General features: G+C 42.9%; 2 protein-coding genes and 1 non-coding gene across 18 annotated transcripts; all 3 read left to right on the plus strand.

Moving 5' to 3' along the window:
- The first annotated feature begins 11,698 nt into the window (after window positions 1–11,698).
- On the plus strand, window positions 11,699–19,309 carry EIF5 (eukaryotic translation initiation factor 5). The gene is made up of 12 exons (XM_030948994.1): window positions 11,699–11,829; window positions 11,997–12,189; window positions 14,230–14,509; window positions 14,767–14,848; window positions 15,080–15,252; window positions 15,557–15,668; window positions 16,332–16,471; window positions 16,976–17,134; window positions 17,336–17,497; window positions 17,749–17,913; window positions 18,130–18,264; window positions 18,912–19,309. The coding sequence occupies exons 3-12, from the start codon at window positions 14,438–14,440 to the stop codon at window positions 19,002–19,004; spliced, it is 1,293 nt and encodes a 430-aa protein (XP_030804854.1). The 5' UTR covers window positions 11,699–11,829; window positions 11,997–12,189; window positions 14,230–14,437; the 3' UTR covers window positions 19,005–19,309.
- LOC115904863 lies at window positions 16,007–16,130 on the plus strand. Its single transcript, XR_004060821.1, has one exon. It is a non-coding gene; the product is annotated as a small nucleolar RNA SNORA28 (small nucleolar RNA).
- Window positions 19,310–48,402: 29,093 nt separating the features above from the next.
- Window positions 48,403–113,924, plus strand: MARK3 (microtubule affinity regulating kinase 3). Of its 16 annotated transcripts, none has more exons than XM_030950264.1 (20): window positions 48,403–49,090; window positions 57,205–57,243; window positions 61,586–61,777; window positions 67,554–67,607; window positions 74,464–74,512; window positions 75,228–75,293; window positions 77,822–77,892; window positions 83,066–83,122; window positions 84,021–84,257; window positions 84,364–84,483; window positions 85,147–85,246; window positions 85,510–85,622; window positions 86,362–86,515; window positions 87,984–88,201; window positions 93,407–93,510; window positions 98,153–98,317; window positions 99,113–99,328; window positions 101,647–101,673; window positions 106,322–106,366; window positions 108,444–113,924. In XM_030950264.1, the coding sequence occupies exons 1-20, from the start codon at window positions 49,040–49,042 to the stop codon at window positions 108,787–108,789; spliced, it is 2,424 nt and encodes an 807-aa protein (XP_030806124.1). In that variant the 5' UTR covers window positions 48,403–49,039; the 3' UTR covers window positions 108,790–113,924. The 16 variants fall into 16 exon arrangements, with proteins under 16 accessions (XP_030806124.1, XP_030806121.1, XP_030806122.1 ...); XM_030950261.1 differs by having other exon boundaries at window positions 48,405–49,090; window positions 99,071–99,328; XM_030950262.1 differs by lacking the exon at window positions 101,647–101,673 and having other exon boundaries at window positions 48,405–49,090; window positions 99,071–99,328.
- Window positions 113,925–118,677: the final 4,753 nt, after the last annotated feature.

Here is a 118,677-nt window from a genome sequence, read left to right on the forward strand (position 1 = left end):
TCGTTAGTCATCAGAACTCCGATCCTTCAGCCAGAAGATGTGGCACATCCCACCATGAGTCCTGGCACAGGGTCTGACTAATGCTGTTCACAGACCTATTCCTTCTCCCTATTGACCACCCCTGAAACAGAGCCTGCCCTGAGGCATTGCCTTGGAGGAGACAGGTCTGCTGCATCAGCTCCTGCCTGCAATGTGTGCCGCTGAAATGCACCCCAAGCAGGCTGTTTGGAATACACAGATGTGAGCAGAGATTTGGCAGGTCTAGCAGAGCATCCTATCTGCTGCAAGGCCTCTGGAGGTCACAGATAAGCAAACCCAGGCAAGGGCAATGCTGGGGGCATAGATATACAAGCAAAACAAGACAGGCAGAAGATCAGACATGTCTTCCTTTCATTCTAGATGATTTTGCTTCTAGTGCAGAACTCAGCTGATGACTGTGGAGTTATACTTGGTAATGAGTGTCCAGAAAGCCCAGATTTTACAGTAAATGAAATGTATTCAATTCTCAATTAGCTATGGAAGATTAGCTGGGTTGAGGATTAACCAGACACTCCCTCCCCATAGCAACCACAGCTACAGCACCACACATGGAACTCGAGCCCCACTTTCACCCCAGCAGGTTAAAGCTGTCCCCACTCAGGACAGAAACTCCAGGTTTCCTACAATCCTTTCACCTGTAGGCGAAAGATAAGACCTGAATAAATTCTTATCCCCTAAATACCTTATAGCCTGTACAAGCCAGGATCTGCTTTATCTAGGTTACACCATGCCATTTTCTTCAATGGCTGAAAGCTGACGACATTTACATGAACCAGCCAACATTAAAACAAGAACACACCACGTAGCCTGCAAAAGCTGTCCCAAGCATCAGGCAGCTGGTGTGCTGACACCGTTGCCCATGTGCTGAGTAATGATGTCTCACTATTTCTTTGTGCTCCCTTACCCATCTCTTTCCATCTGTTTTTCCTTGGCATCCATTTGGATCATATGCTGCTCAAAGCAGGGATTTCTGTCAGCACCTAGGAGATAATCTATGACAGGGCACTGCAAAAATCAGTCTGATTGATTCATGTGAGTAATTAGTGAACTGGAGTCAGCTCTGTACAAGGACATGTGTATGAATGGGTTAAGCATGGTGTGTCTGGATGGAAAACGTGACTCATAAGTGTTACTAACATTATTCTTTCTCATGCCCATAAACCTGAGTAAGAAATGGGGGAAATGGAGTGGGTAGAAAAAGACAGCAGGCTGGCGGGCAAGTATCTCTGAAATACAACTGCGCTGAGTTATGGGCACATAGATCAGATGCTGAGAAGAGCAGAGCATTTGCTACTCCTACACACAGCCCCATTTCTTCTCTCACAGCTATTAACTTCTCAAGCTTCTCCGTTTTGTTTTTGCTTCATCTCTCACATACACAGCCCAAGACTTGGATCTTATCTTCACGTATCCCAGTGACTTCCTGGCATGTCATGTGCGGGCACAGCTACTCCCACACATTGAGGCATCTCTTTCTCTGCCTTCTGTACATGATGATAGTGCAACTACTCTGGTCACCAGGACAACAGTCACAGCCTGTCAAACTGATAAGAAGTTGGTTGGTTGGGTTCATGCTCTGAAAGAGAGCAAGACAGGAGCAATAAATGTAATACACAGCAGTGAACTGCAAATGACATTTGCTTTTCCCCTTAGGGAGCTGAAATGGGAACGAACATGAGAGGTACAAAGAAAGAAGAGAGTCTGATTGTTGCTTAACTTCTAAAGCTCCTTAGTTAACGGGAAATGGGAGTTTTCCTGTGTAAGACACAGGAAATTTAGATGTGGGGCTTATCTCAGCCTTCTCATGAAAAGGCAGAGGTTTTGAGCCCACACAGCCCCAAATTTCCGAAAGTGGCCAAAGCTACTGTCATGCCAACTCAGAGGTTGTCACTACCAGACACCAAAGTAAAGGACAGCTAAAAGAAATAAACATTTACTTTGCTAGAATTGCCTTTCACTAACAGCAGCCAGGACTGCTATAGGACTTTGCTATCTCACCCAACATGTCTCTTTGCTATCTCACCCAACATGTCTCTTGGCTGGATCTGAACCCACTGCAGGAGCAGCAAGCTCTTTGTTCCTGCAAAGCAGCCCCACCAAACAGTGCCAAGCTGCATACAGATATGGGACGTGCTATTCAAGAAAAATATTTTGCCAAACAGGCATTTGGTAGTTATGGAAGTTATGGAAGTCAGGGTGGAGATCTAAACTTTTGAATGCTGTCAAAGCTCAGGGAAGCACAGAACTGGTATCTTTCACAGCCTTACAACTTCAAGGTCCACAGTCTGACCATTTTGTCAGTGCAGAAATAGATACGAAGGACAGTCTGAAAAGAAAACCAGTTGTAACTTGAAGTGAAGTCTATTTTATCTTGTTATCTATAGCCTATGGCAGGAGTAATTTATCAAAGTGGTAAAGCCTTGTCACAACAAAAAGGAACTGCACATATACAAGTGAAGTACAAGAACTTTGGTAAGACTATCTCTCTAAAACTGATAAGAAACATTCTCCTGTCTCTTTGAGAGATACTCATGGGCACAGCAGAGCTTCAACCAAAGCAAGACTTGTGTTAGCTGTGTTTAAAATAAGGTCTGAAAATCCAGGTCACACTGGTCAAACTGTAATCTAAATGGGAAGAGGGAAGCAATACAAATACTGGCAGACAACAGCTGGTGATAAAGGGGTAGGTGATGGTTAAAGGTCTCCTCTCCACCTTTGCTCCTCACTCCTTCCTAAACACAGATGAAGAGCTTGAGCATCTGTATCCTGTCTCCCACCTGGTGGCCCAGCATTCAGAAACCCTCTCCATCCCCTGGACTGTATATAAGAGAGAGGGGAACTTCAATCCAGCTGCACAAATATCTCTGTTTTGCCCGGGGATGAGATACACACATTCAAGGCCTTTCTAAGCACAACAAACCAATGCCAAGAAACAAAAGAATGTCATCAAGGCCATGTAGTTTGGTTTCTTGCATTTGTTTTCCATCTCACTCAAAATGTCATCAAGGCCATGTAGTTTTGTTTCTTGCGTTTGTTTTGCATCTCACTCAGAATGGGCAGGCTTAATGCAGGGAGACAAAGAGGCCTTTCTCAGCAAGCACCGTGGCCAGCACTCCTGGGTCACCCCAGGCAGCTGTCTGTATGCCAGGCCCCCTTTACCCTGTTTAGATTGTAGCTGCATCCTTTTGGTATCAAGATGTGGATACTTAATGCACGCTCACCTTTGCCCCTAGCCACACACTGTTTCTGCTTAGCTAATGCTTTTCTTGGCAGGCTCAGCCAGGCAAGTCAGAGTTCAGCTTGCACCCCGATCAGCTGAAGCACAGATGACTGGCTCTGGGAAATGCTGCAGAGGCATGGCCAAAATGAACTGAAGTTGCTTACAAGGAGCTGCAAATTACCCTGGGCTGGTACTCAGCCAGTTTGATTCTGGTCCATGACTGGGCATCCAGCCACAGCCAAAGGACAAATCAAAATAAACAAACCAGAAATTTCTTCTAGGGACATATTATGAAGAGATTTTCTAAGCAGGATTTAAGAACAGAATACTGTCTGTCCATGCCTTAGCAGCATGGACAGCACAATGACAGGCCCCCTAAAAAGATTAAAATGCAGTCAGTGCCAGTGGGAAATGGGCAAGATAAAAGGCACAGAACACAAGTTAAGACATATACAGCTTTTCTCAGCTCTGGTACAGCTCTCCCATACAAGCAATCCATGAGCTTTCAAAAGTCGTCAGAGCAAATAGCTGAAGCTTAGCTGGTCCTGAGTACAGGCTTAAGACTATTTGTTTTATCTGATATTTTTATATACTTGTTGAGAAGCAGTCATCAGTTATCAGTTATGAAAGAGACCGCCATGGGAAACCCATGACTACTGACTCTCCTTTGATTCATGTGTGTGTTCTCATTAGCAGGTCTTTGGCGGAGCCTTTTGTGCAACAGCCCTGTGCAGAGTCCACAGAGGTGGACTGACAGACCTCCCCAACACTCATAATGTCTCCCAAAGATCTCTCAGGAGGTACACTGAGATAGGTTAGAACCAGTATGGGAAACACAACACTGTTTGCAGATCTGTGGCACAATAGGTAAACAGGCAAAAATCAGGTGAATCTGCCACAACCCAAAGTCAGCTACAGAGCTGCCTTTAAGACCTCTGCTAGGGTAAAGTCCTGAGTGGCTCACTCTATAGCAGGTTTGTGCTGACTCTCAAGCCACCTGGCCAGCAGGCTGAGACTTGGCAGCCCACCACTACTTTTCCTGATTCCCTGCTGCTCCAGGATGTGAGTGAGCTGTGAGCAATCTGCCTGCACACATCCCAGCATATGCCTCCTGAGCACCAGAGCTAGCACAGAGCTGGACGAGGGGCAGGGGACAAGCTGTTCACCCTCCTGCCCACCCAAATGGTTTTCAGGGTACAGAACTCACTAACTCAGGGCTCTGTGCAAAGGAACTCAGTGGGACTCCATCACAGCTGTGAGAGAAGAAATTTCAGGCTTCATCTGTATGACTCAGCTGTTTACTGCAAATCTCTGCGGGAGCAGCAGCGGCACTGAGATTCACAGTTTTTTATCTATAAAATAAAAAGAAGTTTTAGCAACTGTCTGCTAGTAAACATCCTTCAGAGCACACAGACCCACACAGAGACTTACCGTCAGAGCAGATAAACTAAACTATTGAAACCCCTTGTACCAGTACTTCTTGTCTCAGTGCATCAGGGAAAAAAAACCAAAACAAACAAGCAGGGAAAGTAAAGGCTTTCTTTAGCCACATGAGGTTCCACCAATCAAAAGAACTGGATATCTGATTACAAAAAGTAATCTTTTATAAGCATATGTCTTTGAAGACAGAAGCATTATATCCATAATCAGGGGTAAGTGCACAAAGCTGGTACCAGGAAAGATGCCTCAGTAATAAAGTCTGAGTTAAACCAGCACATTATCCACTGGTATAAAATGCTGCATCCCCACAGGCTTGAATGAGTTCACATGTATTTACACATGACCCTCAAGATCACCTGCACCCACACACCCTTCCTAACTTCTTCTAGAAGAGGCTACTCATCCATCATCTGGTCATGCATTAATCTGTCAAACATCTCTGCTGGTTTCAGCTGGGGTAGAGTTAATTTTCTTCACAAGGGCTAGTACAAGGATATGTTTTAGATGTGCAAACAATCAGAAATGAGAGGAGCTGTGTATTTATTACACATGTCTGAATAAGTCATGCCAAATATCTAGGACAAACAATATATTAAGCCCTAAAGAACCCTTTGAAAGCTTTTTGTCTGCTGGAGGCAACAATGAAAAAGTAACATGATAGAAAGGGAACAGTAAATCATTCATGAGAATGATTAAAAACTAACTGTGGGTGAGATGCAGCAAACAACATTGAAAACAACCAGAGTATTTTTTGAGTATCTCATCTTTTAGAGGTTGGAGTAGTTGTGAGGAACTTTAGGAAGTCCTACTTTGTGTCCTTTATTGCAAAGAAGACATAGCAGATACAAAATCCATGGAGAACTGTGCAACAAGTTGCAGCTTATTCAGATGTCTCATGTCTACATCAGACACTGCTACTGGACTTGAAATTACTTGTGCAAATAAGGCTTAAGAAAAAGGCATCCTAAGGACACTGATGAAATAAATATAAATTGGACAAAGTGCCAAATAATGCTTCATACATGTGATCTCACTTACATGCACACAATCAATCCAAGTTCTGAAAGAATTACAGTGTCAAAATGTTCACAGCTACCAGATAATGTAATTCAGTTGTGGGTGCCACAGTTTCCCAAATGAGTGTGGTAGCCACAAATCATGTTATCATTAGCATTTATCTTAGATCACTTCAACTCTATGAAAAGCCCTGTTTCAGGAACGCTTGTAACCTAGGACTATCCCAAGTAAAAAGCTCAAAAACAACCACTATGATTGGTTAAGATTTTTCTTCAAATAAAACCCTTGAGCTTCAAGGGAAAATTCACCCTACGTTATGCCTTTGAGCCTCCACTGGCCCAACTCTGTGTCTTAAGATTTTTGAAAAACTGATTTTAGAAACAACTTAATGCAGTAAAATCCTTGTAAAAATGTTTTCCCTTCAGTGTCCCCTGGGTCATTCTCAAAAAACAGAAGTCTACATTAGGTCAATAAATTCATGCTAGACTTTTTAGTCAACACCATGTTTGACCTGGATTCATATTCAAGGATATTTTTAGCCTCATTTCCTAAACAACCAAGTTTTATGCAATGGTGGTGAGTGTGTTTGTGTGTGAGTATGCACCTGCCCATGTCCTCAGCACCATTTACCTGTTCCTGAACCCCCTGCATAATTCCAAACACACTGACATTCACAGGTAGGACATTATTAGAGCTTCAAGTCAGCTTTTATTAGGTGTCAAAGAATCCCCACTGGCCAAAACCAGACTTAATTTATTACAGCACTCTTGGAAACCATGTGTGTTATTAGCTATTTTAGTATTGCTACTAGCCTGTGTAATACCCTAAGCATACATAACACTTGGCATAGGCAAACCATAGGACAAAGATTTTGCCTCTATTTTCCTATTTAAGTACCACTCCCCTGCTTTGTTTTGTAGTTTGGCAAACAATTTATTTTAGTAATATAAATATTTGAGCTGCGAACCACCAAAGCATTCAAAGCCTTTGGCACTGCATGGCAGTCATGTATTATTTGCTTCATTACAAAAGGTAATCCCTGTGTTTCTATTAAGAAGCTGGCACCAGCTGTAATCAAGCTGCTGGTTAAACACACCAAACAAGCAGTAAATTCTCAGCCATGATGTACAAATTCAACATTATCCTCTAGGACCTGTAGTTCCCTGAAAAATACCTTCAACGTTGCAAGAGAGGCAACTCTTAGGAATTTAAAATCAGATTTAGGAGAAAAAAATATTTTCTGTGATGTGTCTGTCTGTTTCTAAATGCACAGCACCAGCCAAGCAGCACCTTCAAGGATTTTGCTTTGGAGAACATAAAATTTTCCTTTGCCTTCTAAACTGGCCTCTCCTTTCGTTTCAGCCCAAGCATCTGGGATGCCTTATCCTCTTCCTGGATCTGCCAGCAGAACCACAAATTTAATTCCTACATGGGCCTCAGTACTGCCTCCAAAGGTCAGTTCTCCCAGCAATGCCTTGTATTGTTCTATAGCAAAGAAACTCCTCCATGCTCAAATGGGCAGAAGAAATGAGCAAAACTTGCTGCACCCAGCAGTGCAGACCCCTAGAAACAAGATCAGCAGCCACATTTTAGCTCACAAGAGAAGGGCTGTGAGAGCACCTAAGATCTCCAGGGTGTCCCCAGACTGGGAGGAGGTTTGGAGATAGCTCTCAATACCAGGGGCTACCATACATTTCCCTTAGGAAAAGTAGAAAGCCAAAAGGTAACTAAGTATTCATGACTCTTTTTTTTACTACTTAAAATTAAATCTGCTGGAAAATCTATACTGATAATCACAGTACTGGTTGCCAAACCATTAGAAGCCAAAGAAAAAGGATGAAGGGAGATTAATCTGTGGAAGTGTTGGCAAAGCACAACAGCTGCAGAGGGCCTGAGCAATTCCTTTAACAAAATAGAAGTGCAGATTGCTAAAATGATACCGGAAGAGAGATTTCACTTAACACACAGGCAGATCTTGATGTCTGAAGCTTGACTATGACAAGAAGCAGGGAAATGTAAATGCAGTGGTTACTAATGGGCATTATGAACAGGCAGGTAGCTTTGACAGCAGGTTCTCAGCTGGAAGTTGTATTCCCAGGGACTCCTTATCTTCCACATCCACTTCTTTCAGCAACCATATAAATGTAGCAGGCAGATTTGCCAGCCACAGGCATGCAACTGCTGGATAATGGTAGTGGTTGCCAGTTAGGCCCATAGCCAAGCTGCTACCTAGACAAACTGAGAAAGCCTGGCTTCCCTGATTCCTATCACCAGCATTTCTACTGATTGCTGAGGCACACAGAGAAAAAATATGTTTCCAAGGCAGGGACTTCACTGCTATCAAACACTGGTTTGTACTCTGCAGAGAAGCTGTTTGCCTCTCCTTGCTGTGGTGACTCCCTTGTATCAGCAGACATACACTGGAAGAGAAAGAGGGAGGGTACAGGGAACCTCACTGGCAACAGGACCAGATCTGGGGCAGAGCTCATGCTGTCAGCTGACACTGAGCCCTTTCAGAGCACTCAGACCCAAACACTAGCTGGGAGATTTTAGCATTTCTGCATAGTAATATAAGCAACAAAAGTAACTACCATAAATAATGGTTATATGTGTGTTTAACATCACACACTTGCTCTCATGTTTTTCTCTGTTTACTAATTCCTGAGCTACTAATAATAACTAACAGGAATGATGGTGCTACAGAGCATGGAAAGAAAAACATTTCACAAAGTGAACCTCCCCAAGACAGCCAGTGAGGCGCTGGACAGAAATGACTCTGAAGCTCCTGAACAGTAAAACCAGAATTAATCTCTGCCCTTGTGACTGATCAATGCCTCGTGTCAATCCCCATGGATTTTGGACCCACCTCTCCTAAAGGTTACCTATTCCAACCTGACATGTAAATAATTAAACTTTCTCTACACATTGCCAAGATAGGAGGAAGAAAGGCTATTTCTATTCCACGTAACTACAGATAAGCTTGGCCTTCCTCCCATCTCCTGAAATTACAGCCAAAGCCATGAAGATGGCACAAGGAGGAGGAATCCCTTACTCAGGTGCTAATGTTCCTGCCTGCACTGGGCAAAATCAGAGCTCTGACCCAGCCACGGGGAGAAAACACAGCAGAGACAAAACATCCTTCAAGGCCAAGGTCACCAGGAGGGCCCTGAATTAGGATTGTTTGCAGCCAGCCACACCACTGAGAGAGGACAAACTCTCTGAATAAACCACAGAAGGACATCAAGCTGCCAATCAGGGATTAAAAGAACACTTTGTAACTGTTCAGATTACAAATCTAATTCTGAAGATGTTAAATATGCTAAGAATTTCAATAGAGTTTTGATTTTGCTGCATTGTCACAGTCATTGAGTCTTGGTTATTTCTAATAAAAACCAGCTAAGGCAACATGGAACAAACTCGGTTTGTTCAAGGCTGAACTCAGCAATAATAATACATTTCTGCGATAAGGAAATGCACCCTAAATTCAACTGTGGAAAATTTCCTATTCTTAGACATGAAACCATTTGCAAAACCTGACTTACTAATGTCGTTTAAAATGTCGTATCTACAAAATTACATATAAAACCTGCATAGTTTCTGTCAATAAAATGCAAAGTACACAAGCAGTCTGTATTTTGAAGGTCACACAAGCAATGTGAACTATGAACTTCAGGATTCATGAAACTGTGACATTTTAAAGTCAGAGAAGAAAAAATATTTTTCTGTCTTGTCCATACCCTGAAATATTAAAATGAACAAACTGTAAATATTAAGATTCAGTAAAAAAATATTTAGAATCCAACATTCAATGTTAATGAATTTTCTACTGAGGAAAAAAATCAACAACTAGGCACCATGAAGTCAATAATCCACAATTTTAGTCTGATTTGCATAATTCAGGAGAATGTCATGTGACTTCGCCTGGTTGAGACCTGCTTTTTGCAGAACAAACACCATCTTAAAAGGTACCTCTTTAACTTTTGTCAATTTATATGCTATATTTTACAATGATCTTTCTTTATGCTATTAATGGTAAGAGTTCAGAGTTTTTCATAATGTCAAATACTACCAAATCCAGGGTCTCTCTCCCAGCGGCTCACTAAGTGGTGTTGGCAACAGTATACTTTAACACTCGTAATTTATTAACCCCTAGGTGTTGTAACACGGAGCTAAAGCCACAGACAGGAGGCATTTAGCAAGTTATATGTGCCATATAGTTTTACAGCAAAGGATTTTCTGCTGTGCTTTTCTTGCCTCACACTTTTTTTATGACTTTTTTCCCCTCTTGTTAGCTGCCAAGGCTCACATACCTTGGAGATGCTTCCTTATTTTGCCCTAACACACTCTCTCATTTCAGAAAGTGTTGCCGTGTATTTCTCAAGGAGACATTTAACATATCCTGAAGAATTTTTACCTTTTTCAAATACTGATAGTGAATTCCAAGACAAACTTACATGATGGACCCTCCATCCCTGGAAGTGTCCAAGGCCAGGTTGGATGTGGCTGATCTGGTGGAGGGTGTCCCTGCCCATGGTGAAGGGTTACAACTAGATGATCTTTGAAGTCCCTTCCAACCCAAACCATTCCATGATGCTTTACAGGACAGTGTCCTGGCCAGAACAACCAGCTATTCCACATACTGAAAGGAGACATACAGCAAGGGCAGCTGCCACAATGAGGGTTTTGATGGAAAGCACCAAGATGTGCACATTTTTCTCTGGTTGCTCCAACTGAAGAAACAAGCTTGTTTATTGCCACTGTGTGCTACTGGAAGTGGCAGTAGTCCTGCTTTCCTGACTTCTAAGAAAACATCATTTATCAGCCCCCTTCCTGAGTGCAGTTCTTCTGCACATCAGACCAAAAATGTTCAACATGTACTTCAAGGTTCAACAGGAGGGATGTCTCCTTTGACCACACCAATGTGATGTCAAAGTCAGGCCGGGAAACTACGCATCAAAACTAACTTTAGGCAGAAAGAGATTTAGAGTATACAACATCATTTAATGTCACTACTGGTTTTATTGTCACTCCCTCTCTTTTCCTCTATACTCCCACAGAGCCATCAAGAAGCTTTACAACATTACTCAGTGAGGCAGTGACAGGAACTGAGGAGCATTGCTGTGCTGGGGAGTCTTTATAGGGGTAACAGAGCTGGTTGCCCACTCAATTTACAAAGTCAGGAAAAAATTCTTTGCCACTTGAACATTATTGACACTCTAAAATATCCAAATCATATAATTCCTGTGATACTGGAGCAGTGTAGATGGAAGAAGATGGGAAAGAACAAGAAACAGGGAAGAAAGGATGCAAGTTTTCTGCTTTGTACGTGAAAATAAATCGAGACATGCATTTCGTTCAGGATCCCAATTCAGCTCCATAGGGCTGGCAACATTTTCCACTAAGAACAGAGCACTTGCATATGACACTTGTGTCATCCTTTGTAAGGCAGCCCGGGCACCCAGAGCCGCGCAACGCTGAGCCTTTATGACACGGGAGTTAAATCACAGGCTCTTCCCCACACCCCAAAAGCCGGCTGTGCAGGAAAAACACAACTTCTTCAGCAACTTAATTGCTTTAAATTCTTTGTATTATTACTTGTAACATAGTTGCTGAGATGTCAAGCACTGGGTCACTGCCCTCCAGGGAGTAGCTCTCCCCGCCCCGGGGCAGAGTCTGGACACACTGGGCAGGACGGAGGGGCCGGGGGAAGCTGGGAGGCCCCTCAGCCCCCGCCGGCCCCTCAACCCCTGCCGGTCCCTCAGCCTCCGGGAGCCCCCTCAGCCGCCGCCGGCCCCTCAGCCCCGGCCCCTCATGGCCGGCCCCGCCGCACCGGCCCGGCCTCGGCCCCCCCGCCCCGCACTCTCTCGCGAGACTCGGTCGCTGTAGACGCGATGTCCTTTGGGGCACGGGCGGGGGGAGGGCACGGGGGAGGGAGGCAAATCCTTGATTGATAGCAGCTTCGACCAATAGACGAAGGGAGCGGCGAGGTCTTAGCCAATAGCTTCGCTGCGGGGCGAGCGGTGAGCCAATGGCGATGGCGGGGGGCGGGGCGCACCGCTGGCTGATTGATCCCAGCTCTGGCGTTGTTCAGTCGGAGCGAGAACATTCTAGAGGTGAGTACGGGGCAGCCATTGCCGGGTCCCGTCCGCCGGCCCCTCCTGCCTCAGCTGCGCGCCTCTCGCCGCCTCTCCCTCCCCCCTTCCCTCTTCTCCCCCCTCCTCTTCCCTCTCCCTCACAAGTGCCGCCGGTAACGATGCTCCTGATTGTATCTTGCTCGCAGATATCCCGGCACCGCTCTCCCTGGTGATACCGCCCGCCCCAGGACGCCGGGACCCGGAGGCTGCGGCGTCCGCCTCCGCCTCCCTCTTCGTCTGGATATAAGCGCCCCCTCGGCCCTGTTCTCCTCTCACAATCGGCTTCGTCGCAGCCCGGGGCGAGCAGCGTTGGGTTTATGTCTTTATTGGACGAAAACGGTGAGTGCTAATAGTGGGCTAGGGCGTTGGAGCGGGGGGGTGGACGGGCGGGCGGGCGGTTTGTGCTGTGCTGGGGCCTCAGGCGGTCGGTGAACGGTGGATATTTGCGGAGGTTTTGTGTAACGAAGCGTCCTGAACTGACGGGAGGGGGAAGAGAAGCAGTGCGGGGCGTGGGGGGAGTTTGGGGGAGCAAACAACATAAAAACGCTCAGCAAAATTCAACCCTAAAAGCAGCAGACCTTCAGCTGTGAGGCTGTTGTTTGTTTTTTGGGAGGCCGAGGCTTTTCTTTTATTTTTTTAATTATTTACTTATATTCATTTCGCCGCCGCCATGCGACGAGACAAGATGGCGGCGGCGGGGCCGCGCCTCCCGCGCTGTGGCGGGGGGCGGTGGCGCAGTTCCCACCGGCCACGGCGGGGGGGCGCTCGGCCGCGCTCCCGAGGGGCGGCCCCGGGGGACACTGGGGGGCGGCCCGGGCTGGGGGGGGCGGCCCGGGCTGGGGGGGGCGGCGGAGCTCCCCCGAACGCGGCGCGGCGCATGCGCGGCCGGCGGTGACTCCCCCGTGGCTCCCGGCGCTGACTCAGTGCTTTAATTGCTGCATTTCTGAGTCACCGCGAGCGGGGCGGGGACGCGGCGCTGCGCGGCAGGCGGTCGGTGTGCCTTCCCGCTCTTTCCTCCGTGTACGGCATATGGGGGGGTGGTGCTTGGGATGAGGTGTCGGAGGGACCAGGAGAGGGAGCTTCAGCCTGCAGCAGACAAGTGCTGCACTCTGGAAGGAAGGAAAAGCGGTACGCTCCTTCTGGGGAACTCGGTCGTCGAGAGAGCTGCTTCCTCAGCGTTTCTGCAAACACGTGGTCAGGCTACGCGGTGGTTTTTGTTAGGCATCCCGGGGAAGGAAATTGTGTGTTTTAAACGGAGTCCGCGGTGTAGTTTTTGCTGAGGAAGGGTAAAGTTGTATCAGGGCTAATGTAGAACACAAGGCACGTAGAGATCTATGTTCTTACTGTGTAAAGAAGTTGTAAACCTGACCAGAGGAACTTGGATCGTGTTGCACCATAGGCACGCTGTTCCACATAAATACTAAGAAGGCTTTTTTAATGTGTCAACGCTTCTGTCATTAACGATAACAACATGATGACGTGTCAGAATAGCCATGCTCTGTAGTCAGGGTTGCCTGTGTAGTCAACCAGTTGTGGCTTAAGTACTCCTAGATCTGATTATAGAGGCACGTGTTAATTTAAATATGTAAATACTGCTCAAGGCAACTTTAATAATAGGATTCATCCTCCTTCCCCTTCCTCCCCCTCCTCCCTTTCCCCCAAGAAAAAAATTAACTGGAAAAGCTGCCGCACTGCTCTGTACCTCTGCATTGCTAGGCTTTCTACAGTGAAGCAACTTCTGTCAGACTTTATCAGGCTTATTGTTAAGTCAGAACTCAACAGAAGCTGCTATGAGAATCCATAATTGAGAGGGAGAATTACGTAATTTTCAACTCTTTTCCACTCCGATCCAAAAACTGGTAAGCCTTGTAGAAACTATGTTGGGCTACAGATTGCTGCTGCTTCGTCTTATATTTCACAACATTTTGGCAGACTTTGGTTTGTGATAGGTTGATGCTATGATGTGGAATTTGAAATGGATTTCCAAATCTTTCTCCTGATTCCCCGTGCCCTTCAGCCTGAAACCATACCACGTGACACTTATGGTGCAAGTCACTGGTCTGCATAATAAATTGAGGAGCGTGCCCTACCTTAGTGATCCCAGAACTCCTGCTGGAGTTACTTGTATAAAAAAGTAGTTGTAGGCTGTTCAGTGGTTTTAGGGTGGTATGGGAGGGTGAAAAGCTTTGTGGTACAGTTCTTTAGCCAGTACAAGCCAAGGATAGATTTTGGTTCCATAGGTTGAAGAAAACTATAGCTTAACAAATGTACTTTTCCCTTTTTCTCAGTCTAGATTTCATCCCTTATATAGCTTTGTAGCGAGAGTGGATTGATGTGCATTAAGGTAAACTTAATTTTTTTGTGTGTTAACACTTGCAGAGCTGTTGCGCAGCCACTGGTACCTGTATTGGGGAAACATAGCGTACAAGCAAGAACCTTACAGCCTCAGTGGCGAAAATTTTTTCATGTCAGAGACCGAGAACTCTTGCAGTCGTTTATGTCATCCCGTCTTCTCCAGACAGAAGATACCAAAAAACTGCAATCAAAGATCTCTTCATCTTATTGATAAAGCTACTAATAAGGCAAAATGTCTGTCAACGTCAACCGCAGTGTTTCAGATCAGTTCTATCGCTACAAAATGCCCCGTCTGATTGCCAAGGTAACTTCCTAAGCAGCAGCTGGGAGCAGGGAGTGTTCTCCCATAGCTGGTTCTCCCAGGAGGGAAAAGAGAGGTCATGGTAGTGCTTGGCCACTCAGGGCAGGGAGGGGTCTGCTCCTTCAGTCCACACTAAGTGCACCTTAAGTCTCGGGTGGAGATGCACTTCTGAGCAGAATTTTGATGTAGTTAAATGGGAAATGCACACTGGTTTAGCTGTTGCCAGCATTTAACCTTAAAGTATTATCTGTTTTCTTTAGGTGGAGGGCAAAGGAAATGGAATAAAGACGGTTATAGTCAACATGGTTGACGTTGCAAAGGCGCTTAATCGGCCTCCAACGTGTAAGTAATATTGTGGAATGACACAGCATTTTGTAATGCTTTTCTGTTTGAAGTGGTAGTGTTAATTGGCTAGTAAAGCATTAATACTGTTCTTTAAAGATTTGTAAGAAAAAATGTGATTATCTCAGGATTAAGTAATGGACAGAAAAAAACAGTAGCCTGTTTACTTGCTGTTTAAAGAGTCACAACAAAGATAGGAGTGTGGTAGTGACTATAATTCTTCCTTTACAGATCCTACCAAATTTTTTGGTTGTGAGCTGGGAGCACAGACCCAGTTTGATGTTAAGAATGACCGTTACATTGTCAATGGATCTCATGAGGCGAATAAGCTGCAAGACATGTTGGATGGATTCATTAAAAAATTTGTTCTCTGTCCTGAGTGTGAGAATCCTGAAACTGATCTGGTGAGTGCTATGTCTGCATTAACAGTAACACTATGGAAACACTGTGCTAGACATTTGTGAAAGTGGTGCAAAGGTAAAAGACTTCAGTATCTATGAACAGAAAATCAAATAGACATTCTTTTACCCTTTGGGAGGGTTTTACATTTCTTACAGTTCATAAATTCTGGGATAAATTGTTGCTTCTAAACTTTGTCTTTAGAGGGTGATACAAAGTATTTAAAAATCTGGCTTCAAATGTAGACATCGGGCTCTGATGCAGTTGTTCTGTAAGTAGTAAATTAACTTGTGGTTGTTCTCTTTACAGCATGTCAATCCTAAGAAACAAACTATAGGTAACTCTTGCAAAGCCTGTGGCTATCGAGGCATGCTTGACACAAACCATAAACTCTGCACGTTCATTCTCAAAAACCCACCTGGTAAGTGCCTTTCCTTACTTCTGGGGATAAAGAGATCTTCTGTATTAGTGGTGTTATGGAAGTAGGAAAATAAACAGCTCACTTCTAATTGAAATGTAGACAGGCACCAGCATACTCTTAGAGTGTGTTTGGGGATCAGGTTGAAGGATGTCTTTGCTCCTTACAATGTGTCCTTCCCAAGTAGACCTATTTGTTAAAAGCTGGATTTGCCTGTGCAGGACAAAGCTTAAAAGGAAGGAAGGTAGTTAGAGTAGCTCGTGGCAGTTGTTCCTTTAGGTCAGCATGAAATGTGAGAGTAGGAAGCAAAAACTGTAGTAAAGACAAACTGTAATCTGTGCAAGCAACACTCTGTAGTAAGCATCTAGTTGCCTGCTGCAATTTAAGCTTGCTATAATAGAAAAGTCTAACCTATTCCAGGGGTCTCTGCTTTGTGAGGTCACCTGTTATATAGACTTGGACAATCTTGGTGACAAGCAAGACACTGACTGCAGCTGGGAATTTTGCCACCAAATGTACATCTACCCTGAGTGTGTTTGGGGATGGGTACTACCCATAAGTTGAAGCTAATGAAAGCATCCAAACCCACTTGGGGATTTGGCAGAGGTACAGGGACTTTCTAGTTTGCTCTAGTTCATAGAACAAAACATTAAAATTCACTTGCAGAAAGTGGTGACACTGGTACAGGAAAGAAAGAAAAGGAGAAGAAGAACAGAAAAGGCAAGGACAAAGAGAATGGTTCTGTGTCCAGCAATGAGACACTTCCACCCCCACCACCAGAGGAGATTACTCCTCCACAGGTTGTGGTAAGTAGAAGGGAAAGTGGGGAGATAAGGGTGTGTGGTGTGTTGCTCAGATTTAAACCTCTGAAGTCACTGGCATTCCTTGCTGGTCAGCATGGCAGCTGAAAGTCTTACTGTATCCAGAGCTTAGTGCTGGAATAGAAGGGTCCCTGATTTTCCTCTATAGCAGCTTTATCAGCTCATCAGTACCAGCGTTTGTGCTCCTTGCTAAGTGAAAGCTGCCTATCCTTTATCACTCCTCTTCAGGCACCTGGATTGTCTCCTGTGTAGTGGGTAGAATGGCTGAACTGCAGTTCAGGTAGCCCTGCAGATGGCTATAGAATTAGGTTTAGCTTCCATTACTTATTCCCTATTTTTGCACTTTCTCTATGATCTTTGACTTGCAAATTGTGCTATAAACATTTCTTCAGTTTATGATGCTATTGAGTCCATATCATTTCTGTCCTCAGGTAATACTTAGCCTGCAGTAATATTGTGTGGATCTCTTGTTTTGGTTTTGTGTTATAGGAGGAGGAGGATGATGATGACTGGGGTGAGGACACAACAGAAGAAGCCCAGAGGCGCAGAATGGATGAAATCAGTGACCATGCGAAGAACCTCACGCTTAGTGAAGACCTGGAAAGAACCATAGAAGAGAGAGTCAACTTACTATTTGATTTTGTAAAGGTAACTATCCTCTGGTTGTTGGCTTGATGTAATCACTCAGCTGTAATTATACAAAATGTTTGTAAGGAAACTAAAAGCAACTTGCTCAAGCCTCTGCAAAGTACTGGCTCTGTGAGCAGTGGGAAGGGACGATTGCAAGGAGCATTAATGCAGACCTCAAGTGGCATTAAAACGTTTCTCTCTGTACCTGTTTCCCTCTAGAAAAAGAAGGAAGAAGGTGTCATCGATACTTCTGACAAAGACATTGTAGCAGAAGCAGAGAGACTGGATGTAAAGGCCATGGGCCCACTTGTTCTCACTGAAGTCCTTTTTGACGAAAAGATTCGTGAACAAATCAGGAAATACAGACGTCACTTCCTTCGTGTAAGCAGTCTTTTCTGCATTCATTGTGACAACTGTTTGGAGTTTTTTGTAGCAGTTGCTTGGTACTATGGGGAAGGACTTTTTGTAGTGTTTTATTTTTAAACTTCTCCTTAGCTAGGGGGAGCTGCTGGGAAGAGATAGTATGAATTATTGTAAACTTTGCAATCTCATAGAGCTGCTTCTGCTCTCTGTTCAGTCTGGAGAGAGTAAAGAAGTTCACTCAATCACTTTTGCTTTTATCACAATTCTAGTTCTGCCACAACAACAAGAAAGCTCAGAGGTACCTTCTCCATGGCTTCGAGTGTGTGGTAGCTATGCATCAGTCTCAGCTTATTTCAAAAATACCACATATTTTGAAGGAAATGTATGATGCAGATCTTCTGGAAGAAGAAGTCATCCTTGGCTGGGCAGAAAAGGTAAAGGGCAGTATGTAATGTACTGCAGCAATTAAAAACCTGAAGGTAGCCTATTGCATCTGGCTTCCCCATTCCACTGTAGCTTGTGCAGCAAGAAACCTCCTTTACAAAAATGGGCTGTGGAAGGCAGTGGGTGAGATCAGAGTTCCAGTTTAGGCAGTATTTGGGTACAGTCTGGTGTAAACTCCTTCAGTGTTCACACAAAGTATCTTTCAGGCCTCAAAGAAATACGTTTCAAAGGAGCTTGCCAAAGAAATCCGTGTCAAAGCAGAACCATTTATTAAATGGCTAAAGGAAGCTGAAGAAGAATCTTCCGGTAATGAAGAAGAGGATGAAGACGAAAACATAGAGGTAGGAAAGGCTCATTTACTGTCAGCAGCTCCAAGGCTGCACTGTTCCTGCATGCCTAAGTCTTGTAACCTTGTCCTGGTGCACTCTGAAATGGATTACTTGGGGTATTACTGTGCAGGAACAGGAGGAACACTCCATTTACAATGCTTTAAGTATTGTTAATTGTTGTCAGATGTCTACATCAGATCACTGTAATGCAATTGCACCTGGGTGTAGCCCAAGATTTTACCATTCTACAGTGACAGTAGCAGCTCATGTAGTGCAAGGTTGACAGGAGGTACCAAGCATTGTGTCTCATGTAGTAGATGAGTTAGTGGGGATGTGTATGTTAGATAAGCTGATGGAAGAATAACTGACCACCATCTTCTCACAGTTTAGGCCTAGGTAAAATCTGTTGGTTACACTCCAGCTGGCTGTGGCTGGAAGTGTTTTTAGACAGGGATTGGTTGGTTATTCTCCTCCCAGCATTATTCTGCTCCTGAGTAGGAGATGCTGCTTCGTCCAGATGTACATGCACAGCTCTGCCTTACAAAGCAGGGGTTCGTGGCCATGGTCAGGAGGGTGGTTGGGCGGTGGGGGTGTTGGAATTACTCCAGTGCTTAATAGTAGTAGGTGCTGTAATTAAAGGAAGTGTCTTGTCTCCACAGGTGGTGTACTCCACAACTGCCAGTGTACCTAAAGTTGAAACTGTGAAGCCTGCAAACAATAAAGATGATGATATCGATATCGATGCCATTTAAAGTGATGCAACGTAGCTTCCAGCATAATAATGCAAACTTCTCTGCGTTTTCTGCCAGAAGTGTGACTTGTATGTGCACAAGCTGAAATGGCTTAACATCCTGCTACTTTGTACTCTAAAATGTATCTTTTTACTGTGACTGGTCTTGTGTAACTAAGCCTAATACCAAGGAGTCAGCACGTCGGTGAACTGATCTAGTTTGCAACTGGCATGTTCTATTTTGTTTTTCTAACTTGTGTTGGACACATACTTGGAGCACATTTATACAGTTGTGGAAATAAAGGATTTGGTTTTGGTCAATCTTCATTTGTGATTCAACCCCCTTACTGCTTTTCCAAGTAAGTATTTACACAGCTCAATTAAAATTGTGAAGCTGATCACACAATGACGATCTCTTGAATGAGACAAAAAAAAAACACCTTAACCCTAGACTCCCCTATTCCAACAGTGGGGATTTGAAACCTGGGCATGAATCAACAGTATGCAGCTGCCAGCTGCTTAAAGCAGGACAGCTGTGTCTGTATTCTGATCTTTGGAGGCTTGGTTTTTTTAAACAAACTTCAGCTGTAATCATACATGAGTTGGGTTGTGGCTTGGGTTTTTTCCTTTCCTGTGGTTTTCAACAGCTCCAAATCCAGGATTAAAGCAGCAGGAGCTGGTACTGCTGCAGTTCATGTGTGCTGCTCTCGTTGCCATGGGTCCAGCTGTGCACAGGCCCAGCAGTGTCCAGCTCCAGCCTCATTTGGGGAGGGAGGGGCAGAGGAGGAGATCTGCCACCCTGAGCACAGAGATACCCAAAGTTCATCTGCTTACCTCCGGAAGTGAGTGTCTTTACCAATGTTGAGGAATCAGATTCCTTTAAAAGCAAGATAGATTAAAAACTGGTGCATCAAAATCAGGAGCCAGGTATGACATGGTGTATGACAGGTTATGGCCAGGCACAAGTTAAGGGTGGGGGTTTTGTTGCCCTTCACAGCTGCCTGCCAAGAAAATTGAGAGTGGGTTTGGGTTTTGGGCTTTTTTTTTGGATTCAGTATGGGGACTTCAGAGAGATCAAGGCGGCCATGCACAGTGAGCTGCTTTTTCTAGTCAGGTTGTTCTGGCATAACTTGGACAAAAGCAAAGATTGTGTTGGGTAGTTGCAGCAAGGGTGCCTTGAGCTGCAGTTCTGTTCTGCAGTGTCTTGTGTTGCATGTGGCACTGGCAGCTGTGGCAAACAGCACTGGAACAATGGGGTAAAGCCATGGAGCATTTCAAAGTGCCCTTTTACCTTACGTGGTTTTTATTGCTGTAATACAAACCCACCATTTTTAATTTAGAGACAGGTTCATTCCTGGCTTCTTTTGTCTGAAGGAAAATCTGTTCTCCATTGGGTTTAAACCAGGTTTGTATTTCCGAAATACCCATGTTCATGCATGTTTGGGAACCTGGAAGATTGATTACTAATGCCTGTGTTCCCTCAGGAAGACATCTGGTGCAGGCACATGGTTCCTTTAACTGTTGCGAGCACAGCCGGATAAGTGTTACTCTCATGACCAGAACGTTTCTGCCTGAAGTAGGTTCTTTGTGGTGTTGGCTGCTCTGACTGGTGACACCAGTGAAGTCCCATTTCAGGGGTGGTCAGTCTCATTTCAGAGCAGACTTGGTGGCAATTGCAGGCTGCCACCAATAGGGATAATCTCTGGGTGTTTGGCTTTTTCCCCCCAGGATGTAAAGATTAGCAAGACATACCTGTTCCTTCCTGCAGGAAAACTAGGAAATAAATCACCCAAAAAAGTGTTTTGTAGGGTCAGTGAAGTGAGGATGTCATACCAAAGCTATAGGATGGTAGATTTGCTGTAAAACATGGTGGGGGTATGCAGGGAAGAGAGGTATTCTTGTCTGTAGTAACCCACAGGTGGATCAGTGTGTCACAAAGTGGTACCCTAATTCAGTCATGGTGGTGGCTTCTAGAAGTGCTGAGGCTGCCACTGTGAAATTCCTGGTGCTGAGTTACACTTCTGACCCTGTTTTCATGTTCTTGGTGCTGTTTCTGTCTCAGATCATTTACCAATGATTCCACCAGCTCATAAAAAGTGAATGTTGGTTGTGTGACTATTTCTTTAGGGAAGGAAGTCTGACTTAAAAGTTTCATGAGCCTTTGAATGTATTGCCTCTGCTGATTAAAAATAACAAGTGCATCTTCAAAAGGCAACTTGGAGTTCAGATAAAACCTGCTGCTGGCTTCAAAGTTAGATTCTGGCACCGGGGAAGGAAACAGCGTTGGATGATTCCCTTCACTTGGTGCTGTATCATGACTGCTGAAAACCCCAGTGTGAGCACTGCATTGGGCAGCTGCAGGATCTCATGGGAGGTCCATCAGCCTCAGCTTTTCAAACCCTCATCTCCTTGCAGGAGCCTGAGATTGGGGGATTTGCTGCAGTTTGGCAGCCTCTGGCAGTGGTTTCTCTTCATCCAGCAAGGATGACAAGGAGCTGCTCAGCTGCCAGCTCTGCTTGGGGCTCAGCAGCTTCAACCAGGGTTTGAAATCCTGACTGCTGTTGTGCATGTAAGAAGTAAAATTGCCTGGTTTTACTTTTATCTGTTAAAACCTATGAGCTGTCATTAGAGCCCAGTGCCTCCTCAGTTGCATCTGGTTGGACATCTGTTAGATAAAAATGTGCTCTTTGCTCCTGAGCATGCACAGCTTGGGCTTGTAGTGATTTGAAGGGATTGCAGTAGGCAGAGAAATGTGCTCAATGCCTTTGTTTAACCTTGCTGCGATAGTGACTTCCCTTGCCAGTGTACCTGTGCTGTGGTGCTCCCCCAGAGGTCACCTCTTGCCAGGCCACTCATGTGAGGAGACATCGCCACAAAGCTGTCATTCCTCCCCACTGAGATCTGCCCTGTTCCTTGGGGTAGGAAGTTGTGGAAAGATCCTGTTCTCCACCCAAGTCAAACAGCTCAGTTGATTTGTTGCTGTCCAGATGTACCACAGAGTTTAAAAAGTTGATAATAAATAATGCTTAGCACGTGGGTGTCTTCCAGTTGTGAAAGTTCTGAACCTTGCTATTTGAAAAGGAGAGGCACCTCTGAAAAGTATTTAATGTAGTGATCTGTAATGAACTGTCCTTTCATCTGTGAGCTGCTACGAAGTTGTAATAAAGATCACAGGACCTCTGGGCTCCAGTGAAAGCAGGGACTGGACATGGCAAGGAGAGATGGAACAAAAGTAGCTGATCCCCACTTAGTCTTTCCAAACTCTGGCAGCTATTTTCTCCTCAAACTAATTAGTCCCAAAGAGCCTCAGAGGCCTGTTACTGAGGATTGACTCCTTGGCATTCGGTAACACCACTGAACCGTGAAGTTCTGGAACAGAAAACCCTGAAGTAAAGACAAAAAAAAAAAAGCTTGAAAACAATGAAACAATGCTCTTTTAAGCCTTATCTGTGAAACACTGCATGGTTAAATTCCAGCTGAAGGTTTATAAAGTCGTTGGAGCTGTTGGGGTTACTTACACGCTTGACAGGCTGTGGGCGTTTTCATTTTGTAAATGATCATCTTGCTGCCACAGAGGTGTCAGAATCTGTCTTTTGACCTGGAATTGCTGAGGAGATGTTCTGGAGCCACTGGCAAGCAGCTTTCCCAGGATCTCCCTTCCTTCCCTGGTGCAGACCAGTACCAGGGTATCTCCACAGCTCCCTTAGAGCTATTGCAGCTGACATGCATCAAGGGCATGGCCCTGGTGCCCAGGTGATGCTGCTTTTATTCAGTAAAATTCTAGAACTTCATTTTTTTCAGAGCAAAATCAAAAAACATCTTGTTCGTTTGGGTTAAGAACCTAAGAAACAGATTCACTCAGAGGCAACTCTTCTTCTGATTGTAATTCGTGTCAGGGAAACCGGATGAGTGCTAAACCATCTTTTCTGCACATCAGTTTTTCTCCTTGCATGTGCTTCCAAGTCATTGCTTACTTAATAGTTGCAGCTCTTTAAGCTAATTTGTTGTGGCTAATTTAACAGTCCTGGTTGTCCTGTGGGTGAGATGGCATCAGCTTCCAGTGCTGGCCAGAGGGATCAGCTGTGACAGGACAGGTTTGGAGTGAAGCTAGGCAGCAGGGTCAGTGAGGCAGGGCTGGGACCAGCAAGGCTCAGGGCTGGCACAGACCTGCCCACAGGGCTGACCAGGCTTTACAAGGACCCTGCCCAAGTGCCAGCATGCCTTGGCCCCAGGTGTTTTCTCTCAGGACTTTCTCCCACCACTCTTTCCACGTCATTCAGCTCCAAGGTTACTCAGCTGCTCTGCATTTGAGCTTGAACACAGGCAGTCCTGCACCTGCAAGGAGGGGAAAGGGGTTGCAGAGCCTACTCCTGCTCCCAGGTCCTTGATGTTTTCTGAGTCTGGAGCTGTTTTTCTGGTGCTGCTCTCACCCCATTACTGTGGTGTTAGAGGCATTTTCTGCACATTATTTTCTCGAGAGGAAAAGAGACAATTCAAAGGAGTGCTCTGAGCACAGAGTCACAGGCACTACAGCCATACATTCCAATTGAGGGAAGTATCAGCACCAGGAACAACTCAACTGGAGGTTTGTGTGGGTGTTTTATTATTCTCTGTGAATTTTTGCTTGATACTGTTTTTTATATTTATCTGATATTAATAAAACCCAAGTAACTGCATTGACGTCAATGGAGTTTGGCTTTGATTCTGTGCAATTAAGGTAGACATCTGACATCTTTAAAAGAAACATGAGGAAAGTATACTTTCCCAGGAGAATCCTATCCCTGTCTTGTCAGGGAGTTGTTAATAAATTATTTATTAATCAATTATCACTCTTACAGACAAAGTCACAGGTATGCAAATTGTGAACAGAGTAGTTCGCATAGAAAAAGAGTAAATAAAGAAGTAAAATACTAAATAAAGAAGTAAAATACTAAATAAAGAAGTAAAATACTAAATAAAGAAGTAAAATACTAAATAAAGAAGTAAAATACTAAATGAAAAGACTGAAGGTAGTCTCTGGTGTTGAGAAAACTGGATTTAAAAGCTTCCATCTCCTGCCTCCTTTGTTTCTCCAGCCTGTGCTCACATTCTGTATCACAGGCCAGAGGAACTGGTGGTTCCAGCTGGATGTGCTGTGAAACTCAGGATGGCTGTGGATGGTGGGCAAACTCAGGCAAAACTGCAAACAGGAGCACAGCTCCAATGACAGAAAAACACTGTTCTGTGTGGAAATAATGGGATTTTAAACAGTATCTTTTAGATTCTTATTTATCAGCTGACAATTAATACAGGAGTTTGCATTTTCCATGCCTTCTCCATGAACGGGTTTGGCTAGATTGTAGTTTTGATTTATTCTGCTGAAAGATGCCTATAAATGGTTCAGAATGCAGAAGGGGAAATTTTAAGGAAAATTTAAAAAACCCTTGACTGTTGGTGGACTTCATCAAAATCCCAAGAAACAGTTTACACAAGATGAACGTGGTAGCTACAGCCACTCAGTCTGCTGTCAGGAACACACCACCTCCAAAGAGCAAAACCCCTGCTTAGGCGGAGCAGCACAGAAACAGGGAGGGGAAAACCTCTCTGTGAGGAAAGCGGGTTGGACCCCACCCAACAGAGGTCACTGAAGAACAGCACCTTCACCTTGCAGTCAATGAAGGAGCCAAAGATTTATCAAGTAGCACAACTTGCTGAAGGGGAGTCCAGGGATGAAAAAACCCCACCATAAAAAGCAGTAACATATAGAGAGAAATAATTACCTGTGCACTACTCATGCTGATTAAAAATCAAGGAGATGGAGGGGTGATGAGTCCTCCTAACCAGCTCCTGGTCAATCCTGATACCAGAAGATGGGAGCAATGCATCTGACTTGGGGAAAAAAATGCTGTAGGAAGTAAGAGGTGTTCCTGGAGCCCACAGAGCTGTGCAGTGGGTAACCAGCCTCTGTGCACCTCCTCACCTGTGGGGACCTGGCGGTGCTCTGTTTTGCACGGCCAGGTTTGTGTGCCTGGGTGAAACATCTGCCCCAGACCTGTTCCTGGGGGAGGACAGGAGTGTGTGGGCTGGGAGGGAGATGCAGGGAAGCCAGGCTCAGCAGCACAGGCATGGCTGGCTGCATCCTGGTCCGGGTCACCGAGAGGGAAGCCAGGAAGTGAAGGTGGCTGTGGTGTGTGGGTGGTGAGGATTGAGAGGTGATCGGTGAGGCCTTCCTGTTTATAACACCAAAAGGCTTTTCCTGGGCAAGGGGGTGGTTTTATCTGAATCACTGAAGGGGAACTGAGTGTTCCTGGTGGGAGGAAAAGTGGGAGAGCATGTACCTGTCTGTTGTGAGAGCCTTTCTGGGGGCGTTCGGGGATGTGCGCTGAGGAGCTGCAGAGCTTCACTAACGCAAGGCACTGACTGCTGCAGTTTCTTTTTATTTTTACAGTCTTTTATGATACTGTCTCTGCCTTTGTTCCTTTTTTTTCACCTCAGCACTGTGGGGTGCGACTGGGAAACAGAAAGAAGCAGTGGTATCGCTAATACCAGAAAACCTGTTCTGCAGGAAACCTGCAGATGTGTGCAGGATGGGGAAGGAGCACTCATGACCCAACCTGCCCGGCCCTGCACACGGAAGGCCAGAGGGTGATGGGGAACGACAGGCTCCTTCCTGTCTTTCCCCTTTCCCATGAACCCATTCTCAGCTCTGGGCAAAGAGGCCAGGTGCTGTTCAGGGCCTGACCTGATAACCTTCAAGGAGTAAGGGGAAGGAAGGTCTCCTGCCTTTCCTGCTCCATGGGCCTTGCTCTGCTGTGGGGTCACACAGCCTGTGCCTTGGTCTAGGCTGGTCAGCTGTGGTGGATTTGGAGTTTATAAGGGAGAGGCCTGTAGCTGTCAGAGGGCTGACATCGAGGGCCATGCCCTGAGGAGACACCTAAGTGTCACAGAAGCCACCAGTGCTGGCAATTTTCTGTGACATACTTTTCCTCCCGAAATTCTGTTTGATGACACTGGCAAAGACCCATTCCCCAGGAATGTCCCCAGGAACGTCCCCAGGCTGCAGGAGGGATCCCAGCCCGGTCTGACCTCGCTCCCCCCATCACCGTGACACATGCACGGCCCCTCAGCGCCGTGCTGGGACACAGCCCAGGCTGGCAGGCAGGACGGCGAGGGCACAGGGGCACATTTTGTCCCGCCACCAGGCCTGGGTGCCGCCTGTGATCCCGAGCATCCGCCACTCCCAGCGGGGCAGGGCTGCGTGGGGCGCAGGGATCGTGGATTGTGGCCGAGATCGTGGTGGGGATTGCGGGATCAGGGGGAGCTGGGGTCGGGCACTGGCACGTCTGCGGAGAGTGGCGAGGCAATGCGGGGTGCCGGGGAATGTGGGGTGGCGGGAGAGCAGGATCCCGGGATTGCAGGATCCTAGAGTGCGGGGTGCCGGGGATTGCGGGGTGCCGGGAGAGGGGAGTACCGGGAATGCGGGATGCCGGGATTGCGGGGTGCTGTGAGTGGGGGATCCCGGTAGTGTGGGATGCCGGGATTGTGGGATGCCGGTAGTGCGGGATCCCGGGAGTGCGGGATGCCGGGATTGTGGGATGCCGGGAGTGCGGCTTCCCGGGATTGCGGGGTCCTTGTGAGGCGTTCATACAGCTCAGGGACCCCCCCGGCCCCGGCCCCGGCCCCGGCCCCGGCCCCGGCCCCCCGGCCCCCGGCCCCGGCCCCGGCCCCGGCACCGCAGTGGCCGCCCGGGCCGCCGCGCGCGCGCCGGGGCGCCGCGGCGCCGCCCCGGCCCAGAGCGGCCCCGAGGCGGGGACAGACCCGGGGGAACGAAAGGGAGAAAAAGAGAGTAAAAATATAAACCAAAGAAAAACAAAACAAACAAACAAAAAATCCCAAAAATAAAGACAAGGAAAAAAAATAATTTAAAAAAGAAAAGCACAAGGAAAAAAAAAAGGCCGCACCAAAAATCCTCCTCCTTCCAATTTTCACCCTCCTGAATATTGTCTGGTTACAGATCTGCCAGGGTTGCACTTCTCCCTCTGACCTCACGTTGTCTGATGCACGTTTTTGGAGAATGAGTGGAAAACTCTCGTGCTGGATGGAAAGGGGGTTCCCAGCCTTGCACCTGCCCCTGCTGGGGTCACAGCTGCTGCAGGGTCCCAAGAGGTGTGTGGAGCCTTGGCACAGGCAGGTGGCACAGTGGGTGCCTTGTCATCTCTGCCCTAGGGTGGCTCTGTCATTGCAGTGAGGGAGATGTCTCTCTCTGGAAGGGAACAGTGGAGAGCTGTGTGATGGGGAAGGGCATGAGGGTAGTGAAAATAATGCTTTATTGAAAGCACTGTCAAGAAAATACGAGAGAGAGAGAGAGAGAGAGAGAGAGAGAGAGAGCTGCAGCTGTCTCTCCATCACACACAGTCCATGGGTACATCCATGTCACACTCAGGGAGAGCTTGCTTTTTTACATTCTCCAACCTGCGTCATCAGGATGCTCTTAAAACCCTGGTCCATGTAATCTCAGTACATGTGCTTTGAGGGTAAAGTGATGCCTTTGGCATCATTGGAGGAAATATTCAGGCCACACTTACAGCCTGCTGACCCTCAGCAGCACTTTTACCTGCAGGAACAAACCTCCTCACCTCCACATCTGTGTGTTACCTGACTCATTCCCAGTAACAGCCTTGCATGAGCCATTTCACCAGCTGCACTCACCCAAATGTCATGTGAGGAGATCCTGCACACACAGCCAGTTGCTGCTTTGCCTGCATGGATGCCTGCCCTGCCCTGCTGACGATCTTGGCCGTTCAGATTTCCTCCTCCAGCAGGGGATGTGTGCTGGGAAGAAGATGGTGCCCTCTCTCACACAGCAGTGACTCACCATGCAGCTCCATGGCCTCCCCTCCATCTGCATTTCTGTAATTAAACACCTCTGAAGAGCTGTGTTAGCATGGACATACCCAGAGCTGCAGAGAGCCACAGAGAAAATAAAACTGATGGCAAACACCATCCAGCTCCTGCTCAGCAGTCTAATGGGGGAATCTGAGAATCCATTTCTTTTTCTTCATTTTGCTCTGATGGTATTTTTCTGTGATCATGTTGCTCACAGCAAAACTGAAATGAAAAGCACAACAGCCAAGAGTATCAGAAGTGCTGGAAGAGAGAGCTCCCCGCATAATCCTGCCTCAGGCTGGTCCTGGGAAGCAGGGCTGAGCATCTTGGCTTTGCTTGGGCAGTGAGGGAGGTGGTGCAGGGTGGTGGGATGGGTTGGTGGAGGCTGAGCTGTCCAAAATCTTGCTGCTGGCATCTGGCTGCATCCATGTAGCTCTGCCAGGCAGGGTGAAAGGACAGACAAAACCACTATCCAAAAATCATCTGCAAATCATCAGGGAGTGCACATCCACTTTTCCTGATAAATGAGGACACCTGAGGGGTATGGGTGTTTTTACAGAATTTTTTTTCCCAGTCTTCCTAAATTCTTCAAAGACAAGCTTAGGCTCCTTTTGGGAGGGCTTTAAGGTGACTGCCAGACAGGAATTTATGGCCTTGCAGGTGTCAGAGAAGCAAAAACCTGATTGCCTGTGTCAGACTGGGGCACTTTTAATGTGTTTGAGCTCCTCTTGCTTGACAGTTGTAAGATCAGATGCTCACAGAAAGGCTGGGTGGCCACAAGTCTCTCCATGGACCAGCTGGACACCAAAGGCAAAAAGGCAGGTGAGGAATGAGGGTGATGGATCCGCCTGCAGGGACAGGGTGAAGACAGGGACTGGTGTCACCCTCAGCAGCACAGGGTGGCTCAGAGGGTCCCTGCAGGCCCCTCCCCTCTGCTCCAGGGCTCTCCATCACCCTCCTGCCCCAGCAGGGGACAGCCAGATCCTGCAAATCTCAAGGTGGTCCCCAGATTTCTAAGAGGTAGATTTTTTTTTTTTTCACCAAAGCAGGAATATGATGAAAGTTCAGTCTCTGCATCCCAATTTTATTGTTTGGCTCTGAAACATTAAAGCCTGGTCAGGGCCTTAAACCATCCTTTGTTTAGGCTTTCTCAGGCAGGTAATTTCTCTGTGCTGGGGTGCTGATGGGGATGGCAGGTTCCCCCTCCCTGCTTCCCCACCTCCCCAGTCTTTGATCACAGCAGCTCTGGAAACTAGGCTTTGAAAATACAGTCATTTCATGGATGTGTTGATTAGGAAATGAAATTCCAAGAAGCAAATGACAGCCCAGCTGCACTGCCTGACTCTGCAAGGTTGGAGCTCCCCACCAGGAAATGTATTCTCATATTTTTTTGACACATCCAGGGTGTTGTATCATTAATAAAAAATGCAGACAGAACTTCTTAAGAGAAAATGACTTCCAAAGAAACTACCTTTTTTCCCCTAGTTTTTCCTGTGAATCTGTAGGCTTCCTTGAAGACAGCTCAGCTCAGTTCTTTCTGTCTTTTGCAGAGCAAAATGAAGCACAGATTTACCCTGGAGCAGTGTCTTGTGGACATACAGTAAGACCCCAGGGATTTGTTTCTCCTAGCAGGCTGCTAATCAAGGTTTCCAGCTCCATAGGAATTTGATTTTATTGGGGGGCAGAGAGGAGCTGTGGGCCTTCATGGTTAACTCTACAGAAAAACAACCCCAGCCTTGAGGTCCTGTGAGGACTGGATTCTGTCTAGTCCATCCACCTGGGACAGGGACAGGTCTGACTGATGTGTCTGCCTCCACTGCAGCCATGATGCCATACACTGACTCCAAGCCTTTTTTATTCAAACAACCCCAAATCCATCTCTGAAAAACAATCCTTTCCCCTTCCCTTCTGTATTAATAGCACTGTGCTTTTTTGAGTGTATGATATATTATAGTGCTGTGCTATTCTGAGCATATCAGCCCAGGGTGGGAGGGTGTTTTGGGGCTGATTCACCTCAATTTTGTTGCTGAGAAAGCAGGACATGCAACAAGGCTGATGGCAGAGGCTGGGATGATTTGGTTTCAAAGTGGGTTCAAGGAGCTCCTGAGGCTTCTCAAGACTCCCAGAAGTGCTGAAGGAGGGGAAAACCCAAAAAAGGCCATGCCTGTGTGGGGCAGCCATGTATGGGGCTGAGGGGTGGTGCAGACCCACTGGAGAGTCACAGCTGCAGCAGCAAGTGGGACTTTGCAAGTGTCTAAATTTGCTTAATGTTTAATGTAAGGTTGTTTAAGAAGGCCTGAAAAGAAGATGAGGTATTTGGAAGAACCTTTTTGGTGAGGAAGAAATATCTCTGCAGGAAGAAGATTGTTTGCTGGGACACAAAGGAGCACTCAGTCCCTGGCTGGCAGTTCAGGTTTGTTGTGAAAATGCTATAAAGGGCCTTCCTGTAAAAGGCAGATCACTTTTTCCTGAGTGCAAGGAGGAAAGAAGAGCCAGGGAAGTGATAGAAAGAAAACCTGTCAAAGCAACAAGCCAGGAAAAGCAGCTTTGCAGAAGTGCTTTGAAGGGCTGCACACGCTGTGACAGGGGATGTATCAGAGCCAGAGAGGCTAAAGCATGTAAAATGAGAGATGATGCTGGCCTAGACATGAAGGGCCTTCTCCTGCTCTTCTCTAGTTTGTATATCCAGAAATAACCAAGCACACAGGGTCTGACTTCCAAACACTGTGAACAGAGGTAGACACCAACAGCCTTTATCCCTGTGCTTCTTTCCCCCCAACACAGAATAGTTAAAACTATTTCTCTTTCAATGGGCTGCCTCCTTTCCCTGGGTGCTGCTTTAAAATTACCCCAAAAAAACCCCAAAACAGGTCAGCCCTTCCATCTGTAGCTCGTTCTGCACAAGACACCCCATTGGGAAGGGAGTTTTACTGCTGATGGCAGGAAATCCTTTTAGAGCCCCCAGCGCTTGTGCTGCAGCAGCCCCTTTCCCTCCCACTGCTCCTGCCCACAGAGGCACTCCCACAGGGCCAGAGACTCCCCTGCAGCACTGGGGATGCAGAGTAGGGTGGGGCTGGAGGCGGGGATGCAGCAGGAGAGGGGCTGCAGGTGGGGATGCAGAGTGGGGCAGGGTGGGAGAAGCCTGAGCAGCCCCAACCCAGACCACATTCCCCTGGGGTATGAGGCTGCTCTGGTTCCTCCAGCTGGTTGCTCTCACCCATCTCCATCACCATCCTATCCCCATCCCCACAAAGAGCAGCTTGCAGGTGACATCTTTGACACCTCCAGCTGTCTTTCTGCACATTGCAGCTTCTCATCTCTGGCAGCTAATAGCAGAGTGCTGGGGGAAGGGAACATATGCCAAAGCAGTTCAACTGAGGTGCCCTCTCACTAATCCCATTACCTGCCCCCCTAGCAAGAGAGAGGGCCAGGGAGGTACCAGAATATCTCCCCTCTCCTCTTGCTGTAGATGCTTTTGCCTCTGTGAGGGCTGCAGGAGGCAGCTCCAAGAAGGGGCAGGGAATGGAGCACCCCTGTGTGGAGGGATAGCACAAAAAGCAGAGGCTAGACACAGCCAGGAGCTCATGTTCCTGACAGAAGTGCCCCCGGGAGTGTGCGGGGTAGGCAGCTGCCGTGCAGCACCGCAGGGCTGAACAGATCTGCAGGGAGAGCCGCCTTCCACCGCTGCTGCCTGCAGGGCAATTGCTGAAAGGACAGCCTGGGACAATTAGAGGGCACGAAGTTTGGGCCCAGCTCAAGAAATCTTGCTCAGCTGCAGGGAATCTCACTACCCCCCTTCCAAACACCTTTTTAGCTCGATAAGCTGTTAGCAACATATCCCGATAATGGCTGATCGTACACAGTGAATGCAGGTGTCAGGAATGCGGGATTCGGCAGCAGCAGCAGCAGCAAGGCGATGGCTTTGCACCGGGGGAGGGGAGGAGGCGTCCTGGTACCCTGGGGAGCCCAAGGGAGGGTGAGAGTCTGAGCTGCAGGTGATGCTGTCACCATCTCCAGGTCTTGTCTGCTCCCTCCTGAGCTCAGCTGCATCCTGTCTCAGCCATGATTTCATGGAGCTGGTGCCCAGGGCCTGGCTGTGGGGATGTGGCAGTGACAAGCTATGGTGCCAGTGGGGGCTTGGGAGATCCTGCAGAGCAGTGATGGGGCTACCTGTGGGGGTTGGCCCATGAGCGTCATAACAGTGCCAAAACCCTCTTCTTGCCTTTTGCTGGCCAGCCTGACAGGAGCTGAGTAGCTGTGAAGGATGAAAGCTGGTAGGCTTTTCCATCTCTCAGTGCACAAGAGAATATAACTTCTGCACCTTTTCCTAAAATACATGGGAGTGCCAAATGTGCAGGTCTGCTCCTCCAGTGCCTGGGGCTGTGCAACTGTTGGCTCTGCTGTGTGGCTGCTGGAAGGAGCTGGGGACCAGCCTGCACAGGAGACAGACTCTCCAGGCTTGCTTTCCAGCTGGGGCAATCCCGACCTGTTTCTGCTCTCTTCTGATAGATAACTTTTCCATAACTTCTGCTTGTGTTTGGGACTCCTGAAACCCCTGCCAACAGTGTGTGCTCTCACCTTTGCCTGCCTGGAGCCCTTTGGGGCCTGTGTCTCACCAGAGGAGTTACTACAGAGGGTTTTCCAGGATCTGTCTCCTTCCCTACTCTGCTTGCCACAATGGCCAGAGAGGAGGCACAGGCACGCACATGTTTCAGTATGTGTCTCTTTTTAATGCATTTATTTTTAGCTTGTTTTTGTGGCCCATAGAGGATTCCACAGGAAATCCTGCAGCCATGGGATCATGAAAAGCTCAGGTTCCCGATTGTGTTACATACGTTAACAGAGATGTGATCTATACAGGGTTTTTTAAAAAGCAGCTATAAATACTTCCTCCAGCTGCACCAATATCCCCTCGTCCCTCTCCTCTCCATGGCACCTGTTGACACTCGTGTACCCAGTTAAGATTAGCTGCTTCACAGGGAAGGGGAGCCCTGACTCTGGAGCCATCCCTCCCTGCTCTGTACAGGAGCACCTGGCTGTCCTGTTTTGGGACACACCTTGGGCTGTCAAAATTTGCAAACCCCGAACAGCCAACTCCCCTGATGGGTTTGCTTGGCTCAGCAGTGGTGTGGGGCAAGAGCCACAGCAACCAGCCCCATGCGGTGTGGTGGCACTTTGCCATCTGAGCCCCAGGCAGCCTCAGGCTCCGTCCAGGCAGCCCCATCACAGTGAGGAGGTTGTCAGTTCTCAGCCCTGCTTCTTCCCAAGCCCAGGCTGGCCAGGGAAGCAGGGGTGCTCAGGGCTGGTGTGCACATTCACATTTCATTCTGCAGCCATGGGGTGCACTGCCAAGTGCATCATTTCCCTCCAGCTGTGGAAGCTGATGGCTCTTTCACATAACCCCTCCGACCCCTCCAAGCTCACCAGAATGAGTAATGCCTGCAGGGCTGGCCTGTGTTTGGGAAATATGGAGATATGCAGGCAAGGAACTTGAGTTCATGGCATTCAAGTGTGTGGGAGACCTCTGGGTCCTTTTGACTGGATGCAGAGGGGCTTTTCACCTGAGAGAGGCAGCTCTCAGTCTCCTCACTGCCTTTGAGCATTGTGGGGGAAAGGTGCTGCACAGGGTGCCCCAGAATGAGCCAGGACATGTCTGGAAGAGGCATCTGCTGGGAACGTGCTCCATTCATTACATGATACATGCAGCCTCCAAGCTCTATCCTGAAACACTTTTCCACAGAGAGAAAACCCAGCAAGGTAAGAGGGAGCTGTGCCAGGGGCCAGTCCCTGCTTCCCTGCAAAGATGCCAGCCCGTGCACAGGGGACACTTCTGGGGAAAGTCCGGCTCCAAGTTGTGCCCTTTTTTCCCAGTCCATGTGTCATCATTCCTGGCTGCTGGTGAGTCAGCCCCTGGCCCTGCTGGGTGCCTCCACAGCAGCCCTGCTCTGCTGCTCTGCAGGAAACCTCAGCCATCAGGGGAGCCCATAATATAGAGGCTGCAGGCAGTGTTCCCCTTCCATGCTGGGAGGGAGCCAAGACTTTCTTAAAGGTTTGTTTATGCAGAAATTATTCAAATCATAACGAGAGATTCCTTCATTTGCCACCTTCTCCCCTACGCAAGAAGCCAATGCCATAACCCTTCACACTCCTCTGGTCCTGGATTTGTCTAAAGAGTCTGTCCTGGAGCCAGAAGAGCTGTCTGATGAAACTTCAGTTGAACCTGAAACATGAAATATTGGCTGCACCATGAGACTTGATGTGGGAACTGGAAGATGTATTCAGTTCACAGTTAGAGCAATCAGAAATTTACCCCATCACTTGGAAACTCTTCTAATCCCCGCCTACACTCTCCCAAACTACACCTCTGAGTGTGCCACACTCCCAGGCTGGAAGCTGGGCTGTGTCCCTCTTTGCCAGTGAGGAGGATGAATCGTGAGCCAAGCAAAGTCCTTCTGCCCAGCAGACCCTTCTGGGTCCTGTACAAGGGGGTTCAGACATGTCTTGTCAGCCCTGTCAGTATTGCTGTACTCCACTAGACCCAGACCTTGTACAGATGGGATGGCAGAAATCCAAGGAAAGGCTCATGATACCAGCTCAGAGAAGAGCAGAGAGGGGAAAACGGGGTTGTGCAGGCTCAGCTGATAGAGAAAAAGGCAAAGTCAGAATCAGAAGACAGAGGGTTTAGAGGTAAATTAATTCTGTTTATGTAGATCTGACGTTTGTCGGTGGTTTGGTTGTCCAAAACACCGCAGTGAAGCCCATCCTGGGGAAGATTCTGTCACACACTGTGGGACGCACCAGGACTGCCCTGGTCCTCTGACTGACCAAAGCCTCCTGGATCTGGAGAAGGTCTCACCAGCAGGATCAAATATAAAGAGTGGAGGAAAAGGAACAGAAGTATTCTGTAGTATTCAGTATTCAGAAGTATTCTGCCCTGCTCCTCCCAGGCTGTCACTTTAGTCAGGGCTCCTGACAACCCCTTCAGATGAAGTGTACTCCAAAAATGCACGCTGGGGTTATGTAAGACTCTGGTACCTTTGGTGACTCACACGCCTTGTCCCAACACGCCATTCCCCAGAGCCGTTGTGTAACCTCACTGGGAAGGCATGCAGCGGCCAGCCCGGGATGGGGAGCTGCTCTGGGATGGGAGCCATGGCCCCAGAGATCTTCCTTCATGCCCCCGGATGGGGAGCTGCTCTGGGATGGGAGCCATGGCCCCAGAGATCTTCCTTCATGCCCCCGGATGGGGAGCTGCTCTGGGATGGGAGCCATGGCCCCAGAGATCTTCCTTCATGCCCCAGGATGGGGAGCTGCTCTGGGATGGGAAGCCATGGCCCCAGAGATCTTCCTTCCCAGGGAAAGGCAAACCCACTGACGGACCATCCCATCCCTCTCACACATGGAGATGAAGGAGTCCTGCTGCAGTGTTGGTCCTGCAGCTGGAGGGATGGTCAGGGAGATGAAAAGTGTGAAATTTGTGAGACTAGAAAATTTCTGGTTGGCATCCAAACCTATGGTTTTCCCTGTTGTGTGCTGTAGTGAAAGGTCTGCTAGTACTCATAATTAAAGTGTTCATTGGTAGGAGAACAGAAATAGGGATATCTACTTCCCTTGTCCAGGGAGCCTTCTTCCTACAGTGAAGGAGCCTGAGCTTTCTCTTGTTTAAGCATGGAAACATCAGGATAGACTTTGCAGCCAGCAGTGGAGATACTGACTGTCCCTCTGGCACAAAAGGAGGATCAGGCCTTTGAGCTCCTGGAACTTGTGGGCCCAGCAAGAGGCAGCGAGGGGTGCAAGCACCCAGGGGCAGCTGCATTGGAAGTGGAGACAACGTTCCCAGCAGTGGGGTGGGGACAGAACAGCCCAAGGGTGTCAGGATGGAAAAGCCCATGGGGGCAAATCACCTGTGTGTCTGTCTGTGTCAGAGGCTGTGAAGGAGAGGGACTGTGCCTGTGTACTGAGGTGCAGCCTGCCTGGGGCTCCTTGTCCAATCTGCCATGTTTTGCCATCTCCTGGGACAGCATCCCCAGCAGCACAGGGCAGAGGGCCTCAGCTTCCCTCCTATTGAGACTCTGCAGTTGCTGGAGTCTACACTTGCTGGGCACAACTGGACAGCTGTACCTTGGCATTTTGTGTGGCTCTTGTTTGGTTTGGATTTTCACCCTGCCCATATTCTGTATTTGAATGCATGTGCTGTGAACCCAGCTCAAACACCTCAGCTCCTCAAGGCAGCAGAATTATGGCAATGTGGGTATGTTTGAGGAAGGCTGAGAATTAGCAAGTCAGCAGCAACCTCTGCTACTCTGAACTCACAGTGCTGAGAAAGTTCAGACTTCATCCTGCCTTGCACTCATGTCTGTCAAACAAATGAGAGGCACAGCATGCTGCAGGTTTGGTGCTGCCTTGTGACTTCAGGGCCAGCTCATCAGCTGGGACAAGTGAGGGTAGCTGCCCTGAGGCAGTCCAGATGAGCAGGTATTTTCCTGATGTCTTGCCAGTCCTTGATTCCTGTCCAGGACTCCACACCTACCCCAGCCTATCTTCTGGTGCAAAAGTGAGAGGTTTGAATCATGCAATGGATTTACTGGCTCATAGGCTGAACTGAAAAATAAAGTTAAAGAAATTTTTCTTTAACTAAGGATCTGTTTTCTACTGGTAGCTCTGCAATGGAGTGGTAACATTAGGGCTGAGTCTTGGCTTCAGGACTCCACTTTTAGATTTGTATAAAATCACAGTAACACAGGCATCAGACTCATTATCTTTTATACAGTTATAAATTATACAATTTTGCCTCCTCAGTCCATAGCTAGAAATCACCACTTCCCACATACAACATATGCAATGCTTTATTTTTAAAAAACAACTTCCATCTTTCTAAAGAGTAAAGGCAGAGCAAAAAAATTAATCTATATGACCTATTATTAAGTTATGAAGTGCTTACAGGCCCACAAAACCATGCATGGACTCAGCTTCCTCAGGAGAGAGGGCAACAACTGCAAGGAATTTTGGAGCCAGCACCTTGCCTGATGGAAAGCAGAAGCCACTGACTTCGGCAGGAATGTCTGCTCCTAACTGCAGAATTGGTTCCCAGAACTGGCTCACCATGAAGCCTAGAGCTGGTGGAGCTGAGGGATATTCATGAGAAGCAAGCCAATTATTTTCCCTGATTAATAAGGCAGAATGCTCCTCAAGCATTCCTCCAATGGCCACAACCACATGGGCACCAGGAGCTGAGGCTGCAGGAACACAGAGGCCCTGCCTCTGCCAGCCTCACAGGCTGCTCAGGCACAGGGTGTCTCTGCTGATGGCAGCACTGGAACTTGCCTGATGTCACCATGGCACGGGCTGCTTTCTGTAAAACCTGCTTCAGACAGATTTTGTCAGGCTCTAACCACCAGGGCTGGCCCTAGAGGTGCCAGCTGGCTGCCACACCGGGAGATCTCAGGCAAGGTAGTTTGGCAAGGATGAGGCTGGGAGATGACAGATTTGTCCCTGACCTTTTGGGATGAAGAGGTAAAGAGAAGAGATGTGGGTATCCTGGGAACAGAGGGGGAATGTCTGAGATGGGTGGGATGGCTGATGAGGGGCCAGTTGGGATAAGGAGCTAGGGGAAAGGAAGGAGTGGACCTCAGAGGACATGGGACAGCAGGAAAGAGGAGCCCCTTCTCCCCATTAGGATGTGTCCTCAGCAATGTCTGGGGAGAATCACATGTTCCCACCTGTGGTTCTCCTCCATCATCAGCTGGAACCTTCTGGTCCCATGTCTCACATTGCTGACACTTTGTGAATGGCAGTCACTGGGACAAACACACTGCTAGATCCCAACACACTTCTCCCTGTGGCCTCTGTACTCTGGCTGTGCTGCTGGCCCTGTCACCTCCCAGGTGGGCCTGCTGGGGACTGCCATGTGCTCTGCTGGAACCCAGGAGCAGCCCCACAGATGTGAGCATGTGACCTTCAGAGAGCTGGGGTCACACAGCAGGCTGCTCCAGGGGCATGAGCAAAGCTGCCTCTGCAGGTTTCCCATTTCACTGTTTCCTCAAGGCTCCCCACCCAGGCTCATCTCCATGCACAACATGGATGGTTCCTACCAGCAGAACAACACCAGAGCCACAATCCTGCTCAGAAAGATACCTGAAGCAGCTCTGTGTGAGCCCTAAAGCAGCATAGCTGCTGAGCATAGAAGAAATCAGCCCGTTCTGCTGTGCTAATATTGCATTTCTATTGCTCCTGGTAGAGGTACCTGCTGTAACCCAGCTAACCCAGCAAAGGGAATTCCTCTCCCACACACAGCTCTGCTCCCAGTGCAGGGAGAGTGTGCAGGGGTCTCTGGGAAAGCAGCATGAACTCCTGTAATTAAAGCCTGGATCCTAATGTGCAAGTACTGAGATACCACATGCTGGCTGGTTCTCTTTGTAGCTTGAATAGTGTTCCTTTAATGTAGGTGGGTTGTTTTTTTGGTTGGAGGGATTTTTGTGCGTGTGAGAAACATAAATAGGCCTTCATCTTTTATGCATTTCCTGTGCCTTCCAGACCCAGAGCTCCTCTCCATCATTTGACATCATTTCTAGTTCTGAAAGATGCACTTACTAGAAAAAGATATAAGGGTGTTTTCATTGCAGTACATCATATTCACATACATAAAATATTAAAAGCAATATAGATGAACCCAAAAACAATGCAGCACTTTAGAAAATAGTATTAGTCTTTTCCCTAGGCGTTAGAGAAGGAGATAAATCCTACCCTGTGAGACATTACAGCCTCCATGGACTCCCAAGGGGAGCGTGTGTCATGCTTAGAGATACCAGGAGGGTCTGTTATGAGGGGAGCAAAAGATTTCCTGCTATATGCATGCAAACACAGAGGAATATAAATATAAATGTGTGTGTATGTGTGTGTGTATGTGTGTATGCTTACACAGCATTTGCCAGCACTGCCAAGGTGCATTGGCTGTGCCTGCCCCACACTGCTGTCTCTTGAGGACAGAGTGCATTTCCTGAGTCCTCTCCCAGTCTGTGCTGGGTCTCCCCAGAGGTCCTGAAATCTATGGGACAGTGCCATGGAGAAGCCTGCAGGATGTGGCACTGAACGGCAAATGTAGCCCAGTGGAAACAGCAGGTTTTTCTCTAATGGACAGCCCCACTAAAGGAGCCTTCAATGTCCTCCAAACATCCTTGCTCAACTCACTGCAGTCAGACTTTGGCCCCAGGTGAGCCCAGGCTCGGTCTCAGGTGACTAAAGGTGATGGATGTGTCTGACCATCAGCAGTGTCCACTGGAGACAAGTGCCCTCACAGATCATCTCCCTCACATAAGAAGGCAAAATGGTTTTCTTCCTCCTAAAGGGTGTCCTAGAGGCTCAGCCCCATAATAACCAACTGAAATACTGACTGAAGCCCAGTAGGATGAGGAAACAAGAACTCAAACCATAAAGGATCACACCCAGTATGGGACCTAATGTAGCTCTGAGTTCACTCCTCTTTGTGAGAAGACATTTACTCCCAGGGTTAGTGTCTGCATGTTTTTCCAGCTGCTATCTCTCTCCCCATACCTCAGATCCATGTGCCTTCCCAGTCTGTCAGTTCTTCATTCATGTCCACATGTGTGTTCCCTTCCTGCTCTCCCACTGGGAAGCCTCCCACAGCCCACCCAGCTCCTCCAATGCCATCCTTCACTTCCCCTCCTGGGACAAGGCAGCAGGAACCAGCACTGCTCCCACGTCCCTGCTTACTGGGGTTAAAACCATCTCATCTGCTAATGTAGACACACAGAAGTGCTTTCAGGAAAAGCTGTTTGGGAAACAGGAGCAAGCATTTACTGAACCTTTAAAAACCTGCTAATTCTTCTCCTTTCCATTATCTTCCCTTTTTTCAATCATCCCTCCTTTATTCCCCTTTTTTCTACAGAAAAGTCTTATATTAATAATTATTGGTGTCTCTTTTTCATGGGTATTTGATTCCATATTGCTGCTGGAAAAAAAGGGTAAATATAAAAGGTTCCTAAAGCATTCAGTCATACACCCATATTTCTCTCCAATATTATCTTGCTTTTCAAAGTTAGACTGAAAAATATAAGATTATTGTAAAAGTTTTAAAACAAATTTAAAAGTCTAATTCCTTGAAGCTCAGGTGGTCCAGGCTTCAGTAGCCACCAAAGAAAGTAAAACCAGAACCAACAGAAAATATGAAAATCCTTTTACAGGCAGAAAATGTTAATGGGAGAAATGTTAAAGGTGTTAATAGTACCAATGCCATATTCAGCATCTCCTATAAATGGGGAAGGGAATGTTACTGTTGGCAACCCCAGGCAATGACAGGAAGTATTTATTAGCTCAACGGGATCCTATATTTGCAAGGGTAAATCCAGCCAGCAAGAATTATCACTCTGCTGACAGACAAGCTAAGGGGCCAAGGAGAAGGTAGGTGGTAAAGTGGGCATTCACTGAGGGCAAGGGAGGGGTGCAGAGCCCCCGAAAAGCAGCACTTCCCAGGCAAGTGGGTTCCCAGGGCTCCCCTCCTGCCCTGCTCAGAGCAGCTCACAGCTGTGGCTGCTCTGATGGTATTTTTATGAATGGTGAAAGGAGACTTTGGTCCAAAAAGTCATAGAAGTGCTGGGCTAAGAGAGAGAAGGGCAAAAGAGAATAAAAGCAGTGAAAGGTGATTAATGCTATGTAGTTGTAGGTAGATGCCTGCCTATAAATCATGTGATGGTGTGTAACGTGAAAAGAAAATTGAAGCGAGTTATTCAAAGGGAAACTCCATGACACATGGAGAAAACTCTTCAGCTGTACATCACAGGCTTGATTTTCTCTGCTCAGAATACCTGCAGCAGGCATGGACTCCACTGCCAATAGGGACTATTCATTTATTATGGTTATATAGTGCCAGGCACTTGAATCGAGTCCTACAAAGCTCTGTGATTCATACAGACCACAGACCTAATCCCAGAATGTTTATTGTCATCAGTGAAAAAAGGCTAAGCTGTGACAGGCACTCTTGGCCAGGAAGAAGCAGAGCTGGTGCCCTGACTATTTTGGGACAAAGACGTCCTGTTCCTCCAAAGCCTGAACTGGGAGTACATCTTTCCCACTGGGAAGCACCAGCCAGGCTGGCTGCAGGGGCGGCCAGGGGGAACCTGGCCCTCTACAGCAACTTCAGATGCCTGCTCAGATAAATACAGATGCAGATGAATAAAGGATTTGAGTTTATTTTTTGTGTGTGTTTGAAATTATGATAGTCTTAATTCTTGCTTTTCATTTTGATAATAATAAAGCATTCCTTCTAATTTATCTTGCTCTTCTATGCATCTTGAAAATTGTCCCATGCTTAGATGATAAAACATCACCTCTCCCTCCAAAAGTGTTTTTATGTTCTTGTGTGATGTGAATTATAATCAGGATTGGGGCAACAGCATTAATGTGATATTTTTCCAATTCAGTTTGAAGCTATTGACCTTCTACCCTTTGTAGCCATAACACTAGGTTGTGACACAGAAACTCAGGATGAACATGCAAATAAAATATTTCTTCTTTCCTTTCGCAAAGGTTATTCATGATTATAGAGTTATTATAGTATATTGTTCAGTCTCCCCTTGTTTCAGTAGCACATATAATGTTGCTGACTTTGTCTGGGTAATTATCAACACATAAGCACAGCAATACAGATGCCTGTGATATTCAGTAACTTTCTGGGCAGTGGGAAAGCTCCAAAGGAAAGCAAATGTCGGAAAAGGTTTTGGAAAAGGTAGAGAGAAGGATCTATGTAATTATAGGCCTGTCTCCTGACACGAGTCCCGGCAGTATAATGGAATGACTCATATGGATCCAGATTAACAAAGAATCAAAGGAGGAAAATATCATTAATGCCAATCAACAGGAGTTTATGGAAAGAGACCCTTTCAAACTGACTTGTTATCTTTCACCAAGGAGATTGTAAGGGTGAGTGATAAATGCAACAAAGCTGATGTAAAACACTTGGATTTCTTTGAGGCCTTCAACTTGCTGCAGCAAGACATGGTGATTAAGAAACCGGAACAATGCAAAGCCAACGTGACACATACAAATTGGTTGTCTAACTAATCATCTCTGAGACACCACCATGGGGTTCCTGGAAGGGTGCTTGAGGCATTGTGAGAAGCAGGCACTGCCACCCTGGGACCTTCAGCTCAGTGTCCCACCCCTTATTCAGTCCTCAGTCTTTGCACCCCTTCCCTCTGCTTGCTGGAAGACCTCATTAATCAGCTGTGTTTTCTCAGAGCTGTTTATTTTTCCTTTCCCACCCTGGATGGCCTGTGCATTGTGTGAATTTTCAAGATGGCAATTACTTACTGACAATTTTTTAACATCAGGAAAATGCAATATGGTCCCATAACCCTGCACAATTGGTTCTTCATCTTCACCAGCTGATATTTTATCAAGAACTGTAAAGAAACAAAAGAATTGCTGATAAGGTTTGTGGATGACACCAAGACAGAGAAAAAAGGTAAAAAAAAAAGGATGTGTCACCAGTAAAAGCAGAACAGTTTACAAAATTATATTCAGATGAACAATACATATTTGTGTATGATCAAAACTAAAAATCACACTTGTAGGAATAATAATAATAAAAGGTAGTTTCAATATAAGAGACAAAACTAAAAATCACACTTGTAGGAATAATAATAATAAAAGGTAGTTTCAATATAAGAGATACCAAAAGGGCACATGAGATACAGCTGAATGTGAGTTTCCAGAGTTCAGTTACAGTATCTGAGAGGTCTGAATGGGTTCTTTGGCATCAGCTAAATAACCTACATCATGTCTGTATTTGGGTTTCATGTTATTACAGATGAAAAACCATGTTCACATCTGGTATCCACAGCACAAACCAATGGATAAGGCAGAAATGAATCAGAGGAAACATGCATGCTACTGCTTACAAGTTTGAATAGGATGCCTTTTGATAACAGACCCCAAGACTTCAATCTCTTTAGTCTCTTGAAGAGATGGATGTGGGCTGAGCTGGGTCCTGATTTGGAGTAAAAGTCTGACCATCCATGACACAAAACCAGGAAAGTTCCCATAGCTGGAAGATGTCATTAACAGGCATACCCAGAACAGAAGCAAAGGTTTCTAAAAGCAAGGAGGAACAATCACATGGACAGTCTTTCTAAATGCTCACTGATTCCTTGCCTCTGGTAATATTTAAATAAAAAATACAATCCAAATCAAACACAAGTTATGTTGGGGAAATACACAGAGGGACTTCAGGGCTTGGTTCTGCTAAACTTTGGAGACTGTATGAGCAACAACCTGGGTCTTCACCTAAAGTGCCTTCAGAAAATACTGAAGCTCAGCCTATGTCTGGACCTTGACACACACTCTAGTATGAATGAGGTGGATTTAACAAGTGTAGGCTATACCAATTTTTAAGATAACCTGTACCCAAAAGCCCTGGAATTTATTTTATTGATACAAGACACTTACTTCCCACTATTGCTTGGGCACACCAATTCTTCACCAGCACTTGAAAACGTGACATGTTCAAGAGTCATCTATTCTTTTCCCATCATTGTGAATAGAGTCATTGATTCAGTATCAACCACACAGGAAATGGCATAGGAGGCACAGTAACATGCCTGACTTAGATGGCAAAGCATCTAGGATGTTGCTTTTGTGGGGTCATGTGCTAAGAATGGAAGAGGCTTGCTTTAAAACGCCTATTTTAGCTTCAAACATACAGAGTCAAATTCAGAGCTAGCATCACCACCAACTGGCTACTTGTCCTTTGCTTTGCCTTCGTAACCCACATGGTGCCAGGGTCATGGAAAGCCAAGGAGGTATTTTCAATCCTCTGCTTCTCTAACAGTGACCTTGTGCCAAGCCATGAGAGCAGTGCTCTCAGCAGCTCTCTGCAGCACTGTGATTCTGTCCTGGAGCCGTGATCCATACAGGCATTTGTGTCAAATGGCACCACAATTAGTGTAGTTCAGGCACTTGGTAGTGATCCTACAATGAAGGTTCATGTGCCATGCACCACACTGCATGGCTCTGCAGGCAAAGCACAGCATGCCCTGCCCTGCAAGAAGGGAATTAAATGCGGCTTGCAGTTCAGGAACACCACTGTTTGCTCCTGTTTGCCCACAGCTGCAGCCCAGCCCCTGAACCTCTCCTCCTCTGAGCAATGCAGAGCAGTCACAGTGCCACGGCCACTTGCTGTCACCAGGCACTGGTATGGACCAAAGGGAGAAGTCAACAAACAAAACCTTCTCCTACCTCTCAGATCTCAGTCTCTGTTTGACATGAAGCTGAGAAGGAAGATCTTTTCCCTTTCCACTGTTTTCTCTGCTGTTCACACCACATTTTGCTCTGGCCTTGCAGGAGATTGCACTTGGGCCTCATCATAACTGAGCACGGACTATTGATTCAGGTTGCAGACAGTAATCAGTCCTTTTCTATCAATAGCTTTGTCATTAACATTTTAAAAGTCATATGCTTTCCTACCATAAAACCCTGTTAAGATTATGTATTGCCTGGAAGTTAAGATTTTAAAACCAAACACAAATACTGATTTCAAGCGCAAGGAATGACTTCAGTTCTAAAGACAACACTAATGATAAAACATTCCTGGAAATCTTTCTCTGCATGTGAAAGACTTCACTTAATTACCTTAGAATTTCTACAAGAAAAGGAAAAAAGGCATTGGGATAAGAATGAATAATACTATCTATATCCAAGTGTATGTAACATATTTTAAAATGGGTTTTTCGAAGGCTTAAGGAAAAAATCAAAAAGTTTCATCAGGGTTAATGACTATCAATCTAAACTGGAATTTTTGTATAAACTAAAATGATTTAATACCTGGGCAGGTTTCCAGCTGGTAAGCACTGCCATAGCTGCAGAACACAACAGAGCACCTATAACAATTACATTAGCTGATTCTCCACTTGTCTCTACCAACTGATGTCTTTCAGTTCCCAGCCTTTAAAGAGAAGTGAGTGGAATACAAATTCCTCAGTCAGTTCTGCATTTGTAATCCTTCTTCCAGAATTAAGACTCAAAACCTGTGCATATGAATACATTAAACTTAATCCTTATGTTTTGCCCAGCAATTGTAATCAAGTCCAACATTTTTTGCTCAGACTGCAAATGCTGTTGGACTCTACTCTGTGCAGCGCAGTGTTAAGAGGTTCTTAATGTGGGTTTTAATATCCAGAAGAAAAAAATTCTAAATTATTCACCACAGTGATGTCATTCTGTATCTTACTGGTTTTTTTCTGTGAGGTGGCAGCCAAATGAGTGACATAAAAAAGTTACCTTAACTGGCAGAATCTGCTTCCTGTATGTTTTTTAGTCATATTCTCCAGCTCTACTGCCAAAAGTTTTTATAACTGCTAGCACTGTAGCCAGTACAGCTCAAAACACAAATTGCAGCCTATTCTGGTAAGATACAAACACTATCATTGAAGTCCCCCTTACAAAATCACTGCTACCATTACTAGTGATAGCACAAGAACCAGAAAGCATTATAGGATTATCAGACTGCTTTCTGAGTTTTCAAAACCTTTATATAGGAAAAGAAATTACCTTCTGATTTGTGAATGTGGCTTAAGCAGTACCTGATAATACACAGAATATTTATGGAAAACAAAGAAAGACAAAACCCATACAATCAGCTTTTTTCTATGGCCCAATTTCTAAGAAGAACATGAATACATTTTGAAATTAACTTATCTGTTTAAATGGGAGAAGCAGAATATAGCAACAATGAAATGCAGAAGAAAGCACCTGCGATGCAGTTTGTCATTCCCTGTGCAAGTTTTGCTACACAGTAAAACCAGCTCTAATCAATGTTGTCATTTAATGGCAATAAAATAGCAAAATCAGCTACTGTTATTTTTGTGGTCTTAAGCACTTCTTCAGAAGTTCTTACTTCAAAATCCCTTTGCCAATCAAAAACATGACTCTGAAAGATACAGTCATCCCCCACAGCTCCCCCGTTCCCTGTGCCCTTTCCCCCGCCCCTTTAAATTCGGACTGCAAGTATTAAATGTAGACTTTATCAAGGGCAATAGTGGAACTCCTACTGTATCAACAGGCCCAGGATTTCCATCTGACTATCCACCATTGTACAGCTCAGATTTTATCTGAGTCACTACTGCTTCCACAGAGCAGAAATGCAAGTATGTAAAACACAATGCTGCTTTTAATGCCTCTTCATGCCCGTGCACAGAACTTGCACGGATCAGGACAGGCACACTCCTAGGTGCAAACAGCATTACGTGTACGTCCCACACTCTGCCAACAGCTCCAACATGGGCAGCTCAGCCTCCCCATGCTGGCTGCAGTGCCCACGAGTGCAGGCTGAGAGCTCCAGGCTGGGTATCAACCCAAAGAAACCTCTGCCCAATTGCTGCCCTTTTTCTGACTCCGTCATAACTCAATTACAATTTTTTACAAACACATCGTAAAGAACATATTCTACTGGCAACCAAACAGAAAAAGATGAAGCACCAGCCCTGTGGCAAAAGCAGAGTCAGGAGATCTGGACACTTTTCCTGGCTTTGCTTTAGACTTTGTGACTGACCTTGACAAATCAGATATAGACATATCCCACTCCCTGCTCTGTGCACGGGGTCCTGCCTGCTTCCCAGGGAGAGTGACTCTGCTATGAGTATGTATTGTCTGAGCAAAACCACACATGGATGTGCATGTACACACAGAAATACAAACATTTGCACAAGGAAGGGGTGAGTCCTGAAATCCAAAATTCCTGTCACTAACACAGAGCAAGACATCAGCTTAATGAGAGGTCAGGAAGAAAATCTGCAGGTCAGACATTGTGGAGCATTTTGTAGTCCTGATGATGAAGTAAAAGACATACAACGTTATTGGGTGGCATTCAAAGGCCATCTTTCCTTGTTCATGTCTCTAAAAGCAAGGGAAATATCACCTGTATTGTAGGATGGATTTCAGGGCTGAGCTGGCAAATATTTATGAGAGCCATAAAGTTTAGAAGTCTAGTTTAGTCTTTCTACTTTAGAAAGACAAAATGTTACTGCTAGGCTGCCAGATCCACAGATATGCCAAGTCTCTACAAATCCCACCAGACCCAACACTATTTTTCTACAGAGGTTAATATTTTTTCAGTTAAAAAAAAAAAAAAAACAACACCAAAAAAAAACCCCAAAAACCCAAAAAACAGAAATAGGTTTGGTTTTAAACCACCTACATGCTGAATATACAAAAGTTATTTCTCTTACTTGTTTTTCATTCATAATTAGATCTACTCATGACTATACCAAGATCTTCTTGATAGACTTAAAAAGGACTATGCAGAGTAACTACTGGATACACAAAGAATGTTTTGATAGCTCAGGCTTCCACCCTCCTTCAACAAATGAGCCAAGCATCAAGCTGGATGAAAACACAGTGCTGTAACACTGTATGGGTGTCTGATGGCATCAGGTGAGATCTGCCAACAACAGCCTCAGACTCCCGCCAGCTGTGAGCTCCCTTCTGTAACACACACCATCCTCTGGGCTGGGAAAGCCCAAGAAAAGGAAGGACATGCTTTGGCAGATGGCCCAAGGACAGAACCCTGAACACAGATCATCACTCCTGGACTACACTTGTGTGTGTCCCTTTTCCTGGCTGTGAGTGGGCAGTGGGGTCTGTCCCCTTCCCCAGCCAAGGGCTGGCTCTGTAGGGAGATCTGCCATTTCTCCAGCCACTCTGTGCACCATCCCCTCTGCCCCACAGTGCTCCCCAAAACCTGAGCTCCCCACCCCACATCTCCTCCCAAACTGAGGGGAGGCCACATCTCCCTGAGGGCCTCTTTACAAAATCAGAAACAGAGACTTTTAAGGGGTTGGAAGAACTCAGTGCCAACCCCCTGCCATGGGCAGGGACATGTCCTACCAGACCAGGTTGCTCAAAGCCCTGTCCAGGCTGGGCTTCAACCCCTGCAGGGACGGGGCATCCACAGTTTCTCTGAGTAACCTGTTCTGGTGCCTCACCACCCTCACGGTAAAAATTTTCTTGCTAATATCTAATCGAATTTTCCCCTCTTTCAATCTGTACCCATTACTGTTTGTCCTATCACTACAGCTCCTCATGGAGCGTCCCTCTCTAGCTTCCCTGCAGACCCTCACAGACACGGGAAGGTTGCTGAGGTGCCCACACCACTTTCTCTTCTCCTGGCTGAAAAGCCCCAACCTTCTTCATCTTTGTAGGGGAAATGCTCCAGTCCCCTTAACTTCAAGGTCCCCTCTGGACTTGCTCCATGTCCTCCTTGTATTGGGGACACCAGAACTGTATGCAGTGCTCCAGCTGGGGTCTCACAAAAGCGAACCCCGCCCCAAGCCGTGCCGCCTCGGGGCTGTTCCTATCCCCGGAGGGCAGGGGCCGATCCCCGGAGGACAGCGGGGCCGATCTCCAGGAGGGCAGGGGCCGATCTCCCGAGGCCAGCGGGGCCGGCACGGAGGGCAGGGCCGGTCCCGGCCCCGAGGCCCCCGCACACGCCGGGCGGGGGGCGGGACCTTCCGGTTCATGTCGGCGCTGGGCTGGCGCGGAGGAGCAGCGCGGCCATCTTGCCTCGTCCGGGAGCGGCGGCGGGGCGGGCGGGGGGCAGGCAGGGAGGGAGGGAGCGGCGGGCAAGCACCCACCGAGCGTCCGCAGCCCGCGCGGCGCCGGCCTTCTCGGAGCCTGGGGCGGGCCGCGATGCGAGCGGCGGCGCGGTGAAGCGGGGCCGCGGCGGGGGAAGGAGAGGGCAGCCCCCCGGGCGGCGGGCCTGCGCTAGCCGTGCCCCGGCGGCAGCGGAGAGAAGCCGGGCTGCGCGGCGTCCTGCCGCCGCCTCCTCCCGCCCGCCCTGCGCTCACCCCCCCCCCGGAGCCGCTCCCTCGCCGCCTCCCTTTCCCCGGCTCCATCCCTTCCCTCGGCTCCATCCCCTCCCCGCTGGATGAGGCGGCCCCCTGCCCGCTGCTGACCCCTGCGGACCCCGGCTGTAGGATGAACCCGAAGGACTCGGAGGGGGCGAGGCCGCTCCGCTCCCCGAGGAGGATCTAGTGGGGGGGCACCGACGCGACGCCGCCCCCCGCCAGGCACCTCGTCCTTCATGGTGGCTCCCTGCGACCACCATCTCGGAGCAGACGCGCAGCCCGGGGCCCGTGTGTGTGTCTGTGCGCGCCGCCGCCGCGGCCGCCCGAGTGAGGGAAAATGTCCACTCGGACTCCATTGCCCACGGTGAACGAGCGCGACACCGAGAACGTGAGTACCGCGGCCGCGGGGGACTCGCCGCGCCACCGCACCGCGCCCGGCCCGCGCCGCCCGGCCCCGCCGCGCGGGCATCGCCCCGCGGGGCGCTGTCAGCAGCCGCCCGCCGCCCGTACGCTGCCCAAATTGCCGATTTATTCTGAATTGATTATTTTTTTAACCCCTCCACAGCACGGTTCGCCGGTTCCGTGGCGTTTGCGGGCATCCCTCCCCCTCCCAAAGCCGGTGTCCCCTCTTTAATTCCCCCGGTACTATTTGAGTGTCGCAGGGTGGTGTGAGGATCGGGTTGGTTATGTCGGTAACGGGGATCTGCGGTGGGGAGGGGAGCGCTGGGGGGCTGCTGCCTTCTCCTGATATGCCAACTTACTGCCAAAGCACCCGAATAAACCTCTGGTAAACAGATGGGAATCATTCAGCTTGGCTAGGGGTGGGCTAGGTGACCTAGATAATAGGCCTCTTCCCTGCTTAATTTGCAGGGTTCTCGGTGGTAATGACGCTGTTAGGCTAGTCACCTGTTCAGATGACATTAAAAGGGTTTCTTTATTGGAATTACCCTTTGCGCAAGGGAGCCTGTTCCCTTCACACCGAATACCCCCTCCTTTTTTTTTTTTTTTTTACCTTGACAAAGCCAAGGTTTAGGAATTGACACTTTATTTACAATATTAAGTCAGTTACAAAGGTCGTATGCTAAAGGAAGAAAGAACAAAAAAATATGCTAGTCCTACCACATGAGCATATAGCAACAAACGAAGCACGGCAGCAGACTCCCTTTCTGCAGATAGAAACTGTGTTTCTCCTGAGTTAAAACTTATTTGATCCTGGTGTATCCTGTCTAACCATTTTTCTGCATAGGCTCTGACATGTCCCCAAATGATAAACAGAAGGGAGTTGTCACTCACTGTAGTCTAAAATGAGTTGATAGGTGAACTTTGTATTCAGCTTTTTGTGAAGGCCATCTGATATTCTTTACAAGATAGATGCTAAGCTTGACAGAAAAGGCTTTTTTCTTTTTTTTTCTTTTTTTTTTTTTTCTCGAGAGGGCTTCTTATGTTTTGGACTGGCATAAAAGGTGGAAACTTTGGTTAAAGATCAGGAAAAACTGTTGGATTGTTCCAGACCATAAATAGTCTGAGAAAAGTGATGGTAGCCCCATTGTTTAAAACAAGACCAGACAAAGCGTTAGAAAACATGCTGCATGGAACAATTACTGCATTACTAGGGATTTAGATTTTATTGACATAATAGGCACTTCTAACTTCTGTGATCTTTATTTGCTTTAGCACTACATGCAACCTGCAGGCTAAGGGCTGTATTGAGCAAAAAGCCAGCTAAGCATATTTGGTTGTAAAATCTCAATGAGCTTCCTGTCTTGTGGAAGAAAATAATTAAAATATTATGCAGCCCTTCCTATGCCATGGGGAGAGTTGCAGTTGAAACATACTCCACAAAATACTGTGCAGAGTTTATTTGGATGATTTTAGTCTATACCAAACCTGACTGGACTTTTCAAGCTCCATGTGTATGTATGGAGGCCACACAGTAAATCATTTTAGAAAGTGTTCAAATCAGATTCCCCAATTAATTCAAACTCTACTGTGGATAACTTAATAGTGGAAAGACTTAATATGTGCTTGAGGAAACATAATTATTCACAAGCTGTGTGTTCTAGCACTTGAAGTTAGGTTTTTACATGTCTTCCACTTAAGGCACCTTATTCTCACTTCAAAATATGGGTCTGACACTTCTGTTTAGTTATCTTCATAATTTGACATACATGGATTGTCTTGCTTGCAGATAAATTGCCTTAGGTTTAGAATAAGGCATATTTTTAAGTTGCTGTATTCTGTGCTGATGTCCACAGAAATACCTGTAGGTAGTGATGTTGACAGGGAGTGATAAATCTAAGTACTCGCCGGATCCAGTCAGCCAAGCCCTCCCCAGTACAATACCATATTCCTCAGGAAGCTCTCTGATGTTTTGGCCATCAGCTGTCTAGAAATTTACCAAACTCTATTTTGTTACGCCTTGCTTAAAAACTAAATTTAAATCTGACATTTAGTCTCTGGATTACCCCTACAGCTGTGAACGGCAGGTCTCTCTTTTATTTTGATACTTCAGCTAACTGTTCTTTACCCCAAATCTGGGTGTATTATGTTGGCAGGTAAATTGAGCCTTGGTTCATTCTCTTTCACATAAGAGAAGTCTAATTAGTTAATATTCAGAGGGCTCTTTGAAGAGGCTTAGGAGGTGCCAAGGTATTCAGGTAGCCTTTGGGCCATGGTTGTGGACCCCATTAATGCCTTCTCTCTGCTTGGAAGATTACCACTGCTGACAAAGGCTTGGCTGGTGTTGAATCTGGTTGAAGTGTGCTGATCATAGCTTATCCATGCCTATACTTGCAGTTTTGAAAATGAAGTTAGCCTCCAGAATGACAGTGAGTGTAAATTATCATTGTCTGTGCTTGCAGTTAACCACATTTAGTGGTTGGCAGGTCCTGTTGAATAAAAAAATGTAATTGCCAGTACTTGATTTTTATTTTTTTTTCCTAAGGCTTCTTATCAAGACATGTTGAAGTGGAAATACTGTCACAGTGACTTTCCCCAAAAGCTCCTCGGAGCTACCAAGCCTTTAGTGCCTTTGAGATTAAGGAATTTGGCTGCGAGTCACCTGGTTTTGAGAGGAAAGGCATCCCAGATGATCTGTGATCATAGGAACTTCACACTTGGACAGTTGGAAGCTGGCTGTTGGCCTGCCATGAGCAGAGACACAGCAGCTCCTCTCTGGCCATGTCTTGTGCAGCAGGGGTTGCTTAGGGGACAGAAGTGCAGGACAGGATCAGATCTTCTCTGTCTTTTTCAAAAATATGCCCTGCATGTGAGAAAGAAAGCAACAGAGACAGCAGAGACCTCCTTCGTGCAAATCTGGGAGACAGGATAGACACAGAAGAAGGACTTGAGGTGACAGAAGAATGAGTAAACCTGTTTTACTAGTGACAAGAAGGAAGGGAGAGAAGATGGAGGAAAATAGAGTGTGGAAACACAGTGGAAAAGGAAGATAGAAGGTGGAAAACAAAAGATGAGAGGGGTCACAGAGGAATGTGCATATGGCAGGATGGAGGACAGCCAGTGACAAAGAAATAGGAGCAGAAGGAACAAGATTGTGAGGAGTAGGACAACTATTCATTAAAAAAAATATTCAAAGAGTGGGAAGATGATAGCAAACTATAGATAGAAACAAGGAAATACAGGTGGTATGGAGGTTGGAAGATTACTTTTTTTAACAGCATGAAATAGAAAAGAATAATCTTGCATTAAAGAGTTTAATTAAAACCTCTGTGTTCATTGCACAGCTGTGGTTTTTTGGGGGGGTAAGAAAGGGTAACTCTTTTGAATGTGTTGGTTCTGCAGGCCAATCTGAATTAAAAATTTAAATAATTTGAGGAAAAGCAAGACTAAAATATACTCTTATCTCCATGACTGTGCCTAATGTGAAAATTTTGCCATTGAAAAATGCCAGCATGATGGCAACTGTGCTTGCACAAAAGGATTCTGTGCAGCAGAAGTACCACCCCTTTTTGGTTTTTGGGGTTTTTTTGGTTTTTTTTTTTTTTTTTATTTAAAAAGATTTAGCAAAGGCAGAGTTAGGTACAAAAATGTATTTTGAGCTACTGAGAAAGTTAGTGCAGTATGTCTTGGTTTATTACCAATTTACTATGAAATGCATTAGAGCATTTGCAGACAATATGCAAGCTTGCATTGTTCTATATATTATTTATCAGTCTTCTCCTATTACAGATAGATCTGTAATTTGAATGCTTTCTTCCGTAGCATGAAATCCTGTGGGTTTTTTTAAAGAAGGGACTGAGGAGAGAAGCGTTCCTGTGGCCAAGACTTCTGACAGATTTTCTTCTGCAGGACCATCTACACTATTCCCTATTTTTCACCAGTTGTAACAAATATTCTGGTTTGAATTAAATTGGGCAAAGATAACAAATAACTAGAAATAAAAATATTTTAGGAATTCACCTGGCATGTATTTTATAGTGCCAAAATTTCCCCAGAGCAGAAAAAAATGCTGATGCTCGATAGGCCTGGTACCGTGTCCTCAGAAAATACCTGGTGAGGCTGCATGACATTGCGAGTCATCAACTGCTAGTATTTTCACATTTTTGCAGTGAGACATTTAATTCTCAGCTGTGCTGAGCAGCCTGTGCTGTGGTGTTTAATCACTTGGTTTCAGTCAGCTCACACTGATGGGAGGCTGCTGGGGGCATCAGCCTCGGGTGCCCCTTGCCACCCGCCGTTTGTGCCAGCACTGATTATCACAGGGCTATGAGATGAGTCTGGTCAGCTCTGATCCCACTGGTAGAAACACTTAAGAAAAGTGGAGTTATCCCCATGCTGTGGCTGTAAACAGAATGTCCAGTGCAGGTGGGGAAGGTTAGAAATGCTTCCTAGTGGTTTTGATTTGGTTTGAATTAAGCCAGTCATAGCACAGCACCCTAGGGCTAGGGTAACTTGAGTTGTGCTGCAACTACAAACAGACCCATATTTACAACAGTGTAATTTGGGATGTTTTATTCCTGGAAATAATCTTTTTTTCTTCCTTTCTTACATTTTTTTCAATAACTTAGAAAAACTAGGTTGCAGGACCTTACTCCAGAAAATGTTACGTAGTTAGACTTCATTTGTTAGCACCACCAAATGAGGCTTATATTGTGGGCTTAGAAGTAGCAGTCTGAAAAACAACATAGCTACAGGAATTGCTGAAAGAAAATAAATGAGAGTAAATACAGTATTTAGTACACTGAACTTCACAGTCTTCTTCCTAGCTTTTGTTACCCACTCACCTGGTATCCTTACCTGCTTGATTCTCCATTTTAGTTCTAGCCAAAAGATATATTCATGTTGATGTAAGCGGACAGTTCCTGTTGACAACATGTCTCAGGTGACTCAAGTCAAAGGAATTCAAAGAGTGGAGGCATTTGTCTCTCCCAATCTCCATTTCATATGATATATAAGTAGCATGTGTCTGCAACTTCCTCTTCTCCTCAGTCAAGTAATGCTGCCTCATGGGTGTCAGCCAGATCAAAAATGGAGGTCACTTTTTTTTTAGGCTCATGGCATATCAGGGTTGGCTCTGCTTAGCGTGGCGATCATCTGCCGCTAAAATTCTTTAGAACGTATGATAAAGAGCATACTGCTCTTAAAATCTAAACCTGAAAGATACTGAGTACACCTGTGATGAGGAAGAAACCCTAACCCTCCTTGGGTTAGGAGGAATTCTTGCCCCATAAAGCAGGGAGTTGCTGAGCTCAATATGTGTATATATACATATAAACAGAAATTGACTTTCAAATAAAATTTGTTCCTGCAGGGTTAAAGCTTTCTATCTGCAAGCTCAATGTGGTTTTTGAAAACCAACTGTGAGGTGGTTGGGTTTTTCCTTTTTTGTTTAGCATGTAATTACTGACAGTGATGATTCTGGAAACAACTTAGTTGGCAGTATTGTTGATGAAGAATAGAATATGGTTGGCTCTTTAGCTATTATTCCCCAGGCTGATGTCAATAAATATCCATTTTAATCAACAGTAAAGGAACTTTGGCTGGAAAGATATGATGAATGTCAGATCTTGATAATGTGAAGCAACAAAAGAGCTTTTAAAGAGCTTTTCTAACCAGCACCAGACTTACCTTTTTGATTATATAAGCAGGATTTCTTCACTGTTGTGTTGTTCAGTGCTAATCATGGAATTACAGATTCACTCTCTTTCATATGCTGTATAGAGCATGAACCAAATACTGCCAAACACATCTCAGAGGCTGTAGTGGTTTTGCATGGGAGGACTCTTGAGCCAGACCCTGTGTGTCTGTGGGGGGAGCATCCTGCCTTTGCTGAGGACTGTCGGTGCTTGGCTGTCAGCACTTCCCCACTCTGGTCTTCAGGGCACTGCTGCACTTGTCACTCGCAATTCCCACTGCAATTCCCACTGCTGGTCAGTAGCCAGAATTAGGGGTGTGCTAGTGTTGCTTTGGGTAGCAGTGTTCCCTCTGCCAGGTGAAAGTGTCCTGTGTCCCTTCTGTTCCCCTCCACCAGGCTGCCCAGTGTAGGCTGTTCCATTGCTGTGCTCACTTTGAGCTGGATCTGCCATGTCCTGAGTGTTACTCCTGTTATTTTTCTTTTATTTTGCCTTCCCCACTGAGGTGTGGAGGAATTAGGAATGTGTGTCAGAGGTATAGCTTCCATGTGCTAAAGGCTGTTTACTCTCCAGGTTCCCCCTTTAATCCAGTGGTTTGACAGATCTGACCTAATTAAAAGAGCCACTCGTTTTCATGAATGTCATACCAATTACATGAATGAACACTGTGACAGGCTGAGAACTGCACAGTGAAATCTTCCCCTTTTGACAATGGAAGCATCCCAATTAGTGTTTTCTCTCCCTTAACATCTATATTATATTTCTAGAAGGTCTGTTTGTCTCCCTTGATGAATTCTGACCCTTTCAGTTGTTCCACTCAATCACAACATCCGTAATGGTTGGGCTGTAGCCTACATCAGTGAATAAATCTGCCCTCATGGGTTGATAACTTCAGTGCCATTTTAGGTGGATAGCATTTTTCTTCTTAGGAGACCCTTTAAAATTTTGCGAGATGGAAGCCATGACTGTTTACCCTTAAGACTGATTATGGAGCAAGCTAGTCTAAAAACTGCCTTTTAATTATATGTGTTGGAACCAAATAATTGGTTATGCAAGCATCAACATATGCATACTGGGTTTGACAAAACCCACCTCACTCCATATCCTGATTTGTGCCTTGGTCGCTGGTAGGAGGGAAGTAAAATCAGAACAAGTACAGGGCATCTTCACCTGATGTGTTCCTGTTTTATCATCTAGGAAAATAATATCATATCTTATAATACATGATGATTTAGGGAATCCCAGAGCAGTAACTGGTATATAAACAATTGTGGTTGAGTGTTTGCTGTGACACCCTTTGGTGGCTGCCAGAAACGTAAGTCTGTGTTTTGACTTTCCAGCAGAATTCCTGTGTCAGCAGTTGCAGGATGCCCTGCTGTGCTGTTTCAGGGATATCTGTGCTCAGTAAGATGCTACCTCTCTGCATGTCCTTAGGGCTGCCTTTTTGCTCTTACACTGAGTAGTACTCAGCAGTCTGTGTGTTCTTAAAGATGTTAATGAGAATGGGAAATAAAACACATCACATTGTTGGGAAGGGCTGCAGTGATATTTTGTATTTGCATGTTTGATTTAAAATATTTTTGATTTTTTAAAAAAAACAAACTATGGTATGATTCCTGTTAAGTTTTTCTGTACATAGAGTGCTAGTGGCAAGTGCAAAGCCAGAAATTACCATTTATTTATATATTGTGTGCCCAGGTTAAGGTAATGAAGCAATTTAGTGTCTCAAATATTAATGTCCTGGAATGCTTATGTTATTAACATTATAAGGTATAGGCTTTAAGTACAGTTTTTTCTTATTACAGTTTAAAAAGCTGAATGAGACAAGGCTGTCATGATTGTTACTGATCTGACAGCTTTCCAAGAAATTCTATAATATCACTTTGTAGTATTTCAAGCAGAGGCTAGGTAACAGCTAAGGTAATAAACATTCCTGGAGAATTCAGTAAGATTAAATTTTATTAGTTCATTTTTGCTGATGATAAGCTAGTTCTCACTATTTAATTAAATAAATACTTTTAAAAAGTTGATGCCATTTGTCCCCTACATTTCAGAAAGAGTTTCCTATTTACTGTGATTAAACGTGGATTTTTGCAGGTCTTGGACATTCTGATTTCGTGCTGTTTTTCAGCTCTTTGAATGGATATCAAATTCTGTTTCTTTCAGGTTTTTTCCTCAACTTTTGGCGCCTTCTTAAGCAGTTCAAGAGCTTTGCTACTAGTCATCCTCTGCCCTGTGTGTTTCTAATTCTCTGAATGTTAAGATACCTGAAACCATACAGATGCTGGATAAAACTAACATCTACCAAAAAGATTTCAGTTGTTGACACCCTCATACTTCATTTGCTTTTTACTTTTTTTCCTTTTCTTTTTTCTTTCTCTTCATGCTAATCATTATCTGGCTATGAAAGGATGTCGGCTCATCATTGGGGGAAGGCTTTTGCGAAAAGGTGGGTTTTGTGTTGTGTTCCAAATGGAGTTGGTCTTGGGTTCAGTCCCTCCCTTGCAGTAAGATCTCTCACAAATGGAGATGTTTTACTTCATTTCCTTCTGGGTTGAGTAATGATAGGGTGGGGCTGAGGGGAGGAGGAGAATGTTTTGTTTTGGGTTTTTTTTTAATGACAAAGGTTGTCCTGTTAGCTTGAAAATGGATGGTGCAAAAATAGAACAAACGTTTAAAGTATTTAAAAGATTTTTAAATGCAACCTGGTGCATGCCAAGATATGGAAAAATTGCTTTATTGTCATGAGTGGATTTCAGGAATTTTTTTTTTAAAAGAGGTGGTGACTGGCAAACCCGAAGTTGCACAAAGTACCTCATCTCCTTGCCTCAGTTTCCCTCTACAGTGTAATGGTCTTGCTTTACATGAAGACTGATATTTTGGGAATCACTTAGCCCTGGTGAGTTCATTAGCAAGTGTTATTCTTACACAGAAAACACCTCCAGGAAATACAACTCACCTACCACAATATATGGAAACTTACTAGAAATGAACACATGCTGATTTTAAATTTTATGTTTTTAAGACAAAGCCCACATCTTCTTGAAACCATATAAATGTGGACCTGGAAAAGAAGCCTGAAATTGAACAGAGTTTTGGGGGGGTCAGTATAGTGAGGAAGGCAAAATCTGGAGATTTGAGGGAAAACATAAATGACATTCATCTCAATTGGAAGAGCAGAAGATGCTATTGCCATTTCTCTGGGCTGAGATTGGCACTGTTAACCTGTTTGCTGAGGAAACTGCCCTGGGAAGTACTTGAACACAGCCAGATGCTGTACAAGCCAATGCATGATTTGAACTTTTGTTGGACCACCTATATTTTGCTTTTTGCCTACACCATTTAGCTTTCCATCTGCCTGTCACGGCTTCTTGAAAATGACTAGGCTGGGAGAAACACTTTCGCTCAGTTTTGAGTTTATGCTCTTCTTTTCCATATGCAGAAGAAAATCCATGTTGAAATGGACAATCTGTTTTCTGTGGTTTTTAGAAAGCTTGTTGTCTGTTCAGTATAATAATGTAACTGACAGAGGAAGGACTTGCTGATAGATTTATTTATGTGAAGTGGAATATAGTCCAAATTAGATATGGTTGCAAATGGCTGGATTTCTACAGAGAGAAACATGGCTTTGAGCAAATCATTTGGAGAGAACTGAACTGCTTAGGAACACACAGCTTGATACTTAAAACCCACAGCTGAAAAAGGTCATATTCTTGAAAAGAAATAATCTGGGTTGGAGTGGAAATGCAAACCTCCATACAAGGAGATTGTATTCAGTTTATCAACCCTAGTCCAAATCAGTTCACAGCTTTTCATGCTGCCCTTTAAATGCAAAGCTAGGAAACATGAAAAAATTATAGGACACAGTAAGTCATTTCTCAACAAGAGGACAGTGAAGCTCTTAAGACACAGTTACTGGGTGGTTTGCTCTGTGGAGTATAGTTTGTTAGTATAACAGAACCTTTCCTTTTCCTGATAGTGCTTATGTGAAGTAGGGTATGAGTCAGATCAATTTTGGCTAACCTGTTCTCTGGCTTGTGACTACGTCGTGCCTGATGCCCACATCTCAGCTGCTTCTTGGGCTAGCTCAGGACTAACAGTGTTTTTGTTCAAGCACAAGGCAGTACAACTACTGTGTTTTCAGAGTCAGCTGCGTGGTTCAAAAGCTGTTGAATTCAAGTTGTTGAATGTGTCTGCTGGAGAGCCTAAGCTAACAAGCCCTGCTGGGAGGCAGTCTGGCTCCTGCTGAAGCCAGCTTGTGCTGAGTGCCCAGGTGTGGAAGGGCTCTAGTTTAAATAGTTCTGATACACTTCTTTCTCTGAGGAAGGTTATCAGCTCAGTGAAGTGCAGTGTAAGTAGTACAGCTGTATTCTTGGGATGCTGTACTTGAACTCAAATGAACCTTCCTCTAATATATCCAAGAAATATCCTTATGGCCCTGTACAGAACATCCTGGTCCCTGATCACCAGGGGTAGCAATGCAGGAGGATGTTAGCACCTAGAATCAGCAGTTGCTGCTTTTTTCTAGCTGGTCTGAATAATTTGACACTGAAAGGTATGAAAGGAGCTGACAGAGAAGTTCTCTGTATTGTGTGTTGCAAGGTTTGTTAGAAGTCAAAGTTTAGGGAAATACAGAGGATTGGCATTGCTGTGCCAGTGCACACAGGGGTGGCTAAGGTGGCCTGAACAATCAGCACCAGCCTGACATTAAGGACATGCAAAATACTGAAATTGTTAATACAGGATTTCACTGGCTTTAGTAGGTCCTTCAGTTGTTGACTGCTCGTCCTTCCTCTCCTTGAGAATTACTGATTGATAAACACCCAGTTGTTGCAGGTCTCAAGATATTATTGAGAACACTGAATTATTATCAACCCTTGAATTTTTGCTGGATGTTGTTATGGATGTGCTTCTTGTTCTTGTGCCAGTTATTAGTGGTTTAGAAAAAAACGTGTGCTCTTCCTCCTGAAAACTGTTATAAAATTGCTAGACTCTGAAATAGGGCAGGATGGGCCTCTTATTAGGAACACTTGATATTCTGCATGAAAAGAAACTTTGCATTTCACTTCAGCCAAATGTGATCATGCATGTAAGGATCCAGGAATGAGAAGCAGTAAATCAGGGTTGGTGTTGGGTGGTCAGGTACAGATGGTCTTCTGCAGAGAGGGTTAATTCTACCCCTGTGAAATCAATGGGATGTTGAACAGAAGATGCAGCCTCTGTGCTAGTCCTGCTGTACCTACTCTTGGTATGGTAGGTCCATGTCTACCATGAACCCCACAAAAAGATGTTGGAAGAATAGAGGAGGGTTCTCAACAGGAGTACAGGAAATGTTTCCTTGTCTTTAATTATTCATACAGCAGCCTGTTTAGGGAGCTCAATATACATATTACTTACTGAAGTGGGTGTTGTGATCAGAAAAATGAAGTACCTCTATGGGAAGTACAAATCTTGTGGCAATGCAGTAGCCAGGCAGTAAGGAGAAGCTAAAGCCAGATTGATACTAAAACATTGTGTGTTTTTAAAATAGTAACTATTGAAACAATTTTCCAGGAGTTGCCGTAGACTCCTATCAGTAGCATTTCTTAAATGAAAGTGTTTTTAAAAATAATTTGATCACAACTGTTGCACTCAAATTAACAAATCAAGGAGCCCAAGATGTGAGAGTGTATGGTCACAAGGTTACGTCAGGCAAGTGAAACTTGCCAAGTGTCATGCAAGCATGGATTTGTTCATTTGTGCCTGTACCATGGTTGTTAGCTCTTGAGGTATGATCTCATCCTCACACTACAGTGATTTGCAGACTGAATGTTGCTCTGTGCCAGTTTTTTGGTTGTCCCAAATGGGTTTCAGCAAGAGGAGGGGTAGTAGAAGAGCAAGATCTGGGGTTTCTGTGATGACTGTGAATTTAATGTGTCATCTTTGGTGGAGTCAAATATTTGTTCCACATTTAGAGGCCCCTAAACATTTCTAACTAATACTTTATTGAGTGTGGTTGGTGTATGGACCTCAGCCATGAGTTAAGAATGTAAGAGGGCACCCACTCTTTCATAAACAGGCTATCAGGAAGTGAAGAAATACTTAAATCTTAACCGTGTAATCTAATGAATAAAGACTGTTATAGGTAATATATAACCATTCCTTTTTGCAATCAGTAGCTGTTCAGGGAAATGAGAGTGAAAGGAACTTGAAAGATTGCAGACAGTGTCTCAGATCTCTGTAACTTGCTTTCAGCTTATCAATATTCAAGGTTTCAGTATATTAGGTAAGATTTCTTTCCTCGTTCTCCAGGTCATCCTGGGTGTTTGCAGTCATGTGGATCTGTAGGAACACAAGTTTAGTACCACAGGAAAGAAAAAAACCCTTTTTCTAAATTAGTATAAGTTGTCCAATAAGGGTTAACAATTTGTGATCTTGGAAAATCTGTATTCATGTTTCCTTTTCAAAGGCTTTCCTGCACTAGTTATGCAAATGGGAAATAACATTAAACACCTCTATATTTTGTGCCTGATGTGGCAGTCCATGTAAGTTACTTTGAAGTGCTCAGCTGTTGCACTGCAGGTCACGTTCCACTGTCTTGACCAGGTGATGAGGTGAATTCTGTGTCATGAACTGGGCACCACTTTATTGCCCCATCAGAACAAAGTTCATTGTGAGTCTGAAGTTTCAGTTGGATCCTTTGAAGGTTTCTTCAAAGGCATTGCTGATGTTTTTGAATGCTGTATGCTTCTCCTCATTGATGTGTTTTGTCTGTGTTCCTCAGCCTTACCGTGTGTATGTTTTTGTTGCAGCACACGTCCCATGGAGACGGACGGCAGGAAGTTTCCTCTCGAACTGGGCGCTCTGGAGCTCGCTGCAGGAACTCCATAGCCTCCTGTGCTGATGAGCAGCCACATATTGGAAATTACAGACTCCTTAAAACCATTGGAAAGGGGAATTTTGCAAAAGTGAAGCTGGCAAGGCACATCCTAACTGGCAGAGAGGTAACGTGGTATGGGTGTAAACAGCAGTGAGTTGCTGTAGGTGTGAAGGTTCTCTTGGAATAGCATCATCTAAGTTGGTGAACACAGAGCACATTTTACTAGAGATATTGGCTCTGATGTAGAGAAAAGCAGAAATTGAAAACTATTTTTTTAGTAATGATTACAAAACAATTTCTCTTGGAAATGGTTTCTTAAATGGTTGTTTAAAATGGTCTCTTAAACTTGTACTTTTGGCAAGTCAGCTGAATTATGTTAAAATTTGCTTTTAATATTCTTAGATAAATCCTCCATTTTCAAAAACCAGATCAATATACAGCAATTAAATAAGCTTGTTGGAAGGACTGCCTCTTAGTATCTCTATACTGCAGGGCTGTATTGGAGGCGAAGTCGGGCATGGGAACTAAATGTTGTCATAATTATGTTCCAAATGCAGTATTTTCTTGCCAGAGCCATGTATCTTCCAGGAATCCTAGGGTGGATCATCCCAGGGTCCCTGCAGTGCTGAGTGGTTTTGGGAGGATGCTTCAGTCTGTTCAGGGATAGTCTATGTGTCAGTGACAGTTTGTTCAATGTGTGCAGTATAGACCAGCTTTCTCTTGCATCTCTTCGTGGAGTTGAACTCAGCTCCATATTTATTTTCTGCATGCTATTACAATGTAATTAATCACTTGCACTTAATGGTGGTTCTGGTTTGGTGAGCTATAGTCCTGTCTGCTTGTTACAAGAAGGTGTTTCTTGGTGCTGTTTTATTAAAAGCAACTCTGAAGTTCTGAAAGAGGGAGAAGCACCTTGCTAACCTTTTCTTGCCAAACCTGTCTGATGAAGTGAATGTTTGCTGATACCAACAAGGACTTTTACAGAAGCTGTGTTGCTGACTTCAGTGCTTTAAGGGAATTTCTCTTTCCTGAGCTAATACAGGGTTCAGTAGCAGGAACAGAGGGAAGAAGAGAGGGGACATAGTTTTGCAGGAGCTATGAGATAGATTTTTTTTTTTTGGGCTGACAGTTCCCATTGTCTTCTGATGTTAAAGTTAGTTCTCATTTGTAGAGAAAGTTTTTGATTAATTCCTTTCCACTTAAGTTCCCTCCTCTTTTTACTGATACTTGAGATGGGATATGCAAGTGCTTGGTTAGTATTTCTTGGCTCTTATTATAGGTATAGAACTTGGAGATAGATATGTGCCACACTTTGCAAAAAGTGAAGTACATGTTTCTTTACTTGCAGATAACTGTGTTGACCTCTGGTTCATTATTTTTGTTCGAAATTTCAACAAATAAAGGGGACAGTGTAAAATTTTTGGCTAAATTTGGAAAGATTTGAGTGCTAAGTTGCTTCCACTGTCACAGAATTGATGAAGTTCTATCAATTCAGAACATAAATACTTTCTGGGTTGTGGCCATTGAAATGAGTGTCATTCCTTAGAAGGGAACAATTAAGCTAATTTTATAGGAATTTCTTCAAGATACTTAAAACTTTTTTTTTCTTAAGAGGGAGATGAGTAAAATTTCTTTTTGCTGGATAAACTGTACAATATTTATAATTTTAGATGTCTGTGACCAGAATTGTTTCCAATATTCTGGATAGCAATTTCCCCAGTGTCATTACTTCACCCTTGCCCTTACAGAAGTATTTATCTGATCAATCTTCAGATTGTGCTAAGCTTTCTCGTGGCTGTTAAATTGATGTGTTTTGCTTGTGATCAGCAGCAGCACCAACCTTGTATGTTGAATCTCAGTTTCATTGCTAACTCATCTCCAAGGCTGTTTAAATTGGTTTTCCATTGTGTTTGATGGTGCCTCTTAACTCCTTCAACAGATTTAATCATTATGCTTTGACAGCCTCTGCCAAGGCCACTGATACAGATATTAAACAAGATTGGCCCCAAAATCTTGTCCTTGAAAAACTCTTACTCATTTATTTCCAACTTAATATCTCTTTAGCTTCTTTTTTTAGGAAAAAAATAAAAACAATTTTGTGCACTTTCCAGCTTATCTAGTTGAAAAATTTCCATGCAGCCTCTAAGATGAGGCTTTTCATTAGTCCAGGTAGTCATATCTTGTGTATTTCCATAGGGTACAGTTAACTGTAGGAAAATATGTTGCATTTAAACCTTCTCTTTCCTTGGTTTTTCTCTGCCAGTTTCAAGTTCAGGAATTTTATGATGAATTGGAAAAAAAAATTGTCTCCTCATTTCTTAACCCTGCTCTGCTGTTCTGTTCCTGGTAGATGCTAGGAACCTGTGCTGCAAGAATGCTTTTTTTTCTTTCTCCTTTGAAAATCTGCTTCTTGTAAGAATTCCAGGGTCATATTCTCAGCCTGGCCTCAGCCAGATGGCACTTAGCTTTCTGAATTTGTGATTTCCTGCTTTACACTATTTCTCCTGCAGCCTGTCCTGTCTTTGTTCCTGTTCTTTTTTACATCTTATGTAGTAAAACCTGAACTAAATGCTTAGTTTTGGGAGTTACACTTAAATGAGTTTTCATCTCTGCTGTGTTCTTGCTGTATTTGAACCCCACTTATCTTTTCCTTGTTATCTGTGTCTCTGTTCTGAATGTCCTTTTAAGTGACCATGTCAGGTTCACTTTTTGGCAATTCCTTCTTTATATCTCTGTGCTGAGTAGCTTCCAAATCTTGAAGCAGATCAGCACTTTTCTGTCACTTCCTGGGAGGAGGATATGTTTGTTTAAGCATTCTTTTAGGGTAGCTGCTCATCTCCTTGCATCTGGAGTCCTTCCCTGGGAGTTTTCCTGTTCCTTGAGATGAAGATTTCATGTTTCCAACTGGAGTAAGTTGTAGGACTCTTTTTCATTTCCATTTTTATTGTGTCTGCAGGATGCATGATGAGTGCCCATCTTCAAATTACTGAAAGGAAGAAATGATCAGAACATCAGCCTAATTTGAGGGGGTTGAATTGTCTTGCAAGGAGTGTGTGGCCAGAGATCAGCTTCACTGCATTAGAGCTGGTGCTTGGACACACCATCCTTCTTGGTCCTCTGCCTAGGAGAGTGTTATTTGTAGGCTGTCTGCCCTTTTGAAACCACAAGTCTACATTGTCAATCTGCTTTTCTTAATTCTTTGACTGCAATCCTTGTATTTGCTGTTGTAGTTTTATCAAAAGGTGTTTCCTCTGACAAGTTTTCCATTCTTGCCAAAATGAATCTAAAAGATAAAACTACCTTCTGCTATTACTGAGGTGGCCAAAATTATTCTGGACCCTTCTGTTCTTTAAAGACATGTTCAGTTAATAGCCAGGGAGCTGAAGTTTCCCAGTGAGGCTGAATTCTTTCAGAAGCCAAGTCTGAAAGACTCCAAGGAATCTATTGTCATCTTCTTTCTGTTCTTCTCTTGGAAAAAGTGAAATTTAAGAGGGAGAAAGCATTCTGAATAGTAGCAGTTTGGCCAATTTGCTCAGTGTCCCAACTTCTGATTTCTTTAACTCCCTTATTCAAGTCATGTAGGAGGAATGTTTGAAGTCACATTATTGTGAATGGTGGAAGCAAACTCAGTTTTAATTCTATTAACAATTTCACACAGAATATCATGGCAGTGGTGTCATAGTGTAGGTGGACTTGCATTTTTGCAGCCCTGGCCCTAGCTCACAGTACCATGAAACCATTCCAAATGCACTTTATGTAAAGAGAGCAAAGTTTCTGCTTTAAAAGGCAATTTAATGTTTTATTAACTGTACTTAGAAAATTCTCCATTTAGCTTTCTCAGGCTTGTCAGAACTACTCTTGAGGGCAAGCTGCCTTTGTCTGTGATTTGGAGACCTTATCAAGGCACCTGAAGTTGTTCCCTGTTCTGATGATGGGTTTAAGCTCTCACAGCCCATGTTAACACATTGTGCTCTCAGTGTTCGTGTGGATAGGAATTCTCTAAATTCACCCTGCCTTTAAGGCTATAATTAGTGCACTGAACAGGCCTGAGAGTCTCTCTTTTGGAAAACTGAGGTCTGTACCTTCCCTGTATCTCCATGGCTGAATTTGTTTGACAGTGTCAGAGCTCAGGTGAGCTGGTTTTGCAGTAACATGGCACCTTAAGGCTTGGTGGGTTAAAAAAAGTTTACATCTTTTAAAGATTCACCAGAATGGTACAGCCCAGAACAAAAATGCAAACTTTTCTGTGGAATGTGCTTACTAAGTGAACAGCTGTGGGTAGTCTTGGGGCACCAGGTCACTTTCAAATAACATTATCTGCTGTTGACAAAGGCAGTGCTCACTACATCCAGCATTATAAGAATCCAGCATCATAATCCAGAATTATAAGAGATTGCAGGAAGCAAGTAACTTTGAACTATTGTCACAAAGTTAACAACAGGCATAAAGGTAGAGATAAAAATCTTTCTTGGTTTTGTACACAGCTGCCAATAAAAAAATACCTATTGCTTAATGCCTTTCTCTCTTGTTTGTATTTTTGAAGTGATTTCTCAAGGTTTTGCAATGGAATTTTGCCTCAGGAAACAGTGATCTATAATTTCAGTAGCTTGCCTTAGAAGAAAACACTCCCCAGAGTAAAAACATTCTTAGATGGCTTCTCAGTCATGTCTCATTGTATCTTGCAGCTAGAAGAGCTCAAAATAAGTCTTGAATATCAGTTTCAGAAAACACCATATCCATTATATAACTCTGTGATGCACCCAAGCGCTGAACACTGCTCCCCTCTTACCCTCTCCATCGTGACAATCCATCCCTGTGGTTTTGCACTTGAATGTAGGGATATAAATTGGCTTTGATGTAAGATATTCTTTATTCCATATGTCACCAACCCCAAGTTAATGAGGTGACAAAGATAGCTCAGAGTGATGCAGGGAAATGGGAGCTGTGGCATGGGAAGGAGCAGCATCTACTGTTTGAGCCAAAAATTGAAGTGGAGTTGAAAGCCTTTGCTTTGCACCAGTGAGGTATTATAATCAGCTGAGCTGCAGCATCTTGCCTCTTTGAGAGGCACCATCTCCTTCTGTAGAGCTTCTTCTGGTATGTTCAGTCTCTAATTTAGAAAGGAAAAATACCAATTGGCATGTAATTCTAGAAAGATTGTCATTTCTTGTTCTACCTCGTCCAGTATCCAAACTGCATTGCACTGAAGTTTCTGTTGCCTACTCATTGCTTCAAATCTTCAGGTTCTGACTAGTTAGCGTGGTGTGGAATTCTCTTCTGCTTATTGTGTGAATTTTTTATTATTTTCTTTAATATTTCTGTGCAACATTTACTGAAAAAAGGAGAACAAGGAATGTACTTACCCAAAGTGTTGTACTACAGCCAACGTGTTTTTGTTGATTTCCAAGTGATGCTTTTTTAAATACCCATCAGGGAACAAATTGACACAAATATTTAGTGAAATTCCAAAGATGAACTTACTTCTTGCCAAATTTGTGTGGAAATGCTTTCAATATGCTCTGAAATCTCTGCTTTTAGAAACTGCCAATGCCCAGTCACTACTGTGTAATCTGTTGTGTAGTTATACTGTGTAAATATTATCTGTAAGCACACTGCTCTCTACTGGGGCACTGTCTGCTGCTGGAGCTTCCACTGTCATGACTGTGATGGTCTTAATGTCAAGTCAAACACTCAGCAAGCTTCTCATCTTAATATCCTTAAAATAGCAGAGTTTTTCCATTCCTGCTTCTAGTTTAAATACAAGTGTATAATTTGCAGAAGGACCTTAAGCGTTTTTTATGTAATTTTCATGTTTTCCATGTCTGTTACTGGATTTGAGCATGTTGTAATAATGTCGTATTGTTCCTATGGAAAATACTGATCATGAACTCTTCCTTTAGGTTGCCATAAAAATAATTGACAAAACACAGCTGAACCCAACTAGTCTACAAAAGGTATGTTTTTAGATTTAATCTTTCAACTCTATTATAACTTGTTTGCTTCCCCACCTCCTTCCATTAACCCTGAATGCCTGTGCTGGAGAATCTGAAGCATTGCATACCTTTGCACACATCTGACTACTGTATTTAATAACTGGTTTTGTAACAGATATTTCTGACAGCCCTGCAGTTGTTCAAGCTGAACTCGTGTGGAGCTGTAAATTGAGAAAACAGTGGTATTTGCCACTTCCTTTGTCTTCCAAGCAGAGCTGACTCTGCAGAGAGGACTTGTGGTTTGGTGTCATGCCCCCATGTCTCCTTTGTGCTGGTTGCTTTGTTAAACTTAGAAATGCAAAACTTATGTTCTGTCCTCCTAAACTGGCCTTAAAAATACTGCCTGTGGACTGAAGGCCAGGCAGTATCTGTGCCTTTCATGTAGCTTGCAGCAGGAGAGGTGATGCAGTTGTATGAAACAAATTTGGCCATGTCTATTCTGGTTTCTTCCCTCTGGCTCTGAATGTTTAATGTGCTGTTACACTTGTATCACCTTATCTTTTTAGTACAGAGTGATAAACCCTGCTCTTTCATTAGGCAACCCAGTCTGTTTGGGAGTCCATGCAGGAGGTACATTTAAATGTTGCTTTTACTTGGGACTTCTCTAACTCTGTCCTTTTAAGTTCTGCAGTCAAAGGCTTTTTGTTTACTTTTGAATACTTTGATAAAAACCCCTTGAAATATTTCTGCAAACAAAATGAAAGAGAGTAACTAGAGTAAACTGGAGAATATACACATTGGTATTTTATGCAAATACTAAAAAGATCACTTGACTAGACTTTTTATCAAGATTAATGGTGCAAAAGTAAATTGGAAAAACACACAAGTTCTTACATTTTATGGTTTCATTGAGAGGCAAAGAATAACCTGCAGAAGAAAGGCTCCATCATCTGAGCAGGTGGCAGCTTTGTATGACTCTGTAGACAGGGTAAAAGTAGATAATCTGGTTCCATTTTTCTCAGAATTTTTCTCAGTTTAGTCCCTGAGGTTATTGGTGGTTTCTGGGTAAGGAGGGTGAAAATAAAGTGCAAATTAGGTAATATGATGGATTAGATAAAGTAGATTTCTGTGGCAGATTGCAACTTGGAATGCCTAAATAAAAGTGGTTGAATGCTTGAAGCACTTGAAAGTGAAACAAAAGCTGTGTGATAAAAATGGGAAATACCAGGGCATGGGAAGAATGGTCAGAGAGAAGTTAAGAGGCCATGTTTTCAGTTAAAAATGTAAAATCATAGTCCTTCAAATGGCGTTACTTGAGATTGGGCTCTAATGCCCGTTTGAGCTCATATGGGGATACAATACAAACCTTTTACAAGTCACAGGTGTTCAGCTGGAAAAGCTACAAGCTGGAAGTGTGCATGATGGTCCTTTAATTACTGGCTTTCAGATGGCTCAGTGTCCACTCACGGCTCCATCTCTGTTGTAATTTAATTTTTATTTACAATTTATAAAATTAGATTATGAAGTGGGATTTGTAGTGTGATCTTGTGTACCACTGGATTTCTTAACTGGGAATCTGGAAGAATAGTACCAAATAGCAGGGCAGATGCCAGATCAAATTTGTGGAGTGAAATTGCAAATGTGCTCTCTTTCTAAGCTCGTTTATTATACAAGCACAAAAAGAATTTAGTAAGGTGTAGCAGTTTTCAATTCAAAAACTGAAAGCAGCTTTATTAAAATTAAATTCCTGCTTGCCATAGGAAGCAGAGTGAATGCCCAACATACAACTTGCCAGCTTTGCCTGACCAAGGCTTTTTTTGTTGCAAGCCTTTGCCCCTTCCCCCAGCACTGCCAGCAACGCTTCAGCCTCACAGCTGCACACAGGACCTGTGGATGCGGGGGAAGCTCAGATGGAAGTGCTTCTGATCTTGCACTTCTGCAGAGAGAGATAAAATATTTGAGGTATGGTGGGGAGGGAAGGGCTGTGCCCAGAAGAGGGTGTGGTGTACAGCGTCTCAGCTGCGGTGTAGCTGCATGCCCGAGTCATCCTTAGGTGGGGAAACAAATGGTGATTAAAGGCTGCCAGTTCTGATTTCTTTGTGTTCCATCTTGCACATCGATACTTCAGCTGCCAGGAAGAAGTTAACCTTGTTAGGGACAGGCTTTGCTTTCCGGAGCAGTAATTCTTGGTATGCCCTCCCTGACAGCTCTGTACTGACACTCAGCAGCACAGCTCTGAAGGGTCGGGTTTCTTGTCTGCTGCTGAGGAAGTTCTGTGGCAGCCACATGCAGCTACTCTTTACTGTTGTTTTAGGACCTAATTACTGCTCTGCTGCTCTTGCTTAGTGAAGAGGAAGCTGTAACTGGTACTTCCCTGGTTTGAAAGAAAAGGGAATTCTTAGAGGCTTTTTCCCATGCTGGCGGTGTTAGTCATAAGCACTGTTCTCCACAAATGGACTTGTGTATGCCATTCCAGTGGATATTGGTCTCACTGCAAACAAGTGCTGATGCTACAGAGTTCACTTCCTCCTAGACAAAAAATAAAAGAGTTTGGGTTTTTTTTTTCCTTTGATTTACCAATGCCATTATATGCAAGGGTTTTTTTAGCAAGCCCATGTAATAGTACTAAATCATTTCTCATTTTCCTGTTTTAGAACTTGGCTCCTCAGCCAAATATTTTTGTTCATTATGTGCAGATGTTTTGCCACTTACTTGGGCAATACTTATTGTTAAAGAATTTAAGTGTTCTTAAACATCAATTTTAACATGGTTCATGTCCTTTCTGAGCATGGGTCAATCAGTGTTTTAAGAACTTCAAGAAAAGAATAAGAATTTTAAATGCTCAGTCTCTTCTCTTTGTAATGAGTATCGCTTTCTGTTTCCAAGTTGTGCTTAGTTTGAGGCAAACTTGTATTGTGTAAAGGCTTTTTGCTTGAGGTTCTTCATTAGATGTAGGGCATATTTCAGTGAGCACTTACCAAGAGAAGCCTAATACACAGGTCAGGCTTGAGCTGGCTTGGGACAGCATCCTGTGAAAAGCCTCCTCCTTTGAGGGACAAGGTGACCAGGAGAGGTTGGTGCTCTGCAGCTGGCACTGACTCACTTTTCAGCAAACTTTTTCAGTATTTTTTAACTAAATAATTTGTTACAGTCTTGTGATAGCTACTGTGGGAGCACTTCTAGTCTGTCTTTTGCTGTGTTCACAGAGAGTTAGCCTAAAAGAACCAGCTTCCATTGCTGGTTCGTTGGGGGTTTTTATTCAGTTTTTTGGCTCACAGCATTAATTAAATGGCATTCTTTTCCTGTATCTGACATGGCTTGCACTCAAAGGACCAGACCACAACAAAGCTGAAAGCCATTTGTTTGGCAGACTAAGGATGTTTGTCTTTGCCTGGAAACGTTTGTAGAGCTCCTGTTGACGGAAAATGAGCTGTTCAACAAGCTGGGAGTAGTTTTGGATCTCAGTATTAGAAATTAAACTGATGAGAACTGTTTTCAGTTGTTTGTGTGCCTTTATAGTTTCATTATGACAAGTAATTTCCTAATACTTAGAAAATAAGTTTCTGTATTGAGAACCTTCGTGTTACGTTTTCTGATATTACACCTTGTTCTGTGTTCCTGTGGGCAGGGAACCTCAGAGGTGTGAGGTTTTATCATACCTGGCTGTTTGCAATGAATTTTATTGTGTGATGATAGTTACTCTGTCATTTCCTAGAAGCTGATGCACATAATGAAATCTGTAAAACCTTTATCCAGCATACTTTGGGAAATTTGTATGATGTTGTACATTTTATTCCTCTGTCAGAAATAGACTATAATACATATTACGATGTCAGGAATTTATAGATAAATATATCTATTTCCCCAGATATCCCCATCTGTGTCAAAATGTGACATATAACAGATAAACTGACTAAGGATGCACAGTCTAAAGTGCATTTATCTAACTAAAATTACATTTGGTGGTGGTTGTATCCTATTCTCAAGTATTTTTATTTTTAATTTTCTCTGAGGCAGAAATAGTGTGTTTTTTAAAAGAGCTTGTTCCTAGTCACCCACTTGAACAAATGGCTCATGAAGTAGAAGCTGCTTTTTGACATGCTTCATTTGGGTTAGTAAAGCAAAGCAGAGTAGTCATTTTGTGGACCAGTGTTTTGGTGAGGGTGTGACCCAGGAGGCTTTATCTGGGTATTGGGGGTGGAAGGTATCAGATACCAATTGAGAGTGAATTAAGCCAACTCTCTTTGAAATTGTAACAACTGATAAGAGCCTTTCAGTTATATAAGCTGTGATTAAAAGTATTAATGGAGTATTCAGAATATATTATACACCCATTTAGCTGAAATGAATGAAAAGCAAGAAAAAAATAACTATAGATTCAACTGCTTTTAAATTCCTGGTGATCAAGAGAGAGATGATGTAGTCTACCCTGTCTGATTACATATGAAAAAGCTCCAGAAATAACATAGTTTAAAAAAGAAAAGAAGGCAATTTTATCTCTCTAGAGGATAAAGAAAACGTGTGCACAGAGGTTTTGAAACTATTTTGCATGGCCAATAATTTACTTGATCAATCAGTCGTGATTTCATTTAAGCAGCTTGTCATCTAGCAAAGTGTCAGGCACAGACCTGGGTAACAAGATAATTAAAAGCATTTGGAAAACTGTTTGGTTTTTCTCTGTTCAGGTGGTGTGCCAATCCCAGCTGGTGCTGTAGCAGGGAGAAGGTCTCCTGGGCAGTGCAGTCAGGATTGCTCCCCAGATGTTGGCATTTCAGAAATTCTGTGATTCTGAAATATCAGAAAGCAGAGAATTGTTAGAACAGCCAGTCTCCAAATTGTGACTTTGTCCTATTGATTTATTTAAAACCCACCCCTTGCATTTTCTTTTATTAAAAAGCACAAAGGCACAAGGATTATGTTTTGTTTACTCTTTGGTTGTTTTCTGTTTATTTCTAATGTTTCACCTTTTTTTTTTCTAATTACAAAGTTTCACCTTTTCTTTTGCTATTACTGAGTAAATACACCTACAAGTTTTTGAGTTGTTACTAATATGTGTAGACATACTAAATTTCTTCACTTTATCTGAAATCTGACCTGAGCCAAATCCTTCAGCAACACTTTTTTTTCCTTACTGTAATTAACTATACTGTTATCCCTATCCTATATCTACAAAACTCTTGGGTTTTTTCCTATGTTTGCATTCACTTGGAGCTGTGAACTTCTATTCTGCTTTGGTCTCTTTACATGAAGTTCAGTATGATGCTAGGTTACTGATATTCCTGTAGAAATTTGTGTTAGGTTTCTAATAAAACCTCTTGATTACTCCCACTTTTTGAAGCATCCTGTTAGAAAATAATTGACGCTGAAGAACATCAGCCCTCTGCAGTCTTGGGCTGGCATGGGTGAGGTGCAGAGGGAGAACAGCTACACACCTGGCTGACATGTAGTGCATAAAAAGATAATTCTGTGGTTTTCTGAATACAAGAGTATTTGTGCTTCAAGTTTTTTTGTAATAATATTTTTTCTTGGAACTGCTTTTAATTAATCTGCTATTTACCAGCTTTGTTCAAAGCAGTGTTTTATAGTGCAGAAACACCACCTGTGGCATTTTTAGTATTGTGGTTATGAATTTATGTGTATCTTACAATAGTCTTTTGCAGAAGAGTTTTGAGAGGTGAAAACAATGAACAACTGTTCAGTCATGACTTTGCTTTCATTTCTAATTTGTTAAATGTCACTCCATATTTTCATTAAGTTGCAGAAGGACGGAGTTTGCTCTGTGTGACAGGCAAAGTTGAAATCTTCAGAAATAGTTACTCAAGCAAAGCCCTCTTCACACAAGTATTGGCAGTGGGAGGGCAGGGACAGACAGGACATGAAAAATTACAATATCCTTACAGCCAGTGCACTATCTCTGGATTTAGGGCAGGGGATATAATGTCATCCTGCAGCTTGAAATGGGCAGTTGTCCCTCACCACCATCCTGCTGGGGTGAGTAGAGATGCAGTGCTTTTATATGGGGAAGTTGTGTGTTTTGTGAGGTATTTCTGTTAAATCGTTCCTGTACCTTGTGTGTCAGTCAGGGTTAACAGCAGTACTTGCAGGAAAGGAAGCAGTAGATGGGGTCAGGAAAGCACCATTTGTGTTCTGCCCTGTTAATTTTGGCCAGTACATTCAGTGTGCTGCGCTGTCCAGGCTGTGTCTGGGAGTGAGTCAGGGGAGCTGTGCTGGCAGAGCAGGACTGCTGTGCCTCAGTTGCTTTGCAGCAATGCTTCTGAAGGGCTCAGGGGTGCCCTTGTCTTCCCTTCTCTCTGCAGAACTTGCTCCTTGGTATAGTTGGATAACATGGTTTTTGCACAATATAAACAGCTGTTGTTTCACCTGTGAGCTGCTGTTGTAGTAATTCTTGAGCTTTAACAAAGTACTGAAGAATGCTGAATTCATACCAGTGACATACTGCAGTGGTCTTCTAAAGGTGTTCTGGTGGGGAGTCACAAAAATCTGGAGCTGTACTTTTTGTGAAGGAGTGAAAGATGTGTGAGATGTACTGGCCAGCAGGAAGCTGTGTGGGCTCACAGTGCTCTTCTGACCCCACAAGTCTGCAAACCACAGGGCTAAGGTCACTTCTTTCCTGAGCTGTTTAGAGTTCTTCCTGGGTGTTTGCAGGTTTTTGAGGGTTGATTTGTTTGGGAGGGGTGTTAAGCAGGCATTTAACTCTTCCCTTCAAAAATTGCCTATTTAATGAACTTCATTGATAATGTTTAATAATGTTTGCCCTTTCCGTTTAAATGACTGTATCAAAGTCTTCAGTCTTTAAAGAGAATGGCTGTTTGTAAGTGATTTCATCAACTTATTTCACTTTTTATGTTTATTTCAGCTCTTTAGAGAAGTAAGAATAATGAAGATCTTAAATCATCCAAATATAGGTATCTTATTTCTTTCACATAATTTCTATCTCTGGAGAAGTTTTAGCTTTTTCACTGTTAAGATTGCTGTAGCATGAGTTTAAAAGATTATTTTGCACTGGAGTGTGAATTTACTCTAAGATAGCAGTAATAACTGGTATTTCAGAACTGTGTGTTTAAAAAAATAAAATAAACATTGTGATCCCATTGCACAGAACTGTTATTTGCATAGCTAACTGATAAATTTGCTCCTTTTGAGTATAGTATTGATTTTTGACTAAATTCAGGTTCTCATTAAAAGCTAGCATATACACCAAAACCAAGAAGTGGTCAAGAATTTTTTTCAAGTTTGTATATTTAAATGATGTGGTACTCCTATGGGGCTGTCAGCAGGCTGGTAACTGATTTGTCACCACATGTGTCAGTTCAGTGCACATGTGTGGCTATTGCTGATGCTCAAATCTGTGCATGTTCTGCTTAGTTCAGTTATGTTCCCATGTAAAAGAAGCAAAGTATTGGTTCTTGAGAATATGTTGTTCTGTATGAGTTGACCAAATGTGTTATAGTATTTTCTACTTAGGAGCATTAGACAGAAAGCTTCTTTAGAGTAAACAGTCTGATATTATCAAGTGGCAGGCAAACAGTTTGGGCATTTTTCTCTCACAGAATTCTGTGGGGTGTTAACATAATGCTTCTGCAGCTAGTTAACTGATGACTAAATGTCTTTCTTTTCTAGTGAAGCTATTTGAAGTCATTGAAACTGAAAAAACTCTCTATTTAATAATGGAATATGCAAGTGGGGGTAAGTACCTCTTTGCTGCAGTGACACTCTAAGCAAATTGCCAAGTGAGAGAAAGCACTTGTTTTCTTGAAAGTTTTGCTTTCTTTTTCGGCAAATACTTATGTCAAGGTAGTGTAAAATATTAAGCAAAAATCTTTAATATTCACCGGGACTTGTTTGGTCAACATAAATAATAAATGTAGCTTGTAAAACCAGCTTCTAAACTTACTACAACTTAGTAACATTTGCTTTTTTTTCCCAACTCAAATTAACTGGGAATCTTTTCTCAGCCACTGATTGTACCTGCCCATAACAAATACTAATGTTCTCAATTTACTGTATTCAGTTCCCTACCTCTGGTGTCCTGTTTTGTATAAGATATTTGGTAAAATCATGTTCAAATGAAACATTTCTGTGTTTCTTTAATTGTTGCTTTCAAAAGCATGAGCACTGCAACTTCTGTTTTTAGATGTTGATGACATCTTACATATCTTAATCACAGGCCTTCTACTGTCATGAATTGTTAGGCTTAGCCTTATGCCATTTTAGAAGGAGCTTAAATGCTCTTCCTGATTCTAGAGGGGATGGAAAAATGCACATTGTGCAGTGTCAGGTATTTTCACCAGAGCCAGAATTAAGGTATTCAGGCTTAAGTTACTCCTTGCTGGCTAAAACTTAATATCACTCAGCTTGTCAGTGTGACCCTTGAGCACCAGCATCTGGGAATCTCAAACAGTTGAGGCTTTTCTTTAGGGGCAGGAAGGAGATAGACTTTTTTCAGAGAAAATCAGTGTTGAATTCAGACTCTTACATTAGATTACATGAAGTTTAATCAATTGCTACAAATAAAGCAAGATTCTCTACCCACCTGTCTTTTCTTCCGGCAGCTTCCTAAATGCTCAGCCAAGGTTTGCTTAAACAGGAACAGAGTGGGCATTATCCCATTAAAATATTGACCAGTACAGTGTTTGAGGAGACATCTCTGTGTTGTTTGATAGTACTAGGCTTAAAAATGAAGTCTTATTGCCATCTAGTGATTGGCTTCTAGGAGGTAGAAAGGCCAGTGGTTCTCTAAAGGAGTGAGGACCTTTCCTGAGGTGATAAGTGAGAGGTAAGCACTGTACTGGTCTAAAAGGCCAAGAGCAGTACCTTTGATGTGCCATGCTGTGCAAGACACGAATGGCTGGCAGTCACAGTGGCAGGCATCAGCTTCCCTATTTCCTCTTTATCGAGGTAGAGGTCATCATGTTGCACATGAACTCTGGCTGCAGGATGAAAGACATTATTGCTACAGCTGCAGCACTTCACATAAATTAGGGATAATTCTTTCCGTGGTGTCTTTTTCCCTGAATTATGAAGAAGTGTTCAGGTTTGCTGCTTCAAGGTTTTTTAAGAAACAGCTGTGAAATACAGCTGGGAGAGTTACCTGAGTTTGGTGTTGCAGAATACACTGCAGAGGGAAGACTATTTTATGGGAAGTCCTGACATTCCCTCAGATGGCTCAGTGGTTGCTTTTCCTGCAGTGTGACTCCTTTTTTTAATTGCAATCTGGTGGAGTTGTGTCTTTTAAAAAATAAACATGATATTACTCAGCTCTTCCCTTGTGAGGTGGCTGTCTACAAAACCGTGTTTCCTTGCTCAGTAGGGAATGTTTAAATATTTGAACCACTTCTAAAGTTTTTATGGTTTTTGCATACTAGTGAGGACTTTTTAAAGCTGTGTTATTATTCTGTTTGTAGTTCTTACGTACATGACTGTTGGTTTTTAGTAAAGAAAATCTCCCATGTTTTCACAAACATGTCAGTGTTTCATGGGCCAGTGGCCTGCACCTAAAGCTCAAACATTGTAATCTGTATTGATGTGCTCTAAAATGACTGCATTGATTAAAGAGGGGAAAAACTGAAAGACAGTAGATCTTCAGTAATCTTTGGTCATCCACAGCCATACAACAGTGGCCTTGTTCTGTGTGTTTTACAGGTGTGATGGTTGTGTGAGGGATTTATCAGTGTGTCCTGCTGTGCTCATTCTTAACCCTCCTTGTGGGTACCTCTTCCAAGCCTAGGTTAAAGCTAAGGTTTTGGATTTTGTTTAGAACCATTTTATACACATGCACAAATTAAAATTCTAGTGTTGGTTGACGGCATTTACAAATATCATCAATGATACAAATGATGACATTTACGAATATCATCACTTGTTCTCACATAAGAAACTATTTTTTTTCTGAAGCAAAAGAAACTCATGTGAGAAAGTCTGTGAAGGGGTAGATGTTATCTTTGTTTACAAAACAGAAGTATGCTGCTCAGTCTCTATCCTAAGTAATTGGAAGGAAATGGTTTCCTTTGTGTATATCCAGTCACTCATTATTTTCTTGTAGAAGAGAGGATGGTGTAGTAAATTGCACAGCAGTTGTGCCTTGTTCTCTTGAGCTGTCCTGTAATCATAAACTTGAAGTACAGTAATTCTAGTGAAGCTGCTGTGGGCAACTGCTGGAGAAGAATCTCTACATTCTGAAATTGGCATTAATGTATCTTGTTATTGAATTGTAGGGGAGGTGTTTGACTATCTGGTTGCACATGGAAGAATGAAGGAAAAGGAGGCTAGAGCTAAATTTAGACAGGTATGTATAACATTCCTATATGTCAGCTTTCCCCTCACCCCTGTTTTTGATGGTGAAATGAGTAAAACAGCTGTCCTTTGCATTTGACTTACAGCAGTGTTCAGCATGCTGTGGGCTTGTAGCTCTGAGTTAGAAAAAACTTATGTCACAGCAGTACTTTGAAGGAGTCAGAGTCTGTTCAGTGGTGCTGTTTCCTTAGTGCTGAGTGCCAGGGTGTCCAGGAGTGCCAGAACACAGAGACTGCTTGGTTTGGAAGTGTATTCCATTCCAAAATGCATTTCCTCTGGGCTGATTTCATATGTCCTTAGCTCAGCAGGTCTGTGACATTTTGGAAGTTGTTCAAATGTAGCAGGCTACTAACAGGCCAGTTCCAAACTGCAGACAGTGCATGTAGTAGGGATCCATTCACATTCATCTGCTTACATGAAAAGATACTGTTTAATAGTTGTTCTAAAAAGTCACAGAAAAGTAATGTCTAGACTTGTTAGTTTAGCTTTATGATGGATAAGCTAGCCCTGCCAAGCTCCTGGAATTTCATTGATCTGCAAAAAGCATTTCCATTCTACAGTCAAGCAGTACTGAACAAAACCAGATATTTTTGCATAACTAATTTAAACCCAAATGTCTGCTCTTGTAGCATCTGGAGTTTCAGATCTGACCAGTCTTATATACTTGTTTTCTGCTCTTGTGCTGAAATTTGTAAATTTCTATTCCCTTTGGTCACTTGGATAGCCTCAGTAATGTTGTGACAAATAATAGATGTCAAGATTATGCTCCAGCTTAATGGCACTTGAAAATAATGAGTAGGGACAAGAGTGGTTTTTTGAATGGTATGTAGGGATTTGGAGCTGCTGGATCATGGCAGTGATGTTGCCCTGTTGGAAGGGGAAGCTCTGATGGTTTCACTTAAGTATAGCCATACATAATAGAAATTTGATGTAAGATATGAGCCTTCCAGGAACCAAATTAATGATTTTGCTTTGTTTTCTCTCATCTTATTAAATCTTGTATTTACCCTTTTTAATCTTTTGCGGGGGAAAAAACCCACACCAAAACCACCACCACCAAACAAGCAAAACAACCCAAAAACAGCTATAGACTTCATCTCCCCAGAAGGCATTTGTGATTACTGGAGTTATACAGCTTGACAGTAAGGAAAACTTTTCTCACTCTTCAACAAAGTCTTATGTGTCTTTTTAAAGTTCCTGTCTTCACTTTCATAATTTGGTAGGTAGAGATTTTTCCTTTGTGATTGAAGGTTTCTGGTTTGTGCTTCTGTGCTGTGTTGGCAGTAGGGATGTGAAACAACCATTCCCACTCCAGCCATCTCTTCCAAATCTCTGCCTGTTGCCTTTGTAATGTCACTTGAAGAGCTTCAGAGCAACTTGAGAGGATTGACTGTTCTCTCTCAGATGTGAATATTGGAAACTTCTGCTGATGGACTCTGCTCTCAGTCCTCAATTTCTTTCATCAGGAGCTTTGTGGAAAAAAGATCTTGCAGTAATTACATTAAAATTACATGCTTCTTCAATAAATACCTATTTTTTTCTAACAATTCTATTCCCCTTTAAGTAAAAACATACAGAAACAGGTCAAACATGTTTTACAGGTACACTTAGTGCCTAATTTTATGGGATAATGTGGGTAGTACAGGGTATATTTATCTTCATTTTTAAAAAGAAATGTGGAGGAAAACAATTTAAAAGGGAGTTACCTGCTGAGCTGAGTGTTTGACCTATCAAGAATTGGGTTTATGTACTCTCAGCCTGATGATTTTTCAGTTGGTTTTTTTGGGGTTTTTTTTTGGGGGTTTGTTTTTTTTTTTTATTTCAGTAGAATAAATGCTGTTTATAAAGATATATAGATGGCCTCACTTGTATGCACTGGAATACACTTTTCAGTTTTTTCATGCAAGTCTCCTGGTGCAGACAGCTGTGCTCTGTCCTCCCCCAACAGCTGATTTCCTGGCTGCTGAGCTCAACCAGTTTTAGAGGACCTTGATCTCAAAGAAGGGAGGTTCTTGAAAGCTTCAAAAGCTTCAGTTCCTGGGGAAAAAGAGAGAAGCCTGGAAATAAGCAGAAGAGAGAAACTGTAGCACAAGCTGATTGGGCTAAGCTAGAGAGAAAAGCATTCATGCTGGATGAAAGTCAGGTAACTTTGATCAGAGCTTGGCATTTTATTAGATGCTAAAGCTCAGCCTGAGGGACAGTGTCAAAGGAAACAAGGAAATTAGATCTTGCTGGGATCACAGGTCATGAAACTATTCATTTCACCTTACTGTAGTCCTGGAATAGCTCTGTATCACTTTTGGTCATTGTTGGAGGAAGAATGCGCTCTGCAGACCTTTTATCTGATGCAGTGCAGCTGTTCTCTGTTAGATAGAGACTTATGTCATAATAGTCTTCTTTTTTTTTTTTTAATTTGTTAACTGTTTTAGCAGACAGTGGTTCCTTCTAAACTGAAGAAACAGTTGTGCCATGGTATTGAGATTCGTTCTTACAATAGGTTGTATTATATCTTGTTTTCAGATCATGTTTCTTCTTCCAGTAGATGTGAGTTCTGGATCAAACACTTGTGTTTTGTCTGAGGAGACGCTTCCTCTCTAGCAGGCAAAGAGCAGGATTTGGTCATTCTCCCTTCTTTGCTTGTTGAAGATTTACAAAAATGGTTTTTAGTCCATTTTGTTAAACATATGTAAGCTTTTTAGCAGGAAAAGAGAATATAAGAGACAGCAATCATATTGTTTCAGTTGAACTTGACAAGGAATACAGGAGAAGGTACAAAGTCTAAGAATACAACTATGCTACACAGTTCTGCATTTCAAACTTCTTTTGTGTAGCCATGTGTGAGAAATTCAAATTCAGAATGTTTTGCATTCTTAGTGTCACCTTAATTCTTCTTCCCCATTACAGACTTCCAGGCAGTTCTGGTTCAGTTTCATCCTTTTTCCACAAAAAAAACTGATGCAGAGCAGCAAGTCTTGTTAAATTTGTGTGTATTAATTCCTGCTCTTTTCTGCAAGCAATAAGATCTGGCCTTTTTCAGTGTTCTCACTGTTTCCCTGCTGAAGCAGTTTAGAATTCTTTATGCTGTTAGATGTTAGTACAGATCTTGGAAAATTATAAAATCCACAAAATATATCTTATTGGTGTGTTCCAGTAAAGCCACAAAATGCTCTTAGCAGTATGGAAGGGGCCTTGAGAGGTCATTCATCCTTTTGTCATTTAATCCTTTTAGAGAATGGTTCTTCTGCCTAGAGAGAACTTCTTCAAAACCTGTATTTATACAGATTTTTGAAATCACTCTTTAGAAAAGTTTTTCAGTGTTCCAATTGTTACTTCTAGCAAAAAGCTCAGATGCTTCTCTTCACCTGCCAAGTGTCAGAAAATTCCTCAGACAAGAAGGTTAGGAAATGAGGGAGCTGTCAATGGAAACAGTGATGGAAGCTGGAAGACAAAGGTTTCAGTCTGGAGCAGCCATGCTTTGTGCTATTTTTCATTCAGTTCTGTTCTTCAATTATTAATGTCCTACACATTTGATTATTTCACTTCACATGGATTGGACTCACTTCTGCAGTGTCTGTGCCATCCTGTTGCAGTGCAGAGGAGTTCAAAAGCATCTCCAAAGGAAGCTACTGATTGATCATCTGCTCAGCCTTCTGCTCTTAGGCAGACACAATAAAGCAGTTCAGGAGTGAGTGAGTGGTGGTAGTGCTGTGTCTCTGCAATCCTGAATAAAGCCTGAGGTGTTTGTCATGCTGTCAGCACTGGAAGCCCCTGCAGAGTGTGCTTGTGACTGGGGCTGAGGTAATGGTAGCAGAGGGAAAAGGAAGGGAAACCAAAAGGAGGGGACAAGTGTTGGCATGGGAGCACTTTGGCAGTTTCAGTAACTGGAAAAAGCTGAACTTGGAGTCTGAAAGAGGGAACCAGCATATAAAGGAAAAAGGCAAACCAGAATGAAGGTGTAGGAAATGGAAATAGTACTTCAGCTTTCCACTGTCTGCTTGGTTTCTAAGGTGACATTTTGCATGGGCATGATTCGGTATTACAGGGCACAAAGATCGCTTTGGTGCTTAAGTTTCAAATACAAAACTTACTGGTGCATCAGTTATTTGACCTACCAAAAACCTATCAACACCTTTCATGTGCTCTAAATGCTGAAGGAGAGAACCTTTACTCCTTCACCAGTACAGGGGATCCTTAACTAAACTGCTGATCAGATCAGGAGTTATTTTCTTGTAACAGTAATGGTACCTCATCTTTCTGCTGGGGAAGTCTTCTTACTCTTGAAAGAAGATTGAAAATACATTTATTTAAATGTAATTACTATTTTTATGTGCACTTCCACTTATTTTAACAGATCATAACATCTGCCTCAATTCTGACCATGCATGCATGACAAAATGCATTTGACTGCATTTGTGGTCGTGTAAGAATAATACTTTATCCAGCTTTTCCTTTTCCATACATGTGAAGTTCTGCAGCAATGCTTGTGACTCTGAAAAGCAATGTACATTGCACTGTGTAAATAGCTTATATGATTTGCTATATAAAGCAGGAAAATCTTTATGATATTTGGAAATTATCATGGAAGAAATTTTTCCATTACACTTGAGAGACACAAGAGAGTTTTCCATTGAGCTTGCTATGGTATACAAAATACACTTAACCATATGCACTTAGACAGCAGATCTCTGTCAGATGCCTAATTGCTTCTCATTGCATAAATTTTGACAAACAGGCTGTTTCCCAGTAGTTTCTCAAGTAATCAAAGCCCATTTCTTACCCTTTTCTCTCTGGCATGGCATGAAAAATCACCTTTAGAGAGGGCCTGGAAAACCTCAGTCTAAGGGGAAAGCTTTTATAGCTGTATACAGTATTGGAATGGAAATACTTCAGTAACCTTTCTGAAAGTCATTGCTTCTACTGGTCTATAATTAGCCCCACAGGAAAAACAAAATCCTGGTTCAAGTATAGGAGAAAGCAAATAGATCAAATAACATTGAAGTTATTCAGCAGCTTTTTCCCAAATATACTGGTCACTGTAGGAGTTGGATATGTAGCTCTGACTGGATAACTTCATGTCAACTTCAGTAATAAATGTTGAAATCTTTGATTAAAGCTCCTGTTTCTTTGAGATGTCACTTACATAATTTGGCTTGTTTTCTATCCAGATAGTATCTGCAGTGCAGTATTGCCATCAAAAGCATATTGTTCATAGAGATCTCAAGGTGAGTAGGAAAAAGTGTGTGCAGTGTATGTGTGTCAGCTTCTGTACTTGTGGGTGTGACCTTTATTGTTGATAAAATACAGTTTATACTGAGCTTTCTGATTTATTTATTTATTTATTTACATATGTTATAGTGAGTCTTGAGAAATATTTGCAGCTTAGAACCAGTTTAAATAAAAGGAAGAGGATTTATAAAGCTTTTAAATGCAAACATTTAATGGCTGCTGAAAGATAACCTCTCCCCAGGTGGTCGCATTCAGATGTGATGCAGGTCAGTGTTAGATGAGAAATATTTTTTTTTAAGTGGTAGTTTGATAGAGATATGACAATAATTGATGTTGAGCAGAATGAATTAGCAGTAGTGATAATGAAACTGAAGTGTGGCTTCTTTGTAGCTTGGCATGAAACAGCATATCTCTTCTTTAAACTGTGCTTTTTATATTAATAGTACTGCTACGTAATTTGTTCAACTTGTCATAGCTTTTTAACTTAAAAAAGACAAAAAACAATACCACCATTAAAAAAAAAAAAACAATTGAAAGCACTTTAAAGATAATGTTTACCAAACTATTGCAAGAATACCATGCTAATAAGCATGGATAGTGAGACTATATCTTATTTTCATCTGAATAGATCAAAATGTAAGATACATTTCTGTGGAGAAAAACATGGTAACAAGTTTTCAGGCAGTGAAACAGCTCCCGTAGTCTGAAGCCATTGTACAGAGATTTTTAAAGCAGGACATGCTAATGATTGGCTAAAGCACACCTAAAAACCTTGCAGGGAAGGGAATGTTAATGGGTATTTCAGCTTCTTGTCTTTTAAGAATGAGTAAAAGCAACCAACAGCATTTTAAATCAAGTATTTTATTCATCTACAAACCATTCTTTCTCTTCCAGGCTGAAAATCTATTGCTAGATGCAGATATGAACATTAAAATAGCTGACTTTGGTTTTAGCAATGAGTTTACAGTTGGAAATAAACTGGACACCTTTTGTGGCAGCCCACCATATGCTGCTCCAGAGCTCTTTCAAGGGAAGAAATATGATGGACCTGAAGTAGATGTTTGGAGTTTAGGTGTTATTCTTTATACTCTCGTGAGTGGATCTCTTCCCTTCGATGGACAGAACTTAAAGGTAGGTTTTTGTGGCCTATGTTGGCCATGTTTATCTAATATTTTATCTAATATTTTAAGTGACTTGCTGCTTACAACTTACTGTCTGTTCTTGTTCTGTTGCCAAGGAACTTAGAGAAAGAGTGCTAAGGGGAAAATACAGGATTCCTTTCTACATGTCCACAGACTGTGAAAACCTCCTCAAACGTTTCCTGGTGCTAAACCCAACAAAAAGAGGCACTCTAGAGGTAACTGCACAAATGAGGTGCATCAAATTTTGCAAAGTGCATTTTTGAGTTGTAATTTATTATTTCCATGCTGTTCCTATGCATATTTGGGGTGGAAGTGGGATTGTTGGTGAAAGCAGATGACTCTTCACAGATATTGTTTACTGGGGTTGTGATACACCTGTCTCCAGTTACTTTCAAACTCAGTGTGTCACAACACTTTCTATGTCATGTAAGTTTTCTTGATGGTTAGCTTGTGGATTCCTGCATTAATGGATGATCCATCACATTGTTTTCCACATGTTCAGTTGTGAGCTGGAGGTATTGGCTCCTGTAGTTGCCTTTTGTACCCTCATGGAGGAGTAAAGACCAAAACAGGGCTTCCATGGAATTCTATTGGTGGAGCTTGGAATTCCAAGCCATATCAAAGTTGTCACATTACTCCTGGTCTGCATTGCAGGCTTTTAGCTCTCAGCTGTGAGCTGGAATACAGCTGACTGTGGGGAGAAGCTTGGCTTGATGATTCTTCTCACTGGAGCAAAGCAATAGTTGCTGGAAATGTTCTGGAAAATAAAAACTAGGAAAGACCTTAGTGTTTGTTGCATAAAGTTGTTGTTCTTCTCACAGCTTTTTTTCTTTGCTGCTAAGTGTACTGTACTAACAAAACTTTTTTTTTTTTCATAGCAAATTATGAAGGACAGGTGGATCAATGCAGGGCATGAGGAGGATGAACTTAAACCTTTTGTTGAACCAGAACTAGACATCTCGGACCAGAAAAGAATAGGTAATTGGTTACTTTCCAGAACCACAGTACTGTTTGCATGGGATGTGGGAGGGTTGGTTTTTTTTTTCTCCACCACCACTCTGTATTTGTTTGATATTTGGAAAAAGTAACTAATCTTTTAAAACTGGTACTTGATCAGGTTTATGTTCTTAAAATTAATAATTCTGTTTTAATTTTTTAAATGTTCCATCCTTTTTTTTGAACACTCAGCGATCCTGAACATCAGAGTTTCAGTTACTTACAGAATGTCTGCTTGGTTTTAGATATTATGGTAGGAATGGGATATTCTCAAGAAGAGATTCAAGAATCCCTTAGTAAAATGAAGTATGATGAAATCACAGCTACATACTTACTGCTAGGAAGGAAGTCATCAGAGGTAAGAACCATTCTTAAAACTGTGAAGAAGCAAATCAGAAAGTGTTCTTAGCAGAGTTAGAAGCAAAAATTAAGTCAGTTACTGTAGGCACTGCATTCCTGCACAAAAATCCTTTGCACTTAAAGTCATATTGTTCTACTCATCAGCAGTCCAAATTAAGCAGATTTGGTCTCACCTGATTTTGAGCCAGTGAACTCTTGCCTTTAGGCTCTCCAGAACTGCCCTGTTTGCTCAGCAGTCACTGTCCTGGCTAGTCTAGGAGCTCAGGTGTGAAAGTGCCAGCTGTAACTATTTTAAGAGAACCAAGGAGCAGGACTGACCAACCTGAAAGAGTTCTTGCATAGTACATTACCTTTCCATACCGTGCTGAGAGGGCTGAGCATCAGCAAGCTGCTCTTGGTTCCTCTGCTGGAGGAGTTGGTGTGATGGCCTCTACGAAGTGTATCCTCTCTTCCTGTTAAAATCTTGGAGAACTGAGGGGAGAGTTCTGAAAGGACAAATGGATTTTCTTTACTGATTATCCTTTGAGGAGCTGCAAATTCCACTGAGTTTTACCTAAGACAGTTGTACAACAACCTTAAAGAAGGTGGGACCTCTAAGCAGCTGCCCATGCCATCAGTAATTTCCCATCTAGCAGAGCCACCTTTCACCCCCCTGTTCCTGCTCCCAGAATGTGGTGGGGATGTTTTAATTTGTTTTGTCCGAACTTCTCATTTTCACACTCTCATTTGTATTGTAGTTGGATGCAAGTGATTCAAGCTCCAGCAGCAATCTTTCACTTGCCAAAGTTAGGCCAAGTAGTGATCTTAATAATAGCACTGGACAATCTCCTCATCACAAAGTTCAGAGAAGCGTATCTTCCAGCCAGAAGCAGCGGCGGTACAGTGATCACGGTGAGCTTTTCTCATTTTCAGCCTTGCAGAGTACAGTGGCTTCCACTTCTGCTCAGTTTCTGAATTTGTCACCATCCCCCAACTGTAAGGAGGATGACAACAGCATAGTTCACAGCATGGTGCTTAAATATTTTAGTGAATAATTTATTTTTTTAAATTGGTTTTGTTATAAAACCTTCAAAAGAGCTTTTAGAGGAGCACTGAATACACCAACTTAATTCTCTTGTTCTGCCTTGTGTTGTCTCATAAATTCCTGACTGTGCTGGCAAAATCTTGTTACACAAATTGAAGAGAATGTTGCAACCCCCTTTTTCATGAAAAGCACAGCACTCCTCCCCCATGCTCTTGTATGTCTGTTCAGCTTTTGTTTTCTTTTGACACTAGTAGGTCAGCTTGTGTCTAAAACTTGAAGAAATGTCAGTTTGCCAATATTTCTGGTTTCCTGTTTCCTGAGGCTAGTGTCACTTGGTTGTCCCCCAGGAATTCAATTTCTGAAGAACAATGACTCTGACAAACTTACAACTTTTCTGCTTAATGAGAGTGCAATGTAGTAGATTAGGATTTTCTAAATGTCTTAAACATCCTCCTGCTCAGACACTTAACTCATGAAAGGAATCCCAGTTTAGGCATTCTCTGCATTCAGAGGTTGCTTTGTTTGGGGAGTCTTCTGGGATGCCAGTTACTGGGGTTTTCGATACCTGTAAAACATATTTTAGCCACATATTATATATTTATATGTTTCTGCATTTATATGTATTCTTTATGTCTGTGTATATACATACATACACTTTTTGATTAATTCTTACTAAAACATTTAACTAAGAAGTTGATGTAACTTGATGTTACAGAGGTAACATCCGAGGTGTGAGATGTCAGAGAACACAATCCTGACACACCCCACAGACTTTACCCAGTGTCCAGGAGGCTGTTAAAGCAGGAGGGAGCTTGGCACTGTTGAAGGGGCTTCCTCATTCTCAGGTGTGGGAGCAGTTGTGTGTTCGTGGCACATTTGGGGAGGCTGAGCCACTGCCACTTGTGCAGAAGCACAGAGCAGCAGCCACCAGTGCTGCTGTGTCCCCAGGCTGTGTCACCACCTGCCTGTCTCAGGAAATTGGCTTGAGCTGCACATGGCAGCTCTGTGCTAATGAGGGATGCTCTGGTTTGAATGAGTCAGTTGCTTGTTAAGTCTTTAAGATGTCTCTAAAGTATTTTTCTAGCAAGCCAAATGAGAAACCTTAATGAAATTCTTGGAACTTTCATGGAAATCAAGTGTACCTTCACCTTACAAGGTTTTTGTTTTTCACAATATTCTACTGTTTCCCAAAATTAACATCTATTTCAATCATTTCATTATCTTTTTGCAACTCTGGTTCCCAGTGTTAACTGTGTTGGTTCTCATGTGTGATAAAAAATAGTCACCGAACTTCTGAGAAGAAAAATCCTTTTCCTGTTTCTTTTGTTTTTGAAGCTGGACCATCCATCCCCTCAGTAGTGGCATATCCTAAAAGAAGCCAGACTAGTACCACAGACAGTGACCTCAAAGAGGAAGGAATTCAGTCAAGAAAATCCAGCAGTAGTGCTGTTGCAGGAAGAGGAATTGCACCAGCTAGCCCAATGCTTGGGAATGCCAGCAATCCCAATAAGGCTGATATTCCTGAACGTAAGAAAAGTTCAGCTGTCCCTAGTGTAAGTAGAAATGTTTATTTATCAAAACCTTTAATTTTTTTGAGGTGTAAAAAAGTGTTAAATGTGTGATTTTTTCAATGGTGCTGATTTTACTTTTCGTTTATCAAGAGTAAATGTAGGTATTTTTCTCTTGCAGTGTCAGCTATTCAAGTTACCTCTTAATAGTCTTGAAGTAGTCAGTATTCATAATTAGCATTAGTAGGTCTTAGTAAACAGATGTGATTTGGGTATTAAGAAAAAGTAAAACAAAAAAAAGGTAGTTCTGTTACTCCTGGTATCACCAACCAGTCCTCTGTGGCCTCTGTACAGAAGAATGAGATCTCTATTTTTGTTATCCTGTTTCATAGTTTCATGTGTATAAGGAGCCACCTAATCTTTGTCCTCAAACATTACTGTTTTAAGTCATAGTTATGTTGTTAAGAATATCAAAGAAATGTAATTCTAAAAACCCTTCAAAGATGTATTTCAGCCTGTATTCAAAAGGAGTGTTGCTGGCTTTTGTCCTTGTGGGCTTCCCCCACCTGCCTCTAAACCACAACAACAACAATAAAAATATACAAAGGAGCAAGATAGTAAATGTTCATGGTTTAGCAACAGGCAGTGTGCCAAAAGAAAGAAAATCCTTTATTAATTTTGGCTTTAACTTGTGTTCTCTGTGGTTCCTCCCTCAAAGCAAAGTTGGAAATCTGTTTTCACATAATGCTTCAGTCATGTGACATTTAATTTCTAAAACTTTGGGATTTTGTATTGAAAAACTTCTTGCTTTTCAGAAGAAAAATTTCTCAGTCCTTTATTTAACTTGTTCAACTTGCAACAGAACTTTTATTTTTTTAAACTCATCCCACAAAGCTGTCACAGTTCTTTGGTCATAATAATTAGCACCATTAGTTACAGCAAATGAGAACATAACTTCCTGAGCTGCAGGACAGTGAAGCAAAAGAAGTGAAATGAAACTTGTTTTACTTTATTGGCCCTGTATTGTCAGTTGACTCAGTGGCTAGTAGTGACTTGACTCAAGGATATCAGCCCAAGAGTTTCCTTGGAAAAACACATCTTCTACTGTAGCAGCTGTTATTCATAAATGTGAACAAGAATTCAGAATTTTGGGGGACCCTTTTTGTTTTTGTGGTCCTCCACAGTTTCCCTTTGTTCTTGATCAGTCCAGAAACCATTCAGATTTGGTTTTCTCTTAAAACACAGTTCTTAGCTATTGAATCTCAAAATAGTAGGATAATCAAATCAGTTTTTGTCCTACTTTAGGCTTCACTTGATATTGTATGGTGCCTTGTTCAAAAGATTTATGTCACAGTTACAACACACTTTACATTCAGTATCTTTTCATCTTCTATTCTGTGCCACTCCCAAATATTGGGGATTTATTCCAGTAGGCTTTTTTCAAATTTCTTACTACTGTACCTGAAATGAAATTTCTGCTCATAACCAGACAATGCTTCCCTGACTCAGTGTGCAACTGGTCCAGCTGATCTTTTACTAGCAGTGATACCAGGTGGTGAACAGGAAATCGGACTTGTGTTGCCACTCAATAATTAGTGTTTAAAATTGTCTCTGTTTATAGCTCTTCACACCAAACAGTTCAAACCCTTTTTTTTCCCTTTCCTTTTTCTCCCCCCTGCAAAAGACTGCAAAGATGACACTTTGGCTTTCTGGTTATTGGGAATGAAGGGAAGCACTCAAAAAATGATTTTTTAGTCATTTCCTGCAGCTGAGTAGGGAATTCTGTTTCTTACAGTGTTGGCATGCATCCAGAAGGAAAAAAACACAGGAGTTATCATATTGTCCTGAGGCTGAAAAAAGTTTGAGGTGAAGAGAGTTTCGTTTTACTGAGCACTGAAGTCCTGAAATCTGTAATATGATGGAAAAGCACTGCAGAGATGTAAAAATATCCTATAAAAACAATTAACATTTTCACAGAACAACAAAAGCAGTAGAACCAGTCCTTGCTGGAGACCCTTAGTCAGGTGTGTGCTGCTATTATTGAGTAACCTAGCATAAAAGCCTGCACTTAAGGATAAGAATTGTGCTTGGACAGCAGATAGCTGAGTCTGGGACTGGAGTGAGGGGCTCCAAGCTGTGCTTCTAAAGTTGATAAGAGTGTTTAAACTCCTGTAAACAAAATTGTTCTGCAAGCTGGACAAGTACAGATCAAAAATCTTCAAGCTCTTTGGGCAAATACCACATTAATAATGAAAACCTGCTACAGACGTTGGATAGTTAGCAGGAACTGGTATATCTATGTTTTAATAATTCCTTGTTTGTTTCTTAGAGCTTTGGATTTTTTCCTTAATGTTGTAGTAAAGCTGTCCCAGAATCCTGAGAATAGCTTTGAGAAAACTGGAAGAGGAGAATAGGTGGTACATTTGAAAAGTCATCCAGGACCAAAAACCATACTAGTGCTCTTAACTAAATACATTGGTTCACTGTTGTAAGTCAGAAGCTTTTTATTAAAGTTTTTCTTCAGTCCTTCCCCTGGTGTCTCTTAATGGGAAATAGCCTGCCTGAGCAGTGCACACAAGACTCTCTCTAGGAAAAGAGGAGGACTCTGTACCACAAATTCATCCTTTGTGCAGTGACTGGACCTTGTGCATGTGCTCACAAGTCTCAACATCTGCTGGGCTGTGTCAGCTCCTCCTGCAAAGAAGGCTGACAATGCCATGAAGGCAAACTTAGGCAGCTACCCCTGACCCTGGGAGTTGCCATTCCATCAGGGAATGCTGCTCTCACCAGTTTCCAGTGCTGTGCACCTGTGCTATTTAGTCATGTCCAGAGATTAACAGTCTAGAGATTGGCTGAACAAAAAGTCACAGCTGAAGAGCTTCCTTGATGAATCGTGAAAGGTCATACACTAGAAAGTGTAAGGGCCCCAATACCAAGACTATTCTTGCCAAAACTGAAATTTGAAACCTTGAAGTGCTTAAATCTCTTCCTCTAACCTCTGAAATCTGAGTCAAACAGGAAAAAATGTATACTGATGCTTCCATCTTAGCGTTTCAGAATGAGCTGGGAGAGCATGTCCTTGCAGTCCTCTGATTTCAGATATGAATACCAAAACTCCCAAACCTGAAAATGCATAGTCTTAAAAGTCTGATCTAGCACAGAGATTGCCATCTTGTCTTTCCAGATGTGCCACATGACAATACATTGTAATGTTATGTGGTGTTTTCTCAAGGGAAACCAATATTTCATGTTCAAAGGGAGCAGGTGGAAAGAAGGAAGCCACTGATTATTGCGCTTATTTCCCACCAGAAGACCAGTGTTGGATGTTTTAGGTGCTTCATCCTCTAGTATGTTCAGAACACAGAACAAAATGATCTGCAAATACTGATAAGCAATATTTTGCTGTACCATTGGTTTGTGAGGCCTCCAGGAAGTGTCCTGCACAATGTGGCCTCCCAAGAGCAGATAAACAAAACCTCACCTTAGGTGCACAGCTTTCATTGCTGACATGTTTAGTAAAGAGAGAGGAGTTTATACAGTGATAAATGTCAAAGTGGAAGAATTGGTGGTGGGGTTTTTAAAAATAAATAAATGTATATGAAGACAAGGGATGTATAAGGAATAAAGCACAAGGAAAGGGCCAGGAAGGCATGTGATGCTTGCCACGTGCTTATCCGTAAGGAATATCTAGTGAATAATACTTGGGAACCCTTTAGACAGCTGCATGCATCTAACATGTTAATTAATTGTTCTGCCAATCTAAAATATCCTTTGTACTTTTTAACACCAGGAGCTTGTGCACTACACTGTACATTTGTGTAAAAAGATGTGTAACAAACAGGTCAGCAGTCCCTTAGACAAGATGGCTTCAAGGTTAAATAGCTCAGGGAATGTGTTGCTTGAGACTCCCTAGATAGCAGATATTTTGCCTTAAGGCACTGGAGGAGCTTTTGGTATTTATTGAGAATACTCCACTTTAACAGTTTTATTTCAGGTTCGGAAACAGCAAAGGTTTGGCTACTCTGCTTTTGTGCTTGAACTAGTTTTTCCTTTCTTTTTTTTTTAATCCTTCTTGCCATGATTCTCTCCTGTGACCGTTTATGCGAAACCTTTTCTTAATGCTATTTTAAAATCCGCTGAGTTTCCCTTGTCCGTCATAGCATAATTCTTCAAAGAGCTCCAAAAGGTTAGTTGAGCATGAAGTCCCCTGCCTGATTCTTAGTGGCCCTCCTTACTCAACATGTGCTTATCCAGGTGCTGACCGGTCATTCCCTTAAGCTGACCTCCTCCAAGACTTTCCCCAGCAGTGATGTTTGAAGTTTATAGCCTTTTTTGCTTCCTGCTTTGCCCCGTGATCCTTTTCTTTCAAGAAAACTTTTCAAGTTTTTTTTCTACTTTTTCAACCATTTGCAGTTTCCTGTGTTTTGTTCTTGGGGTGGGGAGAAAAAAATACAAAGGCTTGCCAGCTTTTACTTCCTCTACGACCTGGGGGTGCATGTTTGTCTGGACCACCCTGCTTTTCCTACAGTAATTGCATCTAACTTTTTATAATTCTGTTATCTGTGAATTACCTGTAGCTTCTCAGTCGTTCCTGGAAAATTGACCGCCAACTTGGGCATATCTCCACCCTCTTTCTCTGTAAAGACAGAGGCAAAGTAATTCTATTTCTTTTCTCCCCTCTAAAGTAAGGTCTGTAGTTTAAGTCCCCCTGGTTCTCTTGTCCTCAATGTATTATGCTTGTATTGAAATGTGTATTTTAAAAAATGTCTTACTAAAATTCTCTGCAATTTGTCTCTTATTCTTCCCTGTTTTTAAAACTTGTCTAGTGTTTCATAGTATCTTAATATTTAAAAGTCCGTGTTTATCTTCCCACTGAATTTTGCCACATTTGTTTGTTAAGTCTTTGCTTTTCCTGTCTTGTTTAAGGACATGATTTTAACTTAAAGGAAAATTCTCCAAGCTACAAGTGGTAAAGTATTTTAAAAATAGGCTATAAAGACACAGGCTATGCAGATGTAGAAGAATGCTGTATATACTCAGAATTTGTAATTCAGAACATTTGTAATTAAAACCTTTAAGGAATATTAATTCTGAGCCATCAGTATGAAATACAAGAACAACTTGTTAGAATTATTTTAAGTTTTAGAGCTGTGTAGAACTAGCATTAAGTAAAAAGCCTTCTATTATATGCAGACTAGCTTCAGAAAAGCCTTCTGTGGGGAATAACAAACCTGTGTTTTTTAATTGTAGAATAATACTACCCCTGGAGCAATGACACGCCGCAACACTTATGTTTGTAGTGAAAGAACCACTGCTGATAGGCATTCAGTGATACAAAATGGCAAGGAAAACAGGTATATGAAATGTCTTCCTATGGTGTATGTCACTTGTCTTCACCTTTCCAAAAAAAATTCTAATGCCTAATTTAAAAATAAGTGGTATTCTAATGTAATGCATAATGAAAGGTGAGTACATATCTTTGGTTATGGAGCACCTGTAAGTATGTTGGGGCTTGGGGTTTTTTCCTATATTTAATTTTATAGTCTTTATACTTAAAATGTAAAAGGAAGTTTCTAATTTCTGGTTAAATACATGAAATATTTATAGCAGCTTCATCTTAAATGTGTTTTGAACTCTTGTGGCCAAACAGCATATGCTTGCAGAAGAGCCTTGTTCAGTGTCAGACTACAATCTTGAGCCATTCTCTTTTTATATTTCACTCTAAACTTGCTTCACTGGAATTATTTGAAGTACCATTTTTGTTGCAAAGTCTCAGGGAAAAGGTAATTTTTTCTCAGCGAAGATGAAATGATGATCCACCATTGTCTGGGACTAACTGTTCCTTGGTGATACTCTGGCAGTCTAATTGTTTCCCAGGCTTCACAGAAATCAGCTACTTCCCTCCTCAGGCTGTCTCCATATTCTGAGTGAAAACAGTCAGAGAAATAGCACATTTCTTTTTAATTTGCTGAATGAAGGCCTGAGTAGAGCATACAGTGGAACTGGAGCTAACCACTGTATGTGTTGGCACTGTGGTCACATCTACTGCCAGCCTGTGAAGACTGAGAAGAGCTGTCAGAAATAATATTATAGTGAACAAAAATATCAGGTATAGAGTAGCAGCTGGGAGGAGCACCACCAAATTTCCTGCCTGGCTGAGGTGTTTTAATTTCCAGCCCTTCTTGTCAGAATTTTACTGCTGTCAGAAGATGGTAACAATTAAGTAGCTAACCCTTGCCAGGAGAGCACTCAGATAGCTGGTACTTAAAAGAATGTGAACCCCTCTACTGTGCTTCCCAATTTTCTCCAGCCCTTCCTAATATGATATTTTGTAAAGGGTGGGAAGAAAATACCTATTTTCTAACTTGTGTTTTTGCACAAATTTTTTTCCCTCCTTTTGGGAGTTGATGAGCAATTGTGATGTTGACTGGAAAGCCTGTCTATTCCCTGTTTAATTCCTGGAGCCTAGGGATAAAGAGCATGATTTTGACCCTGTCTCTTCCTCCTAGCTTTCTGCAAATGGAAAGTGCTTAAGGGAGGAGTCAGGTGTAAGTTTGAAGATTGCCAGAAGTGTAATTGGCCAGCTGGGCCTGCAGTCACCTGTTTTGTGAAGTACAGCCCAGCTCTTCGGTGCTGTCCCTTAGTGTGCCTGTCTCAGCCTTCACTGGTTACCCCTTGTTAATGTTACCAAATTGTTTAGGGTAAAGGTCACCATCCTTTCTCTGATTTGATATGTTAATAGCTTTTTTCTTTCCACTCTTTGAAAAAGTTAATCTTTCTGTCTGTAATAGTTTCGATAAATTTTTATTACTTGATTACTTGGTTTAATACCATTTCTGTTCATCCTTAAACTAATATCTTGCCTACAGTTTCTTTATTACATTTTTAAAAGCTACTAGATACTGTTTACTAGGAATGCTTGAGATTTAGATGTTGCCTTAATTTGGAGTAAGTTCATACTCATAAAGAGCTATCTTATGAAATAATTTTATTTCCTCAGCTTCCAGTTTCTCAGGAAACTGATGTTTTCTGGTTTGTCACATATAGACCTTAAACTCCAAGTTAAGATTGAGTAGCACTTGACAACTATATTAGTTGTGGTTTATATTCATAATTAGTTATCCTTGTGTAATTTACCTTTTATTGTAAATATGATATTTAAACATCATTTGCTTTTTCTATAAACTATCCTTATTTGGGTCATTTAAAATGTCTGAATTATATTTGCACAGGTAAAAAATGTCTTTATAGCTTTTATCATGCATTTTATGATTATTACATTAATTACTTTTTATAGAGGTTAAAACCAGAAAAAGTAATGAGAATGCATTGCTAATTGTATTACAGTTGGAGACCTTTCATTGTCTGAAATGCTTCAATGCTAAACTGCATGATCATTTTGACACAGTTTCAGAATTACTGTGATTTGGCACAGAATTCAGAATTTGCATCTGAATGTATTTTGTTGCTGTAACTGAATAAAGCATTGACTGGTCACATAAAGTGCAGGGACCTTTAATGCAGGAAAAATCAACATGGTGATTGATGGAACTGGCTCTTCAGAATTAATCTTTAATGCAACTGTACTCTCAGCTTGGCAGAAAGTAACTCTAGAAACTTGTTCTTTTTTCTTCTGTAAAGCAAGATCTGAAGTTGAACCTGGGCTTTGTACATATCCAAGGTTTAGTTAGAAGTTACTTCTGTGCTTTTGAAATGTCTTTTGGTGGTGAATGTTACAGGCTAGAGTAATTGCTGTAATTGGTTTATTACAGATTAGATTTTAGATTTTCCATAGCTACTGAGATACTGACTGACTCAGTGAAAACTTGGGAGACTTACCATAAAAGGCAAGATGCACGCATTTAAAATCTCTATTTTTTCTGTAGAGAAAGTGTTAAAACATTGGTTATTCTGCTTTTATCTTGCACATTGAATTCTAAGAAGGCATTATTTCTGAAAGTATGAAACCTTTAAAGAATCAATAGTCAGTAGATCTGATGTTGGAGACAGTAGTCTTGAGGACTCATGCCAGACTGGTAGAAGCAAAGAGTTCTGAGTCTCCCATCTCTCTTTAATACATTGTGTGGCTGACACAGGCGTTCTGCTGGAGACAACTACTTTGGCTTTCCTCCAAAGCCTGAGCATTAATTAACGCACTTGGGGACTCATGAAGCACTCTTCATAATGATAGGCAATTGCTTTAAATCATTTGTAACACAAATGATTTACAATAGCTTCAGATTTTTAATAAGCCTTGGCACTAATTGGTGATTGTTAGTTCACTGTTCCTGTGTTCCCAGGCTAGTAATCCAAAGAAGCTGATTTCTAGCAAAGCATCAGAGGAGGAGAAGGTCCTTTATTGATACCTTTAGATGTCACATCTTTGGAGGCAGGTGACTAAAAACTTGGGTCTTGTGTTGTAAAACTAGATTCTTTATCTTTTGCAGTAAATATAGAGGAAATGAGCTGGAAGAGCTTGAGAGACTAGTGACCAGTTTTGTGACTTCAGGGTATTAGTTTTGAGATGAATGTTCATTTTCTGAATATTCCTTAAAACCCTGGGGTAATGTAGATGCTGGGCCTGTATCGAAGGCTTCATTTTAAGTAGTGCTTTAGTTGTCATCCTGATGGATCCAACATTGTTGAGATGCATGTGTGACTCAGATGAAGTTTTTCAGATCCTGAAAAGTTAAAAACAAACCAAAACCAAGTATGTTTTGCTAAGCATTTTAGCTAACAGTTCAGATGTCTGAGCTGTGTGGTGCTTTGCACTGGTGCTTTGGGAGCCAAGCCTGAGAAGGGGGAAGCTGACACTTGTAGCTGCACTGACATTCTTCTCTCCAGAGTCTGCTGTACCAGAATTCAGTAACAGGATTTGAGATTTTGTGTCTAACCAAGAAGTAACTTGGAAGTGAGCATGCAGTGTCATGAAACTGTCACTGAGAATTATTGATTTCTTAACCTCGAGCAAAATTTCTGAATTATAGCTGTCTTACTTTTAAAGCAAACTTCAGGTGAATGAGGTGGTAGTGTAGTCTGAAAGGCCCAGAACATCTTGTGGCTTCTCACTTCTCTCCTATCCTTATCATTACTAGATAATGTGAAGGCTGCAAGGAGTATTTTGGCCCAAATAAATAAATAAATTTAATGTTCCTATTTGAACATACCATGCAGCTGGCAGCTTACTGGCCATTCTGCTAAGACAGTGCTCTATACTTTCCTTCAAAGCCTGAATGGTAATTTGGAAAATTTAATGTTCATGGTCAAAGCAATACAAGATGCTCTTCAACAGTCATTCTTGTTTCTTCAGGGAGCAGCAAGCATGTTCAGTGCCTACTACACGTACAGGTTCATTATTAGCAGCCTTTTTCTTTTGGCTTCTCTGGAGTTGTTAAAGATCATGGTATTTTTGGCTTTGATTGTACCTGTGAAGTCTCTCAGTTATCTGATGTAGATTTAACAGCTTGCCCAGCTTTCACTAATTTCTTTTAACATTCTGAAAACAAAGGATTTTGCTGTAGTAATGGAGCTATCATGAGTCTTTTGGAAAGTGCATTTGGTGGGGGTTTTAATGCAGTTTACTGTTAAGAGCAATACAAGTTACATCAGTGCTTTATCATAGAGCTTTGGCATAGAATTCTGAGTTATTAGGTTCTGTACATCAAGGAGGCTATTGCACATCAAGGAGGCTATCACTGCAAACTAATGCTAATGGTAAGAGCATGGGCACATAGAGGTGTGCAATGCCATGTAAGTAAGGATGCTTTTTAAGGGGATCTTTTAGACATGTCCAGTACCATGTAAGTAAGGATGCTTTTTAAGGGGAGTGTAGGGCAGTTACTGCTGTTACCTAGAAGAGGAGGGCTGTTTGAATTCGTGTTTTTTGATAAACCAGTTAATAGAAGGAAAAGTTTGCTTTTTTTTTTATGCAGTAGTTTGTTGTTGGTCCATCATGCTCTTCTTTCTGCCTCTGCCTGAACCCAAACCCCCTCGCAGCCTGACAGAAATGTTCGCTTACGCAGCTAGCCCTGCTTCAGTTTGTACCACATCCTTCTCCAGTGTTCGGCTGCGACATCAGAAGTCGATGTCCATGTCAGCCTCTGTGCACACGAAGATGATGTTGCCTCCAATAGACAATGGCGCAGATAACTTCAGGCCTATGTAAGAACCAGAAATCGTTGTGACACTAACTTATACCCACTGCTTCTTAACTTTGTGCTGTGGAATTTTAGTCCTAGATTGTTCTAGTATATTTTGCCCACAAGATGTGTGTTTCCTCATTTTTTTAGTCTCGTTTACATTTGTCTTGTGGTGTGTCAGGCTGTCTGTGACATAATCCTGCAATAATGAACCTTAATTTTTTCCTATTGTTAGGAGTATTGGACATTCCCTATTGTCAAAGTTTGTGGGAGACTTTAACTGTGTATCCCGAAGGACTTCACTACTTGGAGCAGTTCGCTTGTAGAGAATTTTGTGTAGGATACTTTCAAATTAATTTTGTGTAGGATACTTTCAAATTAGCAAGACTTTCAAAGATGTATGTACAGAACGTGGAGGGAGAGACATTAAAGTTACCTATTCTCTTTCCTGGGAGGAAACTTTACCGGTCTATTCTTTTATCAGTCTTCTCAGCAAAACACCGTAGGCCTGGTTTATCTGGTCTCTTCCAGGATACTCCTGTTGCACTTTTCTGCCTATGTAGGTTTCTGTTTCGGCAGCCTCTTAATCCTAACTTCTTATGAATTTTGATTCCATATGGTGCTGTTATAACGTTGGTATTTCCAACCTGGGCCTATATCAAAGTGTGTGCTTACGCTTTACCGTAGACCGTAGCGTTTTGTGTTTCCTGCTGAGCCGCAGTGCCCGTGCGAAGGCGTTCTAGCGTTGGTTTCTTTGTTTTGTTTTCTGCCCTAGCGCTATTCCCGATCAGAGAACTCCCGTTGCTTCCACCCACAGCATTAGCAGTGCGAGCACCCCTGACCGTGTTCGTTTCCCCAGAGGGACGGCCAGCCGCAGCACGTTCCACGGGCAGCTGCGCGAGCGCCGCACCGCCACCTACAACGGCCCGCCCGCCTCGCCCAGCCTGTCCCACGAGGCCACGCCGCTCTCGCAGACCCGCGCCCGCGGCTCCACCAACCTCTTCAGCAAACTCACTTCCAAACTAACCAGAAGGTAAGCCTCTTCAAGTGCCAGTGCAGCGTGTCTGTCTTTTATTTCCTTTTTGTAGTAGGAATACATCATAACTTAAGCAATTTTTGTCCACATTCACTGGTTAATGGCTGAAGTTCTGCAACTTAAAATGCAGTTGTTTGTGATTTTTTTCATTAGGTCTATTTTGTTACAGAAGCCATTTTTTTTGGGAGCCGAGTCAAATAGGATTAAATATGAGATAGTTTGGTCTGTGCTGTTTCTTCTATGCTCTTCAGCCTCATGTCTGCAGAGATGAAACATTTCAGCTCAGTTGAAAAGCTGCTCAGTAGATGGCATAAACTAGGAGCCCAGTCTAGATATTTGACGTAGCATTAGAAGCTCAAGTTGTGTTTCCCATCAGTGTTTCCAGCATAACCTTGCTGGCAACACAGAAATAGAAATATCACAGGTGAAGCAGTAGTGGCAGGAGACAAAAGCTTCTGTTGGCAGTAGTGCTGTCACAGGCCATCTTAAAATAATGGCAGTATTAGTGTTTCAGTCTAGGCAGGAGTCTGGCCAAACCTAAAAATATTTATTCCTACTTTGGCCTTTAGTTGATGTGCAGATTCTGCATTAGGTGTGAAGGTGTGGTGGTCCAGCCAAGGCCATGCTTCAGCAGGTCTTGCTCCTGCACTAACAATTTTATTCTAACTGAACTTCTAGTTTCAAATCCATGTATGATTTAGATTAGTTACTACAAACCCTAAAATTGAATTTTTTTTTCTTTCTCTATTTAAAACCTGTCAGTTCCCATACCACATACTTCAGACCATTGATCTCCACAACTTGCATTTGCAGAATTGAGGGCTTGTTTGTCTTTGCTGTAAGATAATCATCAAGCTTTTGTACACTCCTTATCAGGTGAAGTTTTTTGGACAAGATCATTCTGATCTTGGCCTGCTAGCTTTTGTTTTAAGCTTATGCCACGTCAGCAGCAAGCCATTTCCTTCCTGTCTACTTTATGGCTATGGATGCCTCCCTCTCAGTATCACATTTGCAGTCTCCCATTCCTACAAAATAATGCTAAGCCACACTCCAGTTTTTCACAAATGGCTGATTTGAGTTTAGAGAGTGAATTTCTTTAAAAATGTAGAAGTTGCTTCTTGGCAAAACAAGAACATGAGAGTCTAGCCTTTGATAAATGTTTTAATTTGCTCAGTTCTCTGCCAGGTAACACTTCTCTGGGAAAAACTGTGCTGTAGGAGATTTGGTTTGGGTTTTCCCCCTTCTTTTTATGTTGAGAGAGAGAGAAGTTTAATTTGAATATTTTTTAAGTGTTAAGCCATCTGCTTTATGTCAAGTGAAGTCTTAATCAGCCACATCCTTTTGGCATGTCTTTCTTTCTGTACTTTTGTTTGTAATATCCTTACTTAATTTTCCATTTGACGTTCCAAACGTGGACGCTCAAACTGTGAACATGCAAACTTTTCAGTCAGTTGTTTAGGCAGCATTCAAACTTCTGTCATTACCTCAGAGGTTCATCTTTTGCAGTGCAGTGTGGTTTTCTTGAAGAAGTCTTCCCCCCCGACTTTTGACAGTAGTTTAAATTCCATCTGGACTTGATTAAATTACATGCAATTGTAACACAATAGCGCAGTTACAGATGATTAGTTTGCTCTTGGAGGATCTCTTGCAGCTGGGGCTCTGTTATATTCAGTGCTGTACAAACTACTGAGGAGGTAGATAGTGCCACTGAAGGACATGGTTATGTTTCTTCCTGTTAAATAGATTTTTTTTAAACCTTATTACTCATTAATTTATTGTAGCATTCTCTATGGGGAACCAGAAGTGTTTTGGTTATGAACTACTTATGCTCTAGTGTAGGCAATTATTACAGCTTTTGCCACTAAAACAGCTAAATATTTAAGGTAGTTTCTAGCACAACATGGCTGACCTAATGTTATGAAGAAAGGAAGAAAACTAATACTGAAGATACTCAAGATAGAATTATGGTAGTGTTACTGATTTTTGCTTTCCATGGTAAATATATGAAGAAAATCCATACATATTTTTACCTGACCTTGCAGATTTTGAGTTCTAAAGTGTTTTGACACCAGTACATATTTTAATTCATAGGAAATACTGGTTACATATTTCCCAGAAAAAAATTGAAAGTAACAGTGCCAGGAATTTGACTCTTCAGCCCCTAAATCATCTGCCTAATCTGAGAATGTATTGAAGTGTAATTTAATTGTGCATTTAAAATGAGATATTTTTGCATGTTTCGCTCTAAATGCCTTTTTCAGTTTATTTTGTACAAATTTTTTTGTTAATTATTATTTTGGCTTAATTTCTTTTAGAAACATGTCATTCAGGTTTATCAAAAGGTAGGATTTATTTATATTTAAAAAAAAGTGGCTCCTGCAATTAACAAAAGATTTGGCTTTTCTAGCCTTGGTTTTCTGAAAACTAAACTTCCTGCTGAGAACTAAATACTTTCTTTCTTCAGAGGAAAGCATAGAGTAAATCCATTAACTCATGATGATACCTAAGAATCTGTGGCACCATCTGTGTTGTATAACAAGATGCTAAGCATGCCTTGTGAATTCTTCTTTCTTTGATAGAGTTGGTAGTGCCAAAGTAATTCTGTTCTCTGTACTAATACACTTAGCATGCTTATGTTTGAAGAATGAGGTGTTTGATAACAATGATGAAAGTATAAACAAAACATAAGGTTGCAAGCAAACTAAGGTAAGTGTTGTTAAATTTGTTATCTCTCTGTTTTATGATATTGAAGAGAAAAAAAGATTTGAAGCATTGCCTGCAGCTGAGCACAGCTGTGAGTTGAAGTTTTGTGTGGAAGATTGAATGAAGATTCAATAGCTGTATATTTATTTTAAAATGGGGTGCATTTGTTGGAGTGAATTGCAGCTGAAGTGCAAATAGAGCTCTTCAGTTCTCAACAAAAAGTACAACATTTATGCAAATTTATCAACAAAAGGGAAAAGCTCAGAAGTCTGATTCACATTTCAAGCCGAAGGATTGAATTTAGTTTTGCAATTTGGGAATGAATCAAGCTGCTATATTTCTCATTAATCCATTATGATTCATGAAAATTGCTTATAAAATTTTGATGTGCAGGTCAATTTTCCGGAAGAGTTTCGTAATAGCCTGTTTCGTTGTACCACATCTTGGAACTTCTTAAAGGGTGGTACTTCCAGTTTCCTACTACTGATCAAAACCAGGGAGATGGGGCCAGAAACCAGGCATCTGTTTTAACCTTCAGAATACAAGGCTCTGCTTGTGACTGTAATTTGGAGTTTTAGACCATTTCAAGGAAATGCTTAGATTAGGGAGTCCTGACATAAGTAAATTGCTGCCTGAATGTGGATTTATTATGTACAGTGCAAGGCTGAAAGTACCCTACCTGATGAACTGAGTAAATTCCATGCCATGGTGATGATAATCAGTGCTCTTCCAAACATGTCCATGTTTGGAACTGGTGTTGCTTGGCTTGGCTGGCATTGTCACAGCTGACTTGAGAAAATGCAACAACTTAGGTAAGGAAAGAAACCATGCAACTCAGCCTACAGCTGGAACTGAGCAGGGACAGTGGCTTTAACCCAGTTTGCATCATCAGCTGTGGGTGCAGCCCACTTCTAAAACAAAAAACTGTGATCTGTGCAGCCCTCTGCAGCTGGATGCATCTACATTTGTTCTGAAGAAAGATGGAAAATGCTAATATGGGTACAGTTTTAAGCTAGAAAGGTTACTGTTTAAATTTGAGATTTCAGGTAATTTTTAGGTAATTTTTAAAAAAATTGCCTTTGACTTGAGACCAGGAGTCTTAGACCATGGTGGAAATATCTGCTACAGCTTCCATTAATGTGTCTTTTTGAATAAGAAATTTGTAAAGTCTTACACAACCAGCACAGGAGCAATGTGCTTTTTAAATTCTGTTTTAAGAGTGTGTGGTGTCCTTCCATACCTGATCTGTATATAGGTACAAAAACTGAAAATGCTGGGGCTTTTTAGCAGTTTCTCCTGGATATAATTGCTATGAATCCTACCTGAACTCACTGTCTTTGTAGTTTCTAAAAGAACTACAGTAGCCCAGTAGCATGTATACATAGTGCCACAACATCAGTTCTAGGGAGCTGAATGAAAGTAGATGATCAGTCACTCCTTGTTAAACTGCTGAGTTTTAATACTGTGCTCAGTACACAGAGGTATCAAATATATATATATGTGTGAGTATATATATATATCTATCTTGTACTATGCACTGTCTTTGCCAATCTGCATATTGTGGAAGTCTTAACTTTTTTTTTTCTCTGACAGCAAAAATGACTCAATGTTCTGGATTTTATTGCAGCATCATTTCTCTGTTTCCATAAATTGATCTTATTTTATCATCTTGCACTTTTTGTTGATTTTCAATATCTTTTTAGACAGTTTTCTTTGTGTTTACTTGGATATTTAAAACAGCATACAAAGATGTAAAGAACAGGAAACACAGCATAATCTGGGACAGATGTGTGGAAACAATCAGATTTGTGAAAGCCCTTCATAGACCATAAGGTAGATAATGTGTAAGCATGGCATGACAAATGAGAACAGAACTTGTCTATGTATTTGTTCCATTCTCAAGACCAAGAAGCATCTTGGTCCATAAAATCAGTTTATGTAAAACACAAGCAAAAGCAGAAAATTTAAGAGCATAAACTAGCACAGAAGTGAAGATTGTTTTAGCAATTGAGGAGGCCTCAGGGCTGCCTCTGACTCACAAAGCCCAAGCAGAACAATCCTGGCAGTACAGTCAGTGCCTGTTCCCAGAGCAGCAGTGCTGGGCTGTAGAGCTGGACCATAACCATGTCTGTCATGAAGGAAGGAGCACCTTGAGAGACTGGCACAGCTCTCCTAAGCTTGGCATGATGGCTCATATTTGAGGTTCTGTGTCACTTCATGCAGCTCCTGCTGCTCAATGAATGGAACTTTGATGCATGGAAAAACTGAGCAAAGTGAGGGTTTTCTGAGAGGCTTCTATGAGAATGTTTATTATTTCAGAGTGGCAGGTATATTCTAAATAATGACCTTTCTTAGATTTAGAGTCCTGTGGTTTACAGACTGAACACTTTGGCTTAATTTCAAACTGAAAAGCTGTCAGAACATCACTAGGGATTTTTCCTTACAGACTTTTCTGGACAGATTCCAGCAACAGTAAGGCTGTTCATTGTTGGGGAAACTGGTTGTGCTCCCATTTTCTACAACCTTTGGCAAGCTTCAAAACAAAATATCAAAAACCCCACAAAAATCTGTAAATGTTTGCAGCTCTTAAAGCTGCCATCTTCCACTTCCTAGGAGCACAGAAAGCTCTCTGAAGTTTAAGTACTCTTAACTTTTCAGTTGAGGAGTGTTTTCTAATTTGTTGGTTGCTTTGCCCAGTAAAATAATCATCTGAAAAGGGAGAATCTGTTCAGTTGGTCTATGTGGTGGTTCCTACCTGCCCCTTTTTTGGTCCTGCAGAGCTCTCATAGGGCATGACTTCATGCTCTTGGTATATACAGGCATGAAAAATGTTTTTCCAATTTCTCTTATATCCACCATAGACTAGCAGCACAAGATCTCATGAAAATCAATTCAATAACTTCCCACTTTGCTCTGGGACTTCCAATTGTCTTCTTCTCATTTTTTCTGTATCTTTTTTGCTTACAGCTGTGCATTTGCCTCTGACATTGTCCCTGTTGTACCACAAGCAGTGTGGTACCTCAGAGAGCAGGGTCCTGCTTGGATGCTGCCATGAGCAGCAGCTCTCAGCTGAGCAGCTCTGCACCCTGTTAAGTGCAGTTGCTTTGCAGTAGCCTGAGTTGATTTTGGGCTGGTTCTGTGGCCCATGCAGCCAGTGCTGCCTCCCTGCCCCTCACAGTGCCAGCACAGCTCCTGGTCCCCTGTGACACGGACTGCCAAGAGTCACCTTGCAAGGCTGATCCCTCACCAGAGCTCTCAAAAGGAAGGAAAGGAGGAAATCACGCCTTGTAACACCCCACACACCCTGATATAAATATCTCTCTGCATCAGAAATAAGGTTACTGTCTTACCTTCCTGTCCCTAGACACCTGCCACCCAAACTGCAGTGTTTGTGTTACTCAGGGAAGCCATGCACTGCCTTGGTCTGGATGAAAGCAGTGTACAGGCAGCATCCCCCTGAGCAGAGTTAATGCTGATACATTGAACCATCCTTCTTCATCAGTGGGACGGTAGAGAAGGATAATTTTCCCCTTCATTCTTCTTGACCCTGGGCTTTCAATAGATGGTAGTGACCAGCAGTGTCGCCTTAAGCACTGTGAGAAGGAAGAAAGCTTAAGCTTGTTCTTGGGTGGGGAAGATGCATCAGTGTGGAATTACTGGGATGGAGTTACCACAGCTTGAGAAATCTTGGATTTGGCTCTTAAAGTTCTGCTAAAATGTATATGCATCTTCTTCTTTTGCATGAAGGTATTTTGGTATTGTTTGAACAGGCAGATCTGATGAGCATGCAAATACACAAGGCCATCAGACTTGCCTGTAAATAGTTATGGGGATTTTTTCAAATACATACTTTATTCCAAATAAAACTTAAATAACATTAGCCTAAAAATACTTGGGAGTTATTTCTCTTTTAGGAGGTACTTAGTAAATAATACAGTCACTTCAATATGCTTTGTAACTTCAGTTTCACATTTTCTGCTTTTAGAAGATTTATTCCATGAGTTCTACAGATTTAATATATAAACATGTACTGTTAAAATTAGTTTTGGTCTGTTTAAAAACTTTAAAAATGGAAGTTTATAGACTTCCATTTGGTGTGACAGTATGTTACTTTCTGTGTTTGTCCTGACCTACCAAGTTCTTTACATCTTTGTTGTTTTGTATTTTAACATACCTTTGGTATGATTGCAGTATCTTTTAGCAACTACTCAGATATTATATATATTGTAGTGTAAGATTTGTCTTCTCTTTCCCACTTCCTTTTGCTTCTGCATTCTTTTCATTGAGGCTCCCGACTGAATATGAGAGGAACGGGAGATTTGAGGGCTCAAGGTGAGGGTAAAATTTTTGTTTAAAACGTTACTTAGGTGAGTCTGAACCTTTCTTCCCTTGATTATGTGGCATAGTGGCTTCAGGCAGCAGCTTTTTTTATTCATGTAAGTCACTGGAACTAAACAAAGAAGCATTTCTGTCTGCAAAACAGCTATTAAAGCACTGACTGACTTGGTTCTAAAATTTCATCTTTCCTGTTGCCTTTTTCCTTGTGTGTTTTTTTTTTGCATTTTAGTCATTGTAATTTGCTGTTGTTGTGTAGATGTGTAGATGAGTGGTCTCTAGTGAGGCTGTAAATGTGTGGAATAACCACTGAAAGGTGATAAGATATTTCTCATCTCCAAAATCACAGGTAGTTTAATATTTTTCATGTTATACTCTTCTTACAAAATCAACATATCAAAAAATATTAGAAATTATCAAACTGCTGGGTTTGCCGACTGTTTTCAAGTAGAAAAAGCTTCCAAAAATAAAATGAGCATTGAATAAAAATTGGTTTTCCCTGGCCCTTTACAGCCCTATTAAATTAAAACCTTTAAACAAAATACTGTTTAATTTGTGTGATGAATTTTGTAACATCTGGCAAATCACATTGCATAGTCTTATGATTCTCACAGTCACAAGAAATCTTTTAATAGAAGAATTATGAAATAGGTTATATTTGAGAAATATATTTATTTAGTTGTGGCCTTGCTATCACTTTTTATTTAACTTTTTCATAACTGCCTGCTAAATAGTAGTAGAAATAAAATGTGGTGTAACCATTGCCATCTCTTTCAAAGAGCAGCTTGGCTTAATATGGAGGCTCAACATGAGACCTAAACTGCATGGTTGGGGGCCAGTCAGGTTAGCTAATAGTTAAGTATGACAGTCAATATATTTAATTAAATTTGAAGAGGTGACTGGCAGTGTACAAATATTCACAAAGCAAATCTGTATTTTGTCCCTGGAGGTCCAAATGTAGTTCCTTATTCTTTAGCTGCATGACTACTGATGTTAATTTAAATAGAAGGATGATTGCAAACTAGAAATTTCTGGAACATTTCTTTCCTTTGTCCTGTTTAACTTTACTTATCCATACCAAAAGAAAAGCGCTTTTATTAAAAAAAAAAAAAAAGTTGCAGATTTGGGAAACACACCTTCAATATTTTGTGCTTCATCTCTTAAAAGTGTGGCAGCAATGGCACCCTCTCACCATCTTTACAAACTGTGTTGAAGAGGTGTCTAATAGTGACTTCCAGCTCTCTTTATGCACATCCCCCTCAGAGGCACTTAACTGCAGAGCTTGTAGCTGCAGAGGATTCCATCACTTTGCCTCTGTCAGTGGTTGGTATTTAATGAATTACTGACCAGCTCAGGAGGAGGCATCTCCTCTCTGAGCAGCCCCCAGGGTGTGTCCCTAGGGATCATCTCAAACACGCCCCAGCAGGAAGGCCAGAGTGGAACTGAGCCAGCCCAGGTCTGGGGGCTCAGGGTGACCCTGGGCAGCAGGTGGGTGACCCTGGTCCTGCTGTCTTTCCTTCTGCTTGCAGCCAGCTGCTGTGGGGCTCCAGGGGCCCTCCCAGGGCTCTGTCTCCTGGCTGCTGCCCGGGAGGAGGTGCAGAGGAACACCCAGCACCTTTGTGCATGGGCTCACCCCATTCTGTGTAAGTGGGCACCTCCCAGGGCCTGGGTGAGCGCCTCCTGACACAGGGAGCTGTTATTTCCATGTTCCAGAAACTTCTAGCACAGAGCTGGTGTTTCAGCTGCCCGCGTGGCCCAAGAGTAGAGTTTTGAGCAGAACCTGCCTTAAAATCGAGTTGTAGGTTCTGCATGTAGTTCTGCCTCCAGAAGGTCATTGTCCCCGTGCTCCTGAATCCAGTGAGTGCCAGTTGTGTCCCAGTGAGTGCCATACCTTCGTTCCAGCCCCAGCAGCTACAGCTTTCCCTGTGTGTGTGTGTCCAGCAGCTGGGGGAGCAGGGCTTGGCCACAGCCAGAGCCTCCAGTGCTGCTCTGGTGTGGGTTGAGTGGTGGCTTCACTAAGGTGGCCCTGGGGAGGGTGGCTGGCCCTGCTCACTCGGGAATTCCTGTCTTTCAGCCGCAATGTAGCCGTGGATCAGAAGGACGAGAACAAGGAAGCCAAGCCTCGGTCGCTGCGTTTTACCTGGAGCATGAAAACCACCAGCTCCATGGATCCCAATGACATGATGAGGGAAATCCGAAAGGTCCTGGATGCCAATAATTGTGACTATGAACAAAGAGAGCGTTTCTTGCTTTTCTGTGTCCATGGAGATGGGCACGCAGAAAACCTCGTCCAGTGGGAGATGGAGGTGTGTAAACTGCCAAGACTGTCCCTGAACGGAGTTCGCTTTAAGCGGATATCGGGAACATCCATAGCTTTCAAAAACATTGCTTCCAAAATTGCCAATGAGTTAAAGCTGTAACAAGAAAAAAAAATAGTTGAGTTGTAAATTAGTTAGCAATTTAAAGTGTTTTTGAGAATTCCGATGGAAATGTATAGAATAACATTTAGGCAATAACTTCTGCATCCTTCTGAATAGTGATATTAAAAAAAAGCTGCTGAGCTGGGAGGGAGAGTTGGACTTTTTTATAAGTGCACTACAGCATTAAAGTTGCCTACTATGTAAAATATTACCCCTTCTGCTTTATTTCCATTGCTCCTAAGTCTTTGACAACAAATTGAAACACAGAATATATTCATTTAAATATGCCTCCTGTTTGTGTGGATGTGTGAATGTACAGTATGTGTGTATAATATATAAAGTATTATATGTAAACGATTCATTTACAACATCGAGCTGTACCAGTACCTCTTTTTGGGCTAATTTTGGTGCTAAAAATTGAAATGGCCAAGGAGGAAACACTTGAGTTAATATTTAAAATGACTGAAGCATTAACCAGTAAACGCAGGTTTACAGTTCACTGCTGTGTTAAGAAAAAAGTGTGTGAAGGGTTTGGATTTATGGTTGTGAACATTATTAGTCCTGTTTTCTAAGTAGATCTCATGAGATGATTAAAAATTCACTTCTACTGAGTAAGTCTTGCATTATATTTTGCCCACCTATTTATTATTTGTCTGAATCAAATTTTAATAATGTAGTTAATTTGTGCATTAATATTTGGGTAAACGCTTCCATTCTTCTGCTTCTGCTAAACTACTAAAACTGTATCTTTGTCCTTTTGGCTTACGAGTATTGATCGCAGCTAAGAACGTTTCTCTGTTGTTCCTCTAGGGAATGAGGCAGTGTAAAAGGAGGTGCTAATTGCTGAGTAGTGGTTTTCTTTCAGCGCGAGTTTGCCACGTTAGACTAGGTCAGATACAAAGCACAAAGGAACTCCCAAATCATGGCCATTCTCTGCCAGCTCCGAGGCCTTGCTGCACATTGGGCAGTGCTGTCCCTCACCTCCTGGGCACCCTCAGCACTGAAACCCAAAAGTGCGAATCACATTGGCTCCTGATCTGCTCTGTCCGAAGTCCAGCTTGCCAAACTACAGCCAGAGGCAGGAGCAGTTGAAGCTTTTCCTTGCAGCTCTCCCAGCGTGTTGCCCCTTGGCTCGGGCTGTGCTGCTGTGGATGGCTCTGTGCCAGCGTGTCTGTGTCCCCATGCTGCCAAGGGAGTCCCCTGTCCCTGTCCCCGTGCAGTGTGGCACCTGCCCCGATGAACTCTGATGGCCAGCTAGCTTTGGGTAGGACATGGAGCTGCTCTGGGACAGCCCCCACTTTTTAACCATCCCGGCAGTGAAAGGGATTTGATTTTGCAAACTAGAACGAGGAGATTTCTTCACATGTGTTTTCCTACTGATACTCCGTTTATTTCATCGAGGACTTGTGTAGATAATACCCTGCATTATCTACTTGACTTTTTGTATTAATGTTTTGTGGTTATATTTCAGTGAAGCACTTACGCATGTACTTAACATGTGCTTTAAACTGGAGCCTAAATTTGCATTTTAAATTTGCAGTGAGCTAATAGTTACTCATAGTACACAGTTCAGATTTGACCCGAGGTGAAAATGCAAAGTCCTTAATATTTTGCAAGTTAGTTCTTGTGATCTGTAGTCTGTGAAGGCAGCAGATTTCCCCTCTCTTTCCCCCCTAAGCATTGGTATTGATTATGCTAGTTTAAAGGGTAATCATAGTTGTTAAATGTAGTAAATATTCCTGAATTTGCATTTTATTCTCTGTATATTCTGTATCATGCCATGGCTTGAGAACTCCAGGTGCTACCGGAGTTCAGTTGGCTTTCAGTGCTCTGCCCATGCCTGTGCTGCTCAGTATGGGTTTTTTCCATGAAAACTCCATTTTGTAATAGCAATAAGACATTTCAGGGCAGTCATTGTACTTTCTCAGGTGAATGGTCACCTATCCTTTCACTCCCTACATTTTAAGCACTCCTCCAAATGTATTTTTTTCACCTGGCAGTGCACTTTGTTGTCTGAACTGAAAAAGTGTTCTGATAAATTATGTAAATCTGTATTCGATGGAAGTTCCAAAAGGTTTCATATTAAATGTTTTCTGAAATACTCTCTTCCTACTTCACCTGTTAAGTATGTAAGTGTTTCTAAAAAGTGCACCAGTATCATACTTTGGATATTTAAAGTTTGTACTTTGGTATTTTTCTTAAAGTGTTCTCAAAAGGTTCTTTCAGTAAATCTTTATTTGAGGTATAAAAAAAATCACTTATTATGATCAGAAAAATATTTTTAACAGCTTCCTTCCCAAATGCCTTGTAAAATTACCTTGTGTGAGACTATTTAGCACCCTACATGCTTGGTGTTCAAGCCTTTGGGAGCTGCCTGGGAAAGAAAATTCTTTCTTCAGCTCTCCGAACCAAAGATGAATTGCTTCCCCAGCACAGGCTTTTTACCTGTTCATATTTCTTGGGAATCTCTGTAGGTTTGCAGGCACCACTGCTGATGGGACTCTGCAGAACCACACCTGGTTTTTCTCACCTTAAGGGGCAAGTTTTAAAAATAATCAGAGGTCACTGTGTGGTGAGGAGGCAGCAGCAGGTCTCGGTGTTATCAGACACCTGAACAGCAACCAAGAAGCTGGTTTGTTTTTTTTTTTTTTTCTTATTTCGTGACATGGCTGAGTCCTGGAACGTGTGGTCCAAGTGCTGTGTTAGGGGCTGATTGTAATGGGCTCATGGCTGAAGGTTTGCATCGCTGAAACCTGTGTCAGCCTGCACTGATGACATCATCTGATTGCTGGATCTGGCAGAGAAAAATGTGTTAAGAGTTTGGGTTGTGGGGTTTTACTTTATCAAATAAAAGCATTTAAAGATACATACATAAAACAATGAACACTGAGCAGGAACAAATTCAGATACACTTTTTCTTATGCAGACCTTCCCTGTACTTAGGATTTCTGAAACATTTCAGTTTATTTGACCTCTTTACAGGACCTGAGGTCCGTGACCATATTGAGAAGTAGATAGGTAGGCTGGAGGAACAGCTAGTTCTGCTGGGCTAAATGTTTTGCACACTACTTCTTTTCAAGCAACAGCATCTGGTCCAGTCTTTGGGGATTTAAAGACTTACAATACAGATTTGGGCAAGGTTTAGCTTTTTTTCTTGCATTACACTGAGGCTTCAAGATCAAATATAGCATGATACTGTATCCTTTTTTTTTTCAATTACAGAAGTTTGTGTCAAGATAAATTAGATTATTTATAAAAATATGGAATTAATATCCACACATTTATGTTGCAGGAATGAAGTACAGGGTTCAGTAGTCCTCCCAGTCATATGGAAAGACTGTGGCATATCTGGAATTTAAATAAGAGCTGTCTCCAATTCAGTTAAAAGCTCAGCTATACGTGGGCCCGTTGGGATAATGTGTAGTTGCTTTTAATCAGTATTTCCCACAGCTGCTGTGTCACAGACCATGTTGTGGATTGCAATTTAATTAGGCCTGCAGCCAGCCCAGAGAGCTGTTCTCCTTGTGCAGCCCTGGAGCAGCAGTGTGTGCCCCCTGGGCTGGACCCTGCTCAGTCACAGTGGCCACTGTCCCCAGAGGGCTCAGGTACCCCCTGGGTGTGGGCAGAGGCCCCTTGAGCCAGTGTCACTCTCTGTATTTCAGGGAGGGGCTGGTTGGGTGTTTCTTGCTGTGCTAAGACCACATCTTTTCTTAGTAACCTAAAGTGTTAAGTATTTAGACAATTTCAGTAGTTGATGGTATTTCTGCCATCTGGGGTGGGGGTGGGGGGTCATACTAATGTGACATTTTGGTTTCTGATTTACACTGCAGATGTTTAGGAATAAATACAGTTTTGGAAAGCTGGTACCACTGTGCATTAACATTTAATTTTAAATATATAGGCTTGTAACTGTCAATACTACTCATTTCTGTAAGTTTTCACAGAAAAGTCCTGGAGCTTTCCAGTAAAGACAGGCTCCTGTTATTACAGGTCACTGGTGCTGCCAATTAAACCCCTGATTTGACATTCTGATGAGGTGGAGTTTTGAAAATTGCACCTTTGATTGGAGTTTTTCCCCTCCAGTAGCAGTGAATCATTTCATTGATTTCACCACTGACAATTACTCCATCACTTCGTAGAATAAACTGTTATCCAGCAGGAAGGGGTGTGAGCTTTGGATAAAGTTCAACCTAGAGAAATTAATAATATGTTAGAAGTTCAACTTTTTCATACCCAAGACCAATCAGAATCTGCATTGCAATAGCAGTAAATGCTTAAAGAAAGCCAAGAACAAGGGGGATGTTGGAATTGCTGTCTCTGTGTGTGCTCCTTACTTCTGGCGAACTTAAGAGCAAGAAAAAGTTTAATTTTTAAAATTTTTGCCTTTAAGAAAAAGGCAAACCAGTAAACTTGGATAACTTGATGGTTTTCATGTTCCTGTTTCTGCCAGTCTCTTTTTAGTGCATTACCAGGTACTGCCTACCAGCAAAGGGGCTGGATAAAAAGAGCAAAACCATGGAGGAACAGTCTCTTAACCACTCAGTGCTTCTGAAATTGAAATAGTTTGGTATTCAAAACAAAGGAATTTGAAAGACCCTTAACTGTTCTCTTTTAGCCTTCTAAGAATGCTTTAACCTTTGGTACAAACACCAGGCTCTTGTTCCAGCACTAACAGAAAACAGAAGGGTGTCAATACAAACGCTATGAATCTTGCAAGTATCTCTGCACAGAAGCCACATTCAGGGCATTAATTGTCAGCTGTTGGGTGTTCACCTTCACCTAGGAGTGCCATGAACACCTTGTAGTGGTTGTGATCTAGCAGGTAAGATGTTTATTGCAGGGGGGAAAATGCTTTTGCTTGGTTTTTGCTTATGTGTGCTGAGCACTTGGAACAACGTCAGACTGGGATGTAAAATCCATGAGAAGTGGCCATGGTTATGGTTGCTGTGGGAACCACAGCATGGAGTTTCAAGGCATAGATATGTTGCAGTTCTCATTCCATTTATACCCTTATGTTATCATTTAACATCCTTAAAAAATTCAGGGCATAAAACCAAAATATTTGTACAGTTCATGTTTCCTTGTAGTTGCTGATCACATTGAATGTATTAGGTGAATAAAATCAGATAACAAAACAGCTCACCACGAAAATAATTCTGTTAAAACATATGGGGATGCAAAATCAGAAAGCAAAATTCTACTGGCATTTCAATCACGTGGTTTTCAATCATTCTCCTGTCTTGAGGTATAATCCTGTTTTCTTGGAGGTGCCTCTTACCAAGACCTCAGCGTGAGCACCACAAACAGCAGCAAACAGCAAAGCCTCTGAGCATGGAATAATTTCCTCCCCTGGCTCACACAGTCAAAGGGATGAAATGAAGTGTTTTCACACGTGTTCCCACATGGATGGGAAAAACACACTGATAGGAGCTGGGAGGCATTGTCACAACGATCCAGTGTCTGTGGTGCCCAGAGGAGCAGGGGCTGGTGGTGGGGTGTGCCTGCTGAAATGTCAGGGATGGATGGATGGATGGATGGATGGATGGATGGATGGATGGATGGATGGATGGATGGATGGATGGATGGATGGATGGATGGATGGATGGATGGATGGATGGATGGATGGATGGATGGATGGATGGATGGATGGATGGATGGATGGATGGATGGATGGATGGATGGATGGTCGGTCGATCCCCTCTGCGCGGCAAGGCGAGCTGCAGAAGGACGTGCAGTGTCTGCAGCGGCCACAGGATGTCTCCCAAACGCAGAAACTGCTCGGGTTGGAGTTCTCCTGGAATTTATTTAGAAAAAAACCTCCATGGATCACTCCCTCCCTGCGATTTCACATCAGTTATCGGTGTTACCATCTGCTCGGACAACTTTCACTTAATTACGGCAGGAAACTGACCACAAGGTATTGATGGAAACTGTATTTTTCACCTTGAAACACAACCTAATGATACTTCTATTTTTTTATTCAGTTGCATTGCTTTCTGAGCTGAAGTGCAGTTCCAATGGTCTTTACCTTTCCCATGGAAAAGCTATGGGGCTACAAAGCCCTTTTTCATTTCTTTGTTAAGCCTTGTTCAGTCTCCTTTCCTAGAAAACGACCATGTCAGGCAGCATGCTCTTCTGCTGAGAAGAGCAAAAGTCATATTGAATATTTAAATTCATTTGCAGCTCATTTTACGAGTAAGAACCTTCAGTTTCCTCTTCAGAAATTTAATTACTGAAGTTATTTTGCTGTTCATCCTTTAGTAATCAGTCTAATCAAGGCTGTAAATTGCAGCCAGCCTTTTCTAAAATAATCTGGGATTGCTTGTCATTTATATTCCACAGTATTAGTAACTCTCTAAAGCTTTATGCCTGGCATTTTCCATGCCTGCAGTCTATTTTATTCTTCAAACAAATCATGTCACATGTGCTTCAAGTAGGCAAGAAGTGAAACTTCCTTATTTGCTCAGGAGATTTTTTCAAATTGCATATTTTGCTCCAGCTTTCACTTGTACTGTAATCCAAGTTTTGCTGTTGTGGGATTAATAGTGACTGGTACTAATATTTATCACTGGGGTGTTTGGACTTGGCAAGTGGGAATGGGGAAGCTGTTTATTTCAGGCTCCTTGGTGCTTGTTCTGTGAAGGAGTCCTGTGTCTCATCCCCTCCTTCCTGCAGTCCCAGAACCATGGGCTGCTGCTGAGCCCTTTTCTGAGCCTCTCAAGGCAATTCCTGGAGTGTTGGTTGTGGTGAGAGGCGTGCACAGGGTTCACCCCGCTGTGTGTGACAGCAGCGGGGGCAGCAAAAGCAGAGTTGGGAAGTCCTGTTCCTCATCACTGATCTGGGAGCAGCCACCAGAGTCACTTTGTTAGGTCAAATATATTTTAGTGGTTTTATCTAACTGACCCTGTGATGAACCTCTTTATCCTTGGCTTTCAAAACTTGTTGCTTACTCCTTATCTCCAGAGACAAGCCTTGGCTGAACCCTTCTGAGCTAAGTCTTGCTTCAAGGGACAGTCCCTTTTTAAGGTCTCCTGTGGTGTCAGAGCTCCATGAGTCTACAGACCAGATCTGTGAGTGCTTTTCTGGCTGGAGAAAGAGTCCAAGTGCTCTGGGGTCCCTGAAGCATCCCATGCTGCTCTGTGGTGCAGAGCATGGCAAGAGCAATGGGATCTCAGTGCTCAGTGGCTGAAGTGAATCCAGACCTGCAGGATGGCTTAGCTCAATTAAAGCCAAGGCTGTAATGAATCTAGAATTTAGAGCAGTCTCTAGGATAGGGGGAAAGAGAGACATGAGTTCTGGATGGCTTCAGTTCCTGGGTGTTTTCCAGACCTCTCATTAGGGAATCAACCACCTCACCAGAGCACTCTTTATTGGGTGTATTCTGTAATGCAGGGGGCAGAGATGGGCAAGGAGCACAGAACACCCCAGAGGGGCTGGGAGGCCTCTGGGTCCTCATGGATGGGGCAGGGCTGTCCTGCTCTTGGGGCTGTCAGGGAGCAGCCTGCTCTCACTGCAAGGCTGCCACAAGCAGGAGGAAAAGCTTGTCCTGGCCATGTTGCTGTGGGAAACCACATCCATTTTTCTTCCTGGTTGCCCTTTAGCTCCACTCAGACATGGAAATAAATACTGCAAGGTGAAAAGGGAGACATGGTGGGAGCTTACTAGTGACAGAAGAGGAGCTCAGTGAGCACCACTTCAAAGGGCCCCTTGCTTGTGTGGCTTTGAGTCTGGAGCTCAGTGCACTGTTTCCCAGTTTGTCTCACAGTCTGCTGGAACAAACAGCTCCTGGAGTGAAGCTGCAGCCCACAGGAGCTGCATGGAGGGGCTCATTCCTCTCAGGGCACAAGCAGGGAGGTTCCTCTCTGACCCTTCTGCCTTGCTCACTTGCAGGTGCCACAGCTCCAGGAGGCACAGACTGAGCCCAAGCTCTCACACACAGTGTGTGGCCACATGAGGCTTGTTTCTCTGGGAAACCAGCCCAAAAACTGCGACAGTTCACAGCAGGGACCAGAGCTGCTGGCCAAGAGGCATCTCATCTTTAAAGGTCACTTTTTAGGTCAGAGCTGCACTCAGGGTGAATCCTGATGGAACAGGGGAGAATTCTGCTGGGTGCAAAGGGGAGCTGAGCTCTGCTTTGTGCACCAAATAACTTGGGTAGTTTAAAATATCAAAGATGCTTCTCCAATTTTCTGTCTACTGCTGACATTATGAGCTGGGTCTGCCAGGGTGGGCGTTGCATGATGCAAAATAGTCAGGAAAAAAAATGGTCTTATGTCTGGCTAATTCTGCTGAAGGAATGGGGAATTGTGGAACCACCTTTGCAAAGCAGTAGAAGTAAAGGCAGTGACAAAGGCATTCATCAAGGATAAAAATAAAGCAGAGGGACGAGAGCCAAGGTTTATAGGGACAGACACATGCTGTTTATTTAACCAGCATCCAGCACTTCTCAATAACTTACTATTACCTCTACCTTACCCTCCCCTTCTGTCCTCCAACAACATGTAAGAATAAAGAATGCTTCATCCTTGCCTTTTTTTGTCACTCAGATGATGCCTTCCCCATTTTTCTGTCTCGGGAGCAGTAGCATTCCACATTTCATTGCAAAGCTGAGTTTCATTGATCTAACAGCAGAGTTCAGGGAAGGCAGGGGATGAAAACAACTCCTAAATTGGGACTGAACCAAAGATAGACATGCTGCTAAAGGAAAAACCAAAAGCCTGGAAGTAAAGCTCTGGATCAGCACAGTGCTGCATTGAAATTTGTGGTTATGCTGATTGCACCTGTTACACTGGCTATGCTGGAGGATTTTCTGGATGCCTCACAGCCAGGCTGTAGGTGTGGAAGTGCAATGCAGAAGAGGAGGCACCCCCAGACCTGATGGTGACTAACCAAGGCTGGCACAACATTCAAGCTGAGAACTGAGCCTCAAGCTCTTCTCAAAGGGGACTGAACACCCACCTGGCTGCAGAGCACCCTGCAGCCTGGCTTCTGCTGCAAGGGGCATAAAAACAGATTGCCCATGGAAAAGGTTGCCATCTCCAGTTGTGGATGCCCTGTCTCTGGAACAGTTCAAGGCCAGCTTGGATGAAGCTTTGAGCAGCCTGGTCTAATGGAAGGTATCCCTTTCCATGGAAGGGGAGGTGGAACTAAATGGTCTTTAAGGTCCCTTCCAACCCAAATCATTCTGTGACTCTATGAGCAGCTTATTTAGCTCATAGACCCAATTTATGCAGCTTGGGAATACCCAATGAGCTGCTTGTCCTCATTTAGAAATCAGTGCATGTGCAAAGAGTTTGCAGTCACCAGCAAACCTGGGCTCCCAGACCAGTTCTTCAGCCCACAGCTGCTGGTGCTTGTGGTGCTGTACAACTTGCTGTTGAGCCTGAAGGGCACAGAGCCTCCTTTCCTCATGTTTCTGGGGCAGACAGCAAAGGAAATGAGGTGTTAAACCCAGTAGGAGCTAGAACACAGCCCTGCTCAGCCTTGATGCCACCGAGACAAAAAGGGCTGCCAGCAATCCCACTCACCAGCTGCCATGAGGAAAATCCTAGAGTGTGCTGAGATTTAGGGAAAGGTACTAAAATCTGTCTCTGTGGGTGATGGGGGTCCCTAAATAGGCCATGTCCTGAGGCAGGAGACTGAGCAGAAATGGAGGTAAATCTAGAGGAGGAAAGGTTGGGCTGATCTAATCTTGGCTTCTATTTTCAAGCAGGTGGAATAGATCTATGGATTTGAAAAGAGAGTAGCAGCAGCTCCTTCCCTTGGCACACTTCTCCCAGGCATTGCTGGAGGATTGGGTCAGTTTTTGGGACAGTCTCTTGTTCCTCCTCCCAGTGCTTATAACAGGGACCCGCTGCCAGAGTGTGGTCACAGTGGTCACCCCTGCCT

The sequence above is a fragment of the Camarhynchus parvulus genome, chromosome 5 (assembly GCF_901933205.1).
Source record: "Camarhynchus parvulus chromosome 5, STF_HiC, whole genome shotgun sequence".
Taxonomy (NCBI): domain Eukaryota; kingdom Metazoa; phylum Chordata; class Aves; order Passeriformes; family Thraupidae; genus Camarhynchus; species Camarhynchus parvulus.

What these genes read in the sequence shown, in the direction of transcription:
- EIF5 (XM_030948994.1), top strand. Translation starts at nt 14,438, where the DNA reads ATGTCTGTCAACGTCAACCGCAGTGTTTCAGATCAGTTCTATCGCTAC. An exon ending in ACAGACGTCACTTCCTTCGT is followed by an intron (nt 17,498 to 17,748) that starts GTAAGCAGTCTT and finishes TCACAATTCTAG; the next exon opens with TTCTGCCACAACAACAAGAA. An exon ending in TCCTTGGCTGGGCAGAAAAG is followed by an intron (nt 17,914 to 18,129) that starts GTAAAGGGCAGT and finishes AGTATCTTTCAG; the next exon opens with GCCTCAAAGAAATACGTTTC.
- MARK3 (XM_030950261.1), top strand. Translation starts at nt 49,040, where the DNA reads ATGTCCACTCGGACTCCATTGCCCACGGTGAACGAGCGCGACACCGAG. An exon ending in CTCGGACCAGAAAAGAATAG is followed by an intron (nt 85,247 to 85,509) that starts GTAATTGGTTAC and finishes GCTTGGTTTTAG; the next exon opens with ATATTATGGTAGGAATGGGA. An exon ending in TAGGAAGGAAGTCATCAGAG is followed by an intron (nt 85,623 to 86,361) that starts GTAAGAACCATT and finishes TTTGTATTGTAG; the next exon opens with TTGGATGCAAGTGATTCAAG.